General features: G+C 51.8%; 4 protein-coding genes across 15 annotated transcripts; 2 read left to right on the top strand and 2 right to left on the bottom strand.

Annotated features, from left to right (window-relative positions):
• Window positions 1-1,502: 1,502 nt before the first annotated feature.
• On the top strand, window positions 1,503-25,355 carry RABL2B (RAB, member of RAS oncogene family like 2B). 9 transcript variants are annotated; one of them, XM_057309488.1, is made up of 10 exons: window positions 1,517-1,586; window positions 2,909-3,031; window positions 3,180-3,342; window positions 18,329-18,358; window positions 19,462-19,541; window positions 20,242-20,321; window positions 23,272-23,383; window positions 23,706-23,803; window positions 24,149-24,232; window positions 24,425-25,355. In XM_057309488.1, exons 3-10 carry the CDS (start codon window positions 3,236-3,238, stop codon window positions 24,503-24,505), a joined length of 672 nt encoding a protein of 223 aa, XP_057165471.1. In that variant the 5' UTR covers window positions 1,517-1,586; window positions 2,909-3,031; window positions 3,180-3,235; the 3' UTR covers window positions 24,506-25,355. The 9 variants fall into 9 exon arrangements, with proteins under 9 accessions (XP_048074054.1, XP_057165471.1, XP_048074055.1 ...); XM_057309487.1 differs by having other exon boundaries at window positions 1,539-1,609; XM_048218097.2 differs by lacking the exon at window positions 2,909-3,031 and having other exon boundaries at window positions 1,503-1,586.
• Window positions 25,356-44,858: 19,503 nt separating this feature from the next.
• On the bottom strand, window positions 44,859-50,402 carry ACR (acrosin). Its single transcript, XM_026479274.3, has 5 exons — window positions 50,326-50,402; window positions 49,136-49,342; window positions 48,629-48,912; window positions 45,884-46,029; window positions 44,859-45,386 (listed from the first exon to the last, which is right to left on the bottom strand). The coding sequence occupies exons 1-5, from the start codon at window positions 50,400-50,402 to the stop codon at window positions 44,859-44,861; spliced, it is 1,242 nt and encodes a 413-aa protein (XP_026335059.2).
• A 5,638-nt stretch (window positions 50,403-56,040) lies between these two features.
• Window positions 56,041-103,341, bottom strand: SHANK3 (SH3 and multiple ankyrin repeat domains 3). Its single transcript, XM_048217982.2, has 21 exons — window positions 103,048-103,341; window positions 102,480-102,683; window positions 101,540-101,611; window positions 99,381-99,489; window positions 99,155-99,306; window positions 98,892-99,059; window positions 98,614-98,730; window positions 98,145-98,222; window positions 97,104-97,170; window positions 91,249-91,522; window positions 88,071-88,273; window positions 86,833-86,946; window positions 81,592-81,667; window positions 81,213-81,295; window positions 80,579-80,703; window positions 80,351-80,483; window positions 79,329-79,409; window positions 71,631-71,761; window positions 70,947-71,031; window positions 67,082-69,335; window positions 56,041-58,503 (listed from the first exon to the last, which is right to left on the bottom strand). Exons 1-21 carry the CDS (start codon window positions 103,339-103,341, stop codon window positions 57,906-57,908), a joined length of 5,418 nt encoding a protein of 1,805 aa, XP_048073939.1. The 3' UTR covers window positions 56,041-57,905.
• A 21,240-nt stretch (window positions 103,342-124,581) lies between these two features.
• On the top strand, window positions 124,582-129,421 carry ARSA (arylsulfatase A). Of its 4 annotated transcripts, none has more exons than XM_026479296.4 (9): window positions 124,582-124,748; window positions 125,463-125,716; window positions 125,910-126,150; window positions 126,268-126,486; window positions 126,561-126,730; window positions 127,020-127,144; window positions 127,237-127,364; window positions 127,577-127,679; window positions 127,780-129,421. In XM_026479296.4, exons 2-9 carry the CDS (start codon window positions 125,499-125,501, stop codon window positions 128,097-128,099), a joined length of 1,524 nt encoding a protein of 507 aa, XP_026335081.2. In that variant the 5' UTR covers window positions 124,582-124,748; window positions 125,463-125,498; the 3' UTR covers window positions 128,100-129,421. The 4 variants fall into 4 exon arrangements, with proteins under 4 accessions (XP_026335081.2, XP_026335080.2, XP_026335082.2 ...); XM_026479295.4 differs by having other exon boundaries at window positions 124,582-124,778; XM_026479297.4 differs by having other exon boundaries at window positions 124,582-124,845.
• The last annotated feature ends 10,579 nt before the right edge of the window (window positions 129,422-140,000 follow it).

Below are 140,000 nucleotides of genomic sequence, written 5' to 3'. Positions count from 1 at the left end.
CCTGCTGGGGCCCTTCAGGCCTGTGGAGGGCAAACTTGTCCAAAACCACCTGCTTGGTCACCTGGCTGTTGGGATCAACTGCAACTGTTTCTATGGCTGCAGTTTTGATCTGGTGCGAATCAGTCCCAGGACTGGCTGCCTGATTCAATCCCCAGCTTCTTCAGCCCTCACAGGTGCCTTTTATAGGAAGATAACAAGTTATCTACTATTTAATCCAGCTGCACCCAGCAAGGAGGTCCATTCTCCTCCAGCTCAGCCTCCAAAGGAAACAGGTACACTTGTGTTGATTCAGGCTTAGAAATGGGTAGTTTCCACATACCCCCAAAAGCCCACTCCTGAGACCAAGCTTCTCCTGGCCTTTTCGCTCTACAGAGCCCTGGCTAAATCAACCTGTGTGGGACCTGAGTGTGCAGTAGCGCTGATCAGCCAGCCTGTGTGTGCAGAGCCCTACAAGCCTCTGGAGTTCCAACTACCCCCCAACAACGTGTATGACTTTTTGAAAGTAGGGAGCCCGCCCCTGAAAATCTTCCCGCGCTGGCAGATTTAAACTGGCATCGGTCAGTCCACAATCGGAATCGCATGCTGGGCATGCTGACTTGCACAGCCATCAGTTTACTGGAGGATCCCCCAGCAAGTCTGCGGAGCCCGGCCCTGGCAAGGCCGTGCGGCTTCCTCCAGCTCTGCCTTCGGGGGGAACATGTGCGTTTGAAAAGAGTAAGTCTTGGAATGAGGAAGATATCAGGGGCTCCAGGAGCCTGCTCCTAGGACAGGGCCTGTCCCTAGAGCTGTCCTACTCCAGCTCCCTGGCTCCCCGGATCTGCCCAGCTGGTGCGCGCGCACCACGCACCCTCTCAGCCTGCGGAGGGCGGCCCGAGTCCTACAGGTGCGCGGAATCAGGGCAAGTTTGAGCCACCTGCATACCTCCCGGGGAGAAGCTTACACCCCCGCAAGTCTCTCTCACGCAGCACCTGTAGACTGACAACAGTCAGACCCCGTTTGGACTGGGACACAGTGACCCAGCAAGACAGCACATTGTAAAAGTTAGAGAGTCTCGGCTAGTTAACAAAACGGAAAGTGACAACGAAATAATGCAGCACGGGACTTGGACTCGGCCTGCTTGATGAGGACGTAATCAGCAGCAAGTTATTCAAACAAACAAATGCAAATTTGTTTTTACACTTTTCATGTTTACTTTTAGTCTTTGCTTCATAAAACCACTGATAATTGAGGCATCTTTCTTTGGAGTACGGGATTTCTAAATATTTTGATAAAGAAGAAATGAAAAAGCCACAAACTACTTGGTTTGCCACAAATTCCTACACCAAAAAGGAAAACACAAGCGAGCTGCTTTTACCCGTGCCCCCGCCCCGCACACCCCCGCCCCGCGGGCCCTGCGGCAACAAGCCCGACCCAGCACCGGGCGACCGCGGGCACATCCGGCACTCCCTCCCGGCACCGCGCTAGACAGCCCGCGCCCCGGAGGGGTCCTTCAGGCCTCCGGCCGGGCAGCCCTCCTCCGGGTCCTTGCGCGGTTGCGTAGCAGCTGCGAGGACGCGGACCCAGCCGGAAGCGGAGTGCGGCGCCGAGTGAGCTACGGCTGGCCCGTGGGGTCCGAGGCGGGACAGGGGCGGAGCCGGACCGGGGCGGGACGGGGACCGGGGTGGGACGGGGGACGGGGCGGAACGGGGACCGGGGCGGAAGCGGGTCGGGGGTGGGGAGGAACGGGCGCCGACTGGGGAGTGGCTGGCCGCGGGTGGGCCCACCTGCGGAGTCTGGGGTCGTACCTCGTTTCCCGCAGGTGGCAGGTCTAGCGTTGGGATCCACCATGCTTGGGCCCTGGGCGGGAGAAGTACGGGTCGTTGGGTTCGCGCAGCAGTGTGGGGGCGAGGGCAGTCCAGCCTGACGCGGAAGATTGCTTCCCAGATGTGTTGGGTGCCCAAAAAATGTTGGTTGAATGAAGAGAGCTTACGCAGTGAATGGTGAGGACAGCGACAGCCGTTAAATGTCTTGGCTTTGGAACAGGTCACCCTGCTCCAGGGGGGAGGCGGAAGGGCAGCCCCTCGCTATGCTCACCAAGCATCCGCCACCTCCCAGACACTGGTCATGAGACTGAGGGTACCTGGGTACGCAAAGTTCAGTCCCTACCTGAGCAGTGGTACAGTCAGGGAACTCTGGGTCCTGTTGGCAGTTTCCACCCCAACGGTGTGCCCACCCCTGCCCTAGCTCTTGCCACAGAAGGACCCCTGTCCTAGCTCTTGCCGACATTGTGTCTCCTTTCCTCTGAACCCAGCACAAGGTCTGCTCATGGTGAATACTCTAGGAGCCTGAAGGCATCGTTTCTGTGTGCCTCATTGACTCAGAACCCGTGCTATTGCTCCTTCCTAGTACAGTTTGAAAAGTTCTATTTGACAGTGAGGAGAGAAGAACACAGCTAGAGATGATGTCACAGCTAGGTGTTGGCAGTGGGTGGCTGGTGATGTCTTGTACAGACAAGGAATGTAAGGACTGGTGTTTGGGATGGGAAAGAATTAAGTATTTGTTTTTCACATGTTCTTTGTCCGTGCAAGGGAAGCAGTCTCGGTGGAGGTACAGATTTGGCATCATCACTATTTAGAAGATACTTGAAACTAGTAGAGATTGAAGTAAGCCTAGAGGAGAGGGTCTTGAGATGCCCACACTGAGAGAGAAAGAGGCAGCTACTGATTGCAGCAGGGTGAAATGTGAAGGGGAGGTGGAGGCATGAGGTAGGTGATCACATTAGACGTCTTTGGCTGTGTGGTCTGTCACTCAGTGATAAGAGCTCGGGCCTACAGGGCACTGTCTCTGTGTCACATTGATTGTTTTTTTGTCCTGTTTTACTGGTGAGAAAGCTTGCCCGTGTACAACTTGTAAAATACTGTCTCTCCAGGTGGGAGTGGAAGATGTGGCCCTGAACATAGCTGCCATAAGGAGATGACATAGAGTAAACCACCCAGGGAGGATTTAGGTGGGGACAAGATTACAACCTCACAGTTCAGCAAGTGGCAGCCAGGTTGGTAGTGAATAGAGAAGGATGAAAGTGTGTTCTTGGGCCTGTCTCTCATCAGCTCCTTCTCTCTCTTGTCCAGGAAGAGAAAAAGTAGATATGATCGAGGAAACTTCTCATCTCTTTAACAATAGCCTCTTCTTGATCTTCCCAGACAGCGACAAGACCCCACACACACGCAGCTACCCTGGGCTGAACAGCCAGGAGCCAATGGCCAGCGACAAAGCCCAACCCTGTGAGCTGGACCAAGAGAAATACGATGCTGATGACAATGTGAAGATCATCTGCTTAGGGGACAGCGCTGTGGGCAAGTCCAAGTATGTTGGGAGATGAGGGAAGAAAGACCAGGCCCAGAGCAGGTCGGGGTGACCGAGGAGCATGGCTTCTATAGGGGCGATAAGGGAGTAGTCTTAGCTAGAGCCCAGGTGTGGGGGCGGAGGGGGAGCAAGTCATAAGGACCGAGTAAATAGAGCTTTCTCCAAGAGTCTTGGCAGCAGATATGGGACGGGTCACCCTGGAGACTACTGAAGCAGTCCAGGGTGAGGCAGTGAGAGCTGAGGGATCCTGCATGTTCTGTGTGGCCCAAGAGCCTGCGAGTGGGAATGGATACCGATGACAGATTGATTGGAGGTAGTGCAGATGCCTTCTTGAAGGAACTCCCCAAGATGAAGCAGAGTGGAAGGAAATGAGGACTGACTATGGTCACCCTGGAGACTGGCTGACTCTTAACTGACTGTCCTGGCCATGTGCACAGTTTGGGACTTCCCACCTGGAGAGTTGAAGGGGGCTCTGCAGTGCTGGCACCTGACCCTTTCTGCCTTCACGGCAGGAGGGTAGACCAGACATCTGCTTGAGTCCTGTCTCCCAGGTGCTCCAGATCCACCTTGTCTCCAAGCTTCATCATTGATTCCAGGGGCTTTGCTGGTTTTTAGGCCATCTTCGTGAATTCGCATTCTCTCTGCCCCACCCCATATACACACACTGCAAATCTAGTTTAGTGTTTTACGGCTGCTTGAACCATCCTCAAGAACATGTCTGCACAAGGAAAATGAGAGTGAGTGTTGCACTTTGGGGAGATTGCACGGGAAAGAACACCCCCTATTTCCCAGCGAAGTGTAGTGTTTCTCAGCAAACAGCAGGATTGGCAGGCAGAGGAAGAGCAGAGGGGGGGCTTTGGAGAGCATAGCTGGCTGTGAGGCCCAAGGTGGTCTGCCTGCTTCCTCAGCACTGCCCAACCCTAGGTTCAGTGCTGGTTTTTTACAAGCCTCGCTTCGGACAACAAAAAGTAAGAATCCGGGAGGTTAGCAGGACTCAAAGAGTGCCACAGCATTGGCCTCTACGGCCACGGCATCTGGAAACAAGCAGGGCTGTGGGGCAGAAGCACCAGGCTTTCTCTGAGGTGCTGTTGTTTCTCATGTAGCAGGTTCTTGCCTCTTGATTCCATTTCCTCTTTGTGTCTGTGTTTCCGGCCCCCCAAGCCTTTGTTGAGGATGGGTTCTAATGACCTAGCTCTCTCACTGCCTTCACTCCTGCACGTACCCCCTTCCTGAGTTGGATGCTACTACAAGATGTTCTCTCCTAACGACATCTGACCTGGCCAGTTCATGATCTGATTGTCTGGCCTAGGTCCACTTTCATGGACATTCACTCTACAAGTGCTGAGTACTACCAGGGTCACCTAGACCCTGCTCTAGGTGGTCAGTAAGAGCCCCTCTCTGTGTGCCCACTTATAACCATGTCATGTGGAGACCCTGCCAGTCCTCCATACATTTTCTTTATGTTTTCTGTACCTGTGGGCATTGCTGACCAGTACTGAGAGGAACCCATGCTCCCACTGTAGCTTCTCTTTCTGCAACTCAAGAAGCTATCGTCCCCTCGTGGGGGCGGGGGGAGGGGGGGCTTCAGGCTATTTTGGGCCTTGCCTTTCCTTTATGGTGTTTTTTTTAAGATCTTATTTATTTATTTGAGAGAGAGAGAGAGCAAGAGCAGGGGGAGAGGCGGAGGGAGAAACAGGCTCCCCGCTGAGCAGGGAGCCCGATGCAGGGCTCATGACCTGAGCCAAAGGCAGATGCTTAACGGACTGAGCCACCCAGGCGCCCCTCGGGCCTTGCCCTTCTTAAAGATTTCTTTTAACCCAGATGCTCCCTCTGCTTAATAACAAGACATGGCCTTTCTGTATTTGCTCTTTAAGAGATGTTAACTCCAGACATGGTTTGCCGCCTGACTCAACCACTTAAGCTCCTGGCCTCCCTTTGTGTGTGGGGTGGGTGGGGGGTGGAAGGAGAACAAGGCTTACTTTACAATGTTTCCTAAGTGACTAGCCCAAGATTTGACACGTGGTGGGTCTTCAGTGGGTCTTAGTTTTATCTTCCCATCTGCCAGTAGTTTGACCTGATGAAGAAAATAAATAAATACAAATCTTTGTTCAAAAGCAGAATGGTTAGCTCCAGATGCATTGCCTTTTTTGAGTGCTGGCTTTTAGGATGTCGTTTTCCCCTTGGTCACTGTCCCCCATTGTGCAAAGAGGGCAAAGATGCACCCCCTGCTAGGGCCGTGTGGGATAAGCAGAGACTGGAGTTGAATAGGGGAGATTAGTAAGAGGGGAAATACACAGCCTGACCCCTGTCCCATGCCTTGTTATCCCCAAGGGCCAGGAGGAGATGGGCTGGATGCCTGGTGGAAGGGGCCTCCAGAGAGGGGCCTAGCGTCTATGGTACTGAACATGCTTCTGGGACAGGAGGGTAGGGACCATCACTCTTTCACGGCCCACTCTGATGAGACGAGTCTCTCGAGCTCTTCTTTACTCCTTCACTTCATGAGCACATGATCTCTCAAGGCAGTGTCTGAGTGCAGCTCTGTCTCAGGGCCCTTGGAACCTCTGGTGATGGTAATTTCATTGGGTGATTTTCCTACTTCCGCGTAAGAAAGTGGTGTATTTTCTTTTCTTTTTTTTTTTTTTTAAGATTTTATTTATTTATTTGACAGAGATAGAGACAGCCAGCGAGAGAGGGAACACAAGCAGGGGGAGTGGGAGAGGAAGAAGCAGGCTCCATGGAGGAGCCTGATGTGGGGCTCGATCCCAGAACGCTGGGATCACGCCCTGAGTCGAAGGCAGACGCTTAACCACTGCGCTACCCAGGCGCCCCGAAAGTGGTGTATTTTCTTTATGATATGGATGCTGTGTCTTTTCAATTATAAACAGAATCTACCACCCTTCTACAAGAGAAGTTACAGTTTAAATCTTAGAAATACAAAGTCATGGCTAGAATGTATTCAATTTATACACAGATAAGGAGTGGCCCCTAATATGTGGGGGAAATGCGCAGTCGTAGTCTAAGGAGAGTGGTTAGGGCAGGCCTGTTTGTGAAGGCGACATTTGAGCAAAGGTTTGAAGAAGGCAGGGGAGCAAGCCATGTGTGGGGAGGAGCGTTTCAGCTAGAGGGACTTGACTAGTGGCTGGAACAGAGGGAGCAGTGGGAAGGCAATGGGAGAGAACCGAGCAAACAGGAGAGTCGGGGTGGGACTTGGGCTCTGAGCAGGGTTTGGACTGAAAGAAATGGAAAAACACGGGGTAGTTTGAGCAGAGGAGTGCCAAGTCTGAATAATTTCTTACCTGGATGACTGACCAAGTTCAGAATAGGTGTTCCTCAATCATCAGTAGATGAAGCAGGGGAAAAAGTAGAAAGGAGATATTTTGACAGCACGTTTATCAAGGTTGATTATTCATAAAGAGAGACTATATTTAAGACTTTCTAGAATGATGACTAATTATGAAGCGCACCTTTTCACTTCTTGGTGCTTATTGATGCTTATTGGTCATTGGAAATCCTCCTTTGTGAAATGTTTGTTTAAGCCAGTTGCCCATTTTTGTTGGGTTGTTTGTCTTTTTATTACTGACTTGTAGGAGTATCTTCAGACATTCTGAACCTTCTTCAGTCTGTGGCTTTTTACTCTATTACTGGTGTATTTTGATGAACAGAAACACTTAATTTTAATAAATTAAATTGTTAAAAAATTAAAGAAGATTTTTGAGATATGATTGATATTTAAGATTGTACGAATTGATTTCACACACGTATGTACTGCAGAATGATTGCCACAGTAAGGGTTGTTAACGCATCCATCACTTCACATAGTTACCCTTTTTTGGTGTGTGATAAAGACGCTGAGGATTTACTCTCTCAAGTATATGAGGCAGTGCTGTTAACTGTAGTCACCGTGCTGTACGCTAGACCCTCAGAACTTACCCGTCTTACAACTACAAGTGTACCCTTTGACCAACACCTCTCATTTCTCTGTGCCATGGAATATTACTGGACCATTTAAAAAGAAGGAAATCTTGTCATTTGTGACAATGTGGATGGACCTTAAGGCCATTATTCTAAGTGAAATAAGTCAGAGAAAGACAAATACTGTATGATCTTACATATATGTGGAATCTAAAAAAAAAAAAAAAAAAGATGCAAGCTCATAGATACAACAGATTGGTGGCTGCCAGAGGTGATGGGTAGTGGCAGGGGTGAAGGGTGTCAAAGGTACAAACTTCCAGTTTCAAATAAATAAGTCAAAGGGATGTCATGTATGACCAGGTGACTATAGTTAATAGCACTGTACTGCATATCTGAAAGCCGCTAAGAGAGTAATCTGGAAATTCTCATCACAGGAAAAAAAATTCTGGGGCACCTGGGTGGCTCAGTCATCAAGCATCTGCCTTCGCCTCAGGTCATGATCCTGGAGCCCCGGGATCAAATCCCATATTGGGCTCCCTGCTTAGCAGGGGGTCTGCTTCTCCCTCTGACCCTCACCCCACTTGTGCTCTCTGTCTCTCAAATAAATAAATAAAATCTTTTAAAGAAAAATTCTGTAGCTGTGTGTGGTGATGGATGTTAACTAGGCTTTTGGTGATCATTTTGCAGTTTGAAAAAAGTCTTTAACTCATTTCGAGTTAGTTTTTGGTGAATAGTGTAAGAGATCCAGTTTCATTCTTTTGTCAGTGGATTTCTGTTTTTCTTAGCGCCACTTATGGAAGAGACCATCCTTTCTCCCTTGTATATTCTTGGCTCCGTGGTCAAGTATTTGACCATACGTGTGTGGGCCTTTTTCTGGGCTCTCTATTCTGTTCCATTGGTCTATGTATCTGTTCTTATGGGAGAATCATGAAGATTTCGTCCTATGTTTTCTTCTAAAAGTTTTTTAGTTTCCGCTCTTAAGTTTAGGTCTTTGATCCATTCGGAGTTAACTTCTGTATATGGTGTGAGGGTCGTGGTGCCCACCTTCATTCTTTGGCATGGGGATATCCCATTTTTCCCAGCGTCATGGAAGAGACTCTTCTTTTCCCATTGAATGGTCTTTGGCAACTTGTCAGAAATCGACTGACCATACATGTGAGGGTTTCTTTCTGAGCTGTCTGTTCAGTTGGTATGTCCATATCTATGCCAGTACCATACTGTTTTGATTATTATAGCTTTGAATGAAGTTTTGACCTCAGGGAAATGTGCGTTCCTCGATTTTGTTATTCTTTCACAAGATTGGGCTACTTGGGATCCCTTGAAATTCTGTATGAATTTTGGGATGTGTTCTTTTATTTCTGCAAAAATGTCACTGGGATTTGGTTAGGGATTGCATTGAATCTGTGGGTTGCTTTTGGTAAAATTATCTACCTCGCAGCAGTAAGCCTTCAAATCCATGAGCACTGCTGTCTTTGCGTTTATTTAGGTCTTGCTTGATTTCTTTCAGCAGCGTTTTATAGTTTTAGTGTACAAGTGTTACGTCGTCTTGGTTAAATTTCCTTTTCATATTGCTCATTGCTGGTGTATAGAAATACAATTTATTTTTGTGTGTGGATTTTATATCTTGCAACTTTGCTGAATTTATTAGCTCTATTACTTTTCTGATGGATTCTTTAGACTTTTCTATGTATAAAATTGTGTTACCTTTGAAGAGAAATAATTTTACTTCCATCTTTCCAATTTGGATGCCTTTCGTTTGCTTTTCTTGCCTAGGTGCTTGTGTTGAGGGCTTCTTGTAGCTGGTGTATTGAATTAAGAGTATGCAGGACCCTGATGGATGAGAAACAGGACCCACCCACACGGGGTCAGCAGGTAGTTCCCTCAGCATCTGAGCACCCACTCTGGAGAAGTGAAAACCTTGCGGTGGTTTTGACTGAAGGTGCACTCTCAGTATACCCACACGAAGGAGGTCAAGTCCCAAGATTCATTACTTTCAGATCCCAGAAGTGGGAGGGAAGTGAGCCAGGCAAGAGCAGTCTTCCATCCTGGGTCACAAGCAGGACTTACAGGGTGGTTGGGGTGGAGGTCACTAACTATTTGCAGTTTCAAATCTAAGTGGTTATTTTTTTTTTTTTTAATTATTTCCTTAAGTAGGCTCAAGGGGCTTGAACTCACGACCCTGAGATTAAGAGTCACATGCTCTACTGACTGAGCCAGCCAGGCATGCCCCCGAAGTGGTTATTTTAAAAGGTGCCAAGGAAAAGCAAAGTAGGGATTTGGGGCGGGCATCCTAAGCTCAGGTTCTTATCCGAATGTCCAGACTCAGTGTGAGCAGGGTGGTCGTGCTTGTCAGATGCCTGAGGAGCAGGGTTTCATTCTTCCACAGCTGAGTATGCGGTTAATTGTGTTTTCATATATGGCCTTTATCCTGCTGAGGAAACTACCTTCTGCTAGTTCGTTGAGGGTTTTTGTCATGGGATGGTGTTGGTTTTGTCAAATGCTTTTTGTGCATTTGTTGAGACGAGTACGTAGGGTTTTCCTTTCGCTCTGTCAATATGGTGTGTTTGATTAATTTTCTGAAATTGAGCCACCCTTTAAATCTCCCTTGGTCATGGTGTATAATCCTTTTAGTATGAACGTGGTTTGCTATTATCGTGTTGAAGATTTTGACATCTGTATTTGGAGATATAGTTTGCTCGTACAGCATTGTCTGCCTTTGGAATCAGGGTAATGTTGGCTTCATAGAAAGAATTAGGAAATGCCGCCTCCTCTTCAATTTTTTGGACAAGTTTGAGAAGTATTGATGTTCGTTCATTAAATGCTTGGTAGAACTCTCCAGTGAAGCTACCTAGTCCTGGGCTTTTCTTTATGGGAGGTTTGGATTACTCCTTCTTTGGTATTGATCTATTCAGATTTTCTTCTACTTCTTCAATCTGTTTGGTAGTTTATAGAGATGTGTGCATTTCATCTGGATTACCCAGTTTGTTGGCATGCAGTCGTTCATGCTGTTCTGTTTAATGCTTTCTGTTTCTGCAAAATCGACGTTAGTGTCCACAGTTTCAGTTCTGATTTTGACCCTTCATGTCTCCTCTCTCTTCCCTTGGCCTAGCTAAAGGGTTGTTGCTTTGTTGATCTCTTCAGAGAGCTAACTTTTTGTTTCATTGGTGTTCTCCCTGGTCTTTCTAGCCTCTATTTTATCTCCACTAAAGTCTTCGTTACTACCTCCCTCTCACAAGCTCACGTTTATTTTGCTCTTTTGTGTCTAGTACCTTAAGATGTATATTTGTTACTGATTTAAGATCTTCATTTTTAAGGTATATGCTTATAGCTATGATATTTGCTCTGGGCACATCTTTGGTTTCATCCTTAAGTTTTGGTTTGCTGTGTTTTCATTTTCATTCATCTCAAAGCATTTTCTAAATGTCCTTGTGATTTCTTCTTTGATCCATTCGTTGTTTAATACTGTGTTGTTTAATTTCCACACAGTTGTGAACTTTCTGGTTTTCCTTCTGTTATGCATTTCTGGTGTCATTCCATATTTTTTTGGAAAAGATACTTGGTATGATCTCAGTCTTTTTAGTTTTATTACGACTTGCTTTACGCTCTCACCTGTGTTCACTCGAGAAGCATGTGTTCCCTGTTCGTCTGTTAGGCCTGACTGGTGTTAGTGCTGTACGAGTTCTTGGCGCCCTTACTGGTCTGTGTCAGTCGGTCTGCGCGTTACTGACGGTGGGTTTGAAATCTGCGTTCTCGTGCGGCTCCCTTAGCTTCTGTTGGTGTTTGCGTCCTTTCTTTGGGGCTCTGTTTCGGGTGCATATATGCTCATCACTTTTATATATTCTGGATAGATTGAAACTTTTATCAATGTGTTTATCCTTTCTTTCACAACTTGTGACTGAAAGTTTGTTTTGTCTGACTGTAGTAGAGCTGCCCCAGCTCCTTTTTGGATACTGTTTGCATGGATAATCTTCCTCTTTTATTTTCAATCTTTTTGTGACTTTGTATCTAAAGTGAGTCCCTTAAAGATAGCGCATACGTGGGTCATGTATTTTAATGTATTCTGCCAGTCTCTCATTTCTAATGGGAGAGTTTTATCCATTGACATTTGAGACGATGATACTAAAAGTAATAATCAGTAAAGAAGGACTTATTTCTGCCATTTAGCTATTTGTTTTCTGTCATTCCTCAATTACCTCACTACTGCCTATTTGGTTTTTTATTTTTTTGAAGTGTGCTATTTTGATTCTCTTCTTCCTTTTTTGTATAACTCTTTATTGTTTCTTAGTGGTTACCTTAGAGATTACAATTAACATCTTAAACTTATAACGACCTATTTGAATAATACCAATGTGTTCTAACAGCACACAAACTCTGCTCCTAGATATCTTCATCCCACACCTTTGTTTTGTCTCGGCACAGACTGCATCTTTATACATTAAGTGCTCAATAACATAGATTTATAATTATTGTTTTATGTATTTGCCTTTTAAATCATATAGAAAAAAGGGGAGTTACAAACCAGAATTACAAGAATACTGGCTTTTATACTTACCTACGTAGCTACCTTTACTGAAGATCTTTACTTCTTCGCACAGCTTCAGATTGCCATCTCTAACGTCCTTTCATTTTAACCTAAAAAAGACTCCCTTGAGCATTTCTTACAGGGCAGGTCCACTGGTTATGAGCCTCCTCAGCTGTGTTTATCTGCGATGTCCTAACTTCATTCTTGAAGGGTCATTTGCTGGGTGTAGAAATCCTGGTTGACAGCTTTTTAAATGTGTCATCCCCCTGCCTTCTGACTTTAGTGGTATCTGATGAGAAAGTGCTTGTCTGTCTTAGTGAGGGTATTATCTTTAGGTTTCAACAGTTTGCCTATGCTGTGTCTCAGTGTGGATCTCTGGGTTTATCCTGCTTGGAGTTTATTAAGCTTGCTAGGTGTGTGTCCTCATGTCTTGCATCAAGTTTGGGAAGTTTGTTTGTTTGGTTTTTTTTTTTAAAGATTTATTTATTTGAGAGAGAGAGCCTGTGCACACATGTGTATGTGTGTGCAAGGGGAAAGGGGCAGAGGTGGAGGGAGAGGGACAGCAGACTCCACACTGAGCACGGAGCCTGATGTGGGGCTCAATCTCATAACCCTGAGATCATGACCTGAGCTGAAATCAAGAGTTGGAGGCCCAATCGACTGAGCCATCCAGATACCCCAAGTTTGGGAATTTTTTAGGCATTATTTTGTCAAATCTCTCTCTTTTCTTTATGATGCATATGTTAGTGTGCATTATGTTGTCCCACACATTCCTTAGGCCCCATTCATTTTCAATCTTTTTTTCTTCCGCCTTCTCCAATGGGTAATTTCAATTGCCTTATCTCAAGTTTGCTGATCCTTTCTTCTGCCTGCTCAAGTATGTTGTTGAAACCCTCTAGAGACGGTTTTGTTTTGTTTTTTCATTTTAATTAATGTGCTTTTCAGATCCAGAAGTTTTGTTGGGTTCCTTTTCATAATTTCTATCTCTGTATTAATATTCTCATTTTGTTCATACATCATTTCCTGATTTCTTTTAATTCTTTAATTCTTTAGCTGTTATTACTTAAGCTAGTTACAATGTCTATATTTTTTCTGGGATTGTTTCTGTCCAGTTCTTTATTTGTGTGTGAGAATGGGCCATATCTTCTCATTTCTTTGTTTGCTTTGGCATTTTTTTGATGAGAATTAGACATTCTGAGTATTTTAATGTGGTAACTTTAGAAATCAGACCCTCCTACTCCTCAGGGGTTGCTGATTTCTGCTTGTTTGGGGCTAGAGTTACCTATTTGTAACTTTGCCAAACGATTTTTGCAAGGTGTGTCTTCCTTGTGTGGAAGGAAGTGTGGTCACTTATGTTTCTGTTGTACTATCTGTGGTCATACCACAGTGACCTGACAAAGATTTCCTTAAGTCTCTGGCTCCAAAAAAGGAAAGAAAAGCAAAGGTGTTCCTAGCCCTTGAAATCTCCAATGGATGCCAGCGAGGTTACCCTGAAGCCTGAGACAGCTGAGACCTAAATGTGCAAAACGTGCAACCCAGACTTTTTGAGGGCAGTATTTCTACTGTCACCCCTGACCCAAGCCTGACACTTGGAGCACAGGCCGCGAGGTGAGTGCAGTGGGCCTGAGGAGCGGGTGGCGGCAGCTGCTTGGCATGTGTTGCTCTTCCCCCCAGGATCAGCCTTCTGCTTTCACGTAGTGCCCTCCTGCTTGTTGTGTGTCCAGTCAGATTCCAGGGTTAGGAAATGGTTGGTTCTGATCAATTTTTCCAGTTTACTGGAAATATCAGTTGGGGGTTGACCCCCTAGAACTTCCTGCTCCACCATTTCATTAACAGCCTCAAGGTTCATTTTTTCCCATACAGATAGTCAGTTGCTTGGACACCATTGATTGACGAGAGTGCTTGACCCCGCTGAACCGTAGTGACGCCTTTGTCCTCACTGCAGTGAACGCACGTGTGGCGGCACGTATTTTAAGGGCTTGTCTGTGGTCTGTCCTCATCCACTATGGTGTAAGCTCCATGAAGACAGGGCTCTTCACCTGTTTTGTTCAGTGTTATGTCCTGGCGCCTAGCACAGTGTCTGGCAAGTGGTAAGCAATCAGTAAATTTGTTTTAGCGAGTTTGTACTAAAATTATTTGTCTGTTCTTCTGTCGAAGAACATTTATGATGTTACCCTCGTTATGATACTAAACCCAGTACTGCAGTGAGCATTTCTGTGCCTGCCGCCTGGGTGCACACGAGGCCTGGGGGGAATAGCTCCAACTTCGGGGTACCCAAATTGCTCTCCAAAGTAGTTAGGGTACATTTACACTGCTTCCAGCGCAGTATAAGACTTTCTGTGCTTCACAAAATCCCCAGCATTTGGTGTCACATGACTTTCTGAATTTTGCCCGTCTACAGGGATGTGAATGCTCCTTCATTTTGTTTTAATTTGTATTAAAATTATTAAATCATTAAATTAAAACACGGAGCATCTTTTTATATATTTGTTACCCATTCATCTGTTCATATTCTTGGTACACGGGTCGTTCGTGTGTTCTCTTACCAGAGCTGTTTATATTTTCTGTATATTAATTCTTGTCAGCTGCTGGCATTGCATAGATCTTCTCCCTGTCTGTGTGGGTTTTGTTTGCTTTTTTTCCTTAACTTTTCATTTTGAAATAATACCGATTCACAGGATGTTGCAAAGAGTGGGTGCGGAGAGGGCTTGTGCGCCCTTCCTGCGGCTGCCGCAGTGACAGTAACTTAGGTAACTAGAGCAACACCGAAGTCGGCACGTTGGTATCGGTTCTGCGTGTGTATAATTCTGCGTCGTTTTATCACAAGTGCAGATTTCTGTAACCATCATCAGAATCAAGGTGCAAAACTTCGGTCATGCTTCCCATTTCTGGTAACACCCACCCCACCTCACTTCCCACCACCATTAACCCCGGTAAGCACCAGTCTGTTCTCCATCTCTACAATCATGTCATCTTGGCAACATTGTGGAAGTGGAAGTATACAGCCTGTGACCTTTTTCACTCCACACAGTACCCTTAAGACCCATCTAGGTTGTTGCACTATCAATACTTTGTTCCTTTTTGTTGCTGAGTAGTATTCCATGGTGTAGACGGCCACAGTGTGGTTTTCTAGACTGTTCGAGTTACCTGTTACGTGACATTTGAGTTGATTCTGGGTCTTGGCTATTACACATGAAACTGCTGTGAACACGTGCGTGGGTTTTTGTATGGACATGAGTTTTCATTTCATGGCTTGATCGTATAGTGAGTATATGTTTCATTTGTTAAGACTCTCAAATTTTTTTTCTAGAATGTCTGTTTTCCCACCGGCAATGTATGAAAGACATGATTTTCCTGCACCCTTGCCAACATTTAGGCTTGTTGCTATTTTTTATCCTGCCTGTTGTGACAGGCGTGTAAGGATCGTTCATCGTGGTCTCGGTTTCTGTTTCCCAGGTGCTTGGTGACGTGGAACATCTTCTCCTCGGCTTATTTGCCATGTGTGTATTCCTCTTTGGTTAAATGTCTCTTCGTGTCTTCTGTGCATTTTCTAATTGAATTATTTTTAATTGTAAAGTTTTGGTGTTCCTTATTTTCCCAGAAACTGGTCTTTGTTGGATGTGCTCTTTGCAGACATGTTCTTCCCATCGAGAGCTTGTCTTCCCGCTGTCTCATGACAGGCTTTCTCATGAAGCAGAGGGTTTAGTTTTCATGAAGTCCAGTTTGCCACTTGTTTCTTTTACAGATCATGCTTTTGGTGTTACCAAAGTCATGGCTTTGATCTTCGCCAAGCCCGGGCTCCAAAGGATCTTTTTACTATGTTTTCTTCTAAAAGTTTTCTATTTTTACATTTTATACTTAAGTCTGTGATCAGTTTTGAACTAACTTTTGTTTAAGGTGTGAGGGTTTAGGGTAAAAGTTTATTTTTTTCCTTATAGATATTCAGTTGGCATCGTCTGTTGAAAAGGCTATCATTCCTCCATCAAATTGCTTTTGCAACACTGTTGAAAATCAGTTGGCTCTACTTCTGTGAGGCTATTTCTGGATTCTTTCTTTTGTTCCATTCATCTATGTGTCTGTCCCTCTTCCAGCGCCACAGTCTTGACGAAGGGAGCCATAGCAAGTCTTAAAGTTGGATAGAATGATTCTTCCCACTCTATTCGTTTTCAAGTTTGTTTTAGCTTTCCTAATTCCTTTGCCTGTCTACATAAACTTTCCATAATCTTGACAATACCTATAAAACATCTTGCTGGAATTTTAGTAACCCTTGTGTGTATCTGGGTATCACTTTGGGAGAATCGACATCAGTTTTATATGGGGCTTTCAGTCCATACGCATTTATTCAGCCCTTCTTTAATATTTTTCACCAGTATTTTGTATTTTCCAGCGTACTGGTTCCCCTCTATTCCTGTTTGTTTGCGTGTTTTATTGTGAATGGTGTTCTCTTTTTCATATGTATTTTCTCCATTGTTGATATGATCCTGTGATTTTCTTCTTTAGCCAGTTAATGATAGACGACATTGATTGATTCTCAAATACTGAACTAGCCTTGCACCCCTGAAATAAATCATGCTTGGTCATGGTGTACGGCTTCTGTTATATGTTCCCAAGTTCTGTTTGCTAATATTTTGTTCATGCCGTGTGTCTATATTCATGAGGGGTATTGGTCTGTAGGGTTGTTTCTCCTTTTCTGTACTGTCTTTGACAGGTTTCGATATCAGGATAAACTGACTTCATAAAATGAATTCCCTCTTCTTCTCTTCTCTGGAAGAGGTTGTGCAAAATTGATATTAATTCTTAACAGTGTTTGGTAGAATTCTACCCTGAAACCCTCTGGACCTAGAGATTTATAATACTAGGGCTATTCAAATGATCTGTTTCATATTAGGTTAGTTTTGCTTATTTGTGCTTTTAGGAATTGGCCCATTATTAAAACTTTCTGTATTTTCATTTATTTCAAGCACATTGTAGTTGTTCATTTATTTATTTTTTTAAAATATTTATTTATTAGAAAGCATGCGTGCACACAGTGCAGGGGGCCGGTGCAGAGAGAGAGGAAGAGAGAAACTCCAAGCAGACTCCACGCTGAGCACTGAGCACAGAGCCCAGTGCGGGGCTTCATGTCACGACCCTGAGATCACAACCTGAGCCGAAACCGAGAGTTGGCCACTTCATTGATCGTGCCACCCAGGCACCCCGTACTTACTTGTTCACTTATGACAGCTGCTCTAAAAGCTTCTGTTGATTGTCTTTTTTCATTCATTTTGAGGTCTTCCTGATTCGTAATACAATAAATTATTTTTGGTTGAAACTTGGACATTTTGAATATCATGTTATGAGACTCTGGATCTCATCTAACCCTTCTGTTTTAGCTGCCTCCCTGTGGTATTGCTTCAGCAGAAGAAGGGGGAGAGACAGCACTTGTGGTCTCCACAGGCACCATGCAGTGGGGGCAGGGGTCTCGTTGCCATCTGGCATGGTAGAAAGTTCCAGCTCCCTGTGTGGCCTTCTTTGACCCCAGTGCAGCTCGGGGCTGTTGTTGAGGCGCTCGTTATGTTCTCAGAGGGTGGAAATCTAAGCTCCCACTGAGGCTGCAGTTTTTTGTATGTGTTTGCATGCTGGTGATGGTCTAGATGTTCTTGTCCTAGGCACTGGTGTGCAGCAACAAACTGAAATTCCCTAAACTGCTCTCATGGGCAACCCATTCTGGTTGAGAGGAATGGACTGTCGATAAGTAAAATACTGAATATTTCTGTTGGGATTACCCTCAGGGCAGAGATCGAGTACAAGGTGAGATAGAACTTGCCTGTTACAAATAAGATCATCAGGGAAGGTCTCATTGCTCAGGTGACATTTGAGCAAAGCCCTGTAGGACCTGCAGAATATTAGGGAAATGGTTTTTGGGCGGAAGGCACAGCCCCCCCCCCCCCAGCATCAGTTTCCCAGGGAGAAGCAGGAGCAGCTGTGTTTGTCAGCACTATGCAGAGGGTCAGAGGCCCTCACATGGACTGTTGTATATACGTGTAGTCACGTAGGCTGTTCTGTTCTCAGGGGCTAGTAATTCCGATTCCAGGTTCCAGGCTTGGAGAATGGGGTGATGCCCCAATTCAGGGGCAGGGACAGGGTCCGGGGTTAAAGAAACTCACTTTTAGATTTGTTGACTTTGTGGTTCACACAGACTTCTCCAGTGTAGATACATGGCAGCACTCCAAAAACAGGTCTTTATTTCTTCAACTAATATTAGTGCCCAGCTGTCTGTCGTGGTGCCCAGAAAGGAGCAAGGTGGAGTCCCTGCCCTCAGGCAAAGCAAGCTGTGAGTGCTGGATCAGTGTTACAGCTCAGGGGTGCCAGGAACTTAAGGGGGGTCAGGAAGAGAGCAGGTGCGCAGTTCCTGAGCATTGTCCTAAAAGGAAACTCTGTGGCTGTGGAGTGAATGGGGGAGGGCGTCACAGGTGGCCCTAGGCTGTCCGCCTGGACAGGGGTGATGCTGTGGGGCGAGGAGGAGGGGAGGTTGGAGGGTGAACCTGACCACCTTGCACACTGTCCTTTCAGACTTATGGAGAGGTTTCTCATGGATGGATTGTATCCTTCAAGGTTTGCAGTGTTCCTTGTTCCTGTGGCCCTTTCCCCCTCACGCCAGCTCAGCCTCACTGTTCACCCCTTGCTGCAGTGGTCCAGAGAGGAGGGATAGGTGAGTGAACGCACAGGTTTCCTTCATGCTTGTTTCCTACCATCTGGCAGCATTCGTTACATGTGCTTACTCATATCTGCATCTGCTTTCTACCAGGAAGTCAGTAGAATGGCTAATAGCACCTGGTCATATGCCTGGATTCCAATGCCACCTCCCCCTTACAAGCTCTGGTAACCTCTCTGACCTCAACCCTTGGGCTGACATTTTACAGTCCTCTGGTATGAACGAACTTCGTAAAACAAGACCCGCTCCCTCCCGCCGGGGGTTGTCCACATTGTCTAGGTTTGGAGTGAGACACTCCCTGGCAACCGGGATGGTTTTAGAAAGCTTCCCAGGTGAATCTACTGAGAACCATGGCAGAAAAGAACCCTGGAGCGACCCCACTCCCTCCCCTGAGCCTCCCCCTCGGTGGTGTCTGAGTATGTCTTGCTTCACCTCACGTCACGAGTCCCTTTGCGCCCGCCCACCCGCCTCCTGCCAGCTTGCTGGTCCAACCACTCTGCACCTTGCAGCGTCAGGACGTCTCATTTCCCAGACTTTCTGCAGGGTTTCACACACAGTTCATAAACAGTTTCTCAGCTGTCTGGCTGGCTTCTGGAGGCTTTTTTCCCTGGAATGGTCACATGCCGCCTAAGGCTGGGTTTCCTCTCTGGCCTGCAAAAGCCCCATCCATGAAGGGACTGGGTCACCCACGGTTGCATTTTCCAACTACATGATGCTGTTGATGACGGCTTCTCGTAAAATTCCATTCCGTGTTGTCCCTGGTACTTAGATGGCCAGGACACACCCCAGCTTCTCCTGCCTGTCACCTGTCCATGGAGTTTGTGCCAGTGATCTTTGAAGCTGGTCCTCTGTCTGCAACATTCATTCAACTTAAAGTATGAAGAACTCCAGAAAGAAAAGGAGAGGGCCAGTTTCATCACACCTGTGTCCCCACCCCAAGCACCTTCCCTGCCTGCCTTTTTTTCATCTCTGTTCCTTAACCTGAATGCAGTCGGCCACAGCAGCTGTCCACGTACGCCCTGACCCTGTACAAGCACACGGCCACGGTGGACGGCAAGACCGTCCTTGTGGGTGAGCAGCACAAGGCCGGGCCATGGACTCTCAAGGGGGAGGAGAGGGGAGGGGAGAGAAGTCAGTGGGAGAGAGTCAGACAGGAAGGAAATGAGACCCCCAGCAGATAATAGGGGTGGTAGGGAGGAGCCTGGGAGCCCAGAGCCCGGGGAAGGGGGGAGGAGGCACACAGTTCCAGCTCTCTGACCTGGTATTCTAATTTAGCCAGTGTAAAGAAATAACAACTGTGGTCTGAGTATTATCTTCCACAAAAGGTTTTAACTTTCTGTGACGTCACCACCTCCTGCTTGGCTAGGCCACGCATCCTGCCTGGCTGTGTCTGCCATCTGTGGTCAACACACTTGGGAAGTCAGCCTGGTTTCGACCTTGGAAGGCCCTGCATCTTGTGGGCAGGAGAACGGGGAAACCTACTTTCTCCCTTTTGGGATTTCCTGTCTACATTCTCCTTCCTCCTGGCCTGGCCATGTGTTTCCCTCTTACCCACTCCCATGCACACACACGTACACAGACCTCCCGTGGCACACCCAGGTGTGTTGTGTCCTGATGACGCACACCTGCGATCTGTGTGGTCTTTGTTTCTCCCTGTCCTCCCCACATGTTGTGTTTCCGCACACAGAGATCTGTGCAGAGATGCTCAGGGTGTCCGGGTCTCTCTGCCCTCCGGCTGCATCAGACAGTCAGAGTTGTGTTCATGTTGCAGACTTTTGGGACACAGCAGGCCAGGAGCGGTTCCAGAGCATGCACGCCTCCTACTACCACAAGGCCCACGCCTGCATCATGGTATGAAACCAGCTGGGCAGTGAACAGAGTCTCTGGGCAAGCTTGACAGGTGACCCAGCAGTGCTGAGCCCTCCTCACCAAGGCTGGGTACTGGGGGACAGGGGATCAGGACAGCCTGGGGAGGTTTCTGAGTGAGAACATGCCAGGTGAGCTTCTCTTCAAGCGGAGCTGAATGAGGAACCCCCATCCAAGGGGTGGAGCATACCCAGGGCCTCGGCATCAGGCATGGCATCTAAGAGGCAAACATAGTCCTTCCCTGGGGGGAGCCGCCACTCTGACAGGGTCCCGAGGCCCCCCCCCGACCGTCACCTGCTGCTCCCAAACCAACCCCTCTACTCTGTGCTGTCTAGAACACAGCCCTTGGGGGCTCCCCATAGCCACAGGGTAGAAGTGCCATAAGAGGACCTGAGGGAGAACTAGAGAAACACAGGGGAGCCATGCAAGCCTGTGTCCATAGGGCCTTCTTCCCGGAGCCCTGGCTACATTCACAGGCTCCACTATCCCTTAACACAAAATCTTTTGAAATTTTCCTAATTGTAGTATTCTTAGTACCTGTAAGAGGAAAGAACGAGAAGGTGACTGGGTAAGGCCCTGGGGACAATGCAGTCCAGCACTCTCAGCTGGAGGCTCACATAGTCAACATCTCTGACCCTGGAGAAGAGGAGAGGGGGAGCCCAGCCACGTCTGTTTCAGTTCTGCACTGGCATTTGGAGCTCTGAGCTTACCGCCACTCTCTCCCTGGGAGTAGCCTCCTCCTGCCTCTGATACCTCTCCATTGGCTCCATTCGACCCTCTTCTGAGGCCTGGGGGTGTCTTTCCTGCCAGCATCCCTACATGACTGTGTCTGCAGCTGCCTGCTGCATGGGGCCTGGCAGGTAGAAAGTGCTCACCGTGTGGTGCCCATACGGGGATCTGATAGTCCCACAGGGAGCTCCACTTTGAAACCCCGATCGGGGTGCTCCTCATCCCCGCCAGCTCTTCCTTAGCTCTCAAAACAAGGAGAGGTAGCTCAGGAAATCAGACCTGGATGAAAGGTGACTGATGGTGATCATGGGAGGCAGGCTGGTGTGAAGCAGATTCCACAAGATTCATTACAAGTGTGCTTTGTAAGAAGTCTTTACTGGGGATTCAAGACATCGTGGTCATTTGTTGAATTGGGACCTGTGTGTGCCGTGGAAGAGACTCCCAGGTGGACCTCCTGCTGCCTCGCTGTGACAGCGGATGACCCACGCCCACTGCCATGCACAGCAAGCCCCTGGCGCTAGGTGAGGTCCATTCGCTCCCATGAAGGGCTGGGTGGTTCAGAAGGAAGAATAGCCATTCCAGCACGTTACAGGGTTGTCCGCCTGGATCCACGGTTGTGCTGGGGCAGTTTGGGCCTGTGAGTCCATCCCAGAGAATGGCTTGGAAGCAGGAGGCTGGCCTTTGAGGAGCTCCTGCCAGGGGTTTGAGGGACCCATCCCTGCAGCAGTAATTCTAAGCGTCTCAGGACTCCTGGCCTCCCCTGCCCTTAGAGCGCGTCTGCAATGCTCATGCTTATTGCTAATATTTTAAAATAGGTAAAAACTATAAATCGTAAAATGTGAATCAAATTACAAGCTACAAAATAGTAAAAGGTAGTCTTGCCAACTCCGGCCGTTGCAGTGAGAGGAGCTGCTGCCATGTGCATTCGCCTGCAGTGGATGGTGGCACAGAACTACTCCAGCTGCCTGATCAGAAGGAACAAACAGGCATAGAGCACTGAGGGCTCGCAACTCCTTCCCTCACTGGTCCGATTCACCTCAAGACTGTGAGCATGCAGTAGCGGCCGAAGACAGGTGTAGAGGTGGTCGTGAAGCAGAGATCCGGCCAGTGAAAACCCACCACCTCCTACATGCAGACCACCGTCACCAAGAATGCCCGGACCGCCCTCAGCAGCGTCAGACGCGGGATCTGCAAGAACAAGTACCAACCAGATGGCGCATGGCTGCCGCTTGCAGAGTCAGGGGCCGTCCTGCGCAGCCCGAATCCCGTGATGGTGAAGAGGAAGCGGGCCCGCCCACCAAGAGCTCCTGAGCACCTGCCCCCCACCTCCAAAGCAATAAAGGTGTCAACCACCTCCAAATAATAATAGATAAAAATGACTTTTAAAAGGTTTGAAATACAAAATGAACAAGAGATTAAACAAAGGTTTAAAATTAAAAGTACATCGATAGTGGGCACCTGGGTGGCTCAGTCAATTGAGCATCTGACTCGTGATTTCAGCTCAGGTCATGATCTCAGGGTCATGGGATCGAGCCTCTTGTCAGGCTTGTGGTCAGCGTGGAGTCTGCTTGAATTTCTCTCCCTCTCCCCCTGCTCTCTCTCTCAAATAAAATCTTTATTTAAAAAAGTCCATTGATAGTAACTACAGGGAAATTTTAGAGGCATTTGAAATTATGACAAAGGAATTTTTTAAAAATATATATTTATTTGAGAGAGAGAGAGCATGTCTGTGTGGTGGAGAAGGGAAGGGCAGAGGAAGAGGAAGAGAATCTCAAGTACCCTCCCCACTAAGCACAGAGCCCAATACAGTGCTTGATCTCATGACCCGAAGATCACGACCTGAGGCAAAACCAAGAGTTGGATGCTCAACCGACTGAACCACCCAGGCGCCCCACAAAGGAATTTCAAGACAAAGTTTAAGCAATAAAAATAATAGACTAAGAAAAAAACCAAAAAATTTAGTTTGCAACAGACTATATTGATTAGTACAATGATACATCTTGGTTAAAATCGGTACACAGGATTAGATGGCAAGATAACAAAAAAGGAATAAACATTTTAAAAGCAACTTTGGGGTCTGGAGGTTTTGGGGGCTTCCCTGAGAAGGGCAGGCACAGGGCCGCTCACCTGCTTGTTGTGTGTGTCAGGTGGGTGGTGTGCAGACACTGACGCACCTGAGCTGTTTTCCTTCCTCTGTTCATTGCAGGTGTTTGATGTGCAGAGGAAAGTAACCTACAAGAACCTGAGCACTTGGTATACAGAGCTTCGGGAGTTCAGGCCAGAGATCCCGTGCATCGTGGTGGCCAATAAAATTGATGGTGGGGCCATCCCTGCATCTGGGGGACCCACCACCACGCATTTCCTCCTCCATCCCTGGGGCAGTAAACCTTCAGCGATCTGTCCTTCCCAAAATACAGCCCTTGTTTGCTTGCCATCGATCTCTTTCCAGTAAAGATGCCAACTGAGCCAGTCTTCCCTCTTCCCAAGACACACATCCCTGTTAAATGAACTCTTTCTAGGACATGTCCCCTGATTGCCCCTGCCTGTCCCATTTTCTGGGTCACTTTCCAGTCACCCACCCTGCAAAACCCTCTCCCTTTCCCTTGATGGACAGGTCAGTGTCCTACCTTCTCTCTACAGCAGACATAAAGGTGACCCAAAAGAGCTTCAACTTTGCCAGGAAGTTCTCCCTTCCCCTCTACTTTGTCTCAGCTGCTGATGGTACCAATGTCGTGAAGGTAACGGTGGACTGCGGTGGTTAGGATAGGCCAAGTGGCCAAGGGACCAGGGAAGCTGCAAAGAGAAGGGCTGGCTGTGGGGATGGAGGAGAGGACAGGCATTGCTGTAGGGGCCGTGAGTGGGCAATCCAGAGCGAGTGGTGGTAGGAAGGGGTCGTGGTTTGTTCTGACAGTGGGGGAGGTGATGGGCCTGGGCTTGGTGAGAAGAAGTACATTGAGAGAAGGTGAATTGAGGGGTGACCTTGCTGGCTTTAGAGGTGGAGTGTTGTGTGAACGTATGGCGGGGACAGGGTGCTGGGACCCACTGCCATGTCTTCCTTCCCACCACCTCCACCTTACCCCTAGCTCTTCAATGATGCGATTCGATTAGCTGTGTCTTACAAACACAACTCCCGGGACTTCATGGACGAGGTTTTGCAGGAGCTTGAGGTAGGTCAGGTGGAAATGTTGGACGGGACAAAGAAAACAGCTTCTCTGCAGAGGGATGCAGAACATAAGCCAGTAGAGTGGCTCCTTCTGGCCGTTGTGGGCAACACACACTCATCATGCATGCGGCCCCTAGAACTGTCAGAACTACCGGGGCAGGCACAGGGCAGGCCTCACCTGCAACCTTGTCCACAGAACTTTGATTTGGAGCAGAAGGAGGAGGAAGTGCCAGACCAAGTGCAGCGAGGCAACATCGAGAGCCCCTCCCCTTCCTGAGTCAGAGACAGAAGACTCTCTCCTCGTGGACTTTGAGGAGGGGGGGTGGTCTTTCAGAATACCCTCCCCTCCACAACTCTCCAGCTATGAATTGAAAAATTCTTGCAGGCCATCTACCTCCTGCAAGCCCACCCATTCTGCTTGCCTCCCCCACTCCATGGCCCATGATTCCTGACCCTTCCACACTTGTCTCTTCCCCTGTACTCAGGGTCCAGGATGGGGTCTGCACCAGCAAGCACCCTTGACAGGTGTGAGAGGTCCACAGCGGACCCTGAAGCAGAATTGGAGATCAGTAGCCCCCCCCAGGTGTGTGGAGGCAGGGAAGAGCTTCAGGGAGCATGCTTTGTGTGTCTCAAAGGAAATTGAGGTGTTTTCTCTCCCAGAACCGACCTCAGGGCTTATTCATTGCCTTTCCACCAAGGGAATGATACCCTCTTCCCACCCCTACAGATCAGGGGGGCTGCATTCTTTTTCCTCTTTAGTCTCCCAGCCAACTTTTTTTCAGAGATGGTGTTGAGCAGACAGCTGTTCCTATCACCGGACAGGTTTGCTATTAAAGCTCAGGGAGACAGGTGACAAGTCCTGCCACCCTTCGCAGTACCACGAAGCACACCCATTTGGGTTATAAGAAGAGCTTCCCTTTGAAGTCCCTGTTTCAGCAGATGATGCTTTCCCGCCTTTTTTCTTTGAGGACTGTTGTGGGTGCTGCCTTGTGGGGCTGGGAGAGGGGCCACCCTGCTGCCTTTCCCACTTCTCTCCGGGACTGGTGGCTGACTGGGTGCTTGTGTGGTCATCTTGTACCTCATCTCTGTTGTTTTCATTTTTACAGTAAAGCTTGAATTAACATAAACCTTGCATGTGTGTGCTTGCTTGTGGGTCTGGATTTCACTGAGCAGAAAGCCACAGAAGAACTTGTAATCACCCGCCAGATAGTGAGGGAAGTGCCGTGATCTGCCGTGCAAGGGCAGCCTGGTCAGCTCTGTTGTAATGGAGACCACTGCAATGGAATTTAGCGTTTGGGTGTTTGTGTTTTTAAGATTTTATTTGAGAGAGAGAACATGAGTGAGGGGAGGGGCAGAGGGAGAGGGAGAAGCAGGCTCCCCACTGAGCAGGGTTAGGACCCTGAGATCATGACCTGAGTGAAAGGCAGACACTTAACCAACAGAGCCACCCAGGCACCCTGGAATTTAGTTTTAAAAAGAATGAGGGGCGCCTGGGTGGCGCAGTCGTTAAGCATCTGCCTTCAGCTCAGGGCGTGATCCCGGCGTTCTGGGATCGAGCCCTGCATCGGGCTCCTCTGCTGGAAGCCTGCTTCTTCCTCTCCCACTCCCCCTGCTTGTGTTCCCTCTCTCGCTGGCTGTCTCCCTCTGTCAAATGAATAAATAAAATATTTTTAAAAATAAAATAAAATAAAAAGAATGAGTATTTGGGAAGAACAATAAACAAGAACAAACTTTATTTGCCTTTAAATTGCTAATACTTAAAATTTCAACTGAAAAGATTTACTTGGGATTTTGAGGAATGTGTTACCCTCGTGAGGTGGGTTTTTAAAAACTACCAAAAAAAAAGCCCTTTGGTGTTGTAAATGACTAGTAAGTATTTTTTTAACATAATGGTTTTATCAATATATCATTCAAATACCATAAAATTCACCATCAGTATTAGTTTTACATAACCATTTTGCATCAGGTTCCCTAGTGAGAGGGGAGCAGGAGAGGGCCGGAGGCCAGAAGCTAAGCAAGGGTGTGGTCTCCCCTGCCCCAGGGGAGCTCTGGAGGACAAACTGGAGACCCAGGGGGCTTTTTGTGACAGTCAGCCAACTGTGGGAGGAGGTGGGGGTGATGGCGCCTAGCCCAAAGTGGCTCCTGTGTCAGCAAGGGCAATTCTCTGGGGAAAAGGGAAGGTTTATCCATCAACTCTCAGAGCAGTCAGGGAAGGAGTGCTCAGGCAGGGTGCCAACAGCATCCATGGCCACCCACCCTCACATGCTCAGATCCGCCTGCTGCTGAAAGTTCATTCCATCCTGACGTACAGGGAACACCACCCCTGGATCTTTTTTTAAATATTTTATTGAGGTGAAACTTACATAACATAAAATTAACCATTTTAAAGTAAACGGCGCAGTCCCGTTTTGTACAATTACAATGCTGTGCAACTATCCCCTCTGTCTGGTTCCAGAATATTTCCATCACTCAGAAGTAGCAGTTTCTCCCCCATACCCTCGCCCTTCAGCCCCTGGCAAATTCTAATCTGCATTCTGTCTGGATTTATATATCCTGGATATTTCACATAAATGGAATCCTACACTGTGATCTTTTGTGTCTGGCTTCTTTGACTTAGCGTAATGTTTCCAAGATTCATCCGTGTATTAAATACTTCATTCCTTTTTAGGGCTGAACAACGTTCCATTGTGTGTATATCCCACAGTTCGTTTATCTGTTCCTTCGTTGGTGGATACGTGGGCTGTTTCTACCGTTCAGCTATGTGGGTAGTGCCGCTACGAACGTGCTCGTCCGGGGACTTACAGGAGGCGCACGGTGTCCGCTCTCCCGGATGTCTTAGTCCGCACAGGCTGCCGTCACCGACTACCACTGACTGGGCAGCTTACGACACGCATGTATTTCTCACAGTTCTGGAGGTGCCAGCAAGGCTGGTTTCATTCCGAAGCCTCCTTCCTGGGTTTGTCCCCAGCCGCCATCTCACTGAGTGCACACATGCCGCCTCTCTGTGTTCAGAGAGAGCTCTCTTTCTCTCCCCCTTCTTAAAAGACCACACACCCTTTGACATCCAGATTGGGCCCCACCCCATGACCTCATCTAACATTAATTACTTTTCTAAATACTTTGACTCCGAACACAGTCACATTGAGGGTTAGGGCTTCGACGTGGGAATTCTGCGGGGCGTAATTCAGACCAGGGGACACTGTATCTAGGAGTGGACTTACAGGATCATGTGGTAACTACATGTTTAAACTTCTGAGAACTTCGATCTTTTCCAAAGTGGAACCATTTACAGACCTATAAGCCGTGCACAAGGGTTCCAATTTCCCCACGCCCTTGCTAGCCCGTGCTGTTTTCTATTTCAGCCATTCCAGTGCTTGTGAGGTGGTACCTCATGTGGTTTTGATTGGGATTTCCCTAATGACATGGTGTTGAGCCCCTCTTCGTAGGCTTGGGAGCCATTTGTAAATTTTCTTTGGAAAAATATCTGTTCAAGTACTTTGCCTGTTTTTAAATTGGGTTGTCTTTTTTGCTGCTGAGCTGTAAGAGTCCTTTATATGTTCTCGATCTAAATCCTCATCAGATTTATGATTTACAACTATTTTCTCCCATTTTATAGAGTGTCTTTACACTTTGTGAATAATGTCTTTGATGCACAAAAGTCTTTTAATCTCTAAGAAGTCCAGTTTGTCTTTTTTTTCTTTTGTGGCTCATGTTCTTGACATCATATCTGAGAACCCATTACCAAATCCAAGGTCGTGAAGACTTACCCTTTATGTTCTTTCTAAGAATTTTATGGTTCCAGCTCTTATATTTAGGTCATTGATCCATTTTCAGTTATTTTTTGTCTATGTCATGAAGTAGAGGTCCACCGTCATACCTGTGCATGTGGATATCCAGTTGTCCTGGCACCATTTGTTGCAAAGACTATTTTCTCTTTGAATGGTTTTGCACCTTCGTCAAAAATCATTTGGTTGCCGTTGTATGAGTTTATTGCTGGGCTTTCAATTCTGTTTCGCGGTCTAGACGCGTATCCTTATGCCAGTACCACCCTGTCGTAATTAGTGTAACTTCACAGTACAGTTTTGAACTTGGAAAGTGTGAGTCCTTCGACTTCATTCTTTTTAAAGATTGTTTTGACATCTTAGCAATATTAAGTCTTCCAATCCAGGAACATGGGCTGTCTCTCCCTTTATTTGAGTCTCTAATTTGTTTCGGCAGTGTTTGTAGTTTTCGTGTACGAATCTTTCACTTCTGGGTTAGCGTTATTTCCAGGTATTCTGCAGATGCTCTTTCCTTTTCTGATTGCTCATTGCTGGTTATAGAAACACAGCTCACTTATGTGTGTTGATGTTGTGCCCTAAAACTTTGAGGAATTCGTTTAATAACTCTAGTAGTTTTCTGTGGATACTTATGCATTTTCTATAAATAGAATCATACATGCTTATGGAAAAAGTTTTACTTATTCCTTTCCAATTTGGATGCTTTTTGTTTCCTTTTCTTGCCTAATTACTCTGACTAGAACTTCCAGTACTGTGTTGAATTTAAGTGATGAAAGCAGGCGTCTTTGCTTGGATCCTTATCTTAGGGGAAAATTTTTCAGTTTTTCACTGTGGAGTACGCGTTAGCCATGGGATTTTTCATACGGCCTGTATCATGTTGAAGTTCCTTTCTGTTCCTAATTTTCTGAGTGTTATTATGAAAGTCTGTAGGAATCTGGCAACTACTTTTCCTGCATCAACTGAGATGATCGTGTGGTTTGTCCACATCCATATTACATTAAGTTTTGTGTATTGTCCCACTCTTGCATTCCTGTGATAAACCCCACTTGTTCGTGGCGTCTAATCCTTTTAATATGAGGTTGAATGTGCTAGTATTTTGTAAAAGGTTTTTGCATCTATATTTATAAGGGATTTTAGGGATATTTTCTTTGCTTATGATGTAGCTTTGATATCAAAATAATGCTACCCTCTTATAAGGCGTTACAAAATGGTCACTCTTCTATTTTCTGGAATAGTTTGGAAAGATGAGTGTTAATTCTTCTTTAAACGTTTTTTAGAATTCACCAGTGAAGGCATCTGGTTCTGAACTTTTCTTTCCTGGGAGGTATTTTTGTATGTTTGTTTGTTTGTTTTCCAAACTGATGCAGTCTTTTCTTTTCATAGGTCTGTTCAAACTTTCCATTCCTTCTTCCTGTTTCTTATTTAACCAGTTTGGCAATTTGTGTTTCCTAAGAATTTGTTCATTTCATCTAGGTCATATAATTTGGGAGGCATGTACTTGCTTGGAGTATTTTCTTATATTTCTTTTTATTTCTGTGTAATTAGTAGTAATGTTAGTAATTTTCTATTTTAACTATTTTCACCTTTCTTTTTTCTTTATCGTTACAGCTAAAAGTTTGTCATTTTTCTTGATCTATTCAAAGAACCAACTTTCGGTTTAATTATTCCCTCTCTATTGTTTTCCTATTCTCTATTTCATTTATTTCTAATATTTATTATTTCCTTTCTTCTGCTAGTTCAGTTTGCTCTTCTTTTTCCACTTCCTTAAGGTGTAAAGGTAGGCTACTAATTTGAGATCTTTCTTCTTTTTTTAACATAGACATTTATTGCTATAAGTTTCCCTCTGAACACTGCCTTTGCTGCGTGCCTTAATTTTTTGTATGTTGTGTTTTCATTTTGACTTGTCTCGAAGTATTTTCTATATTCGCTTGTGATTTCTTCTGTGAGCCATTAAGCATGTTTAAGAGCATTTCTTTAATTTCCACATATTTGTGACTTCCCCAGTTTTTCTTTTATTATTGATTTCTGCTTCACCCATTGTGGTCAGAGAAAATACTTTGTATGATTTCAGTCTTTTTAAATTTATTGAGAGTTGTTTGTGGCCTAAAACACGATCCGTCTGACAGAATGTTCCATATGGGTTTGAGAAGAATGTGTATCCTGCCGTTGGGGAGAGTGTGCTATGTTTGTCTGTTCTAGGTCGTGGATCGACAGTGTTGTTAAAGTCCTGTGTGTCCTTGTGGACTTTCTGTCCAGATGTTGCATCCACTGTTGACAGCGGAGTGCTGATGCCTCCCGATAGTGCTGTAGCACCGTTTATGTTTCCCTTCAACATGTTCGTGTTGGCCTCAAATATCTGGGGGGCTCTGTTTAGTGCATATGGGCATATATGTGTTTTAGAGTATCTCTGTTTGTATTTTATCCTTTATGTTTAGAATTATCTTCTTGATGAACTGACCCTTTTTTCAATATTTAATGCCTTCTTTGTCTCTTCCAAAGGTTTTGACCTATGACCCACTTTGTCTGATATGGCTATGGCCACACCACATCTCTATGGAGGATCTTTTCTACCCTCTCACTTTAAACCTCTTTGTGTCACTGGGTCTCGAGTGAAGTTACTGTAGACAGCGTGCAGCTGGATCTTGTCTTTTAAACCATTCTGCCAAGCTCTGCCTTTAACTGGAGACATCCGCTCATTTACATTAGAAGTAATTTCTAATGTAAATGAGAAGGAAGGACTCACTTCAGTCATTTCCTATGTGTTTTCTGTGTCTTAAACTTCCTTTCACTGACTCAAGATTTATTTCCAAACTTGAAAACATTTGGACTAATCAAAATGGTGCTGCTGTAATTTTTTGTCGTGCTTTAGTACTTCATGTAGAGATTTTCAGATGTAGACACAGTGACCCAGCAAGACAGCACATTGTAAAAGGTACAGAGCCTCGGCTAGTTAACAAAACGGGAAGTGACAACGAAATAATGCAGCACGGGACTTGGACTCGGCGTGCTTGACGAGGACATAATCAGCAGCAAGTTATTCAAACAAATGCAAATTTGTTTTTACACTTTTCACGTTTACTTTTAGTCTTTGCTTCATAAAGCCACCGATAATTGAGGCATCTTTCTTTCAAGTACGGGATTTCTAAATTTTTTTTTTAAGATTTTTATTTGAAATAGAGAGTGAGCAGGGGAAGGGGCAAAGGGAGAGGGAAAAGCAGCCTGAGCACCGGGGAGCCCGACGGGGGGCTCTCCATCCCAGGACCCGGAGATCATGACTGGAGCTGAAGGCAGATGCTTTACCGACTGAGCCACCCAGGCGCCCTGGGATTTCTAAATATTTTAATAAAGAAGAAATGAAAAAGCCACAAACTACTTTGTTAGCCACAATATTCCTACACCAAAAAGGAAAGCATGACCCAGCTGCATATATCCATGTCCCCGCACCTCAACATCGGTTTTAGTTATTTTGCTATATACTTTGTAAATGTCTTTATTGCAATCAGCTCATTAACTTATGCAAATTAGGGAAACTAATTTATAATATCACTTTTAAAGGTATCTTCTATATACTTCTCTCCCCCGCCCCAGACGCCCACCAGATCTGTTGCTAAGGTGAACGATGATGTAATCAACTGTTTCAGGAGCCCAAAGCAGTCTGTAATCTTAGCTTCCTAAATATGCAATGATCTCAAATTTCTAAAAGTGTAAACAAAAAGACTCAAGTGTTCAAAAATCACATAGTTGGGGCACCTGGGTGGCTCAATCGGTTAAGCGGTTAAGCGTCTGCCTTCTGCTCAGCTCATGATCCCAGGGTCCTGGGATCAAGAGCCCCATGTCGGGCTCCCTGCTCAGAAGGGAGCCTGCTTCTCCCTCTCCCTCTGCCTGCTGCTCCCCCTGCTTGTGTGCTGTCTCTCTCTCAAATAAATAAATAAATAAATAAAATCTTTAAATAAAAATCACATAGTTGAAGAAAAATGTATCCGTATGAAGATTATTTAACTACAACTTTATTATGCCTTTCTTTCAAGCTACAAACTCTCTTTAAACTGTCATCAAATTACAGTGCATACACACCTATAACAGCTTAGACTTGATTAGGAACACGTCGTTACATTAAAATAAATAACCCAAATATTTCATAATTTAATTGGCTCTTAAATAGTTTTCCCAGGGGGAAAACAAGCATTCTGTGTTCTTTGAGAATTGGATATATAAGTGAACTGCTATGTATTCATTTAAAGCCGGAAGAAACCTAAAGACAAAAGTTTGTTTCTAATAATGCAATACAAATACACGTGCTCATCATCATTAATACAGTGAAAGGATGAGCTGGTACAGAGTCAATCTCTCGTAAGTAGAGTCGCAAAATATTCTAAATGGAACACTGACACAGCCATTTCAAGGAAAGAAGAATCTAAGTCAAGAAAATGTTGAAGAACGAGAATAGGTACTCTGACAAAGGAGTGAGAAATGTTAACACAAAAACGAGACCTATGGAACAAAAAACAGTCATTTTGCTTTGTCTTTAAAAAAATGGCCAAACGTGGAAGAAGGAGGGAACCTAGATTATTTAGAATTGAGGCAGAGCTATACCAACAGGGAACGTGCTACAATGATTTGATCTCATGAAGGAAATGAATAAAATGAAATGTCGCAGGTCTTTACGTCAATAACAAAACATTAATTCGAAATACATACAAAATGCAAAGTCCGGATTGTTCCCCTTAGGTTTGTAATAAACTTGAAACCTCTGTTCGGAGCCTTTGCTTCCCTAAGCCTTCTCTGTGTAGAGCACACACTGTTCAACGGCATCCGTGCTGGATTTTATAGTTCTCAACTCAAATTAAAAACTTGCCTTTTTACCTCAACTTATGTACATTTTATTTCCATCACAAGGCAGTTTTAAGACCTTTCTAGTGGTAAATTTTAGAAAGATTTTAAAGGGTTTTTAATTAACATATAACATTAAAAAAATTCTTGGTTTCTTAGGATGACTCTTTTTAGTACTGACACATGATGGATGTAACTTAAAGCATAATATGGTAACTACATTATACTGTTTAAACCAAGTCACAGCTTTAGGGATATAACCGAAATAAGTTGTGTAGTTATAAGCAGTGAATGAATACATAAGATAGATGATTTCTCCCCAGTGGCCATTCATTAGTTTGCTTTAGGAACCTGGAAGACATTGTCTTCTTTGAGTTTCGAATGTTCTGGTAAGTCTAGCTGTTTCTCAGCTTACTCAGTATCACCTCGAATTGCTGAAGTAGGAGACTCTAAGAATCAAAGTTCTTTTCCGATCTGAAGCAGTCAGAGGTGGACACGTTGAAGATATCCCCAGGAAAGTCCTCTTTAAAGGTATTCTTGGCATCAGTTTTCAGGGAGTTTTCCTATTCTTAACCGTCTGGGTGCCTTCCTCTGCTCACCACTAACCCTGGACCTCTCCACCTGGAACACTGGCCCAATCACAGTGAAGGCCAGTGGGTACATCAACTGCAGGATGACCACCTGTTCAGGAAAGTTAACTGTGCAGATGCCTAGCTCCTTGGAGCAGCTTGCCTGACCCACATCTGGAGCAGCCCCACCCCACCAGCAGCACATGGCCAGTAGCATGGGTAGGCGCACAATGCAGGGGAGGCATCTATGACAAACCTGTCCTATACTTTTCAGTCCCTCCTTTTCTCCATTCCTGCATTCTTTTGTATTTGATTTTTTTTGTAGTGTAAATTTTTTCAGTTTTTTAGTTAAACTATTTTTAAGTGTAAAATTTGGTGGCATTAAGAACACTCACAGTGTTGTGTGACTACCACCACTATCAATTGCAGAACTTTCTCGTGATCCCAAACAGAAGCTCTTTAACTATGAAGCAATAGCTCCCCATTCTGCCCTCCTCTGGGCACTGGTAACCTCTATTCTACTTTCTGTCACTATAAATTTCCTATTCTAGATAACCTCATGTAAGTGGAATCATACAATATTTGTCTTTTTGTATCTGGCCCATTTCACTTAAAATATTTTCAAGGATCATTCATATGGTACATTGTATCAGAACTCCGTTCCTTTTCATGGCTGAATAATATTCCATTGTATGTATAGACAGCATGTTTATTCACTCATCTGTTGATGAACACCTGGGTGGTTTCCACTTTCTGGCCATTGCGAATAGTGCTGCTACGAACACTGGTGTCCAAGTGTCTTTGGGTCCCTGTTTTCTTCTGGATATGTACCTAGGAGTGACATTCCTGGGTAATATGGTAATTCTACGTTTAATTATTTGAGGAACTGACAAACCATTTCCAGAGGGAATGCGCTATTTTACATGCCCAGGAGCTAAGGGAGCATCAGTGGTATAATGGTGAGCATAGCTGCCTTCCTAGCAGCTAAGAGGTGTAGGATTTAGAGGAATTTAGGGGAATAAGAATGTTCTAAAATTGATTGTGGTGATCGTTGCAGAACTCTGTGAATCTACTGAAAGGCGTTGAATTATACAGTTTAGGTAAACTGTATGGTATGTGAATTATTTTATCAATGTAACTGTTGAAATGTATATGGTCTACAAGAAGTAGACAAATTTACAATTCTATTCAGAGATTTCAGTAACCTTTCTCAATAATTCATAGAACAAATGTATAGAAGATCAGTAAAGATATAGAAAATGTGAACACTGTCAACTGTCCTGAACTAATTGACATTTATAGACTATTCCACCAAAAACAGAACAACATACCTCTTTTTCAGGTACACCCAGAACATTTATGAAGATAGACTACATCCTAGGCCATAAAGGAAGTCTCGGAAAGTTTAAAATGAATCAAGCTATTCAAAATATGTAGTCTGACCATAATATGGAATTAAATTATAACTCAATAACAAATATTTCCAGCTATCTGGTAACTAAATGACATGCTTCTGAATAATTCATGCATCAAATATGAAATCAAAAGGGAAATTAGGAAGTATTTTGAACTAACTAAAAATGTATAAAATGTGGGATGTCACTAGAGTGATACTTAGGGAGAAATTTATAGTGTTAAATACCTATATTAGAAGAAAAAGAAGATTTCGAATCAATGGCCTCAGCTTCCACTTTAAGAAACTGGAAAAAGAATGAGTTAAGACCAAAGTAGAAGAAAAGAAATAACAGATTAGAGAAGAAATCAATGAAATAGAAAACAAGACAAACAAATAGAGAAAGTTAATGAAACCAAAGCTGGTTCTTTAAGATCAGTACAGATGACTTTAGTCTAGTCAGACTAACCAAGGCGGGGAGGGGCGGGGGGAGGAGGAAAGACTAAAAATTACCAATATCGGGAATTAGAAAGATGACATCAGTACAAATGCAGCAGAGAGGCAGCCATTAGAAGGGTAATAAGGGAAAACTGAACAATCTCGTGCCTGTAAATCTGACTAGCTAGATGAAAGGGATAAATTCTTTGAAAGGTAAAACCTACCAAAGCTCATTCAAGAAGACAGATGGCCCAGACTGCCTACTAAACACCTATTAAAGAAATTGAATTCCCAATTCCACGCTCTTCCACAAAGTGGACTCCAGGTCCAGATAGCTTTACTGGCACAGTCTACCATGCAAGGAAGAAATAATATTAATTTTACACTAACTCTTCCCAAAAGCTGAAGCATGGAACACACTTCCCAACTTATTTTATGTAGCCAGCATTATCCTGATAATGAGATTAACACAAAGAAGTTGCAGGAAAAGGAAACTACAGACCAATATTCTTCATGAATATAAATGTACCCATTTATTTTTAATTTTAGCAAATGAAATCCAATAATATATAAAAAGGATAATACACTATAATCATAGTGGAGTTTATTCCAGGAATGCAATGTTTATTAAACATTCAAAAATTGGGGTGCCTGGGTGGCTCAGTTGGTTAAGCATCTGCCTTCGGCTCAAGTCATGATCCCAAGGTCGTGGGATCGAGCCCCACATCGGGCTCCCTGCTCAGTGGGGAGCCTGCTTCTCCCTCTCCCGCTCCCCCTGCTTGTGCTCTCTCTGTCAAATCAATAAATAAAATCTTAAAAAAAAAAGAGTTAAACGTTCAAAAATTATTCGGTATAAACAAGAAGTGAAGGATAAAATGAACGCTGTGGTACCAGATTTGAGTTGGAAACAGCAGTATGAACTCCTGTTTAACATATATGCAAATGGATACAGAATCAATAGCAGGTATGCATGTACATGGGGGTTAGGATACATGCCTACATTACCTAGTTTTGTCTTACCTAGCTCAGAGGGCCTAAAAGCAATGACGTCTCAGTAGCAACAAGCATGCCTTGTTTCTAGATCTTGGTTTCCAATTAACATTCTCCAATTAAAGGAACTAGGTCATCTTAGAGAAATGACTGTTACCAGGACTGAGTCAGGGAAAATACAAGATAAGCCTGGAGCATCTTGTAATATGAAAGTAAAGATATATTCAAAAAATAAAATGATGGGGTCACATGAAACAGACACAGTAACCATGGGAAAGCACCCCCAATGGCCAAAGCTAGAACAATGTAACCAGCAAATTAAATAATACAGTATTGGGTTATAGTCCAAAGTATAAAATAAATATATGTGAGTCTATACTGTGAAAATAATAAAAAGGGGAAAGAGGCAAATATTCCCTACAGAAGAATTCTAATTTTTTTTAAGATTTATTTATTTTAGAGAGCGAGCATGCAAGTGGGAGGGGCAGAGGGAGAGAATCCTCAAGCAGGCTCCACTCTGAGCACAGAGCCTGATGAGGGGCTCGATCCCACGACCCTGAAATCACGACCTGAGCCCAAACCAAGAGTCGGACGCCCAACGAACTGCACCACCCAGGCGCCCCAGAAGAATTCTAAGTAATAAATGTAGATACCACACCTTGCGGGAGCTGACGCTTCATCGACGCCACCCCCAAGGGTGGGCTAAACAGAGCAACTCGATTTCAAAGAATAAAGGATGGAAAGAGAACAGTGAAGAAACCTGGAAAACACTACCCTGCCCAAGTGACCAAGGTTTACTTCACCACTGATGTCACATGTACATCATGGACTCCCCCAAAGGAGAGAGGAGAAGGGTACTTCATCTCTATGGGATTCTTTCAAAAACTCATAATCCCAACAATCCTGAGAAAAACATAAGACAATTCAAATTGAGAGACATTCTACAAAACATGTAACTGGTGTTCCTCAAAACTGTCAAGGCCATATAAAGCAAAGCAACACTGAGCAACTGTCGCAGAGTGCAAGAGCCTAATGGGACCTGACACACGGAAGCAATATGGCGCCCTGGATCGGAGCTTGGAGCGGGAAGACGACAGTAATGGAAAAACTGGAAAAATAGAAATGAAGTCTGGAGTTTGGCTAATAATAATGTACAAGTGTTGATTTCTTAATTTTGACCTACATACTGTGGTAATGTAAGATGTTAATGACAGGGGAACCTGAAACTGGGTGAAGGGCATCTGGGAACTCCATACTACTTTGCAACTTTTCTGTAAATCTAAAATTATTCTGAAATAAAAGTTTATTTTAAGAAAGAAGTCAGTATAATTCACCAGATTAACAAAGTAAAACAGAAAAGCTATAAGACCATTTCAATAGATGCAGAAAAAGTTTCTGATAAAATCCAACATTCATTCTTGATATTGAAAAGATAAATAAAAATTTCTTAGCAAAGCAGGTGTAGAAGGGAACATCCTCAACCTAATAAAAGGTATCTGTGAATAAAAATCACGCTCAACAGTTAACCTTACTATTAACATCGTACTTAATGATGAAAGGCTTAATTATATGCCCTTCAGATCAGAAACAAGACAAGTATTCCACTCTCAACCCTGCAGTCAACATTGTTCTGAAGGTCTGGCCAGTGCAATAAAGCAGGAAGGAAAGGAGGGAGGAAGAAGGCAGGCAGGCATCCAGTTTGGAATATACATACATACATTCACAGATGACTTGCTTTTCTATGTAGAAACCTAAAGGAATCTACAAAAAGCCTGCTTGAGATGGTACCCAGACACATGAAAAGATGCTCAACATCACTAATGACCAGGGAAATGCAAATCAAACCCCCCATAATAAGATATCACCTTACCCCTGTCTGAATAGCTAAAATCAGAAAAACAAGAAATAACAAGTTTTGGCGAGGATGTGGAGAAAAGGGAACCCTTGTGCACTGTTGGTAGGAATGTAAATTGGTATACCGTGGAAAGCAGTATAGACTTTCCTCAAAAAATCAGAAGTAACATATGATCCAGTAATTCCACTACTGGGTATTTACCTGAAGAAAACAAAAAGATATATGCACCCCTATGTTTATTGCAAGGTATTTACAATAGCCAAGATATGGAAGCACCACAAGTGCCCACTGACTGACGAATGGATAAAGATGTGGTGTATAAACACAACGGAATATTACTGAGCCGTGAAAAGTAATGAGAGTTGGACATTTGTGACAACGTGGATGGACCTCGAGGGTGTTGTGCTAAGTGAAATAAGTCAGAGAAAGACAAATACCACATGATGTCACTTATATGTGGAATCTGAACAACAAAACAAACCAAAAGAGAAACATAGACCCATAAATACAGAGAACAAACTGATGGTTGCCAGAGGGGTGGGCGTGGGGGGATGGGCAGAATGAGTGAAGAGGAGTGGGAGATACAGGGTTCCAGTTATGGGTTACATAAGTCATGGGATGAAAGGTACAGCGTAGAGAACACAGTCAGTGGTATTGTGATAGTATTGTATGGTGACAGGTGGCAGCTACACTTGTGATGAGCATAACATAGAGACTTGTCGAATCGCTAAGCTGTACACCTGAAACTAACGTAACGTTGTGTCAACGGTACTTCAATTAAAAATTGTAGGACAGGGGCACCTGGGTGGCTCAGTCGCTAAGCGTCTGCCTTCGGCTCAGGGCGTGATCCTGGCGTTGTGGGATCGAGCCCCACATCGGGCTCCTCCGCTGGGAGCCTGCTTCTTCCTCTCTCCCACTCCCCCTGCCTGTGTTCCCTCTCTCGCTGGCTGTCTCTCTCTGTCAAATAAATAAATAAAATCTTTAATTAAAAAAAAAAAAACTTCCATTCTGAAAAAGACACTATTTAGAGAATTTAAAAAGCCACAGACTGGGAGAAAATATTTACAAAGCATATATCTGATAGAGGACTTATGTTCAGTATATAAAAAGAACTCTCAAAACTCTAAAAAAAAAAAGACAATGAAAAATTTTAAAAAGGCAAAAGGTTTGAACAGACCACCAGAGAAGATGTGTAAATGGCAGTCAGCACATGAAAATACGCTTCACATCACTAGCCTGCAGGGAAATGCACACGGAAAACTCACGACTTCCAGGCTGGTGAGCTCACAGCAGTGCTGGGAGGTGGGGTCCTGGGAGAGGGCGAAGCTCCACGGCCATTCCCCCACATACATCGCCCCATTCATCTCTTCCAACTGGCTCTTCCTGGATTGTATCCTTTTAACTAAGCCACAGAACAATCCCCAAACAGAAGAGCAAATCGTCTACGGTGAAATGCCCAAAGCCTGAAGAAGGAGATTCCGTGCTGGAACTTTCTGAGACTGGCAGAGGAAGAAACGCCCAGATAGTGCTAGCCACAGACCCTGATGGCCATGGCGGACTTCAGGACACTGGCCACCGGAACGCTGTCACGCCAGCAGCTTTGTTAGGGGATGGGTATTTGACTGCAGGAAGAAAAATGAATCCAGAAATGCTGATGTGAAGGCTGTGTACGTGTCAGCCACCTCAGTCTCTTCCAAAAACGTGAAGCCAACTGCACTTACAGAAGGGTTTCATTTTGAAGAAACATTCGCAGGTTTTAAAGGGGTTGGGGGCTGGATAAAAGGCCTCGTGGTGCAACGTGGTGATTGCAACATGATATACAGGAGAGTAAGTCCTGGCAGTTCTTATCCTACGGAAGACATGTCTCTCCTTTCTTTTCTTTTATTGGAAGAATCATTCGACCCTAGCCACACCCCTGAATCTGTCTGAGCGTGATATTTGGCATGAATTCGGCAAAGCGGCACACAGTTGCCTAACAAGGTCAATTTGGTGATCGCTCAAGGCAGCCAGGAGAGAGGCAAGTGCTGGCTGGTAGGTCCCACCCCTGCGCTCTGCGTTGTCTCTCTTCTTCTTTGCGAACCTGTCGTGGACATGAATTCTCACTGAGCGTGCAGATCAAAACTGGGATTTTCCAGAGCTTTGGGGAGTAGGAAAGAACTAGTGGGGCAAGATCAAAGCATACGCTGGAAATAAATGAACCATGTGAAGGTCAGTACGATGGCACAGGGTGCTTCTCGTGAAGGGCAAACCTTTCATCACCCTAAAAGTGCAGGATAAACTGACTGTGGGCAAGTTGTTGGCTTGTGCTAATTTGCGGGGGGGGGGGGGGGTTTAGTATCTTTTTAAAAAGTAAGCTCTACACGGCAGCATGGGGCTTGAACTCAGGACCCCAAGATCAAGAGTCACACAACGCACTCTCCTGACTGAGCCAGCCATGCACCCTGAGGATTTTGTTTTAAATATAAAGTGTTTCTATTTGGGTGTAGTAACCTCAGCAGACAGGAAGCTCTGAAGTTCGGGTACTTTAGAAATCTTCATACAGGATAGACCTAGCTTACTGGAGAAATTGTTCTATGACCGTTGCGACCGGCATGTCTTTCAGATGTTTTCCATCGGTGTTTGTGATGCTTGAAAAATCCTAATTCTGTTTGAATTTAATTCTGTGCTTTTCTCTCTGCCTCCTCCTTTCCCTCGGTGGCCTCCCGTATTTTGCTACTGCCAAAAGTTACTGCCCTATTACCTCATGATAAATCTTAACCCTATTCATTTAGAATGCTTTAAATGTGTCTATAAACTACACTTGTGGATAAGAACCCCACGCATGACATATCACTACACACCTATAAGAATGGCTAAAATTTGGGGCGCCTGGATGGCTCAGTCGGTTAAGCATCTGTCTTCAGCTCAGGTCATGATCCTGGGGTCCTGAGATCAAGTCCCGTGTAGGACTCCCTGCTCAGCATGGAGCCCGCCTCTTCCTCTGCCTCTGCTCATGCTCGCTTGGGCTTGGTCTCTCTCCCTCATAAATAAATAAAATCTTTAAATTTTTTTAAAAAATTAAATCAAAAAGACTGAGCACACCAAGTGTTGGCAAGGAGCTGGAAGAACTGGAACTCTCAGGTCCCGCTGATGGGGGTGTAGGGTGCCGAAACCACCTTGAAAACACATTTCGGCAGTTTTTAAACGTGCTCACCATACACCTACCGTATGATCCTGCATGTAGGCATTTACCCAGGAAAAACGAAGGCATATGTCCACACAAAGACGTGTGTACAAATGCTCATAGCTGCTTTATTTCTAAGAGCCTAGAACTGCAGCCCGCCACAAGCCCATCACCTGGTCACCAGGAATGGACCGTGCTGCAGTCACGCAGTGGGCTGCTCGGTGGTGACGAGGACTAGACACAAGGACTGTCCAGTCCACAAGGTTGGAACACACTGCCACAGGGATAAATGATTATGCTGCGTGAAAGAAGCTAGAACAAAAAAAAAGCACTTGCTGTATCATTGCATTTATTTAAAAATTTTAAAATGCAAACGAATGCACAGGGAAGGAAACAGCAGAAGTAGCTGGGGCCGGGGGGGAGGGGCTGGAGGGAAGACAGAACGCCACGAGGAAGCCTTCGGAGTGATGGACAGGTCACTATAGTGACTGTGGTGCTGGTTTCCTGGGTGCATTCATATGTCAGAACTTACACCTGCCATATAACCCAGCCATTCCCCTATTTGAGTACTTACCCAAGAGAGGTACACAGGCCCAGCCATAGTGACCAGAAGCAGGTCACTGAGGATTCTTTACCAAGAACATAGTTTCTGTAGAAAACTCCATTAGGCTAATTTCTGTTTCTTGATCACTTTTCTACACATTAAAGAGGAACTACCTCCATTTTTTCCACTTCCATTTAAAATGTACTAAAATTATATTCATCGAGATCAGTTTTTTCCTTGCAAATATAAGATTTCTTATATTGGGGGCACCTGGGTGGCTCAGTCGGTTGGGCATCTGCCTTCGGCTCAGCTCATGATCCCAGGGTCCTGTGATCGAGTCCTGCAACGGGCTCCCTGCTCAGCAGGGAGCCTGCTTCTCCCTCTCCCTCTGCCTCCTTTCTCTGCTCAGGCTCTCTCTCGCTATCTCTCTCGCTCTCTCTCAAATAAATAAATAAATAAATAAATAAATAAATAAATCTTTTTTCCAAAGGATTTCTTATATTGATCAAATTCACAATTAGGACTTGTGCCTACGTACATCGTAGGTCTATTATTCCCAAATGCTCAGGAACCAGGGTTTTACCACGTGCGCAGGCTTACGACTGTCAAATCATTTTGTTACTGTTCCTAGCAATAGAATTCATTACAGATTCTGTTTTTTAAAAGAATACTCATCATTTGCCTAAACCATCCCACAAGGAAAGAGTGAACATATCCCTCAGTTGCCCGCATGCCCCTTGGTGCTGGCTCATTGCACAGCCTGTCCATTTCCCCCGTTCTTCCTGTGTCCGTGTGTGTCTGCTCCAGGACCTCTAAGCCATCTTCAAGGTTAGAACATCCGCAAGCATATGAAGGCAGATCAGAGAGTCTCACTTCACTTGCCAACAACTTCGTTCATAATTTTTAAAATGAAAATTAGAACATCTATTAGTTTTGCTAAAATAAGTGATTTTGATATAAACCGGTATTGGCTTATATGTGAGGGAAATGGGTACATTGAGGGAAAGCTAAAGCAGGCCCAGATATCTCCTCCCAGGAAGGCAATGTGGCACTACATCTCGTAAGTACCCCTACTGCACAACATAATAATGTGGGCTAATATGAAAACATCTCTAATTTGCTAAATGAAAAAGGAAGTCAGAGTTGTATGAACAGTGAATGAATAAGAAGGGTATTATACATAAATATATTCATGGGCATGGAAAGTTTCCAGAAGACACACAAGAAGCCATCACTCAGATTCTGTAGGCTCTACCCAATCCATGGCCTCCCATCAGTGTTCCCTGAGCATAAGCCCTGTCTCTCCAGGAAGGGGACCCAAGTGTCAGCTACAGATGACAGGCCCAAGGAGGAGAGAAGGGAAAAACTAAGGACAAGGATTTGGGCAGGTGAAAGGAGAGTGCGCCAGGAGAATCCGTTCTGATTCCTGGGAAGCTCTGACGAGGAGGGATGACCTGTAGGTGGAAGGAAACCACTGGTGCTATAGCTCCTCCAAGTTTGCCCCAAACCCTCCACACCCACCCCTACTCCCTAGCGTGAGCACACCTTGCCCCTCCATTCCCACCTGCAAGCTCGGGGTTCAGGACAGCCCAGGAAGGGTGAGGGCAGGTCCTGACCTACTGCCATGACTGTTTCTGCTCTTTGGACCATGTGGCCTATGGCTTGGTTTCTGTCTCGCTCTGTGACTGACACTGAGTTTTGTTCAGTGTTTAGACGATAACTGGTGTCTGACACCAGGGCACAAAGCTTATATACCCAGTAGGGAGATTAAGAAACTGGCTTTAGAAGAGACAGACCAAAGCCAACAAAAAGAATCATGGACATGACAACTCTTAGCCAAGGCAGATAAAATTTGTTTTTTAATTTAATCAAATGTTGCTACACTACAGAGCTATGGGCCACCCAGGTCAATTTGCAAGCCCTCCTAGGTAGCCTAAGCTTTCCAAGGGTCATAAGTGCACAGACGGTGTTCACTCAAGTGCCCCTGTGTAAGCATCAGGTTACCCAGCATCTCATCAGCAGTTGGCTCTAAATTAGAGCCCACATCTATAAGCATGTCATGCTCTGCTCTGAAAGCTTCCCATCTGTCCTAATTTCATTGTCACACAACCCTCTGGCCATATTCCCAAGGCCACATAGCTAATGAGGGATAAAGCTGCGGGGTTGTTTGAAACCAGACAGACTGACAAATCCCGAAAATAAAGACTCCTGGCCGCTTCATCAGTCCCTGGAGCAGCCCCAGCAGGAAAAGGGCAGGGTCCTTGGTCTTCCTCAACCAGCGTTCCTCCCTCATGGTCCTGCCCCCTCTGCCATCTGTCTTTGCAACCAGAACATAGGACCATCTTGCCCTTGAAACACGCTCACACAGTGACCAGGTGACCGGGTATGAAAACTGTTGCTTGCTGCACAACAGCGCAGCCAGGAGCCCAGGGGCTTCTTTCCGGGGCCTGCCATCTTTAATCCTCAAGTGGCTACGCCAGCATTTAAGCTTGACCTATGCCCTGACCAGAGTGGGCAGTTGACCTGAGCCCATCGAGATCTCTTAGGAATTCACAAATCGCCATGAGCAGTTCTGGATGAGGGCAGACTCCTGCCTGGGGTCGGCCACGTGGACTGAGCATGAGATGGCCACGCTACACAACTTCAAACTGGGGTCATTCTTCCAATGGACTCAGACCCACACCACTCCTTCTGAGTCAGCTCACCTCACAGGAGTGCTTCCAGGGCCCACCCCCATTAATTTAATATGCAGAGACTGAGTGTGAGGTCCAGACCATACCTGGCCTGCCGCCCCACATCACCTTGTTCCAACTTCAAAAATCAAGATTTAAGAAACCACAACTGCCATTGACATACAAGCAATTCCACCTTGTTGGAGAGTGACAGAGAGAGGACAGATTTGCTGGGGGGGGGGGTTGGATTGAGTTAAGGAGGGCAGGTAGGAAGAAGTCCAGAAAGCATCTCTTCATGGATATATATTTTTATATATATTTATAGTTATAGTTATTTATTTCATCTTTGTTTTCTGGGGAGTGAAGGGCTCACTGGGTCTGTTGGGAGGGGGTGGGATCAGGAGACGGCGGTCAGTTCTGGGAGATCTGTGGTCTCCATTTCGTAATACCCCTTTGCGCTAGAAAAGGTCTTCCCCTTCAAGATCTCTATGAGTTGCTGTAGTCGCTTGGCAAAAGAAAGTACTTGGGGAGGTTTAGTGATAGGTGGGGGTGCGGGTGGGGGTGGGGGTGGAGGTGGGGGTGGGGGTGGGGCAGGGGGTTTGGGTCGAGGTCGAGATGCAGGGGGGCTGGGGGGAGGTGGTCGAGGAGGGCGTTGGAAGTACCAAGGAGGGCGAGCGGAAGGGCGGGCAGAGGGGGGTCTAGCCGGGGGTGCTTGAGAAGTCGGACGGGGAGGGGTGGGCAGTTGAGCCATGTGCAAGGCATTAGAACCGATCTTGGAAGCAATCCAGTTCAGATAGGGCCAGGTGGCCGTGTAGACTCCGGGGCGCTTAGCTCGGGCACAGCCTACCCCCCAGCTTGTGATTCCCACGACCACATAGGTGTTTGCCACGTTGTCTCTGCACATGAGAGGCCCGCCGCTGTCCCCCTGCCCAGAAGGACACAGAAATCACTCTCTGTCTGAGCCACTTTTCCCCTGCCCAGAAGGGCCATAGACTCTGGAAGGACAGTTTCTGCAAGCACATGGCTTCTTGCTGCCATGAGCACAAGTGGTGGTGGTAAACTGAGTTGGCATCAAAGCTTCCAGTGGGTGTGAGAAGGGTACGGATTGTCATGGGTCTCTTCGCAGTGAGGAGGGAAGATAAGCCACCGTGTGTCCACGTATGAGGCTTTATGCATGCATGGGCATGTGTGTACAAGCGGACGTGAAGGCTCTGTATTCTGGGGAGGAGAGGTAAGCATTCTCCTCGGGGGTGGTGCTTGGGTGGGGCGATCCCTGTGTGACGGTGGACAAAGCTCTCAGTGTGGTGACTGCGACAAGATGGGACCAGGGAAAGGCTCACTGAAGCAGGGCCCCGGAGGTAGTGGAGTTCAGGGATTCAAAACAGGTGTCGGCAGGGAACGGGGCACCCGAAGGGAAGTTACCTGGCAGGTGTCGATCTTGCCTTCAGGGTACCCTGCACACGCATTGGTTGAACGAATGCGGCCATTGTACCACTGGGTGGAGTTACACAAGTCAAGGTCGATGAGGTTCACACGTGCCTCCTGCAGTGTCGGCGCGATCCTGTAGGCTACAGCCGGGCAGCTCAGGGGTCGGCGATCACAGAAGACCCGTGCCGGGAAAGCCCTGCCTCCTCCCACCACGGAACCCCCGTCACCCTGAAATGCTCCAATTAACCCTAAAATCCGTGAAAGTCACTGCCCCCGCCTCTCCTTGGGTACTTCTGAAGGGTGGAGGGTGGAGGGACGAATAAGCAGGTGGAGAGGAGGGGCGGTGCATGGAGGGTGAGCACACGCAGCTGAAGGAGTGTGTGTTGATGCCAGACGATTTTTCAGTTACAGCCAGGATGGGTCACCCCACCGACACCCCACAGCGACCTCCTGTGTCCAGCACTGTGACTGGCCTTTCCTCCAACCAAGAGCTTGGAGCAGCACTTGCCCAAACATTCAGGTAGGGACATGGTACAGCTTGGGCTCGGACCAAGGTTTTCCTCCATACACTCACTTCACTCCCCCAGAGTAAGGCTGTAAGTCCCCCTCCCTGCTTCCCCCCCCCCATTAGGACCCCTCCGCTCAGCTCTGGACAGGACCTGCTGGGACTGGGCAGATGAGTCCCTCCCCATGTGCCTCCCATCCATCCTGAAATTACAGAAAAGGAGGAGCTGCAGGATTGCCCCCACACGCACAGACCGCCAGGGGCACGGGTGGTGGTTGGAACAAGCTGAAGGCAAGGGAGAGCTTCCTTTACGGCCCCAGGCGGTCCGTCATGACCTTTGGGTTGAGAAAGGCACAGCCCAGGCTGAGCCTCCATCAGCCAACCTGGCGCCTGCTACAGGGGCAGCGACCCCCTCCGTCAAGTGGCCTCCCCACCCCCCCACCCCCCCACCACAGCAGCGCCCACAGCCCAGCCGCAGCTGGTGGGTAGGTCTGACACCACCTGTATCCCGGTGGAGAGGTTAGGGAGGCCAGGGCCAGAACCAAGCGGAGCAAAGTGGGCGGAGCTAGGCACACAGCAGGGACCCAGTAAACAGCTGACTGTGCGCACGTGCCGCTTCCACTCTGTCTCCAGCCCCTTCAGCTCAGTTTTTCGTGCCACCAAGCAGAGGGTTAGTTTTATACTTGCACTGCCCCCAAGGCAGGGGTGACACTGAAATTACTGCCACAACAAGCCTGGTCGTTTATGGTGACCTTTTAGATTTACGTAAGAGCCAGATGACCTGGAAGAGAACAGGGTTTTCTCAATCCCAACACCTTGGCTTTGAATGACAAATGTTAAAAAGCCCGCAAGAACTTGAAAGTTCAACAGAAAAGAAGGAGGACTACCCCTGAAGCATATGGGCTCAAGGAGGGGGTAGGAAAAGGGAGGTCTGAAGGAATGTCACAGAAGTTTGGAGGCTGGGGATTTCTTTAAGACTTGGCCTTAGCGGTGAGGGGTGTATTCACCAGAAGATGCTAGAAATCCCATTAAGTTGAAGAGGGTTCTAGAACAAGAGAGGCCTTGTGTGATGTCCAGGGTGTAGCTGGGAGCCGATAACCCTTCTGAGCGATAGGGTAGCACAGGTGGCGGTAGGGGTGGGTTTGTAGACGGGGACCCTGAGATCAGCCCCCTGGGGACTACCCCGGGACACTGCACACATGTTCGGGTGGGTGGGCAGAGCAGGGTAGGCTGGGGGACTGGAGAAGAATAATGTTCTAGAGGCCGAGGCAGAGCCATGGACATCAATCGCCAGACAGAGGTGGACACCCCAGGCCAGGGAGGGAAGGGCCAGCAGAGGCCAGCGAAAACAAGGGTGCCCGGGAGGAGAAGCTGCCCCATCAGAGAGGGGAGGCCAGCCTTGAGAGAGGGAAGAAGAGTTACAGGAAGCATCCTGAAACTACCCAGGTTATGTCATCAGAAAAGGCTGACTTTTGAACCCCAAATGACTGAAGTGCCTTGAATTAGGAACCCTCAGTTTTCCATTATGAAGGGACAGAAAAACTTTCAGTCTCTCATCACATCCCCAGTGTGACGGGGTGAAAAGTCCATGAGGTCACCTGTGGGAAGCTGAAAGGCCTAACCGACGTGTCAAACCTGTGCTGCCCACCGCTGACCGGCAAAGAAACCTCTCCCCACGTCCAGAGAAAACGAAGTCACTCAGATGGGGAGGGTGTGTCCTGGCATTGTGACCACCAAGGGTGGGGGGCAGAGGTTCACGGAGGTCAGGAGGGCTGGGCTCTGGGGTCTCAGAGTTCAGAGACCACGGGACGTGGCCCTTCCACTTACAGACGGGGAAATGGAGTCCAGAGAGGGGAGGAGCTGGCCCTCAGCCCCAAAACCCCATCTAGAGCTCTTCTCCAAGTGCCATTTCAGGAGACAATCCCCCATTTCCAGAAGGTAACAACCGGAGCTCCAGGCCCCAGATACAGACACGGCCCAGACCCCATTCTAAAACTGCCCGGGTTCTCCCGTGCCTGTATGCACCCTTCCCTCAGGCAACCCCACAAGCCATCAGTGGTGAGGCCGTGGACAGGGGACTCGGCTGCCGGCTTCTCCCGCTATAAACGGGGACAGTGTCCAGCACTCTGGTGGACATCACCTCGAGGCACCACATATGACCCCCTCACTTCAGAGACCACCGAAGGAATGACCCGCAGTGCCCCCACCCCTGTGAGAGCCCTTCCCGAACTCACCTTTCTCTTTCAAGAATCCCCAGCCAGCCACCCAGCAGGCCTGGGGAACTCTAGGCGGGCCCGCCCTGAACTGGGGCAGGCAGCCCGTCCCGATGAACTGCCCGCAGGGAACGGGAGGGGTGATCTTTACGAGGGCGATGTCGTTGTGCTCTAAGCTGGGGACGTATTTCTCGTGCATGATGATTTTCTCGACATATCTCTCCTGTTGAGGTGGCTTCGCAGGCTTATCATTCCCATACACAATTTCCCTTGCTCCAAAAATCAGTCTCCAGTCGTATACTTTTCTGTGGGCACAGAGGCAAGCCAGGTCCTCCTCAGAAAGGACTGGCTGGAAAGAAACCTCTGGGGACCATGACCCTCAGAGCCCTCCCCCAGCAAGGGTCTGGGCCCACCCACTGCCGGTCTGGTTGCCACAAGGCCCCGAGATGTGCCCAGAGAGCCCTGGAGAATGTCCCTTTCTGGGAAGGGCCTTTCTGAAGACCTCCCCCCGCGAGCACCCACACGTACTTTTTGGAGACAAAGCAGTGTGCTGCAGTAAGCAGCCAGTGGGAGTTCAGCAAGGTGCCTCCGCATGCATGATACCTTCGGTTATTGTGGGAAGTGAAAACTTGCAGGCTGACCATCCAGGGCCAGGCCCCGATCGTTGCATCCTGCCCTCCGACGATCCGGCCACTCCCCTGTGGGTTCTGCCTGAACCGTAACCCACAGGGGCCACTGAGGAGAGACCGGGGCACAGCTCAAACCAAGAAGAGGCACAGCCTGTCCTCGCACCTGCACGGGTGGGGCAGGCAGGGCTGGGGGTTGGGCAGTGTGGGGCAGCTGGGAGTGCGGCAGGCCACAGGGGAGCCGCTGCAGAGAGGCGCTGTTGGGGCACTGGCGAGGCCGGAAGCTGCAGGCCCCAGGACATGGTTTTGAGGAGTATGATTTCTGGGGTCTTGTGGGTATAGCCACAAGGTGGGGAAAGACGGGGACAATGGGAAGCAGGACATTGACAAGGGCCCTAGAAATATGGGAGAACCCTAGGCAGAGGGAGGGCTAGAGGTGGAGATAGACAGGTGTAGTGTCTTGAGGTCTTTAGATTCAATTCTGGGTGGGAAACTCAGGGAACAGCCACAGGGGTCTTGGGGCTGCAGGGTAGGGGGATGGCGTCAGGAGGAGGGAGCGTAACCAAGGCAGGTCCAGTGACCCCAGGTGTGGGGAGGAGGGGGAGTCCAGGGGTGGAGGTTCTGGGAGCTGGGGGGAGGCCACAGTAGTTTCGGGGGTATCTTAGGGGCTGTCGGAGTCTAAGGTGAAGGGGGGATCCCAGAAGAATGCCATGACAATACCCTGGGATCTTTGGGGTCAGCCACAGGTGGGGGCACCTCAGTATCTGTGGGAAGAAAGAAGCTTCTAAAACTTAGGCCTTGCTGTTCTGGAGGCAGTGAGGCCAGGCTCTGACTGAGGAAAGGGCCCCAGTGTCTGTGCTATGGGAGGCACAGGGGCACAGGGGTCAGCCCTGGGGGCTCTGGGCTAATGAAGCTGGGAGCAAGGATGGTCTGAGTTGGGGATGTGGGTCACACCTGTGAGACCCAGGGAACTCCTAAGGCCGGAGCTTGGCCTCCTCCCTCACCCTGGACAGAGGGAGTCTGGGTGGGGCTTGCTATTCAGAAGACATTCTTTCCACCCCCACCCCCCACAGAGGTGTCCCTGACACTTACTCACACGTGGCGTTATCTTTGGCAACCACAGACACTGCCAAGACCAGCAGAACGGCAGTTGGCAGCATCTCCACCATACTCCTGCCCCGGCTTGGCCTGGAAGCCTAGTGACCTCACAAAGCTCTGTGGTTTCCTGGCCAATCAGCAGGGCTACCTCCCCGCCCCCCCCCACCCCACCCCCAGGCCAGGCAGGAGCACTTTAGCTTAACTGGCTCAGGCTGCAACAAGATCCCAGCTTTCTGTACAGGCTCCCCCCACCCCTCGGGTGATGGGGGCTCATATGCAGCCCCCGGCCTCTGTCCCAAGGCCAGGGTCTTCTTTCCCAGTTACCTTTCTAAGATTCCATACCATCTGAGGGTCCAGTTTTGTGCAAGTTCAGGGTCTGCCCTCACGCAAGCTGTAACCACAGTTCCTGTCTAAATCATGGGTCAAGGGGCAGCTCTGTCCCTCTGTATCAAGATGGCGCAGCCTGTCAGCGGTCACAGGGTGTCACGCTCACCAGATTAATCGGTCCTTAACACTGTATGGGACAAATGGTCTTTCCCTCTTCCAAGTACATACTATCAGCACATTTTTCAAAGAGCCGCTTTGAATTTCTGTAATTTAGGACTACAAAGCCCACCTTTCTATTCACTGCTGAGTATCGCAGGGCCTGGTGTTTTCACCTGAGTGTCTCCAGGTCTCCTCTCAGGAACCCACATGCAGCAAGGTGTGCCTCCTGTCCTCAAGGCTCATCACTGTTATCTGAATATCCTGAGGTGTCGCTGAGACAGCATCTCACCTCTGGGAGGGGGACAAATGCTCACCTCACATACCTGCGTGTTACGAAGTCTCACCTTCCTGCAAGAGCGCGAGGAGGTCACCATCCCGCCTGCGTGAAGGGCACTGTCTCCTCCTGTACCTGAGTGTAAGTTCTCCACTAGCCCGTCTGAGCGTCAAGAGGTTGCCCCTCACCCACCTGCGTGTCAGGACACCTCACAGCTCCCTCCTGAGTGTTACGAGTCTTCTTCTACTGTCTTCTCTAAGTGGGCATCGTACTTTCTCACCTCACGTAACTTTCAGGAGGTCACGTCGCCCTCACCTGAATACGCAGCAGGTCTCCTACATGAGGGCGAGGAGTAGGAGGGGCCATCGCCTCCTTCTCCTGAATCTGAGGATGTCTCTTTTCTTCCATCTCAAGGCCAAAGGCCTCATCTCTACCACCCGAGGGTCACTTTGTGGCATCTTCCCTACCTGAGAACGCAGAGGTCTTCTACCCCTACCTGAAGGCCAGGAGATCCATGGCGCCTACATGAGGGCACTGAGGCGTCCTCGGCCACACTGAGATGGCGGGAGGTCTCCCGCCCCCACCCAAAGTCATGAGCTTCTACCTTCTTCTCTACCTGAATATCACAAGGTCCCCTTTACCCAGTAAATGTCTGACATCCTCATCGCCGCTCCCTGACTGTCCAAAGGGTTCTGTCTCCTTCCTGGGGGTCTTGAGGCCTCAGCTCCCCTGCCTGAGGGTCATGAAATCTCCTGCCTCCCGTTCGAGGGTCAGGAGGTCTTCTGTGCCCCGCCTGAGTGTCGGGAGACCTTGTCTCTCATCTCTTCCGCTACGTCTGGAGGCTCCGGCTCTTCTCTCTCAGTGACCAAGGGATGTCCTCTCCCCTATTTGAATGCGCCAAGGTCGTATCATCCCTGCCCGCAGGTCAGGTGTTTCCATCTCTTCTACTCAATTGTCAGATCTCTTGTCTCCTCTCAGTGAGTGTCCCCAAGTCTACTTGCTTGGTCGGAAGATCTTGCTTCTGCTATGATGGGGTGTAGGGGTGCTGACGATACTGACTCCGTCTCTGTTGGTATTGCTCAGTGGCCTCTCCTGGGGCTCTGTGCTCCAGGCCCCTTGGAGACTGACATATACCTAGAAATGCCTGCCAACGCCAGGCTGGGGGGAGGCTTGTTTTTGCCACCCAAGAATCTGTCAGAGAGCCTGGTCGTTCCCTTGCCGAGGCGCAGGTGGTGGCACCAGCTCTAACTACAGGCTAGCTGTCAGGTGCGAGCAAGTCCTCTGAGGTGCGTGGGAACCCTTTGCTCTCACTGCAGTGCCCTGCGTGTCCCCTCGCTCTCTAAAATCTGTGGACTGAGGTCTGGATTTTGGGGAAAATCACTCTGCAGCTGCTATAGACCGTCCTCTGCCCGATGCACCTGTCAGTAAGGTACCCGGGATGAAACTCGGCAGACGGCGTGGAGTGGTCTGCTTGGTTTTCCAGTCTCAAAGGGCCTTCTCCGCGTGGGGAATACTTTCCTGTCCCTCCTGCACCTTCTAACACTGGGCCAGGACATCTTATCTTTGTTTAGCAGGGAGTGACAAGGCAGGATGATTTAACTCCCCTGAATTTTGACATTTTTATTTACATTCCTGCCAAGCAACAAGTTGTTATTTCCCCTACAAGAATGTAATTGGCCTCAATCACATCACCTTTGTGAGTGTTACAAGATTTTTACCGCTGCTACCGGCATGTCAGGAAGGCGCCCTCTTCTTCACCTCAGTGGAAGGAGGGTGGACGTTTCAGGGCCCTTGTGTGCGGTTTCTTACTTCTCAGACCTGAGTGTCACAGAACACATCTCCTCCCTACCTGCTTCAGGAGGGCTCTGCTCCTATATGTGAGTGTCCAAGGCCCTTTCTCTCTTTCTTCCTTCCTTTCTTTCTTTTCTTCCTTTCTTTCCTTCTTTCTTCTTTCTTTCTTTCTTTCTTTCTTTCTTTCTTTCTTTCTTTCTTTCTTTCTTTCTTTCTTCTGCAGCCTTTGTGTCTCCTCCTCTACCTCAAGAATTCCTAGTTCACCAACCTGAGTGTTAACAGCTTGCAACTCACCTATCGAGTGTTGGGAGGCCTCCCATATTGTAACTGAGTGTCAGATTGTGCCTGACGAAATAACCAAAAAGGGTTTGGGTTATAGCTCAAGAAATGGCAAGAGGAATTCAAGATGTGATCGTTAGCGTGTTGACTGTTTAAGAAAACACCTATTCAGGAGTTTCTGCAGGGTTTTAATGGACACAAAACTGATATGGTATCTAGGTTCCTGAGAATCATTTAGCAGGATGATGTAAACATTTATGTTGATGCCAATATGTACAATTTTCCAGAAATCACCACCTTTGCAAGTATTTAAACATATGATGAAAATAGGGCGCCCGGGTGGCTCAGTCAGTGAAGCGTCTGCCTTCGGCTCAGGTCATGATCTGAGGGTCCTGGGATCAAGCCCCACATCAGGCTCTCTGCTCAGCGGGGAGCCTGCTTCTCCTTCTGCTGCCGCTCCCCCTGCTTGTGCGCTCCCTCTCTCTCTCAAATAAATATTTTTTTAAAAATTTAAAAAAGAAAGAAAACGTTATAAGCTTCAAGATGAAAAGTAGTACCTAGTTTTTCAAAACACTTATGGTCACGCAATAACACAGTTAAAGACCCAATGCCTAGATTCTAGAAGACAGCCTCTGTCTGACTCCACAGTGTAACACTCACTTCTGATTCTAGAAGGGGCTGCTGGTCACAGCACCAGCCCCCATGGCCACAGGAATGGGTTGAGGGATAGACATATGGCCCACCCAGGCTTCATTTTGTCGTTAAACCTAATGGAAGAAGCAAACATCTCAAATAAGAGGGACTTGTACACTCTGTTCCAAAGCACGAGGGAGAGAGGTAGGAAATTACCAGACAGTTAGGACCCTGGGGCCAGAGCATGCGGTCCCAACGGCTACGGGGGCTTGACTCAGGCCAGGGTGAAGCTCCCAGCACAGGGAGCGGGATGAGGGGTTCCCCATCCCCACTCCCCTCCACCTCACCTCCCTCCCTGCCCTCCTCCATCCCCACTCCCACATGCCCTCTGCTTACCCCAGCCTGCTTCCTACTCCTCACTCCCGAATCCCTACCCCTGCCCACCTGAGCAGTCCAACTCCCACCCCATCTTTCCTCACTCTGATCCCTAACCCTTCAGGCTCCCACCCCTCTCCAGCAAGGCCCTCTGCAGAGGAGACACCTTGTCCATCCATCCAGCCCAAGTGTCCAAAGGTCCTCGGGCAGGGGTGGCTGGGGTGAGGCAGAGTTAGGGCTACGGCCTCCAGACTCCAGAAAGAGTTTTGGTGAGTTGCTTATGGGCCCCAAAAGGACATCCTGAGGCCATAAGGAGACCTTAGTCCTGAGTGAGAATGTCTTTGCCCCAAAGCATTTGGGGCTGCAGCTTCCCCAGCCTTGAACCTACGATTTCCTCTGCCACGTCTGCTCTCACAGGTGGTGAACGTTCTGCCTCCTCTTCTGAGGCATGGGGAAGATTCCTCTTCTCCCCCAAATCTCTTGGGAGCCAGAGTGGGTGTTGCCGTTTCCATGGAAGGCTTGTTGCCTCTGCCTTTGCTCTTCCTTCCTTCTGTTGAAAAGCTGTACTTACCCCAAGCTCTGACCCAGGCCCAGAGCGACACAGGGCTCCACGTGCAGCTCAGAGGGTACCAGCCCCCCACCCCCAGCACAGGCTCAGGCCCAAAGCAAGTCAGGGTCCCAGCTCCACCCTACACTTACCCCCCAGGTCCGTGCGCCCTGACCTCCTTCATCTCCTCTTCTGTTTGATGACCACAATTTCTAACTGGAAAGTGAAAATTAACAACCTGAAGAAGTTGGAAATTTAAAACTGCAGGGCTTTCTAGATAAGCCGCAAGCCTCGCAAGACCCGAGGCTCGCAGGGCCTTCACCATTCCCTACCAGGCCCCCCAGACCTGCACTTGCTCCCTCAGAGCACCTCTGTCTGCCCCCCACCCCTTCTCAGTGAACACACTGGAGTCCATCCCTCTTCCACACACTTTTCTCCCTCTGGGATCTTCATGCTTTCCTGGTGACATCTCCCAGTAGCCCCGCCCCTGACCCAGCAATAACCCAAGTCAAGGTCCACATTTATCACTGTGTCCTATCTGCGCCCCACCTTGACCCACCTTGACCCAGTACAGCCAGGCTCTGCAGGCACTGCCCCTCCGAAGACCTCGCCATGTGACTGGTGCCTGGTGTGTCTGCTGGCACGTCACTGCCTCCCCAGCCCTCTCTCGGCTCCCCCTGGCCCTCCTGTGCCCACTCTGAGGGAAAATGCCCACCCACTCACCGCACTGTGAACCCTCCTCTCACCCGTGGAGGTGCCCTTCCTGTGAGAGGACCACCAGGTGCCACACCGGACTTGCCACACCATTGGCCGGTAGCAGCTGGCTGCTCCCGTGACTCAGCTCAGAGGAGAGGACAGCCTGAACAAGGCAGTAGCCATGGGGGCAGGACAGCGGGGACAGACAAGGGAGGGTTCAAAGGCAGGAGCAACAGAATTCAGAAACAAAGGGACACGGGGTGGTGGGGGGCAATAGGGGCCACAGAGGACAACTGGGCTTCTAGCCCAGGACGGCTGCTCAGGGAGCTGATGAGCAGACAGAGAAGTTTCCAGCTCAGGAACCACACCGGTCAGGGCGCAGCAGCCGTGCGGAAGAGAGGTGAGAACCCTGGCCTGTGGACACGGAGGTCAGCAAGGACACCGGGTCCGAGACCAGGATCTGAGAGTCACCAGTGCATGTGGCTGAGTACTCGTGGCAAGGCTGAGAAGGGTTGTGTCACCTGTCGAAGGGACAGCAGGTCGTGCTCCTAAGAGTTCCTCAAACAGGCAACTGAGAAAGTTTCATTTCTTATAAATTTATTACATAATAATATTATAATAATTATTATCAATAATAATATAAGAAACATAGATCTCTGTGGGGTGTATCACAACGTCAGGGTCAGGAGGCCTCAGGACTGGAGCAGGGGTGAAATCCCCTGGATGGAACTCCATACAAAAGGAGGGGTGAAGCAGAACTGACCCTGTAAAGTTAAAAACCCAAATTGAACGGAACCAAAAACCCACAGGTGAGTGTGAGACCGAGTGTGTATGTGGCAGTCTGTTACAGTGACTGCTGCTGTGTGTGACCTGGTCTGTTGGTGAAGGGGTTACTGGGTGTGACTCTGCCCAGGGAATGGGGCCGGTGGGCCAGGGCGGGGCAGGCGGGCACAGACCGGCGTGCCAGGCCCCTGGGCTGTGAAAACTTCAGTTTTCTGTTTTTTTTTTTTTTATTAAAAAAAGCTAGAAATATAAACAGAAACTTGTGAGTGACGTGGATGGAGCTTAGTCCAGACTCCAAACCCTAGGTTTAAAAACGTCCCAGGGCCCCCCACCCCACAGGTCATTGCTGAGTGTGAGGAGTCACAGTAAGGGGGGCTGGGGTGTCCTCTGGGGTCTTTGCCTCTCCCCAGGGCTTGCGGTGGCCTGACTCTAGGGGTCCTCTATGATCGCCCCAGAAGCCCAAGGTTGGGGGGGGAGGGCACTGCCTCCAAGGGCCCTTGGGAGCCTGTCCAAGCAGCAGAGCTTCACCAAGGAGGCCTGCTCAGGCTAGAGGAGGCTCTGGAAGGACAGGCTGGGCAAACAGCAGGTCCTAGGGTGCCTCTGACTTTCTTTGGAAGTGGAGATGGGGTGCTTTACAGGCACATACCCATACATGCACCCTGTTCACACTGCTGAAGCCCCCACACTAGTCCAGAGTGGCCCCTTGGGACCACGCTCCAGTCAGGCACACACAGGGCTCCGATGCACTCAGCCGCACCCAGAGTTTCACACACTCGCACATGTGCGCGCACACACAGGGCAGGGACAGGAGACTTTGGGGTCTGAGGCAGGGAGGCTTCTCTGCTGTGGTTGCCCAACAGTGTGGGGAGGAGGCTAGACCCCTCCTGGGAAGGGGCCCTGTGAGGGACTTGGCTGGGGGGCGGACGCCAGGGCTCTGCCCCTCCCCAGGGCAATGGTCTCCCAGGCCACCTGACCTTGCTAGTGCCCAGCAGGACTCGCTGCCTGCCGCCCCTCCTCCACGCAGCACCTGAAGGGTCGGTGGGGCACACTATAGCTCAGCGAGGGGAGAGGGCCGAGCCGGGGCCCCAGGGCGGGCTACTAGGACCCTGGCCAACCCCAGACCAGCTGGAGCGTCCCCCGCCCCACGTGGGGTGGCAGTGGCAGTGAGGGGCCAGAGATGGAAGACTGGGCAGCAGCAGCGGAACCACTGGGGGGCTGGAGGGGAGGGGAAGGGAAGCTGTTAAGGACAGAGATATTTGTTCCTTTTCTCGTTCCAAATATAGAGTGGATTAAAATATGCAAAACAGGGGGGCTCCTAGGCCCCCAACCGAGAACCCCAAGTCTCCCCCCTCCCCCCGAGTCACCAAGGTGTGTCCTGACCTTGCATGCTGGACTAGGTCCCCCCCTCTGGGAGAGTAGCCACCAGGAGCTGTGTGGGAGATGGTCAGGCCGGAGCACCCCTCCCCCAACCCTCTCCCGCTCCAGCCTCCCTGGCCCTCGCCCTTCCTGACCGTGTGCTGGGTGGGACTCGCCGGCCGGGGAGGGCACTAAGCAATGTACAGGGCAAGTCTCCGAGCAACAGCAAACAGGACGATTCATGCAACATTCCTGGCCCGGGCGCCGTTGTGGGGGGCGGGCCGAGCCCGCGGCCCGGGGGTGGGGGTGGGGGGCCCTGCCGGCAGGGCGCGGCTGGGGCGTGGGGAGGGGGCGTCAGCTGCCGTCCAGCTGCCTGAGCGCGCGCTCGATGTTCATGCGGTGGCCCACGCGCGTAACGCCCAGCTCCACGAAGTCGTCCTTGGTGAGCGCCGGCAGGTGCGCGCCCTCGATTTCGTGGTCCTCGAAGCGGTCGCGGTGCTCGCCCAAGTGGATGCTCTCCAGCCAGTCGCCCACGTCGAACTTGCTCCAGAGCTGCAGCGGCTTTTGTTGGAAGGGCCGGCGCGGGCCGGGGGCCCCGGGGCCGGGGCCGGGGCCAGGCGCTGGCGAGGGCAGCGGCGACGGCGAGGGCGAGCGGCTGCGTGCGCTCACGCTGCGCACCACAAAGCGCACCTCCTTCGGCTCGTGCGGGATGGAGAGGCTGGACGACTTGAGGATGGTGGGAGGCGTGAGGCCGAAGGGCCGCCCCGCGCCCCCCGCGCCCGCCCCCAGCCCCTCCACCCGCTCCAGCGACGCGGGCTTCACTGGGCTCGGGGCGCGCCGCGCCACGGGGTAGCGGCCGCCGGGCCGCACCGGGTAGGAGGCCCCGCCGCCCGGGCCCCCGGGGCTGCGCTGCGCTGAGATGGAGCTCAGCTCACCGAGGCTGCTGAAGAGCCTGCGGAGGGAGAGGGGGTCAAGGCCAGGTGAGGGGCGCCAGGAGACGCGGGGCAGGCGGAGGGGAGCGGGCCCGGTGACCAGCAGGACGCTGGGGACGGAGCTTGGGGCTGGGTACTGGGGCTGGGGGTGGGTAGGCGCCAGGAGAAGAGGGGCAGGCGGTGGGGAGCTCGCCCAGAGGCCAGCAGGACGCTGGGGACGGAGCTTGGGGCTGGGTACTGGGGCTGGAGGTGAGCATGCGCCAGGAGACGCGGGGCAGGCGGAGGGGAGCGGGGCCGACGGCCAGGAGGACGCTGGGGACAGAGCTTGGGGGTGAGTAGCCTTAGGGCCACCGGAAGAAAGGTGGGATCCTAGGATTACCACGGCCATTTTGTTTGGCCCCCAGGGTCAGAGTCAGGGCCCTGTTGGGGGAAAAGGAATGGAATATAAAGAGTAAAACCAGTGGCCCCCTTCGCTCCATGGGGCCTCCAAGAGCAGCCCACCAGAGGAAACGCAGCCTTTCACGGCAAAGGGAAGACTGCCCCACCCCTGACAGCCTCCGACACTGGCTCTGGGTACTGCCCCATCCGCCCATGCCCTGGAGGGTAAGACTCTGGCACTACCCCTCACCACTCCCACACACAGCTCTGCTCTCCTGAGGAAACCCAGAGAAACCTGGGCGGGCTTCAGGGATGGCTGAGTCGTGATGAAGGCTGGTGGCTGCACAGACTGACCAAGTCCATGAGTCAGAGACAGACACCAGGCAGCATTCGTGCCCACGCAGAGCAGCGGCATGTGCAGGACAGCTGTGAGGCAGCGACACACCCAGGACACTCGGCCTCCCTGCCCAGGACAGCACGCAGCAGCCGCAGTAGCACCCACACGTGTCACAGACATGCAGCAAGGTGGCAGGAACGGCAGTGGACTGCTGGTGACAGACGCAGCAGCCCGTGTGCGCGCGTGCGCACACACACACAGACACACACACACACACACACACACACACACACGGTGCCTCGCTACCCAACGTCACCTGACAGGACCCCAGACCTGCAGCCCCTCTCCAGCATGGCCACAGTGGGGGGCCTACCTGGGAGGACCTCCAGAGAAAACCCACTCCCTATTCCACCCCCTCCTTTCCGTTCTTAGCCCCAGCTGTGCCCAGGGGAAGCCGCAGGGGGCTGTCAGTGGGACGGAAGCCGAAGCCAAGCAGAGCAGAGAGCAGGGTGGCCAGGTGCAGCGCACGGACAGTGAGAGGCATGGGATGGGCATGCTCACTTACACAGCCGGCGCTCGGGACCACCGCGCAGCTAGACAGCGCAGCCACATGCAGATGAGCGGGAGAGAGCAATGAGAGAGAGTGTTAGCAGCCCAGGCCCACACGGCAGGCGCACGGCCCACAGCCACAACCACGGTATGGCAGCCAGGTACAGGTCTCCCTGGCCAGACACCCGCTGGGGGAGAAACTCAGGTGCGATGGGAGGGAGCCAACCTGGAGCTGCCGGGGAAAGGGAACTGCAGGCCGGGCTTGGGCCGATCTGGGTGGACTCCTGGTCTGCCTGTGGGACCTACTTCCCAGCTTGTGACGGGCAGATCAGGGCAGTGCCCATCCACCGGCTTACTTAGAACGCTGTGCAGCAGTGTTCAGCAGACACTTCGCACTTGGTGACACTTTGTGTCCCCTTACACTCTCGGCCCTCTGACCGGCCTCTCTCCAGCTGCCATCCCACCTCCCTCTCCCTGCCCCTGCCTAAGCTGGGCTAAGGCCCCTCCCCTGGGTTCCCCCATCCACCTCTTTGTTACCCTGATTGGAGCCAGTCAGTCCCACATCGCACAGGGCACCTTCAGCAGCCTTCCTCCCCTTAATGTGGGTGTTGTCTTTTCCTCTCCCACCTGTGCAAGGTCAACCTCTCCCTGGAGATCCAGCTCTGTCTGTCTCTCCCAACAACCTCAGTTCCAATTTCCAACCTCCATCACCTTCCACTGGCTTCTCTCCTCAGCCTCTGTCCCTGCTGCCTCCTCCCAGTCACTCAGACCCACAGCAGAGCCTCTTGAAGAGACCAGACCCGGCCTTCCCCCACCCCACCCCCAATGGAGAGGGGCTCCTAAGGACACCTGGGGTGGGCTCAGGGAACAGGCACCAACCAGAAGAAACCCTCCCTGTTCCCACCACACTTGTCCTCCCTGGCACCACCAGGGGTTTGGGGCAAAGTAGGGCAGCAGTAAAGGGCGAGGGGGAAGATACCCAAGGGGATGTTGTGGGGGCAAAGGGTGGATGCCCAGGTGGTGGTGATTGCTAGGGAGAGGGGGGCAGTGCTGGGTAAGACGCTGAGGGAATGGTGCCCAGGATAGCCCCACAACGGCCTTCACACAATGACCCCTGCCTAAGGCCCTGCATCTCAGGAGGGAATCCTGCCTAGCCCTGCCCCGAGGGCTAAGTTTCAGTGGAACCATGTGGGTGTGCCTGGAGCCTCGGGTGTGACAGAAGCATACTGACAAGTTGGCAGGACCACAGCCAAGCTGTGAAGGCAGAGAGAACAGGGTGGGTGCTGGGTAGTGCAGTGGAGAGGCTTGGCCTGAGCCCAGAGCAGGGTCTGGGTTCCAGGAGGCCTTTCTGGCCAGTGCTGGAGCCTTCCTGCCTGGCAGAGGGGTGAGCTGGCTCTAGCAGCACCCAGAAAGACCTCCTGAGGAGAGGTGCTGGGTGCAAGATGAGCACCAGAGAATATGGCTGATGCCAGGAGGTGCCATGAGTGACGGACTGAAGTGCCATGTTCCACTGGGCTGGGAGTGGGGGGAGAGCCGGTCCTAAGGATGCCCAGGCATGCTGGACATGGCAGGAGGCCTAGAAAAAGAGCCTAAGGAAGTCTGTGCACTCCCAAGGCCCCAGGACACAGCAGAGAGTTGCCGAGGGGTCCCCATGGCCCAGGTGCCTGTTCCTCCTCCCCTTCCTCTTGGGGAACATGGAACTGCCCACATCATCCCCTGGGCAGGAATCCCAGTAGTATCCATGATCAAGTTTCCACACCCTTCGGCACACCCATCACTGTCCATCGCCGCTCTCAGCTGTCTGACCACCTCCCCAGCCAGGCCCCAACCATGGTGTGGTCCCATCACAGCACCCACCCAGAGGGCATCTGGGCTACCCACCCTCTAACAAATGGTACCTCACCAGGCACCCCTGAATGCCGCCGGCAGCCTCCTCCAGATGGCTCAGCAAGGCTCCATGGCCCCGGACATCTCTTCCACCAACGTCTGAATGTGGTACTGTCTCGCTGCCTCGTGACTCTTCAGCCACTGAGGTCTGGCCTTGGCCCCCTCCCCCCCACACACACCCCCTGCAGTTACCAAAGCAGTAGCAGGACCCCTTGCTGACCTTTCCTCCACCCCTTCCTTCCTAGATGGGTTTCATGGGTTCTCCTTTTGGTTCCCACTTTCTCCTGAGCCGTGTGGTCCACTCCCACCCTTGGCTATGGCTGACCTGTGCAAAAATGCTACATGTGAGGCCCAGCTAATCTCCTCTGAGCTCCAGACCTCTACGGGGGCCGCCAAACAGGCTCTCCCTTCCCCCAGTGCTCCCCATACCAGGGACCTGGGAGCCACCATCAACTCCTCCTCCTTTTCATCTGGAGGGCTCCTAGCGTTAACCCAGGTCATCCTCCTCAATCCCCAGCCACCTGAGGGTCCAGTCATTTCACGGTCTCACTCAGGACCTCTCCCCTCATTTCCTAACTGTCCTCCTTGACTTAGTACTTAGCACAAAGCCAGGAACACAACTTACACTGAAAAAATATGTCATCACACAAGAATAATTTGACATGTCTCTCCCAGGCTTGACTGCCTGTTGGCCCACTGGTACCAACAGACAAGAAAAAGCCCAAGCTGTGGTCCTGGCCTCTGTCTCAGGCCTTCTGCCACTGCACTCATGCAGGGCAGGTCTGGGCCTGGGGGCTTTTGCAGTCTGGGAGCCCCATTCAGGGAGAGAACACTCAACAGCAGCACAAAGCTAGATACAGACTCGTAAGCTTCGAAGCTCACTCTCTGGTCGTGGTGTCTCCAGCCTTCTGCCTTCTCACTGCCCATACCCGCTCACGGCTCCGACCTCAACACACTCCAGATGTCCCCACATCCCCTCATCTGTGAGCCCTTCCTGCTCTCCCAGCAGAGCTCAGGGCTCCTGAAGCATGTGACCCAGTTTCATGGGACCTGCGAGGACAAAGTGTACCCTGGCCCCAGGGCCCCTGCACCGGCCGTCACACAACAGGTGTCAGGCCAGCTGGCCTCAAACACCTGCAGCCCCACAGGGCTGTATCCAGATAACTGCCAAACGTGTTGGCAGAACAGGGCCCACAGAAGGTCACCAGGGCAGGGTTTCTACCCCATCAGAGGAGAGTGTGTCTTCTGCAAGACACTGATCAGTCGTCTACCAAAGGAGCTGAGACCCGACAGGTGTGAGGCCATGGCACAAAGCACATCAGGGGGTTAAGAAGGGTGCAGGACAGACACCCCTCCACTTCGTATTTCCAAAGCTATGTCTCCATGAACGTTTTTCAGTAAAACCCAATGTGAGGGTCAGACAGATGTAAAACTGAGAGCCACAGCAGAACTCAGTGTCCCTGTGGTGCTCAGAGCCACCGTGGACTTCAGACCACGTGCAGGATTCCAATCCGCCTGTGCAGCGCGGGAGACAAATGGAGTTGGGCGCATATGTGGGCCTCAGAGACCATGGTGGGGCTCTGGGAAGACGGATGTTCTGTCTGTAACCAGGGCTAGACCCGAAGCTGGAAGCACAGAGCAGGTGGACAGTCTGGGATCAATGTTCCAAAAAGCCAGAGGTCCTGGACCTTCCACCCAGAAAGATGGCCCAGTGTAGGCGAGCCAACAAGTTCCTGAGACTCAAATCTGTGGCACACAGGGCAGCTTAAGTTGCCCGAGAAGACCTGAGGCTGCAGAGTGTCTTGGGCTGTCGGTGGGGAAGTGAGCAGAAAGGGGTGTTTACTCTCCTGTGATGTCCATTGGGTGAGGAGAAGGACAGGCCTGGAGGTGAAATCAAGGGAACTCAGGGACCAGGGGACAAGGCTCAGAGGCGTGGCCCTCCAGGTGGCTCTCTGGGACCTCTGCCAGGAATGGTCCTGCGAAGGAGGCAGCCCCATGCAGATGTCAGGACTTGCCACACTCTGAACGTTCCTCTAAGACCCAGTGTCAGTAGCAGTTCAACACAGAAGGAGAGATGAGTGCCAGATTGTAGCCACAGCGAGCTGCAGAACAAGAGGCGCCCAGCAGCCCAGGCAGGCACCACGGCCACTGCCAGCCACATGGAGGGCCAACTCAACGTGGCCACAGCATCCCCTGCTCAGTCCCCTGCCTGTAGGCACAAGTCAGGGTTGGGCAGTGGGACCCATTCTGGAGGGCCGTGGTTTCACCTGGGTCTGAGGGCAGGAGGGGGAGCACAGAGGGAGAAAGGAAGTGTGAGCGGGAGCAGAAAGGAGTGCAAAGGGAAGCAGAAATGGGAAGGCAGGCAGAAGGGGGGCTCAGCGAGGCTGGACGGATCAAGTAGCCCTGCGTGGACTCAAGGAGAAGTGATTTCAGAATACACACGCTCTCTGTGATGCACATGACTGATAAATAAAGGTGTCGGTCTAACGAAGAGGTGTGCATGTCTATGGGAGGGGATTACTGCACAGAAACCCAGTGTCTGTCCCAGACGGGGTTCAAAGACAGAGGCTCCAGACTACAGTGAATGAGACTGGGGCTTCGGGCCAGACGGACACCACTTACTGGCTGCAGTAGACCTCTTCAGAACCTTAGTTTTATTGTCTGGAAAATGGAGATTATACTATTGTCCACCTAACAGAATGGTTGTAGAGGTGAAATAATATGGCCTGATGTTTTCTAGTGCAGTATCTGGCACTCTTTTAAAAAAAAATTTTATTTATTTGAGAGAGAGTGAGGGAAGGGGCAGAGGGAGGATCTCCAGCAGACTCCCCACTGAACACAGAGTACAACACCGGGCTCGATCCCACAACCCTGAGATCATGAGCTGAAGTCAAGAGTCGGACGCCCAAACGACTGAGCCCCCCAGGTGCCACTAGTATCTGGCACTCTTATTTCCCACAAAGGGCCTGGCTGAGTGCACACATAGTGAGAACCCACCATGCTGTAGCCCTAAGCCCAGTGCTTCAAGGTGACGCTGTGTGTCACCCTCATCATCTCACAGGGGAAGGACTGACATTCACAGAAGTTAAGGGGCTGATCCAAGACTACAGAGCTCAGAGGCAACTAGCTGAGAGTTGAAATCCAGGGTCCTCTGACCCCAAGCTGATGCCAGGGAATGAAGCAAGCTGCTGAAGTTGCTAAGGGCCATGTCACAGGGCACTTCTGTGGTTTAGGTCACCTGGCATCTGGAACCCTGGTAAAGGACCTGATTCTCCTCTGGAGAACCACCTCCCTCACTCTCAGCACCTGTTTGCTAGGTGGGGTGACCCCATGGCCTGGCTACCAGGAGAGAGAGGACTCGGGCCTGGCCATCGGCAGCCTTACACCTCCCTGATGCCAGTGATTCATTCAGAGGAAGGCAAGTGGGACCCACATGAAGCCAGTCAGAGGCTGGAGTTTTGCAAGAACTACCGACTGAAAGAGGTTCGCTTTCCAGTGGACCCGTGGAATAGATGGGATGTAAAGTTTGCAGCTGCGGGTCCTGCCCTTCCCCATCCCACGTCCAAAACAGAAAACACATACAGCGTCCTGGCGCAACCCAGAGCCACGGAACAAGACAGAGGAGAAATGCTGAGGATGCCCAGCCGCCCCGTGGGAGCCAGCAGAGCAGAGGACAAGACCCGGGCTCACCTGAGCCTGATCATGGGGTTCGACAGCCAGTAAATCTGAACAATGCGCCTGTCCTTGGGTGGTATTTGTCCTAAGCCACCTCCCTAGATTTCAAATCACAAAAGACAGTGCTTGCATTTAGCTTAGCTCTTTCATCTGTTCAGCAAATGTTTATTGAGGGCTGGCACTGTACCAGGCAGTGTGCTGCCCACTTTAAATGGCTTTGATTTTCATTGGGACCAAGGGACACACAGGAATGGAGGGCCTGGCAAGGGAGCAGAAGCAGAGATGAAGATGGGGGCTGGTCAAGGGTGGGTCAGGGAACCCCCACCCTCAGGGGTCAGGTCCTGCAGAGGCCCAGGATCCGGGCTGCTCATCCCTAACAGACACCCCTGGCTATACCCATGCCTACTCTCAGGGCTCTTTCAACATTGCCTTGCTGGAAAGAGGGCCTTCCCATTCAGCTGGGAGTTGGAAGAGGCAAAAAGGGGAGAGGGCCCCAGAGATGACAGGAGCTGAAGGACAACATCCCTGGACTATTTAGAGAGGCACCATGAGCTTCCTAAGCCCCAGCTTATCTTTGGAATGCTTAACTGGAAGAAGGTTAAATCAGACAAGTCTTTGTGAGTAAGACCTGAACCCTCTCTGCTTTGTGAACTCTGCCTTCCAATGCCGGCAGGAAAGGGCCCGCTAGGCTAGTCTTCAGGGAGCAAGAAGGAGGGGCCAGGTGGAAGCACCCCACACACTCCCCAAAAGCCAGAAGAGGGAGGAGGCCTAAGAGGCACAGAAGGCAAAGGCAGTGTGAGGAGGGCAGACGAAGGCCGGCCAGGGGATGGCCAACTCCGCCTCGGACCAGCACCGGGGGGCAGGAGCCAGCCCTCCCACGTACCCAGTGAGCCCCGGGCCCCAGGGGACTCCCCTTCAGGAGCAGCGCCTTGGGAATGGGGTCCTCAAGGAAATAGCCAAGGGTTCAGGCCAGGAGCTCTGGCAGGTCTACCAGAGCCACGCCCCAGCCGCTTGCTCAGCCCCTCCCCCCCAAGTCCTCACCCTGGGTAGGACGTAGGAAGAGAAGGCAGACAGACCGACAGGGAAGGTACGGAGAAAGCGAGAGGGCACATGGAGGGTGCGGAAATGGTGTGACTTCCACCAAAGAATGGCTTCTAAATGCACTCTGAAAATCATACACTGCAATCTGTGTTTAAGGGACACTGAGGCAGAGCTGAGAGGCAGAAAACAGGAAGCTGGTGGTGGGTCCCAAAAGGAAAAGGAGTCCATGTACGCTAAGCCTCAAAAGGAAGCAAGGCAGGAGGCAGTTACAGGAATGGTGGCACCAGCCTTGTGGCCACAGCGGGTTGGGAGGGGGTTGGCAACTCCAGAATGGACCATAGAACAACCCTTAATAGTAGAGGCAGTTTTGGTCAGGAGCAAAAGAGTGAGTGCTCACACGAACCCGAGGCAGGGCGTCTTCTGGAGGGCTGTGGAGGTGCTCACGCCCTGCCTGGGTCTCTCACGGGGCCCCAGCTCCCACTCCCAGCACCAACAGGGATGGAGAGAACAGCAGCCCTGATATCTCAGATCCCTGAAAGAGACTTCTGTCTCGGACAGACAGCAAGGGCGAATAAAGGACAGAAGTGGACAGGGAGGGATGCCACGGACAGGTGAAGGATGGGGTAGAACGGACCGGGAAGGGGAACAGAGGAAACCGTGGATGCACAAGAGGAAGAACACAGAGGGGCCACGGACATGGGACAGGACCCTCCCCACACTGCCCTGCTCACCGAGCTGCCGCGATGGGCGACTTCTTGGCAGGGTCCAGCAGACCGCCCAGGCCACCAGCCGGCTCTTCCCCCAAGGAGCGTGTGTCTTTGTTCAGCTGCTGCAGGCGGGAGCTGAGCTCACTGATCACAGTTGGTTTGTCATCTTCGGGCCCAGGGAGCCCCCGGCTCTCCATGGGGTCCCCCCACAGCTTGGACCTTCTCTGGAAGAGGTAGCGAGGGCGAGCAGGTCCGGCAGCGGAGGCCAACCCAGCAGAGGCGGCATGGTGCTGCTGGGCCATGAGCTCGCTGTCCGAGGACTGCTTCAGCAGCGGGTCCCTGAAGGTCACCGGCCCCTTCCCCAGCGGGGACTTGAGCTTGGGCTTGGGAGGCACTGGTGGCTTCTCGAGTAGAAAAGTGTGTCCATCGGCGAAGGAGGTGTGGGTGTCGGTGAGTTCCCCACTCTCCGAGCTCAGGGTGGACATGCTGGACACCGTGGAGATGGTGCTCGTGGTCTCCAGGTGGGGGTCGCTAGAGCTGCGTGTGTCAGCCTCCTCCACCCCTGAGTCGGCCGCAGACTCGGGGGCAGGGGGTGGCTCGCTGCTCGGCTTCCCTGAGGCCGGGCCTGGCACCGTGGTGGGCGAGGGACCTGGGCCAGGAAGTGGGGTGGCCAGCAGGACCCCATTGGCAAACTCTTCAGGAGGCGGCACCAGCCCAATGCGGGCCAGCTCCTCCCTGGTCTCCTCATCACTGGAGGACAGCTGGGCAGGCGGCAAGTTCACAGCAAATACCAGCTCTGGCTCCTCCTCGGAGCTGCCCTGGCCTGGCCCAGAGTCTGTTGGAGGGGTGCTGCCAGGGGGCTGAGCCCGGGGGCTAGCCAGGGGCTCTGCCACCACTGCTGACTGTGTGGGGGCCGGGGCCAGCTCTGGGGTGCCTGGACGCTCCTCTTCAGCCCCCAGCCCGCTGGGCTCCTGCCCATTGCTGGTGGCATGCACAACGATGAGGCCGGCTGGCCGCTGCAGGGATGTATCCAGGACGCTGAGGATCATGGACTTCTTGTCCTCCGGCGACTTACGCTCCTCCCGGGGTGCTTTCTCCGGCTCCCTGCGAGCAGGCACAGGAACCCAGGCGGGGCTCCTTGGGGAGAAGGCTGGGGAGGCCAGGGCCCCTCGCTCAGAGTCGCGGGCCTGTACATCCACAAACAGAGGCCCAGGGCGGTCAGCATCAGGACTGTGCACAGGCGTAGGGGACCGTGAGGGTGCCTGGGAGGCCAGAGCCCGCTCACGGGCAGCCAGGGCGAGGGCCAGGGGAGAGCTGGGATCCAGGGGTTTGCCGGTGAGTGGGTGGATGAAGGTGGAGCCTGAAGGCCCAAGGCTGGGGCCGCTGACCAATGGCTTCAGAGCAGAGACGGGGGAGGGCAGGAGCAGGTCACGGCCGGTGGTGGGGCCGGTCCCCAGAAGGCGCTCATCGATGGAGCGGGAGGGCTGCAGGGAGGGCAGGTCCGCGCTAGGAGGGCTGCCCTCGATGGCTCCCACCGACAGGAACACGGTGGAGCGGCGCCGCTCCTCCAGCCGCCGGTCCTTGGCCGGACCTGGGCCACCAAACGCGAGGCCGGGGCTGTCCGCAGGGCCGTAGTCAAGACTGCTCGGCCGAGGTCCGCGGTGCGTCGGGGAGGGCTCGCGGGCGAAACTGCCGCCGACTGGGCCGGGGCTGCCCACAGCCAGGGCTGCGCGCTCCTGAGCATCCTCCACCTGCAGCTGCTTCACCAGCGGGCTCTTGCGGCGCTGAGGCTTGGAAGGCGCAAAGATGCTGGCGCTGAAGGCGCCCAGGTTGGCATAGGGACTGTCGGGACCTGGTGGCCTCGGCCTACGCTTGGGACGCTCTGGTGGGGTGGCTGCGGGAGGGGGCCGGGGGGCGTCGCCCACCTCCGGCGCAGAATCCTGCAGGATGATCATGGACCGCGCACGCTTCTGCCGCTCGGGGTAGGGCAGCGGACCCAGGGGCACGCCGGAGTCATACAGGCCAGTGGCCCCGGCGCCCAGGCGCGCTTCCAGGCCGGGTTTGAAGCTGGAGCGCACTGTGTCGTAGGCGCGGCCTGGAGGGGGCGGCGGCGAGAAGGCGGGGGGCGGCCCGGAGTCAAAGTAGTAGGGAGCGGGTGGGGGTGGCGGCGCGGTCTGCGGCGGGGGCGGGATGCCACGGCCCTCGCGCACCGGATCTTGCATCGATGTACTCCTTGGGAAGCGTCCCTCCAGCAGGGACGCCAGCTTTTCATCCTCCCCTGCGGACAGAGGGGATCCAGTGAGACAAGGCCCTTGCGGACTCTAGCGCCCGCCTTCTGCAGAGGGCAGCCATGGTCCCAGACGCAAGGGTTGCGAAGACGCGCCCTTAGAAATTGGCGGGAAGCGCTAACCAGACTGGGAGGACGGAGTCAGGGAGGGCGTGGAGGCAGGGGTTGGAGAGCAAAAGAGAAGGCGCGGAGCTCAGAGCACGGAATCTGAGCAAGGCCCCTCAGTCTGGGCTCCTCTCCGGACACCCAGGCTCTGCACCCCAACCCCGGTGCTGGCTTGGGAGGGCTCTTGGGAAGACTTGGGGAAAGGAATTAGCTCAGATACAAGGCAGAGGAGGGCTCCACCAATGGACTGAGAAAGGACCCAAACTCTGACAGGTATACCCCGTCGGGGCCAAGACCTGCCCAAGCCCCCCCCCCCCCCCCCACTGAGAGGGCCCAAAGAAGGGTCCTCAGTCATGAAGACAGAAGTGCAGAGCAGACGCAGGTGGCTGGCACAGGGCTTCCATCCAAGACTGAGCAAGGCCACATCACAACAGTGGGACAAGCAGGCGTTGCTGGGAGTTCCTTGGTGGCAACCAGAGACGGGAGGAAGAGAGATGGCCAGACGCCTAGAGTGATGAGCAGTGGGTGGGGCTTGGGAGATGACCCAGTCAAGAGAGATGGCTAAATGTGGGGTGTGACTGCAGCGGTGAGGTATCATGAGGTCCCAAGGAGACAGGTGCAGAAGGCAAAGAAACTAAGGACACAGCCTTTAGAAGGATCCACATTAGGTGTGGTACGTGCAGGGGTTTTTTTGGGGGGGGCGCATTAAAGACTGAACAGGTACAGCCTGAGAACTGAGGGAAGAACCAAGAAATGTTGTCCTAAAGCCCTGGGGAGGTGAGTGTCACAAAGGAGGGAACAGAAAAATCAAATGCCAGTTAAGGTTAGAGAGGGACTGGTCATGTGTGCACTGGAAGGAATGCCCTGGAAACCACTGGTGACCCTGGTGGGAGCAATTTCCGTTTTGGGTATGGACAGAGCTAGCCTGACTCAGGCTGAGGAGAAGGCTGGGGAGAGGAGACAGCAAGTATAGGTGGCTTCTGGAGAAGACTGGCTGTGAAGGAGAAGGCAGACACAGAGCATACCTGGGACGGGGGGCAGGCAGGTTCAAGGGAAGGTAAGTCTAGGGTTAGAAACTTGACATATATTCACTCTACAGAGGGAGCAGCCAGAATGGGGGTAGAAGACCCAGGGACAGGGATGCTGGTGTCTATGGAAGGTACAGGAAGGTGGCACCAGTGGACAGGAGGGGGGCACGGACACTGGACGCGGAGCGCGGTGGATGGGGGTTGCAATCTGGGTAGGGAGCAGTGGATGGTGGAAGGAAGCCTCAAGGGTTTCTTTTGGCACAGTGTCTCTGGATTGGGGGAAGGACTGACCCCACATATGTCCACCAACAAGGAGATGCCTAGGCTGTGACCTAGGAGAGGCAGTTCTCAGACAGAAACTGGAAACTCCAGTTGAAGGGTTGGGAGAGAAAGGGTCCTCCAGCCCAACATCCACCCCAGCCCCAGCCCCATTCCTTCCGGCCCCATGCAGCCCCCAGCCCAGCCATACCTACAGACTTGGTCCGAGGAATCCCCTTCCGCAGGGAGCCGGGCAGCTTCTCTGGGCCTGGGAGGCCCTGGCGCTCAAACAAAGACTGTGGGAGTTGGGGGGTTATACGTAGGTTCTGGGGCACGGGGGCCCCCAGTTCTCCACCCAGGCCCAGCCATCCTCCTAAACCTGAGATCAAACACCCCATGCACTAATTCCAATGGTACTGGCACCGATGGGGCCTGACCCAGGACTCAGACCCAGGCCCTGAGGTCTCCAGGGAGCAGGGGCACAGCCAGTGGAGGCCTGGGCACAGAGTACTGGGTAGGGTTGATGTGGATGGGGCCCCGAAGATGCCAAGTGAGAGGAGTGGCAGGGGGACAGAGACACGCTGCACTGTACCCTCGTTAGGGCTCGGTGCTCTAAGTGGTCCTGGGTGTGGCTACGCAGGAGGTACTGAAACCCACAGCCAGAGGAGTGAACACAGCACTACGTTAAATGTGGCCATTCTGGGGCTAAGATTTCCCCACGTGTAAGAGGAGAAGCCACGGGGTCCTTCGCCCCCACCCTTGGAGATAGGGTCCAAATAATGGACTTCCACCCCAGAAAAATGCATACACACCCAGCAAGGGACATGGAACTCCGACCCCCATGCTCCCCCTGCCTCCCCACTCTCCGTACGCCCCAGCTGCTGGGATGACTTACACTGATCTCAGCTGGGGTGATCCTCCGACTTGTGGGCCGCTGTTTGACAGTGGCGGCTCTTGAGTCGGCGTCTGCGATGTCTGGCCTCAGTGTAGGCTCCGCGGCGGCTGCCAGGATCTCATCCAGTTTCTCTGCACAGCCAAGGGAGGCACCATCTCAACCACCCGGACCCTGACCCGGCTCCATCCCTGTGCAGCCCCACTGCAGAGTCCTCCCCGCAAGGCTGGTCCACCTGCTGCTGCTAGTGGAGCCACTGGACCCCGCCCACTCCCTGTCCCTTCCTCCAGACCCAAGACTGGGGAGACTGGGAGCCAAGCAACATGCAACCCATCTGAGTCCCACGGCCGTTCTGTCCTCAGGGGCTGGTCCAGGTCACCCCCTCGAGCCCCACTCCAGGAAAAGCCCAACTGACCATTAGGGAGAGGACCAGGGGAGACAGCACTGTTTGGAGCCCGGAGTCTTCCTGAATTTCCCTTTGCCCTCTCCCTCTTCTCCTCAGCACCTGCCATTTCTCTTCAGTCTGTGGCCCCTGCTGCACCAAAAGATAAGCTGCTCCTGGGGGCTGCAGCCCGAGGACAAACCCTGGTGTACAGCAGGTGCCCGTTAAAGATGCGAATAAGATGAGTAAACAGGACCCTTCTGAAACAGAACTCACAGTCCCAGGCTGAGGTCCTAAAAAAAACGGCCCTAATGCAGATTAGGAGGCCAAAGAACCTTCACCCCAGAAAAGCAGCCCCACCCTGGGTGGGAGGTGCCAAGAAAAGAAGAAGATATTGGGAGGGTTGATGCTGAAGGGGCGAGGAGGGAGGTAAGGAAGAGGGGCCGACAGAGACCAAGGCCCAAGAAGGGAGCAAGGCACCAGCAGGCCTCAGGCAGCATTCAAATCCATCATAAAGAAAAGCTATGTTTGCTTGTTTTTACTAAAGCTATTTAATGTTTTTAAAAGTGGTGTTTTTGGTTGTCAAAATGACTTGGAAATCTTGTTGAACACGTGTGTCTGGGAGCAAGCAGCTCTGCTTGGATGACTGGGGTGGTGCACTCAGGGCCAGCATGTGGGGTGCGGTAGGGGTTGAGGCCAGCTCCTGTGCCCACAGTGGCCCCACCTCACCCCACTCATCACTCAGGCTCTGAATCCCCAAGCCCCTAGAGGCTCTGCCCAGCCCAGAGGACTGTGTGTCTGGTCATGCTTGGCCTCTCATAAAATGCCCCCTGTCAGAGGACACGGTCAGCCCCAACACCTCCCACCAGCACCTCCTGCCTCTTCCACCCCCTCAGCAATTGGGGAAGTAAGTCCGCTCCTCCCAGCTGGTGGGCACCCAACCCAGACCAGACCCACACCACGTTCCCACTCTGTCCTGACTTAACCTCTCTGTGACTCAGTTTCCTTATCTGATCAAGTGAGCATAAAAACGGCAGCTGCTTCAGTGTCTGTTGCAAGAACTGGCAGGGACATAAGAAGGCCTGGTTCAGGGTTAGCACTGAAGACACACTGCTCCTCATCTCCCCAAAGAGCCTGTGGGCTCCCAGAATCTCCTGAGTGTCCAGCCTGGGCCCTGAATAATACAGGAGTTCAACAAAAGTTACAAGTCACCAGCAGAACCAGCTCCATCTACAGACTAGCTCGCAGGTCCTGTGCGTGGCTCCCCGCACCACTGGGAGGGCTCGTGAGAGAGGTCACCGTCTTTGTTTTTGGAACGAAGCAGATCATTTCCCTTTGGAAGCCGAAACCACCATCACCTCCCTTTGTTCAGTCCCTGGTGACTTCTGGTTAGAAGAGCTTGCCGTGACCCTTCTCTCATTCCTCAAAATCATACAAAGAAGATGCTGACAATGCCCTCATTTTACCAAGAAGAAACTGAAGGTCTGCGAGAGAAAGCGCTCCAGATCACAGATCCAGTAAGTAAGAGATCAGACTTAACAACCATGTTATCCAGAAACCGCAGACGTGAGCAGAGAAGAAACATTTCCACGGGGCACGCGCTCACCTGAGCTGTGGATTTTAGAAGCTGCATCTCTAGGTCCAGAAGAACTGAATCCCAGAAACCAGAGCAGTGTGTACATGAATGTTGTTGGACATGGGGAGGGGGTGCTGGGGCCAGGCAAGAATTATTTCCAAAAGGGAAAGAAGCAAGAATTCTGCAAACTATAAGCTGGTGAGGGGGACAACAATCCCCACCATTATTAGAAATGCATTCTGAAATAAATTACTTTAGATACTTAAAAAAGACAATGAAGCCCATTAGGAACCAGGTCTAGGGCACTGGGCCTCACATACACCAGCTCTCAAGATTCCATATGCGGTGGGGACACAGCTCGGGGTGCAGCTGCTTAAACAATCAGAGCCCAAGCAGGAATGAGGGGCCGCGAGGACGATGAACTGCCCATCACTTCCCCTACAACTGGAAGAAGTACACAGACCACAGCATAGCACCCTGGGAGCCCTGCTAATGAGCTAAGGGACAGAACCAAAATATTCCAGGAATAGCTTGTATGCCTGCCTCATAGGGTGAAGAAAAGGGTCCCTAGAGAACACCTAGTTTTAATACCTCAAAAGACACTGGGGAAAGCACCTAACCTGGGACTGGGGCAAGGAGCAACAGGAGAGCTCCGAAGGTAAGACTGTAGGCCATAATGAAGAGCCAGGGCCCCGACAGTCGGGGCCAGCGCATCCCTGGCACAGCGAAGGCCCTGTGGATCCCAGAATAAGGGATGGGTGGGCCCCAGGCACACAGACGAAAGAGTGAACACACCTGCCTGGGGCCACAAAGCCACCTCAGGCTTCCATCAGGCTCTGACTCCTATTTAGCCAAAAGAGTCCCCTCTCCACTCGAGAGAGAGGGAAGAGGCTGGCAGAGGCCAGGCCCTGAGATCTCACCAGAGGCTGGACCTCAGACTCTGCCCCCACATGGAGGCGGCATCCCTTACAGCAAGGCTAGACACACAGAACGTAAAGGAAGGAGCCTCCAAGGGTACAGGTGAGGCCTGAAGGGAGCAGCAGGGGGTGGTGAAGTCAACAGCCTGGGCTATGTTGGGCAGAGGAGCTCGGAGCTCCCTCCCCAGTGCTGTGGGGCCCAGACCCCTGCTCTGAAGGGACAATCACCAGCACCGGGCCTGACCCCACAACAGGTTAGCCCAGAAATGGGACCCACACACCAGGCACAAGAAGCCCCCAGGAAACAGGCAGAAAGGAGCAACATGGGCCAGAGCTGAGCACCCAGTGCTCCCGCCCCCACTGGCCCAGCCACCATGCTCCCTGAGGAGACCCACAGCTGAGCCCTCTGAACCCTTCCCCTACCCAGCTGCAGGACATGCACATGCTACGCCCTCCACTGGAGACCCTCCCAGCGCTGCCTCACCGGCTGCCTCTGTGGCCCTCACACCCCACTCCACCCCAACTCACCTGAGCCCCCAAAGCCAATGGCTGTGCCTATCACACCCCCACAGAGCCACAGCCCTGGGAACTCCCCATCCATCCTTCCCCAGCTCCCTCTACTGTGCCCACACCAGATTCCCAGGGAGAAGGCCAACAGGAAGGTACAGCCCAGGCTTCTAGACCACCATGACTTGCAATGGAATCTCCTCACATATCAGCACTTCCCTAGACAGGGATCAGGTAAAGCTGGGGGCCTGGGGAACCAGCAGATGACTCACCCCCTTTCCTTCTCCGAATGGAGGCTTGCAATCAAGAAACAGAGCAAAGGGGGTAAGAGGCAGGCTTCATCCCTTGGCATCCGGGCCCCCTTCCCATCCCCATTTCCCCATCTTTCCCACTTACCACCCCTCCCAACAACCAGGACCTCCCAGATCCCCTACCGCCCCTGGCGTGGCAAATGTGCCCAAACGCCAAGTTGATACACGGCTTGAAACTCAAGGTGGAAAAAACCACAAGCAGGCACATACGCTTGTGTGCACGCATATCCGAGCACGTGCACGCACACACACGCGCATAAAGGGGTTCATGCACACACATCTGGAGATGTCCACACACGACCAAATCATACTTGGTTCAATCAATTGTTTGTTCAGAAATGAAGGCACCCCACACACACAAAAAAAACAAGTTCAGAGGCTACTAATAGCTTCAGCGGTCACCCCTGAGTATTCTGTGCACGGTGTTTCCAACAAAGGGCAGGTCAGTGTGTTCGCCAGACCACGGCCATTCAGGGACCAGACACTGGCACGGCACCTGCCCCGACATTCTCATCACAAAAGAAAAAGGGACCCCAAAGTTCCAGACTTCTCATGGGAAAGCCAAAGAACAGGAGGGGCTCAGAGCCACCAAGGCCCTCCCTGGTCTGAGTTTCCACCAATCTCTGCAGCCCCAGCACATTACTGGTCCAAGCAGATGAACATGTGGTGACCACAAGGAGCCCCCCATGCTGAAGGGCACTAGGAGTGTCCCACCCTTCCTCCTCCTCCCACCACCTGACTCAGGAGGAGGGCTCCTATCCTAACCTGTACAGCTCAATCCCATTTCTGCCAACCACCTCAGGCCTTCGTTTTCTGGACATCCCTCTACTCACACCACCCCCCACCAGGACGCTCTTTACCTCCTCTCCCTCCTGCAGGACCTGGCTTCTCCCAGACACCCACCGAGCAGCAAGCCACCGTCTGGGCGTGAGCCCCCACCCTTGCCACCTGCTTTTTCTGTGGGCTCACACCTGCCTTTCTTTCCATATGTTCAGGTCATCTTCTCAATGGACTACAGCATCCTAACAGGCTCTATCACTTCTCAACAATGTGACAGAGAATTGGCATGTTTATGCTGCCGATAAACCCATAGGTCTAATTTCTATCTTATAAAAGCACAAACACTGGATCGTGGGATGATCCCTTAGGTGCTTGGGGAAGCCCTGATGCTGGCCTGGCTCCCTCAAACCTAGAGAAAGTCAGCCAGTGGTCTGACTTCCCAGGACAGCTATCCCCTGGAGGCAGTAGTGTCTTCTCCTTCTCTGAATGCAGCTATATAAAGAGTCTGGGTCCCGCTTCAACAAAAGCTATGACCCCTCCTCCCTCAGCAGTATGGATGGAGACTCTGTGCTAAGCTGTCCCTTTGTCCTCCCCCAGATTCTGTTAGGGTAAAAACTGGTGGAAACAATACTGGCCTGAGGCAGCAAGAGTGAGCCCCTCTAGAAGACAAGGGTGTGCAGAACAACCCTGTCACACAGCAGCAGGAGTACCCCAGATGAGTGCAGAGAGGAAGGAGGCTCTACTATTCACTGGTTTCTTCAGACAGAAGCATCCCAGAAAGCAGAAGGCAATTCTGTTTCCACAGGGCTCAGTCCCCTGATCCCTGGATGTCCATGCACCTCTTCGTGCAGAACTAGGAGGATCCCTTCTGATCATGTACCTGAACATGGCTATGTTGACAGCCTCTGGAAGGAACTCCTGGGACCCACCCACTACAGCCTTGGTCTACTGTCTAGCCAGACCCAGCTGCCTACTGGTACTGGTTTATTGATCAGTCTGGATTTTAATCAGTGTGACAGATCAGCTCCCCATGACTAGTCTTGGACCCTTGTGACCCTGGGGCTTCTCTGCCTCACTCTTCAATGAGCAGGTTTAGTGGGGTATAGAATTCTAGGTGGAAAAGCATTTTGATTCAAGACTTTTATTTTTCCATTGTCTTCTAGCGTCTACTACTGCTGATGAGAAGTCTGCTGTCGGTCTAACCATGGTTTCTTTTTCTAAGTCATCCAGCTTCTTTGGTAGTTAAGATTTTTCTTTTGTCTATGGTGTCATGAAGTTTTAGTATGACAGGTCTAGATGTAGATTTGTTTTTATTTCCTTGCTTGGAACTTATACTTCTTCAAAATGGAATTTCATGTCCTTGTTCAATTTCAGAAAATTCTTAGCCACTTACTCTTCAAATATTGCCTCTTCCCCAATCAGTTCATTCTTTCCCTCTGGAGCTTTCATTAGACTGGGATTTTCTCACTTGTCCTCCATTATCTCTTATCTGCTCTTTAATAGTTCGCATCTCCCTATCTTTCTGAGCTGCATTTTAGGGTAATTTCCTCAGAATTATCTTCTAATTCACTGTTTCTTTCTTCAACTGAGTCTAGTATATTGTTTATCCCAGTCATGGATTTTTTTAATCTCAGTGACTATACTTTCTGTTTCAGTAACAGTTCTTTAGGGATCCTTTTTAAAAATCTGCATATTCCTTTGGGCGGGGGCAGGAGGAGAACTGTCCTTTATGGGATGTCATAAAGGGCTGTCCTTTATGAGTTCTGTTACTTCCTTAAACTTTGTATTTAAACACCTCATTTCGTGTCTTTCTTATTCTTCTACGATTTCCAGCTCTTTTGATGCTAATGCCAGTCCCTGGGCTTGGTTCTACTTTTCCCACTTCCCATGGGTCCACAGCCACATCTCTTGGCTTTGTGGAAGCATCAGAGCCCTAACCCCTGCCCTTAGGGTCTATATACTGTCCTGAGCCCTCCTGGACTATGGAAGCATTATCAACTTCCTCTCACTTCCTTAACTGATTTTATTAACTTTATTCTTGAGACCTGGGAAATTCCTCTTCCTTTATTTTGAGTTGGCTATCTATTTTTGACTTTTACTTTATTCAGAGTATTTATGGGGAAGAAAAGTATGACCATGTCAGCTTGGTCTATCTTGGTGGCTGTCCTCCTCCTCCTACCCTGCAGTCAAGAGTACCTGTTTGGAAGGGGGGTAGCTCAACCTGTGGCCAGGACAAGGTCAAGAATCACCCTATTAGTAAGGTCAGCAATAATTTGGGGGGACAAATAAGTGTTCTTTCTATGGCTGGGGAAGAACAAAGCCTGAAGCCAGGGTTGAGGGCCAGTCTAGAACCAGGATCAGGGCCTTTCCTGTGGCCAGGACTAGGTCAGAACTCAGCCTAGGACCAGAGTGAGCATTCCTTTCATGGCTAGAGCCATAGTAAAGTCTGGGACTAGAACTGGGTTTGAATTACAGGAAGATAGAGCATGTTAGCTGTCATGTATATCAGGACGTGCCCATTGTTAACTGCCACATATGTCAGGACATGGTCGTGTATATCTGGACATGCCCGTGATGAGGCTATTAATGGTCACATATATCAAGGCATGCCCACAATGAGGCTATTAGGGGCCATCCTGGGATCATGCCCACAACATGCTCCACCAAAGCCCTGACACACTCTTATTTGCCTCTTGTAGCTCACGAGGGCCTATCCCATCATCATACTAGCGATGTTCACACAGCCCTGTCAGGTCAGCAGCTCACTGTAACCCCTGCTTAACTGATGAGTGAACAGGTGCTAAGGAGGCAAAACTAAGCACAAAGATAACACAACTAGTGCCAGCAGAGCCGGGCAGAGCCCAGGCCCCCTGACTCCTGCTCGTTCCTCATTTGGGTGAAATGAAGGAGCGAAGTCAAACTGGAGGCGTGCAGAGCCAGAGGCAGCAGGCACACATGCATGCAAACACACTGGAAGGCCAGGTCCTGCTCCCTGACCATCAGTCCTGGTTGGTTCACTGTCCATCTCTAGCCCTCAGGCCATCCACGTGTCATCCCCCTCCTCGCCACTTCGGCACCCACCCGTTTACCTTTGACCCTCTTACCAGACCTCCATACGTTTGTCTGGCTGTCCTTCCTCCCTTCTATCTCTGCCTGGCTTTGGTCCCAGCTCACACTGCCTGGCTTCCCACCTGGGCTGTGTGCCCACCGTCCACCCCTGCTGCTCACCAAGTTCCTCAAGTTCAGCCGTCATGGACTTGGAGCGCAGGGTCAGCGTGGTGCTGGGGGCCCTCTTGGGGGGCGGCGGGGCTGCAAAGAAGAGGGAGGCCTTGGACCTCCTGTCTAGCAGCAGGCAGCGCGGCGTGGCCAGGTGCAGGTGCCACTTGCGCTCCACCGCCTGGATCTCCTCGTACTCCCGTGAGGATGAGTCGCACTGCGCCAGGATCTTGTTCAGGCTGCGGCTAGATGCAAACTTCTTCATGGCGCTGGGGGCTCAGGGGGTGCTGAGGGCCCGGTGGGGCCAGGGTTGTTGGGGCCTCAGGAGGTAGGTGGTCAAGGGCCCCAGTGGGGGTCACAGTGCTGGCCAGCTCCTGCCTGAGTGCCCACCCAGTAGGCTCCGAGGGCTGAGCCAGGGGGCACCAGAGCCATGAGGTGGGGGCTGGGAGGGGTCTCCCGGCAGGCGGAGCTCCCGCTGCTCCAGGGCTCCCCCCAGGCCCTGGAGGCCACTGCCCCTCAGGGGACCGGGGTGTGGCTGGCCGAGCCAGGACCTGGGCTGGGCCGGCCCAAGCTGGCAAAGCCTCCTGGGCCCGGGCTGTGCCGCGACGTCGCGGGGAGAAGACGCTTTTCCTCTTCCCTCAGGTGCCGCCTCCCCCTTCCCTCCGACAATAAGCGGCGGCAGCGTCAACCTCACAGTTGCTATGGCAACCCCGGCCTCCAGGCAGCTGCTGGCAGTGTCGGGAAGGAGGGCTCTTCCACGCCAGGGGCTGGGGGGACGCCGGGAAGGAGGGGGTGGGGATCTGAGGAGGGGCAACCTGGGGTCAGGGGTCAGAGGCTGGGGGCCAGGGTTGGCAGTCTAACATCGGGAAGGTACCCAGGCCATGAATGTGGCCATTTCACCTGGTTTAGGCACCTGACGTCAACAGTCTGGGGTCAGGGGGTGGGGAGCGGGGTGGGGGCCTGGGGTCAAAGGTCTAAGGTCAGGAGTCAGAGGGGGACGTCTGAGGACGGAGGTCTGAAGCCTGGCCCCTCACCTCTGCGCCGAGCCCCATCTTCTTCCGGCTTCCTCGTCACAGATACAACCTTCATGACGAGCCGGTTCCCGCCCTGGCGGATCAGAGCCACCACCTGCTTGTGCCCGACCTTCACCACGTTCACCCCGTTCACCTGGGACAGAGAGGCGGGCGGGGGGCGTTCCAAGTGTGTCCTCCTCAGGACTCAGAGGGCAGCACCCCACCTGGCTGCACAGGTACCGGCCTCACCTCGATGAGGAAGTCTCCGGTGCGCAGCCCCGCCCTCCAGGCCACACCCTCCACGTCCACCGACTCAAGGTACTGGAGCGCGGGGAAGGCGGGCGTGGGCGTGAACTCCTCGATGGGGGTCTCTGCTGCAGGGGAGCGCAGTTAGGAAGGGGCTCCACCAGCGTGGTCCAGGTGCAAACAGTGCCGCACCGCCACCTCCCCCAAGTGTTCACCATGCTGAACCAGGGACAGTCGAGGCAGGGTGTCCTGGGGCCGCCGCCGGTAGAAACCCGCCCTCAGGCCCGCCCGGGGGGGACTCCCATTCCATGAGACGCGCTCCAGCAGGGATCTTGGAAAGCAACAGGGCCAAGACACTACTGCCTTGTACTGAGACGTTCCAAACCAGGATCTAGCCGGAGCAGAGGGGCAAGGCAGAGTGGGGCCAGAAAAAGAGAGGGTCAGGGGCAAGGCAGGGGCCAAACTAGCAGGGAGAGAGGGAGTGGGGGAGGCAGGGCCAAGGGACTGGGCAGGGGTGAGGTAGGAAGGGGAGCAGCGAGGAGGGGCAGAGACAAGAAACACCCCAAGCGGGGCGCAGCCCCTGCCAGCCTGACACCCCAGCCCCCCACACACTCACGGGGCGCCTACTCTTCATTACCTTTGGCTCCACGGAGCACAAAACCGAAGCCCTCGTGGTCCCGTTTCTGCAGGACAGCCACCTTGTCGTCAATGACATAATCACTGGTGGAGGAAAGCAGGGAGGGATGAGGAGAGCCCCGTCAGAGAGAGAGCACAGCTGGCCAGGCTGACCCCATGTGTGCCCCAAACAGGATCCCACAGTCACAGCCCACCCCAGAAAGTTGCCCTTGGACTGACGCGGGAAGGCAGAAGACAGCGGTGGGCTGGGTAGCACCTCCCCTCCTCTGACCTCTTCGTCCCCAGGCCTCCTCGACCAGCTCTGTCCTCCCTCCATATCTGACGTCCCATCCGCATGCACGCCTACCCTTGCCCACCTGCCCACCCGCCCCCACCTGTACCTGTGTGAAGTGAGGCTGTCATAGGAGCCCACTGTGTAGTGGCGGAAAAGGCGCTTCGTCCGGTCCTCCCGGGTTTCTGAGGGGAGTTTAGGAGCTGATGGAGGGCCACATCCTCCAACTGGCCTGAACTGCCCCTCAGCCATGCTGCTTACCAGCTTCTGCCCACACACATAGCCCTGGCCTGGCTGTGCCCACATGGAAGTGGGGGCCCAAAGGTCCATAGGTAAGCAGGCTGAGGGGACCATGCTGGAAATCCTGGCCTCTGGGGGTCGGGGTCCATAATGGGGAGGAGCTTCAGCTCATCTCTCCTGAATGGCTGCACACAGCAGACGGGGCAAGACCAGGGCCATCTTAAGAGTCAGCAAGCCCCGAAGCTAAGAGCAAAGCAGGCGTGTACGTGTGTGGGCATTCGTGTGTCACCTGGAGTCACATGTAAGTGCTGTGTTGATACAGGCGTGTCAGGCTGTAGACCATATACACTGGCATGAAGTGTCACCGGGCCCTCACTGAAACTCTTCCAAGGAGCCCACGCACTCTCAACGTCCCAGGGTCCCTTCCTCCGGAGCCTGCCTCTGAGTGGGCAGGAGGTCCGGGTGTGGGGCTGGGTCCCCTTCCCTGACATCACTGCATCCCACAAGAGCCTTGCCCCCATTTGTACTCTTGATCTCAAAGTCCCTCGCAGCTGTCGCAGGGCTGGCCAGCTGTGCCCCTACTGCCCCACCCACGGCCTCACTGACGTCCTGTAAGCCTGCAGGTTCCAGTCCACACCTGCAGCCACAACCCTCACCCCCCGCTCTGGGCTTTCTTCCCCAGCAACCTGTAGGTAAGAATCTCCTGACCCTCCTGGCTTCCAGCTTTCCAGGACCTTGGAAGGGCCCCAAGACAGCTCCACCACACCTCACATTACATCCACAGCTCCTCTCTCGTTCCCTATCATTCTAGCACTTCTCAAAATTAACTCATTCATTCAACAAGTATTTAGAGGGCGCCTACTGTGTACCAAGCGCTGTTTGTCTTAGGCCCTGAGAATACAGTGAAGAACAGAACAAAGCCTCTAGCCTGTGGAGTTGACCACCTATTTGAAGAGAGAGGACAGAAAGACAGGAAACAGGTATGTGCGTGACGTGTCAAATGCTGGCAAATGTTAGGGGAGAAGCAAGCAGGACAGGGGTGCAGAGAAGGTCTGCAGTTCTACAGTGGTCACAGGAAGGCTCGTCAGGAAGGGACAGTGGAGGAGAGGCACGCAACGTTAGGGAGCAGTCCGAGGACTCTGTGGGTGCAAGGCTTCCTGGCAGCAGGCACACACAGGGCAAAGCCCACATAGCAGGATTGGCTTGGGATGTCAAGGGACAGCAAGCAGCCTATGCAGCTGGAGCTGAGAGAGTGAGAGAGAGGAAATGAGATCAGAGAGGGAACCTAGGATTGATTGTGAGGTCCTCCTGGGTAAGGACCACGTCTCATGTACTTCTATGATCCCAGCACCTAGTACAGTGCCTGGCACATAACAGACCCTCTAAATGCTAACTGGAAGGACAGATGGGTGGACAACTGGCTGAGTAGATGGGTGGACGGATAGACGGATGGAACGAGATATAGGTAGAAGAACAGATCAGATCAAAAGTAAATAGATATAGAAGTGGATGGAGGGAAAGAGAACGGGCTGGGAGGGTAAGGATGGATCAAACGATAGTAGATGGGTAAATGGATGGATAGGTGGGCTGGGGGGGTTGACAGAGAGGGGACAGCTGGATTGGTAGATTGATGAATGTATTGATCAATAGAGGGTTAGATGGTTGGCTAGGTGGGTAGATGGAAAGAGGGGAGGGCTGGGGGGTTGACAGAAGAGTAGATGAATGGCAAGAAAGGTGAGTAAGTCAAGGGATAGATGGGTACAAACGTAGACGGAGCAGTGGCTGGATGGAAAGAAAGAATTCCTATTAGTATCAGAAGACACAGGTGTTAGGAAAAGTACTGGTCCTGCTTTTTAGGGTCCTGCCACTAATATGACTCTCAGTAAGTCAACAGACCCCTTTAAGCCTCCCCTTGTAGAACAGGAGAATTCTCCTTGGAGGGTCCTCTAGGTGGTGATGGCCTGTAATTATCACCCGAACCTCCCAGTAGCTCCTCTGCTCCCTTCTCTTCTCTTCCCACACATTGCCTGTCGTGCACCTGCACCCACCATCCTGCCGTTCCCAAGGCCAGAGCAGGCCAGGCCTCGTCAGTGCTGGCGGGGGGGGCGGGGGGCATCAGACCCCTTCTTGCCTCTGTCACACCCTTCTCCATACTGACCCAACTCCTAAATGTTCATAGCACCTGCCTGCGAATGACCCCCTCAAACTCACAGTTCATTAGCCTGCAGTTTTTAGATTTAGTCAAATTATATTTATTACATAACACAAATTCATTTTCCAGTTTTATTAATCAGACACATAGAAGCCAGCTGAAGTGAAAACACACAGCATGACCCCCCAGTACTGGAAAGACAGGGAAAGAGGGAAGGAGGGGGAGGAGGCAAGGAGGAAGAGGAAGGGGAAAGGGGAGGAGCTGGCCAGAGCTTTCCAGGTGTCCTACAGATCCTTCTATGCGCACAGGACTTCCCCTCACTTCTCAGCACTCTGCCTGCAACTGCCCCTCTTACCCCTTCTGCTCCGGACAGGTGCCTGGGAGGTACGCTCTCTGATGACCCTGGGCATCAGCCTGGCCCATACATGCTGACACAGTGTCCCCTTTTCGGTCCCTAAGTCCTTCTCTGTCCCCACTCCAGTCTCAGAAACAGATCTTTCTTTGGATCTGGGCCTGTTAGAAGCGGGTTCCCACTCCTGGGCTGCCCTCTGGCCCCTGGCAGAACTCAGCCCCTGGGTCCCAGATCAGAGACTATATAACCAGAGCAGCTAGTGGCTGGGTCTTTAGCTGAGGACAGAAATGACTCCTAGCCCTTGCCAGCAGGCAGCCCCCGCAGGCCTCTCTCCATCTGCCCATCCATGAAAGCATTCCATCTACCCAGATACCTTCTGACGCTCTTCCAGGTGACAAACCCCACAGCCACCCTGGTCTAGCAGCCCTGCAATTGCCCCAAGGCCTATAGCTCCTTCTCCGGGTTACTCCTGCACTCTCCCATCTCCAGAACTTCAGCCCACCCCAGCCCTCTCCACCTCCTCACTCTTTCCTGCCTGGGCCTTTGCCCCAACCCTAAATGACATGCACAATCAAGACAGCATCCCCCAGTCTCCTGCAGCACTGCCATAGCTGCAAAGCTCCACCACCAGGTCCCACGGCCATCTGACCGGCATCACGCTCCCCACCCCAGCCCTGCCACTTCTCCATGCACACACACAGAGCACCTGAAGTGTGGTGGTTACAGCACAGACCCTGCAGCCCACTGCCCACGTCACACATGAGACTGCCCTCCTAGAGATGAACTAACAACTGCCCGCACCTCCTAGACCCGCTGGGACGAGTCAGAGAATGCTCCTATGTAAAAGTGCTGAAAACTATGCCAGACATCCTGACGCAGCTAGGGGCATGCTAGATGCCAGCACGTGTGGATCTAGAACAGCAGGCCATGTGCCAGCAAACAGGCTCTGCCCCATCCCATCAGCTGACCACCTAGCCGACTCCCAGCTGTCCTACAAGGCTGCTCTCCGACTCCTTCCGGCCAACCCAGGGGGCTCCCCTGTGCTCCCACCCGTTACAAGAACACACCAACACCCCTGCTGTAACTATTGTGCACACCTGCTCCTCTCTGGGCAGAGAGCCGCCTCTGTGATCTCGCTCCTAACACAGGGCCCAGCACACATCAAACGCATAATCGAGATTTGCTGTTCTCAAATCCCAGCTCCCTTCCCGGCTTCAAACTCAGCTTCTGGATCCACACAATTCTCAAACCGGAGACTTCACTGCCCTCCCATGGATCAGCACAGGACCCGGTCCCTACTCAACAAGTCCAGAGGCCCCTTCTTCCCCACCCTCCTCCGTGAAGTTGGTACCAGGATCCAAACCTCTGAAATCATTCCCCACCTGGACACACTGCCCCACCTACCCTCCAGAGGCAGAAAACGGGGTTGGCGTCCCTTCCGTGCTCCCAGCCACCAGGAGAGCCGCCAGGGCAAGACAGGGAATGCTTGAGTAAAGGAGTAAACACAGCTGCTCAGGAGCAGGTCAGCAGCCGCACTCCTGCCTCCGTGGGCCCCGGTCACGTTCCACATAGGGCAGAGGTCCAGGCCACACAGGGGTTGGCTCCCCTTGGGAACCCCTCAACCCAGGGCAGTGGAGCACAGCAACACTGGGCCCAAGCCCTCCGTGAGCAGAGAGAGGGACGCGTGCACCCTTGGTCTAGACGCACCGCTGGCAACTACCACTGGTCACCACTCAGGAGGGGGCTCCCTTGTGACACCAGTTCTCCAAGGCAGAAATAACACTCATAGGTCTGGGGGCCTCCTAGGACCCCTGAGTCCTCACTGCAAGGGTATACCCCAGACACACAGCCAGCCCTGGCCTGAGAGCCACAAAAGGAGCAGCCACTGCTTTCTACTGGCAGGACCACCTCAGATCCCAATACCCAGAGGGATCCTTTCTGGAGGCCCAGGCAGTCAGCAAGGTCTGACTAAAGCTGCCCCCAGGCTTAGAAACTGTAACCTTTGCCTTCACATCCTCCCTCCAGGCTAAGGATGCAGCCATCCCCCACCTGCTGCCCTCAGACCATCCTGGCCCCAAGGCACTCACGACAGCCCCTCTGGGCCCAACTGGCCTCATTTCCTCTTGGCTAGTCCAGGCCTCCCTGCACTGCCCACTTGGACAATCTGTCCACTTTGGAAAGACGCCTCTTTTCTCATCCTGACCTCTTTACTTGTCTGCCAGCCACAAAGGAATCTCGCACTCCAAACACCCAGGATTTCTGTGGGGACTATGTGTGTGTTGGGGGGTGTGGGTTATGGTCACTGGGAGTCACATGTGGGATCACAGAGAGATGTGGGGTCACACAATCATACTGTGTGTCCTAGGAGCAGGTCCCATGTGTCTCTAAGGCTGTGAAACGCCCCCACGTGCTCACAAGTACGTCCAGGGTGTGTGCACGCTGTGTCCATCACGTCCACAAGTTTCTGTCCACTTTGAACGTGTGTTTGAGTTTACTCTAGTCTCTTCTCTGTGAATATCCACGGATTCAGCTCCAGGCAAAACCAAAGGGGAGCAGGAAGGGGCAGTGCCCCTCGGGAGCTGCTCGGGGGATGTGGGGTCACTCACCGTGCCGTGTGTCATACTGTCTCATCTGCACCTCTTCCACGCAGTCGGCCGGGAACCAGCCCGTGCGGCCTTTCACGGTCCCCTCCCAGAAACCGCCCTCCCCAATGCTGAGCACTGGAGGGACAGAAGCCAGACAGCTGTCAGGGTGCAGCCGGATACCCAGGAGCCCACCCCACCCACCACCACCTCAGGCTCAAGTGCTGCCCACCACCCCCCTCCTTCAGCCTTTCTCTCCTTCTCTCCCCTTTTCTTCCTTCATCCTCCTGGCTTTTTCCCTGGGAAGATTTTGGGATCCACACAGCAGACAGAAATGAACAGATGGACACAGCACAGGATAGGCATGTGGAGGACAGAAAGACACACAGATGGACACACTCGAGGGGGGACAACAGGCAGAGGCAGGGGCCACAAGCCTGCTCCTGCCCTCCCAGTTGACCCCTCTCCTCCCACCTCTTGAACCAACCCCATCCTTGTTCTGTTGTCCACCCCAGGAGTCGCTGCCGAAAGCTCAGGGTCATTGTGCTGTGGCCAAGAGGTCAGGCCACATGATGGGCCAAAGGAAGGCTGACCTCACAGCTGTCTCCTTCTCAGGCTCCCATGGACGTAGGGCACCCATGAGGATAGGACCCCAATAATGACAGAGGCCCCTATAATGAGAGGAGCTTGTCATGGCAAAGGATCCCCCCAAAACACAGAAAGCGTCAGGGATAGAAACCTTCATAATACACAGACACCCACATAATTGTCGCAGATATCCTCCACAATGGGACAGGGTCCCCACATATTAGGAGGATTTCCAATGAATAAGTCCCAGAAGTGACACAGGAATCCCATAATTGGAGGAAGGTCCCTGATGGGATAGGGTCCTTCAAATACACAGAACCCCAATGACACCAACCTCCATCATGACACAGAAACACCCCCATGATGAGAGGAACCTCTATGGTGACAACAGGGAACCCACAGTGGCAGAGGATCGAGAGGGACCCACATGACAGGACCCCCGTAAAGACAGGCACCCCTCCTTGACACAGAGCCCTTCACGGTGACACAAGGAATCCCCAGTGGCAGATGCATCCCATAATGACCACAGCGTCTCAGAGTTCCAGAGATACCCCCAATGACAGAGACCCGGAAAATAGCATCAGCCCTTCCACGATCACGGAGGACCCCAATCGTACACCCGGGAGTGGTGCCCCCCGCGCGCCCCGCGACCCCGCCCCCCGCGCCCCCCTCACCCTTCACGGCCTCGCCGCGGTGCAGCGGGATCTCGCCCTCGCCCTGCGGGCTGTGCGCCTTCACGGCGATGAACTTGCGGCCGGGGACGGCGCTGTAAAGTTTCCGCTTCGGGCCCCGGGGCGGCGGCGCGGGGGGCGCGGGGGGCGCCGGGCCGGGGCCGGGCGCGGGGCCGGGGCCGCCGGGGCCGCCGGGCCCGCTCGGGCTGTAGACGAACACGTAGGTGACGGACGCGATGCCAGGGGGCAGCGGGCACGCGAAGCCGGCGCCCGGGGCCTCCATGGCGCGCGGCCCGGCCCCGCCGCCGGCCTCACCGCAGCCGCCGCCGCAGCGCCCGCCGCCCGCCGCCCGCCGCCGCCCGCCCGCCCGCCGGGGGCCCGGCCCGGGGCCGCTCCATGGGCCGCGCCGCCGCGCCCGGCCCGCTCCCGCCAGCGCACGAGCCGCGCCCGCTCAGGGCTCCGGGGCCGCGGGGCTGCGCTCCCGGGCGCGCCGGGCTCGCTCCATGCCGCGGCCGCTCCTCGCGCCCCGCCTCCTCCGCGGCCGGGCTCCTCCCTCTGCGGGCGGCGGCGGCGGCCGGCCCTCCTTCCTCTCCTCCAGCGGCCACCTCACCGCGGCCCCACCGCGGGAAAGGCCACCGGGCGAGGGGCACTGCCGCGCACGGAGGGCGGAGGAGAGGTCGGACTGAGGAGGGCGGGGAACGCGGTCAGCAGAGCCAGGTGGGAGCTGGGGAGGGACTGGGGGGGGCGGCTCCGCGGCCAGGAGGGCTCCCCCAGCGGTCCGCCCCCACCTCCCTGCTCAGGCCTTGGCCTTCTCCTCCACCTGGCCACTGCCATGTGCTGGGCGCCCAAATCCTCCTCCAGACCTGTGTCTTCTCCTCCTCGACACCTGTCTCTGATGCCCATGCCCACTCCGTGCTGACCACCTTCCCCGGACGGCTCCCCGACCTGGGCACCGAGCCTGAGGCTCAGAGGTCCTTCACCTTGGCGCTGCTGTAAAGCCTGCACTGGCTCCCTAGTACCTAGGCAGCCCAGGTCCCCATTCTCAGGCAACAGCCAGGCTCTCGGATGTGAGAACTAGCTACACTCCAGCCGCATGGTTGGGCATCTTCCTTTTCCTCCTCTGGGCTATTCATGATGCCGTCCACAACACTTCAACTATTCTAACCCTACTCATCTGTCCAGTTATTAAGTTACTGTCTCTCAGCTACGACCCCATTTTTCTCTGCCCTGCTCTGTGATGCTGGGGATACTCTGCCACACATTGCGGGGAGCTAGGGGGCTTCATGCCAGGCTCTGCCAACAGGGGGCGCTGGGGGGGTGCAGACTGGGCCTCCCTCCACACATTCCTCCCAAAACACCCCCTTGCCCCGCCTGCCCCCGCAGCTCAAATGCCACCCTCTCTCCTTTAACCAAAAGGACTCTCCTCCCCTGAGGTCTTCTCCCTCCATGGTGCACCAAACTTCCTCAGTACCCTCCTGGCCACTCACAAGGAGCTTCCCTTACCTGAATCACTGCCCATCTAACTGCCTCTTACTCCTGGGCCCCAGGGGTCAGTGTCCTGAGACCTTTAGGACTCCCTGCTATTATCTCCCACCACATCTGGCACTCTAAGCACTGACTAAATGTTTGTAGAAAAATAGTAATAACCCTGCTGTCCCACACACAGCAGGTCTTAGTTCTATGTTTGCCAAAAGAATAAATGAATATACAAAAAGTAAATGAAAACAGGGTACCTACAGGCTTTTGTTTCTGCAAAACTGAAACATCCCAAAGTTTATTCTTTTAGCCACTGGCTGTCCTACCCTTAAGAAATCCATGGGACATGCAAAAGCTTCAGGGGAGAACTGAGGTGATTTGGAGGAAGACAGACAGCCTTGGAGTCTGGGCAGAGACACGGAGAGAGAGGAGACATCACAGATTACAGCTGCACAAGTGGGGACAAAGGCAAAGGAAGAAGTTGCTTTATAAGCTCCTGCTGCACCCCAAGCCCTCTGCTGAACACTCAGGCTTAGAAAATTTGGGAACCAGGTCTACCTGGGGCCCAATTATGCTGCTTCCTAGCTCTGTGACTTTAGACAAGTCACCTACCCCATCTGAGCATCAGGACCCTCATCTGTAAAACAGTGTTAATAGAGCACAGCCTCATGTATGGCCAAGGTTAAGAGAAACGATACACATATGCTGCTCGGCCCAGCTGTCATCTTCAAAACAAAATGCTGTTTATGTAACTCATTCAACAATGTCTCCTGAGCACCTTCTGTATGACTGGCTCTGGCAGGAAGACAGCTCCTGCCCTCAAAGTGCCAGGAGGAGAGGTGCCTTAAGCAGCAGTGGCTGGACTGTGCTGTGGGCCAGGGGATCTCAGTAGGGACCCCTCACCTGCCCAGGTTCTGGAAGGCTTCCGAAGGAAACAACTGTGTGAAATTACCCCTACCTGACTGATGAGAAACCCAGGCACAGAGTGATTAGCTGACCTGTCCAAGGCCACAGTCAGCAGGCGCCAGGTCTGCACTGGACCCCAACTATCTATCTACAGAGCCAGTGCCCACCTTCCTACTCCCCACTGTCCAGCCCATTGAGGCCAGTGGTGCTTTAGCCCAGGCTTCCACCTCTTAAGTTCTGGGGATGCCAAGTCCCTCCCATGTCCCCGGTTCTCAGGGTCCCAGTGCTAATGGTACGGGGTCTTGTGGTCCAACAGGGCTGGAGAGGTGGGGGAAAGACAAAGACTTCCCCTTGGAGACAGGGCTAGGGGTCACCTATAGGTTTCAAGCCCTCATGGAGATGAAGCTCCATTCCCTAACCCTTACCACACACCACCCAGCCCTGCCTCATCTCAGCCTTTACCCTCCTTCTAGCACTGCAAGAACCTTTGTAAAGCACAGAGCTGGCCAAACCCTCTCCTTCAACATCCTCCCTGAGATCGCCTCAGGACAGGTCCAGCTCCAACCAGATCAGTATGGGGGAGCCTGCTCCAGCCAACAAGGCCTCACTTTCTTCCCTTTCCCATCCAGGAAGGCCTGTATGGGGGGCCTGGCAGTCCCCCACCCCAAGCCTCAGCCCATCACTGTAGAGGTGCCAGGCACCACTAGGTCTCTCCCTGCCTCTCCATGCTGGCTCCTCCTGCTGGGTCCCAACACCCCACCCACCCAGACCCTGCCAGGGCCTCCCAGACCCCTCCTACCTGATCTTGCTCTGGCTGCCCCTGCCTGCTGTGGGGCCACCGATGTCATTCTCTTGGTCACCATCCCGATCTCGGTCTTTCTCCTCCTGCAGCCGCTGGAGCAGCAGCTGATGGGGGAGGCTTCGCAGCGAGGGTCCAGGAGAAGCTGCCGGTTGCACCTCACCCTTCAGGTTGATGTCACTGGCTGAGCGCTGCAGGGGCCGAGGGGAGGCCAGGCCACTGGGGCCAGCCAACCGCCGCCGCTTTGCATAACTGGGGGTTTCCCTGAATGGTACTGGGGTGGGAGTGGGGGGTACAGATGAGACTCTGGGCAGCCAGATAGGATGACCAACTTACCCTGGTTTGCTTTCCAGATTTTAAAACTAAAATCCTATGTCCCAGGAACTGCCTCAGTCCTGGACAACCAGGACAGTTGGCCAGCCTATGACTGAAGCTACCATTGGGGGTCACATCCCAAACTGCCTCTAACTCTAGCTTCAGGGGTGAAGCCTGCTCCTCCTGTCAGCTAAATGAGGTCTTGGGCATGCTCAGATCTGCTCTTGGAACTATCCATTTCACAGGCTTCAGCAGAGGCAGAACAGGCCCCGTGTGACAAATCTCACCAGGCTACTGCTATACTGGACCATCTATAGTTAACTACAATGAGGGAAACCATAAAAGACGTTCTAGACCAGGGTTTGGCAAACTTCTTAAAGAATCAGACAGTAACGATTTCAGACTGCAAGCCATATAGCCTCTGTCCTGAGGACTCAACACTGCTGCTACAGCACAAAACAGCCACAGAAAACGTATAAGCAAATGGGTGTGGCTGAGTTCCAATAAAACTTTATTTAAAAAGCAGGTGGTGATTTTAAAAACATGATCCAAATATATGCTATTTACAAAAGAATCCCTTTGGATCCAAAGACACGAGTAGGTTTAAAATAAAAGAATAAAGGAAGATATTTCATGTAAATAGTAACCAGGAGGGCTAAGTAGCTATATTTATATCAGACAAAACAGACTTAAAGATAAAAAATATTACAAGAGACAGAGGACATTGTATATTGATAAAGGTGTCAATTCATCAAATATATTAACAATTATTAACATATATGCACCAAACAACAGAGCATCAAAATATATGAAATAAACATTAACACATTTGGAGAAATAGACAGTTCCATAATAATATTTAAGACTTCAACACCCCACTTTCAATAATGGATAGAACATCTGGAGGGACAATCAATAAGGACATAGAAGACTTGAACCAATTAGACCTAACAGGTATGTGTACAGAACACTACAGAAAACAAGAGAAGAATATATATAATTCTCAAGCGCACATGCAACATTTTCTAGGACAGGCCATATGTGAGGCCACAAAACAAGTCTCAATAAATTTTAAGTGACTGAAATCACACAAAATATCTTCTCCAATCACAATGGGATGAAGCTAGAATTCAAGAACAAAAACAAACAAAAAAAAACCTGAAAAATTCACAAATACATGACAATTAAACAACACTCTCTTAAACAACCACCACGTGACAAAACAAATCACAAGGAAGTTAGAAAACACTCAGAAAATAAAAACAAAAACCTGCCAAAACTTAGGGGAGACAGCAAAAGTGGTGCCAATAAGGAGATTCATAGTTGTAAAACATCTATATCAGAAAAGGATAAAAGTCTCAAATCAATAAGCTAAGTGCACCTCTTAGGAACTAGAGAAGTTCCTTCTCTTAAGGAACTAGAAAAAGAGAAGCAAACCAAACCCAAAGCTAGCAGAAAGAAGGAAATTAGGATAGACAAAGATAAATGAAATAGAGAACAGAATATAAAGAGAATGAAAACAAGAGTTGTTTGTTTGAAAATATCCACAAAACTGACAACCTGTAGCTAGACTGACTCAGAGAAAAAAGAGAAGAGAGACACAAATAACTAAAATTAGAAGTGAGATTGTGGCGTTGCTACCAATCTTATAGAATTAAAAAGGATTAAAAGAGAATACTATGAACAACTGTATGCCAACAAATTAGATCCAAGTTAGATGAGATGAACAAATTTCTAGAAAAACACAGATTACCAAAACTGACTCAAGAAGAAATAGAAAATCTAAACAGACCTGTAACAAGCAAAGAGATGGCTCAGTAATCACAAATCTCCCAACAAAGCCAAGTCCAGAGAGCTTCACTGGTGAATTCTCCCAAATACTTAGAGAAGAATTAACACCCATCCTTCTCAAATTCTTCCAAAAACTAGAAGAGGAAAGAACACTTCCTAACTCATTCTATGAGCAATTAAAAAGTAAGCAAAGGACTTAGTATTTCTCCAAAGAAAATATACAAATGGCCAATAAACACATGAAAGGATGCTCAACATCCTTAGCCACTAGGGAAATGCAAATCAAAACCACAATGAGATACTATGTCACACTGACTAGAATGGCCGTAATAATAATAATAATAATAATAATAATAATAATAATAATAAACCGATGATTACAAGTGTCAGCAAAGATTTGAAGACTTTGAAATTCTCCTACATTACTGGTAGGAATGTAAAATGGTGAAAAACAATTTGGCAGTTTCTCAAAAAGTTAAATATAGAATTATCATATGGCCCAGCAATTCCCCTCCTACGTTTATGCCCAAAATAACTGAAAACAGGTATCCAAACAAATTTCACACATGTTCTTAGCAGCAATATTCATAAAAGCTGAAAGGTAGAAATAACCCAAGTGTCCTGTTGAAGAATGTGTGGATAAACAAAACTTTATACATACAGATCATGGAATATTATTCAGCCATAAAAAAGAATGAAGCATCCTACAATATAGATGAAGCCTGAAAACAAGCAGAGTGAAAGAAGCCAAACACCAAATGTCACATATTGTAGTGTTCTAGTCATGGGAGCATCTCGAATAGGTAAATCTATAGGGACAGAATGTATGTTAGGGTTAAGAGAGGTTAAGAGGGAGGGGAGTGTGGAATAATTACTTCATGTATGCAGGGTTTCCTTTTTGGGGTGATGAAAATATTTGAAATTCAATAAATGTGGTTGTATAATACTCTGAATGTATTAAATACCACTGAATTATTCGACTTAAAATAATTAATTTTATGTGATGTGGACTTAACTCTAAATGAAACATAAATCCTCCATTTTAAAGCCTTGATTTAAAAAAAAATAGAAAGACTGTGGGCTGAATTTGGCCTGTGAGGCCTCACTTGCCAAGCCCTATTCTAGACTCCTGTCAGCAAAGTGTGAGCCGTGGACCATCAGCCTCACCTCAGAGCTGAAACTCTTTGGAAATGAAGACACTCACGCTCCACCCAGAGCCACTGAGTCAGAATCGACATTGAACAAGACCCCTAGGTACGGTGTGAGAACTTCCCTCTGGCCCTGTGGGACAGCAAGTTGGTGAGAACATGAAAGCACGTGTGTGAGAAACAGTGGGGGAGAATGTGGACCCTAAGTTGGCCCAAGAAGACAGAGGGGAAGACACATCGGTAGCTATTCCCAGGCCAGGATCTCTGCTTCAGGCCTATCAATCTAGAGAGGGCTGCCAATGGGTTTCAAGGTGTCCTGTCCCTTGAACAGTAACAGGTCCCAGCCTACCAGACCCTCCACAAGGGCTTCCCTTCCTGAGGAAGAGGAAGGAGGATGGATGGGCAGAGCCTCCCTCCAGCTCTTCTGTGTGCAGGCCCATCCCGGGTCCCTGAGCTGGGGTAAGACATGGCAACTGACCGTCACTGAAGAAGTGTCCCTGGAGTGAAGGTGTGCAGAGGGAGTAGGGGTGACAAGGACAGGTCCAAAGACAGCCTCTGCCCAGGTCCAAAGACCGCCTCTGCCCTAAACCCCCTTTATAAAAATGAACTAATAATAATCACTCCTTGACGGGTTGCGGAGAGAGTAAACTAAAATAACAAGGCTCATGAATGTATTACCTGTAGCTCAGGGACATCTGGCTATGTCATCTGAGTATATGCATGATACCTGAGCAGACTAGGGTCCATAGCCAGCAAAGCCAATGGCCACACAGAGGCCAACTGGTCTGGATGCCTGCTCCGTACCTCAGCTCAGCAACGACACGCCTAACTCCAACCTGGAGAGCATACTCAGGGTCAGCCAGACAGTGAGTCGTAATAATGGTGACCCTAGGAGCCCTAGTATCTCTGTCCACTATCAAGAAAATGAGGGGCAGCTGGAGACTTCCTCTCTCTTGGCCACGACCAGACACCCTCCTCCCTCCAATCAGCTGGACCAATGTCACCGGCCGGAGTCTAGACACATAGAATCAAATCCCACACAAGGTCAGAGGAGGGAAGGGTATTCAAATAACCATAAAAAAAACATATTTTACTTAAGAGAAACTGAGGCACAGAGGTCCTAAGCAGCTTTCCCACAGTCAAACAATCACAAGATGAGAGGATCCCACATGTCTACGAACCAGGGTTCTCCCAGGCTAACAACCACCTCCAAAACACTCACCAGCCCCAACCAGACCCTAACGGAGCCCTCACTCTGTCTCTTGTCCCTAACTCAAACCTCAAACCTTATCATGGTTCTCTGCCCATCAGAACCTGGATCTAAACTCTATGCCACGTCATTAGCTCAGTTGTTTACTCAACATGTACCTACTGATACTCGCTATGCTGCAGCTGTGGAGTCTGCCCCCACCCCAACCTTAGAGACTCAACCCATGATCATGGTCCCCTGGCCTTCCCAGGACATGAGAGACTCATAACCAAGCCTCAGTGGAGGAGGTCTGTTCAGGGTAGACTCTACAGAGGAAGAGTCCTTAAATGTGAACTTGACCTTAATCTCAACCCCAGTCCAAAATGCAACCCTAGCCCTGACCATAAGAGAACCAAGACCAGCCCTAGCCCTTTGCTGTCCACTGTCACTTAACCTTTTGGGGGTTTTGTTTTGTTTTTTAATAGGGACACTACAACCATGGCAGACAGGGGAGCCTGGGAGTCTGTGTTCCAGAGAGAACCATGGGCAGAAAAACCTGGCCCACCCAGGACAGAGGGCGCTAAGAAGGGAGCCCCTCTGTGGCCAGCTAGCTGAAGGGGTCGCCTTTCCAAGAGGGGAGACCTACCCTCTCCCATAGCCCTACCCACTTCACACAAGAGAGAGAAGGCAGGATCCCAAGGACAGGTCCCAGAGCAGCCCGGCACCCACCACCGACATGGGAGTGGGTGGGGACCTCCTTGAGGCTCCAGTGTGGTGGCTGTGCCCATCCTCCTGCCTGCCCTAGAGTCAAGACCAGGTGGCATCTCCTGGTTTCCCCTTCAGGACCATGAGTCAGGCATATCCTGGGCTCCCCTGGTACACTGGCTCAGAGCTCAGTGCCCTGAAGATAGCTCTTCCCTTCTCCATTTGCATCCTGACCACTGTATTTTGTTTTCTTTACATGATCTTGTCCTACTGAAGCACACTATGGGCTACTTAAACCAGCTCTTGCTCCAGGCAAGAGTGACACACCGAGGGTCAATGGCTGAGATTCACTGCCCCATGTCCCCAGTGACCTAACAGGAAATGAACCTTGACCCTCACTTCAACACCACTCTCAACCTAAGTCGACCCCTAAACTCAACAATGGCTCCAACCCACAGCCCTAACCTAACCATGCTCTCAACCCTTACTCAGATCCTTTGTCCACTCCACACAGGCCCTTCCCTCGGCAGATTCCCCATACCTTCAGGGGCCATTAACGGACCATTGACCAAAGTATAACTGCAAGGAAGAGGCTCAGGGTATGGGGGGCTCCCTTATACCAACCCCACTGACCCCTGTACCTGTTGGGGACATGACAACCCCCACAAATCCACATCCAACAGGGACCTGGGTTGGGCAGAACTCACCAACATCTGAGTCTTTATGGGTTTTGATGACCTCTGCGAGCTCAAAGTTCCCTGCGATGATGGCCACCTGAGGAGGGAGGGTGAGAGAGGGGACTCAGGGGTGCCAAACCTGCCCCCCTTGGCCACTGTGCATCCTGCCTGGGCTCCTGTGTGGGGTCTTCCTTGGTTGGGGGCCCCAGGCTCAGACCCTGGCCCCTGTCTAACCCACCACCCTAAGGGATTAAGAGGTTTCCTGGGACATGAGACTTTGAGCTAAAACCAGGACAGTCCAGGCCTATGGGTCACCCTACTGATTCTCTTAACAGCCCCTCCACACAGACCATCGCTCCTGTCTCAGCCATGGTCCACCATTGCCTCATACCTGTCACCCTCCTTCTTCCCTTCCCTTGTCTCTGCATCTAGTCATCCAACAGGCCCTTCCAGACTCGCCCAAACCCACCAGGCTCTTCCATTGCTGTGTCTGTCCCCTGACTGGACAGCCACAGAGGACCTACCTGTCTTCCTCACATCTCTGAGGAGACCTCTGAAGGCCCTCATTTCCACTGAGAACAGAATCCCAGCTCCCTCTGAGGTCGAAAAGTCCCCATAACATGGTCTTAATTCCCTCACCCACAAATTCCAGGCCACAGAGAGACTCATGCGCCTGGTGCCAAGAACCAAAGTCCCCTGGAGAAGGGGCTCAGAAACATCACCTGAATTAAGTCAGGGACTGGAAGTAATCCTCTCACCCCTGATTTGGCCTCTATACTCCACCTGTCTCTGGCAGGTCAAGCCCACACTGGTTCTCCCCTGACCCCAGAGGACTATGACCCTCTTGTTTCCCTGGAAGGAAGACAAGGGAACCGTCCACAGTGAATCCCCCCAGTCCACGAGCTGGGCGCTGCACTGCCCACCCCCTTCCTCTATCTCACCCTGGGCCAATCCTGGAGTGAGAGCTCCCTTATTGCCTTACAGGGTAAGAACCACGGTCCAGAGAGATCAAGTCACACAGAGACAGACACCCAGGGGTCAGCCTCACGCTCCCGTAAACCACTCTTGTACCTGGAAGGCTGTCTGGCTATTGTAATTGCGGACATCCTTGTTAGCTCCACGGAAAAGCAGGACTCGAGCACAGCTCTCCTGTTGGGAGGGTTGGAGTGGGGGTCACAAGTGGGCAGCTGGAGGGGCACAGTCAGGATGCAACAGCACACACTGGGGCACATAAGGGGGTCCAGGGCACACCCACCCACACTGACATGTCCAGTGCCCGTATGCACTGGCTAGGGATGAGCAGGTCAGGTCCCGCTTGGCCCAGAAAGCCCAGATGTGCACGATTCATACCCGGTTGTTTGGAACACACATGTAACGTGTGCTCAGGCAACAGATGTGCACACATAGGCCTGGAAGGCCACAGTTCACAGCGGGCCACAGAACACGCACCCAGGAAGTAACACACAGGACTAGACAGGTAAGCAAGCACTGCACAGGAGCACCTGCACGCACCCATGCATGCGTACACATATAGTCACACCTGGTTATAAAGGGCACAGATGTGCAGGGCTGTATTCCCTGAGGCGTTCTGAGCCCCCATGTCAGCTCCGTAGAACAGCAGGTGTTCCAGGTGTTGCACATGCCCAAAGCGGCAGGCCTGGGGGATGAGAGAGATGCTGTTGGGTCCCCGAACAGAGTGCAGGACCCTCAATCCTACCAATAGGGTCGGGAAAGCCCCCACTGCCTCACAGAGCCAGGAAGCTCCCTCCTACCCCCAGAGGCTGACACTCCCCCTGCCCCTTCACACTCCCTGCCCACCTGGTGGATCTCCTGCCAGCCGTTCTCATCTGTGGTCCCCAGCTGAGCATGGTCGTGAAGAAGCAGCTCACAGCAGAGGGCATCCCCGCCCCCCAGGGCACTGTGGTACAAGGGCGTCAGGCCGCGGCTGTCCTTGTAGTCAGGTGAAGCGCCCAGGTCCAGCAGGGTCTGAAGGCAAGGAGCCTCAGCATTCATGCGGGACCCAGCTTCCTCCCCGCGCTGGGCCACGCGCCCCTCCAGGCCAGGGCCCCGCCCACACTGACCGTCAAAGCTGCCGCATTCCGCTGGCGCGTGGCACAGTGCACAGCAGTGAGCCCATCTCGAGTGCGGAAGTCCAGGTGAGCACCGCCGTTCCTCAACACCTTCAGCAGGTCCGTGGCATTGTCCAGCTGGGCCGCAAGGCTCAGAGGACACTCTGAGTTCAAGAGACAGATGAAGGTTAAGGTCCCAACCACTCCAAAGCCATGCCCTTCCTGCTCTGCTTCTCACCTCCTGTGTCAGGATCGTGGAAATTGGGGTCCAGCCCCTTGTCCAGTAGGCGGGCCACCTTGTCCGTGCTGTGCAGCTGGACGTAATCCATGAACTTCTTCAGGTTTGCCTGGAATACCCAGCCGTCCTGGTCAGTCCAGCACCACAGTTACAATCATCTGCCACCCGCCTCCCACCAGTAAGCCTCAGGCCACCGGTCACCCTACAGGAGCAGGTACTGCCCCACCTCCTCACACCTGTCACCCTACACCATGACCTTGTCACCCAACATATCACCTTAAGTCCTGTACTCTCACATGGCCGTCTCAGCTCACTGGGCCCAGGTGCTGCTTGAAGTCCTTCCCTGCATCCCCGGCCCACTGCAACAGTCAGTCTCAGCCCAGCTAGCCCCTCATCAAGTACAGGTTGCCCTGGTCATGCCCCCAAGCAAATTTCCTACCCCAGCCTCACCACTGCTCTGACTCCTCTCCTCAGCCATGCTGCCCCAAGCTGCCCAGCCTGGAAGAGCCCAAGGCACCCAGGCAGGAGCCACCCCCACCACAGCCCACATCCCCATCACTCCCAAGGTGGTCTGTTCCTTCTTCCTCATGAGATCACCCAAGGCAGACCCCTATCCCTGAGGCCCTTCCTCACCTGTGGGTGGCCCCTCCTGTGACATGACTTTGCCTTTCATTCATTGACCTAGTCATGCATTAATTCACTCTGCAAAGCCTCACTGAGGCTAATGCTACAGATGCTGCCTGCAAAAGGCAAGCTGCCTTGGCTGGAGGCCCCGGGTCTTCTACAAACACTCAGACTGCATCAGAAATAGGAGAGAGCACCATGGGAACCACTTCACAGGAGGTGTCCTCCTAAGGTGAGTCTAGACAATCAAACAGGAGGAAGGGTGCTCATGACAGGGGGGAGATGTCAGCCAGACCCAGAGGGGATGGTGTGATGGTGAGGGCTGGTTAGAGTCCAGGCAGGCAGAAACATGCTGGGCTGGGGTAAGGAGTTGAAACTCAATCTAAAACCCAGTGGGAGTCACTAGAGGTCAATAGTCACCAGTGTCCTGTGGGTTGCTCGGGACAGTTTTAGAGAAGAGGTAACCATTTGGGGAGGAACCCAGAGTGACAGGGTCACAGTGGGCCAAGTGGAGAGCGAGGGCAGTCTCTGTCCAGCCAAAATCATGGCCTCTATCCCCATGTGCCCCAGGGGCAGCAGAAAAGCCCGGCATGGAGGCTCCATGGTCACAGAGGGGTCACTGCACCCAGAGGTGACAGTGCTCAGATCCTTCTCCTAAAACGAGACAGGCTCCAGAGACAGTCAATGAAGTGTCCAGTAAGCAAACGTCCCCTGGCCACTGGAACCTGAGGTGGGAGCTGAGGGGTCTGCCTGCGGGTAGGGGCCGTGACACCCACATTACCTCTCCTACATTCAGAGAAGGCAGTGAGGTGGCCCCCAAAGAACATTGGGGGTCAGGCCCACCTAGCAATGATGCTCAGTAGGTGTCCCTAAGCACAGGGCCCCAGCGACAGACAGATCTGGATTCAGCCCGTTTCACTGGCTGCACACCTGTAAGCAAGTCACGTCACTTCTCTGGGACTCAGTATCTTCATCTGGAAAATGGGATAGTGATAGTCCTTCCCAGGAGAAAATTGAGATGCCTAATTATGAGTGCCCAGCACTGGCGGACCACTAAGTGCTAGGCTCCTTGTTCTCCCCACCCCCTCCCAGTTCCCCTAACTGAGGACATCAGGTGCTTGTTCACTTCCGTTCCATCCAGGCTCTCACCAAGACACCATACCCTATCACACTCCACCACCACCCCCAGCCAGGGGCCCACCAGAGGGGTGAGCAAGAGTCTGATCTGACTGAAACCCATCACCAGACCACGCACACAACAGCCATGGTGCTGGAGTCTGCACCCAGCCCTCCAGCTGCCCCAACGCCTACTCCGGGGCCCTGACACAAGAGAAAACAGCCTGAACCAAGCTGGAGGGACTGTGGTCAGTCCCAAGCCAGGGTGGAGGATGCTGGGAGCAGAGAGAGGGCTCTTGGGAATTTTTAAAGGACATTGTTGATATCACAAAATCCAGTCAAGGCTGGGGTGAAGCGAACACTGCTCATGGGGGCCAGGAGGTAACCTCTGGAGTCCCTTCTCTGTGGCCCCTCCTTACCTTAGTGTGAAGCTTTGCAAACTGCTTGTCATCAATGAGGTTCTGGGCATAAACTCGCCTCTTGTATCGAAACTGCTCAGGTAAAGAAAAGGCAGAGAAAAGGCACCCGCCTGGGCTGAGTGAGCGAATGCGTGCACAAAACCAAGTCCTACTTGCTCACCCGGCCAGCCACACAAATCTCATACGGACTACCATGGACATGGATGGGCTGCACGCCTGCTGTCCCGTCACCTGCAACAGCCCCTTCTCTCTCATTCCCACCCCAGGATGCCCTGGAAAATGCCACTCCTTTTCCAAGACCTGATTCCAGGCTTACCTTCCTAGACATGCCCTGAGTAGAACTAACCCCATTTCCCTGTGCCACCAAAGAGGCCAAGCCAACTTTGAGCTCAACCACCATAAAGCTCACTTTAATGCTCATTGCACTTGCCACCACCACCCCAAGCTGTAAGTCTGTCCTCACACCTGACAGTGCACTCAACATCCTTGCCATTATGAATGGGTGCACAAATGAGAAAGACATCGGTCTGCCCTCAGAGACTCCACGGCGGGGGAAGGGAACAGATGTGCACACAGGTAACTCGCTGGCTTACCCCACACACTGCTCTGCGCACTCGCACCCCGCTCCGCAGAACCACTCTGTTCCCACCACACAAGACGCTGACTGCAAACACTGCACGCCACACACAAGTCTCGCCGCACGTACTGCTCACACCTCACACGCTACACACACCGCACACTGCGCCCCGCGCACACACTGTATACACCGTTCACTGCGCTGGGCACACACAGACACCCCCCACACACACACACACGGCTGACTCCTCCGGTCCGTGTCCCTCACTGCCGTGCCCTTCACTGCTCTTGTCCCGGAACTCCGTGGTCGCGCCCCAGGCGCTCGCCTCCCGCCCCCGGTCGCGCGCCCCCACCCGCCACTCACCTCCAGGTAGGGCAGGGGCGTGTCCAGGTTGGGCGGGTACTCCTGCAAGAGCCGCTCCTCGTCCAGGAACTTGCCGGCGCGGCCCCGGGAGGGCGGCTGGAAGAGCCCGTAGTTGAGCGCGTCCTGGAGGCTGTGGTTGAGGGCGCAGAGCACGCGCTGCTTGGCGGCCCACACGGGTGCGGCCGGGTCCAGGCGCAGACACTTCTGTGGCGGAGCGGGCTCATGAGTGCGGACCGGGTGAGCGCGGACCGGCCGCGCCCGGCCCCGCGCAGGGCACCAAGTCCCGGGAGCCCCCGTAGGAGTCCGGGGCTCCGGAGCCCAAGCCCCGGACCCCGCGCCTCCGCGTCCAGCAGGCGAGGACCCGCCCCAAGGGCGGTGCTTCCCCGGGCCCCGCCCCCGCCCGGGTGGTGGGGAGGGTCTCCGCGGAGGCGGCGGGGGAGGGGTGAGTAGCCGCGGGCCTGGGGTCCCGGCACCCGCCTCAGAGCGCGCCGGTGGGGGGGGGGGGGAGTAGGGGGGGGGTTGGGCGAGGAGGGCGGGGGCGCTCCCGGGACGGGGCGGTGGGGCTTACCGTCTGCTGCAGGTCCGGGATGCCGACGCGCACGACCACGGCGCTGGCCCCGGGGCCGTCCATCCCCGCGCCGGCGCCCGGGCCGGAGCCCGGGCGGCTCGCGGCCGGGAGCGGAGCGCACTGGGGCTCCGCGCGGCGCCCCGGCCCCCCCTTCCCCCCCGCCGGAGCCCCGTCGGCCGCGCTGCGCGGGAGGGGGCCGGGGGGGGCCGGGGCCGGGGCCGGCGCGGGGGACAGCTGCGCCGAGGGCTCCGCAGGGGCGGCGGCGGCGGCGGCGGCGGCGCGGCTCAGCTGCATCGGCCCCGGCTCAGCTCGGCGCCTGCCTTCCCCGGGGGCGGGGGCGGCGGGGGGAGGGGGCCTGAGCCGGGAGGGAAGCGGGGGTGGCAAGGGGGCTGCGCCGGAGGCGGGGGCCGGGAGGGCTCAGGGCCAGCCGGGGACCGGGGGCGAAGGGGACTGTACGGGTCCCGGGGTGAGGTGGGAGGGTTCGTGCGGTGGGCCTGGGCCGCCCCACAGGGCGGGGGCCCTGGGGGCTGTGCGGGGGGTGTGGGGAGTCCTAGGCCTTGGCGTGGGGGGAGTGGCTGAGCCACGAGGGCCGCGCCGGCCTTCGGCTGCGTGCGAGCATCCGCGGACCACCGAGGAAGATTCCGCGAGGCGGGGGTCCTGAAGCTGGGGTGGGGTCCGCGTTGGGCACAGGGACCAGAGAGGGCAGGAAGGGGAGAGAAAAACGGGAGAATTAATTTCCGGGGGTGGCAGCTTCTCCCCCATTCTACCGACCTCCCTACACCACTCAAGGCCCGGGGGAGATGACGGTGACCAACCCTGCCCCAGTCCTGGGTGTGAGACGGAGGAGACATCGGGGCCAGGGAGGGGCTAGGGGCTCTCCCACAGCAAGAGCCAATTAACCCTCCGACTTAACCCTTACGACCACCCTGAATAGTGTTCAGCGCGGCTTCCCGCATCCCCAGCCGAGTTTGGGGAGTTCTGTCTGGACTCCAAGGCCGCCTCTCCTCCTCCCCACCCTCCAGGCCCCCTGGTCTGCCTAGACCAACGCCTGTCGCCCCCTTTCCGTCACCTTAGCGACGACAGGATGGGGGCGCGACCTATGAGGACAGCCTTAGGGGAGGGGGCGCTACTAGTCTCCACCTGCAACGGGGAAGTGAATTTTAGTTTTACACGTTGTCGTGGCAACGCGGGAGGGGGTGATGAGTGGGCGGAGAAGAGGGGAGCGCAGTAAAGAAACTAGCTCAGGCACCACCGCCCCATTGGAGCATGCCACCCCCCCAACACTAATAAACCTTACAGAACTACCCCAGTGCTGCGAAACCTGTGCCCCCAAGACCCCTGAGAGCAAAGAGCAGCCCCTAAATGTCGGAATATCCCTGATCTCCCGAGAAATAGCTCCTGACTCCCACAGAACTCCCGGCCATGCCTTGACTGTGCCCCCAAAGAAAGGCCCTGACCCCCATAGCGGAGCTGCTCGCCCTCTCGCTGGACGTACTTGATAATGTTCATAAAACAACCAAGCATGGGCACACCCTCTGGTCCCTGGCAGAAAAGAGTCCCTGCCCCCCCCCCCAGCCTCACCCAGTCTTCTCCAAGAACAGTCTTGGATCCCCCGAGGCTCCCAGGAATAAACTTGAATGAACCCCCTACACACAGAAAACCTCCCTACTCCTCCCCATGACAACCTGGAAACACCCTAACCCCACACGAACAGTACTTGGTACCCCCCTCCAAGAACAGATCCCTCCCCACACAGCCACCTTGACCACCACCTGCCCATCACATAGCCCCTCCCCCCGCAATACCCACCCCTCTGCCCCCAGAACCGTCTCTGATCACCCCAGAGCAAGGCCCCCTTCCCAAGGACCAGCCTTAACCCCTGAGAGAGCCTCCTCTTCCATCCGCTACCCCTTTAGGAAAAAATCTCTGCCTCCCAGGGCTCCACTGACCCCACAGAGCCGAATCTCCAGCGCTGTCTGTGGGTCTGGTCCTGCTTTCTCCTCAAGCTTGGGCGGACCCTCCCTGCCCGGAAGTGTGGCCCCAGGATGCCCAGACCTCCCACCCCCTTGTCCAGACTCTTCCCAAGGCCACTGGCCTGGCTGGACTGGGGTTGCTGAGGGTCCCCTGGGGACTAGGGCAGGATGGGAGGGCTGGGGAAAGGGGGGAGCAGGAAGGGGCCTGTCAGAAGGCCACTTTATCTGCAGGAAGCACCTTGGGAAGCACGAGGGTTGGATTTCCTGTGGCCCAGCCCTGGAGAGAGGAAATTAGTGCTTCCCAGCCCCTCTCCTGTCTCCACTATCTTCCTGCCCCCATCCCCCACCAAGTCACCAGCCCCACAATTCCTGCCCACCTTACCCTCCCCATCCCTCCCACCACAACCCCCACCTGCCTTTACTCCCAGCTCCCAGCCTTTCATCCCACTGTGGCTGGCTGCTAGGTCGGGAACATGCTTGCTAGAGTCCTTGGTTCGTGGTGGACGAAGGAAGGAAGCCAAGAGGAGGCTGCACCTTTCCTCACCACCATTCCCAGCAGCCCAGACCTCTGCACTAGCCCTGCCAACCTGCCCACCCAGCCTGGACCTCAAGGGAGCCCCTTCGGCCTCCCAGGCCTCCCCCTACCAACCTACTGCCCTGGATGAGTCCCACTTCAGTCCCGCACTGCAGCCATAAAATCTTTTGGGAGAAAATCTCATGTTTTGCTGATCGGCAACCAACAGATTTTTGGTCTCCAGGCTCAGCTGGGCCTGGCACTGCCCAGGGAGATACCAGAGCTCTTGCTTGGTTCTTTACTGGTTCGACAAAGTGCCTGGCACATAGGATGGGCACATAATGAATGAATTCCAAGCCTGCACATTCCCCCAGCTCTACCACCACCCCAGCAAATAGCAAAAATAACAGAACCCAGAAGCACTTTACCCACATTACGTCCTTCCATCCCCGCAGCATGGTGGGTTTACAGAGGATGAAGCCAAAGGATAGTGGGTGTCTTTGCCCTTTATTTTGTTGAGAATAAAAGAACCAGGCCCCTCACCACCTCCCCTATAACTCCTGAGCAGCCCCTCGTCCAGCAAAGTCCACCACCCAGGAAAAGCCACCCTTTGCCTGCCACTGCCCACCTCCCTGTCCCAGCCCAGCCCCCTCTGCACTCCTATCTCTGTCCAGTCACCAGACCCATGGCCTGCTGCTTCCCACTCCTTCCGTCCAGGCCAAGATTCCAGAAAGACGTTTCTCACCCTCCCTGCTTCTTTCCCACATTCTCCCACCACACGTTTTCAGACGCAAACAGGCCTCATAGGGCCTTGGGGAATTCACGTGGGCAAAGCACCTAGAACAGTGCCTGGCACATCCCCAGATGGGCCCACAGGCCACACACAGGCCCTTGCCTCACCACAGCCTTGCCCACCCACCCCACCCTATGCCCTCTCCCTGCTTGGCCTCCCAAACGTCAGTCATTGGTGCCCCTGATTTCGTGCCCTGCCCCTTCACGTTCTTCAGCCCCGTCCGGCATCTGTGGTCCACACCCTCCTGGCCCTTGTGGTGGGCTCCTCTCCTGGCAAAGTTTTTTGCCTCCTTTACCCCCTTTTATTGCCCCTCCCCCCTTCCACACTCCTGGGGCCCGCTTCCTCACCCAAATCCCAACCCTGCCCTCCCTCAGCGGCTTCTCCCAACTCCCCCACTCCCCCTTGGTTTCCATGACAACCTGGTGGGGCATTCTGTTCTCAGCCCTCCACTGACTGCCCTTCTTCTCTTCTGTCTACGCTTTTCTTCCTGTGCTCCCCCCCATCTGTTTCTCTTTCTTCCGCAGCACCTATGCTAACACACTCTCACTCACTCACTTACTGTTCACTGTGGTTCCCGGATTGTCCCAGGAGTAGTGCCTGGGGCACAGTGGGTGCTCCACATATTCCCAACCGGGTGAATCGAAGCTTCAGCCTACAAGCTCTTCACACCAAACTTTCTCTGAAGATCAGACCCTCTCCCAGACTCCAGAGCAGTTTGTGGGAGGCAGGAATCCTTGGACGTCGACTTGAACGTGAAACTGTCTGGGTCTGGTGTAGTTTTTTGTAATTCCCTCTACTTATTTAATGTCTATCAATATATTTAGGTTCCATTTCGTCCTGAGTCTGATATGTTAAGTTTTACTTCTCTGGGAATACAAATTATTTCTAAAAAATCAGCTTTTTAGGGGCGCCTGGGTGGCTCAGTCGGTTAAGCGTCTGCCTTTGGCTCAGGTCATGATCCTAAGGTCCTGGGGTCTAGTCCATGTCCAGCTCTCTGCTCATAGGAGAACCTGCTTCTCCCTCTCCCTCTGCCTGCCACTCCCCCTGCTTGGGCTTGCTCTCTGTCTCTCTCTCTGTCACATAAATAAATAAAATCTTAAAAAAAAAGAATCAGCTTTTTATTTTGCTAATCATCTGTATTTTCTATTTTGTTTTATTCAGTTTAGTTTATCTCTACTTTTTTATTGTGTTATGATTCTTTTTCTAATTTCTTGAGTTGGCTGTTTAATTCAGTTTTTAGTCTTTCTCTTTTCTGAGAGTAAGCATTTAAGATTATACATTTCCAAGTGGCACTTTAGTTATGACCCTGAAGTCATGATAAGTAGTATTTTCAATTTCACGTTCTGATTTTCTAATATCAAATTTTTTTGGCTTGGGAATTGCTGAAAGTACACTTACTTACATTTTCAAACGTATACTACTTTTTTTTGGAGGGAGGACTAACCTTTAGTTACTGATTTCTTATTGCATTATGGTCAGAGGAGGTGGTCTGCATAACACTCATGTTTTGGGATTGTGTGAAGACTGTCTCTGTAGTCATGTACACGACCTATTTCTGTAAAAGTTGCCTATCCGTTCGATAGGGATTGTTGGATGCAAGGAGATATAGATAGATAGAGAGAGAGGTATATATATAATCTCCGTTATACCAAGCTTGTTAACTGTATTACCCAAATGCTCCATGCCTTTTCTGACTTTGCATCTACGTGATTTATAAATTACCAGAAGAAATGGGTTAGAATCCCACTACTCTGATATTGGTTTTAGCAATCTCTCCATGAAATTTGCCAGTTTTGGTTTTATATTTTTGAGACTTGGTTTTTAAGTCTAAGAGTTTTAGGATTATACCTTCCTGATAAATTATCCTTTTGTTATTGTACAGCACCACTATTCCTAATAACGGTTTTTGCCTTAATTTTGTTTTTTCCAGTAATTAATCTACCACAGCCCTTTTTTGTGAGTAGTGACCTCATATTTCTTTTTCCATCCTTTTCCTTATATCTTAGGTATGCTTCTGATATGTAGTCCATGTAGCTAGATTTTTTTTTTAAATCAGTCTTATAGTTTTCAGCCTTTAATGGCGTGTTTATTGTGATTGCTGATAGGTTTTGATAGATTTTTACTATCTTATTTTGTGTTGTCTTTTTCCCTATGCTGCTTTTTCCTTCCTTTCTGCCCTCCGCTGAATGGATCAGGTGTTCTTTACTCCCCTTTCCCTCAACCCCGTTTGGCTCAGAAGTTGTGCATTCTCTCACTTGCATAAATATGCTTAAATTTTCAACATGCATAATTAACAAGTTCTAAAGTCAACTACTGTCTCTACCTCCCTTCTGTGTAGCAATAAGAACTTCGAATACTTGCACTGCGATCCCTCCTCTCACCCTCCAGGTTCTTGACCCTGTCATTTTTGTCTCCCGGTTGGTCATTCTCACCGTGACTCTGTCGCGTTGCACGCGTGTGCAGATTTGACTGCAGGGTAGCCTGTCTCTTCACTCACTCTTCCTTTGGGGTTGAAGTCTCTTCTTCCTGAAAGCACATACTTGCGATATTTTTAATGAATGTCTCGTAGTGAAAAATTCTTTCAGTCTCTGAAATGTCCTGTTTTGCTCTCTTTCTTGAGTGATAATTTAGTAATGTAGATATCTAAATCGACAATTATTTTCCTCTCGGTACTTTTTTTTTTCCTCTGTGTGTGCTCTATTCTGGGTAATTTCCCAATTCAGACTTCCACCTCATTAATATTCTCTTTGTTTGTGTTTAATGTGCTGTTAATTCTCCCCATATGTTTTTTTTTCCATAGAGTTTTCAATTTCAATGACCATAGATTTCATTTCTAGAAGCTCAATTTGGTACATTGTCAAATCTGCTTACTCTTTCTTTATATTGGCTTTTGTCTTTTTTTTACTTAATGCGATTTATAAACATCTTCTCTTGTCTTTAATCATTTAAAAATATTTATTTTTAAATTTCTAGTCAATAGTTCAATTATATGGGGCACCTGGGTGGCGCAGTCATTAAGCGTCTGCCTTCGGCTCAGGGCGTGATCCCGGCGTTCTGGGATCGAGCCCCACATCGGGCTCCTCCGCTGGGAGCCTGCTTCTTCCTCTCCCACTCCCCCTGCTTGTGTTCCCTCTCTCGCTGGCTGTCTATCTCTGTCAAATAAATAAATAAAATCTTATAAAAAAAATAGTTCAATTATATGACCTTTTTGGTCATCTAATCTTGCTCTCTGTAGTGCCTACTGACTTTCACTCATGGCAGATTATTTCTGTGAGAATTTTGTAATTTGCAGTTATGAACTCCGTTGGGCCTGTATTTATGCGGGTGTCCTAAGCAGCCTAAATGTGTCCCTTCAGAGGAGTACCACTATCCCAGGACTACTTTTATGTTAGTTTCTTGGTTTGGAGGTCCTGGAGACTACAAAGAATAATATAACTCAAACCCCAAAACTGATGGGGGCAAGCAAGGGTTACAGCCTCACAGGGAGACTTTTCTACAGAGAGACCACCACAAAGCTTTATGAAAATTGCTTAAATAAAAAAAGAAAAATGCAATAAGAATTATGAAAATAAATTACTTACTAAGGTATTTGAGCACTGCATGTCATTCATTGAACCAGCCACTGTTAATGTTCTCATGACACAGATGAGGAAGCAAAAGTCATCAAGAGGAAGTAACTTAACGTGTCCAAAGTCACGCATGGCTAGACAGTACAGAATCCGGGACTTGAACCATGGCAGTGGGCATGTGACCCAAGCAGGGCAGGTGATAATCCTGCCCTGGGATTTTTTTTTTTTTTGAAGATTTTATTTATTTGAGAGAGGGAGAGAACACAAGCAAGGAGAAGGAGAAGCAGGCTTCCCACTGAGCAAGGAGCCAGACGTGAGGCTTGATCTCAGGACCCTGGGATCATGACCTGAGATGAAGGCAGCCACTTCACTGACTGAGCCACCCAGGCGCCCCTTGCCCTGGGATTTTACCTCTTGTAACTGTTTCTCCACCCTTGGGTTACATAAGAGATGTGAGCTCAGTAGCTACTGGTGACCAAGATTCCAGCCAGGAGAAGAGAGCAACAATGAGGGAAGTATCGGGGGACAAGGGAGGCTCTGAAGGAGTAAGTCCCTAAACACTCCCTGAACTCTGAAAGCACTTCGGTTTTTCTTGAATTTGGTTTCAAGAGCCAATAAATTTCCTTTCTAGGTTGAGAGTCTGTCCTTGGAGCAGGTGCCTGGATTAAAACCCCAGCTCAGCCTCCAAATAGCCACCTGGCCTAGAAAAGCTTCTTAGCTTCCCTGTGTCTTTCCTATGTCTCCGGAGCGCCATTCCACACTCTGATAAGTTGGGGACGATGGTAGGGATTGTATCATTCTCCCATTTATCCTGGCCACATGCCAGGTCCTGTTTCAGTCGCTGGGTATGAGGCAAGCACTTGCCTTCAGAGCTCACAGGTTGGCTCCTGGCCTTCTGGGCCATTGTGCAGGCTCGATGAGACAAGTGAATATGAAATGCTTACCATAGGCCTGGTACACAATAAACACTCTAATTTTTATTAACATCATAAAGCTAATTCAGAGTTGGTTTCTATCACCTCAACCCAAGAGTGCCTTCTAATGAACATTCTTCATATATTGTGGCAAAACTTGGAGTGATGTGAAGGGATGACTGATCTTTGTTGTATATTCTTCGAAAGAGCATTAGATTATTAATATTACTTTAACAGTGAAATTTAAAGTCAGAAATAGCTGCCTAATTAGTTTCACATTTAGGATTCCAATTACCTTTTCTTTCAAGACTATGAGTTTTACCCACATGTTTACCTCTCCCCCGCAAAGAACTATGTGGGTTTTTTATTATTATGGTAAATAATACATAACATAAAAGTTACCATCTTAACCATTTTTAAGTGTACAATACAGTAGTGTTAAAAAGAACAATGTATATTTTTAAATACAGAATCCATCCCTGTATTGGAAGACAGGCATGTGGATTGCAAATGAAATAGCAGTTTAAGGGGACCTCTAGAAGACATGATGCAGACGGGGTCAGAAAATGGAAAAGGCGTTGAAAGCTGAATCGTTGACTACATAGCCACAAAGACACGAAGGCTGCTGGGGAAGAAAGCTGTCTCAGCACAGTGGGGCCCTGCTGGAGTGGGGTGGGGTTCACTGAGTCTAGCTGTAGGGCACAGACCTGCTCCCTAAGTATAGTGGAGGGGGCTGGAGAGACCTTTGGGCGAGAGAAGTGGACTATCACTGCAGAGAGGGCTTGGCTTTAGAAACACAAAAAAACAATGATTCCTAGCCCCTCTTCTCAACTTTCTCAGTGACAGGGCAGCTCGGGCCTACTTTCTACCAGAGTACCCTTCCACCTACTCATCCCTGCCCTCCATCCTGAAGGGAAGCCCATCTAGGGATGAACTTCACTCTTCATTCTTTTCGTTCTGTGTAAGATTCCATTTTATGAAAATACCACATTTGGGGAAACCTGGGTGGCTAGTCGGTTGAGCATCCAACTCTTGATTTCAGCTCAGGTCGTGATCTCAGGGTCGTGAGATTGAGCCCTGCGTCAGGCTCTGTGCTGGGTGTGGAGCCTGCTGGGATTCTCTGTCTCCCTCTGCCCCTTCCCCTCTCTCTTTCTCTCCATATAAATAAATAAATAAATAAATAAATAAATAAATAAATAAAGTTATTAAAGAAAAAAGAAAATACCACATTTTGCCTATCGGTTCATCTGTTGAAGTGTATATTTGGGTTGTTTCCAGTTTGGGACAATTATGAATAAAACTGCTATGAACATTTGTATATAAGTTTTTGTGTGGACTTTTGCTTTTGTTTCTCTTGGGTAAATACTTAAGATAGAATGGCTATGTCTTAGGGTAGATGTATGCTAACTTTTTAAGAAATTGGCAAGCAGTTTTCCGGAATGGTAGTATCACTTTAAATTCTAACTTTTTCCATTTCCTCCACATCCTTGCCAACACTTGGCATTGACTGTTTTTAATTCTAGCCATTTTAATGGCTGCGTGGCAGAATCTCCTTGGGTGTTTAAGTCTGCATCTCCCTGATGATTTTGAGCCTCTTTTGGCATGCTTCCAGACCATGCACATGTCTTCTTGTGGACATGTCTGTTCAAGTCTATTGCCCATTTTTTAAAAACTCAGTAGTTTGACTTACTGAAATTTAGTATCTCTATATATTCTGGACAAGTTTTTTGTCTAAAGTTCTCTAATTTTGTTGCTTGCCTTTTCACTTTTGTAATAGTCTCTTTCAAAGAATAAAAGACTTTCATTATTATGGGCTCAATTAACATTTTTTCTTTTATTTGTCATGTTCTTTGTGTCCTAAGAAATCTCTGCTTACCACAAAATCACAAAAATTTTCCTCTGTGTTTTCATCTAGAAGCTTTAGTTGTAAACATTTACATCTACGATTAATTTCAAGTTAGTTTTTATTTGTGATGTTAGAAAAGATTCATGTTTGTGTTTTCCATTTTGGGATGTCCATTTGTTTTGGATCATTTTTCAATAACATATAACATAAAATATACCATTTTAACCATTTTAAGTGTATAGTTCACTGGCATTAAGTACATTTGCGTGATTGTGCAACCACCGCCGCCGTCCGTCAGTCTCCAGAACTTTTTCATTATCCTCCACAGAAACTGCCCATCACACAGTAACTCTCCGGCTCTCTTTGCCCAGCCCCTGGACCCACTATTCTGTCCTCTGTCTCTGTGGGCCTTACTGCTTTAGTCCTCCCAGCACCACTTTTGAAAAGACTTTCCTTTTCCACTGAATTGCCTTTCCACCTTTGTTGAAAATCAGTTGGTCACATTTATGCGGGTCTGTTCCTGATTTTCTATTCTTTTCCTTCAATCTACATTTATACTTTCACTAATACCAGATTTCTTAATTTCTATAAGGTCTTGAAATCAAGTAGTATAAGCCCTGCAACTTTGTTCTTTTGTAATCTTGTTGGCTATTCTAGGTCATTTTCATTTCCATATAAATTTTAGAATCAGCTTGTCAATTTCTACAAAAAAAATTTTTTTAAAGATTTTATTTATTTATTCGACAGAGATAGAGACAGCCAGCGAGAGAGGGAACACAAGCAGGGGGAGTGAGAGAGGAAGAAGCAGGCTCATAGCGGAGGAGCCTGATGTGGGGCTCGATCCCCCAACGCCAGGATCACGCCCTGAGCCGAAGGCAGACGCTTAACCGCTGTGCCACCCAGGCGCCCCTCTACAAAATTTTTTAAAAAGCTGATGGGGGGGGCGCCTGGGTGGCGCAGTTGTTAAGCGTCTGCCTTCGGCTCAGGGCGTGATCCCGGCGTTATGGGATCGAGCCCCACATCAGGCTCCTCCACTGGGAGCCTGCTTCTTCCTCTCCCACTCCCCCTGCTTGTGTTCCCTCTCTCACTGACTGTCTCTGTTAAATAAATAAAATCTTTTAAAAAAACATAAAAATAAAAAAAATAAAAAGCTGATGGGAATTTTATTGGTATTGAATTACATCTATAAATATATCTAGAAAGAATGGATTCTTAATAATATTGAATCATCCAATGCGTGATCACGGTAAATCCCCTCATTTATTTTGGTCTTCCTTAATTTATCTCAGCAAGGCTTAGTAGTTTTCAGTGTAGAATTCTTACACATTTTTGTTAAATTTATTCCTAAGAATTTTGTTAGTTCACATTATTACAAATGAAAATTCCATTTCATTTTTTATTTTTAGAATTTTTAATTATTTTTTAACATGTAGTATTATGTTAATTTCATGTGTACAGTGATTCAACATTTCTATACATTACTCAGTGCTCATTGTGGTAAGTGTACTCTTAATCCCCTTCACCTATTTCACCCATCCCCCTACAGCCCTCCCTTCTGGTAACCATCAGTTTGGTCTCTATAGTTGGTACTGTTTTTTTGTTGGTCTCTTTTTTTCTATGTTCATTTGTTTTGTTTCTAAGTTCATTTTATAGTTAGTATATACAAATACAACTGATTTTTATATATAAACTTTGTAGCCTATAAACTTGTTCAATTCACTTAGTTCTAGTAGCATTTTTATAGGTTCCTTAGGATTTTCTACATAATCAGGTCATCAGCAAATAGCAAAATACTTTCTCCTTGTGAATTTTCTACCTTTTATTTCTTTTTCTTGCCTTACTGCAATGGCTAGGAGCACCAATACAGTGTCTTATAGAAGTGGTAAGAGCAAGCAGCCTGGCTTTGCCCTCAGTCATGGGAGGAAAATGTTTGATATTTCACCATTAAGTATGATAATATCTGAAGGTTTTTTATAGATGGTCTTTACTAGATTTAGAAGGTCCTCTTCTAGTTGTCATCTGAAGAGAGTTTTTCATTATGAACATATGTCTGACCTCCTTATGGAATTTTTTGAAACCTTACTCAATAACTCTGCTTTATCTCATTGGCCTGATAAATGGGTCTGGCTGCAAGTGAGCTTAGGAAATGAAGTTCTTTCTTAAGTGAACACATTACTGCCCCCCATCGAAATCAGGGCTCTGTTAATAAGGAAGAAAGCATGATCGATATTAGAATAGGCAGCTAGCAATCTGTCACCCTGCATATACAATTCTAGATTAACAGTTATTTACACCCCACATTTTTAACTTCCTATTCTATTGTCATCTGGGTTCTACTGCTGACATTGAAATAAACGCTGTTTTAAGTTGTTATTCTTTATGTAGGTAATTTATTCTTTCTGGATGCTTTTAAGAGCCTGTTGTCTTTAATACGATTCAATTTCAATTTATGCGTAGGTGTTGTTTTAGTTCTAGTTGTCCTGTTTGGGATTTGTTATGATTCCGAGCCTTAGGGCTTATGTCTTTCATCAAATCTGGAACTTGTCTGCTATTATCTTTTTAAATGTTATATCTCCTCAGTATCCTCTATAAAAATATGTTAGATTTCATGGGTGAACCTTGAAAACATTATGTGAAGTGAAATAAACCATTCACAAAGGGACAAACATATGATCAACTTGTATGAGGTATTTCAAATAGGCAAATTCATAGAAACAGAAAGCAGAATAGAGGTTACCAGGGGCTGGGAGAGGAGAGAATAGGTAGCTATTATTTAATGGGTACAGATTTTCTGTTTTGTATGATGAAAAAATTCTGGAAATGGATAATGGTAACGGATCCACAACATTGTGAATATATTTAACAAAATTGTAAGGTGTGAAATTTTTTTAAAGATTTAAAAATTTTTAATTATGGTAGACCCTCTCATTCTAAAATATTCTCATCTCCCAGTCTATTTTGTATTCTGGGTAATTTCAGTAGGCCCATCTTCTTTTTTATTTTTAAGATTTTATTTATTTATATGAGAGAGAGAGAGAGCCCAAGAAAAGGAGGGGGAGGGGCAGAAGGAGAGGAAGAAGCAGGCTCCCCACTGAGCAGCAAGCCCAGTGCAGGGCTTGATCCCAGGACCCTGAGATCATGACTTGAGCAGAAGGCAGAAGTTTAACTGACTGAGCCATGCAGATGTCCCTGTAGGCCAATCTTCTAGTTCAAGAATTCTCAGCTCTGTCTAGTTTGCTGCTTAATCTGCCTACTGAAATTTCAATTATATTTTTGTTTTCTAAAGTTATATTTTGGGGGCACCTGGGTGGCTCAGTCAGTTAAGTGTCCGACTCTTGATTTCGGCTCAGGTTGTCATCTCAGAGTCCTGGGATTGAGCTGCATACCAGGCTCTTCACTCAGTGGGGAAGTCTGCTTGAGATTCTCTCTCCCCCTCTGCTCCTCCCCCTGCTTGCTCTCTCTCTCTCTCCCTCTCTCTCAAATAAATACATAAATCTTTAAAAAAAATAGTTACACTTTGTTCATTTTCAAATCTATCAGATTCTTTCCTTTTCCCTTTTTTCTATCTCTGATCCCTTCTGCCACTTCTCATCTCTTGTTCAGGTTTCCGATTGCATCTTTTATGTCTGTGAACATTTTTAGCAAAAACTTACGTGGTTTGCGATTTTAGATTGTGATCTTATGTTTGGCTAACCCAGTCTGTGAGAACCTGGAGAGACTGAGTTGAGACTGTAACCCTCCAGAGGTGATTTGCACTCACTCCTGCTAGGTGCCCCAAAGCTGCCAACCTACAAGCACTCCAACTCAGTTCCAAACCACCCAGGTAGTATATATGTAAAACCCACACCCATTTGAAGGTAAGTCTATGCTTATGAATTCTGAGGAGAGATTTTATTTGCATCGTGTGGTGAGATCATTTCAAAATCTTTCATTTTTCTTTTTGAAAAGCAAATTTTTTTAGTCTTTCTAGCCTATCACTGAAGTTATGGGTCTTTAAAAGTCCTGAGAATGTCCCCGATATCATACTTTCTTACCCTTTTGCTTTTAGTTTCCATTTCATTTAGTATCTCTGGGGATATCCCTTGCTTTCTTCCAAGCTCAGCTATATACATTTAAAAGAATGCTTATTATATTTTAGTGAACATTTCCAAGTGTCTTGCATTAGATTATGTTGTTGGAAATGTTTTTCTTTTCTTTTTTTTTTTTTCTATTTTCTTTTAAAGTAACCTCTACACCCAATGTGGAGCTTGAACTCACAACCCCAAGATCAAGAGGTGCATGCTCTACCAACTGAGCCAGGTGCCCCAGAAACGCATTTCTTCTTCAGCCACAGCAGTCAGCGCATATAAGTGTTTAATGATTGTTTGCTGGACAGATGTTAGATGAATGCATAAATAACAGAAGGACATTCTATATTTTAAAATGTTTATTATAGACCCATACACACACAAACACACACCAAAGTATGAGGCACTGGGAATATGGTACTGTACAAATGGGTCCCACCTGGTCACCTACACCCTCTCATTCACTTAGGACTTTGGCATCTTTTTTTTAAGTAGGTTCCATGCTCAGCGTGGAGCCAAGTTCAGGACTTGAACTCATGACCCTGAGATCAAGACCTGAGCTGAGATCAAGAGTCAGATGCTTAACTGACTGAGGCACCCAGGCGCCCCAGGGCTTTGGCATCCTGATGACAGGTTGCTTGCTCACCCCAGGTTCTGACATCACCCATTTCCCTCCAAGTGATCCCTCACACACTGGCTTCCCAGTTCCCCAACATCTCATCTCACTGACTGCAAAAGCTAGAATTTGTATATAGATTACAGACTCACATACAGCTTATTTGAGCAGAAAGGGATTTAATACACCAGGATTGGTGCCTACAAAGTCATTGGAAGGACCGAAAGAGAAGCATCTCATCTGAGCTTCTAGAAATGCACTCTCCTCCAGCAACACCATAGAACTGGTCCTCTAGGGAGTTACTCTTTTTGCCACAGTTGACAAACTGAGATGTTGGAAAGCTGGTGCCCCAACTGCTGGCTCCAAGAGGCCACACCTCTCAACCCTTTTTGTACCTAGGTAGGGCCATGTCACAGAGTTCTGGAACTGATCTGGGTAGAAATAATATGTGCCTCCTGCTCAAGCCTGCGTGCTTTCTCTTCACCCTTCTGCTTGCTGGACGTAGGTGTCCAGGATGACTTTACATCCACATGTTGAGAATGGCAGCACTTCCTTTGTCCTGGTCCCTAAATGACTATATGGAGCAGAGAGCCCCCACCCCCACCCCACCATTCCTGCCAATGTTGTAAACTGGACTTTCTGTAAACGAGAAATAAGCATCTGTTGTATTAAGTCCCTGATATTTGGGGGGCTAGCTGTCAAAGTAGCTGGTGTTTCCTCAACTGATATAAGAGGGGGAGCTCTAGAGGCCTCCTCGGGCTTCCCACCTTGGAAGTTCTTGCCTGGACCAGCAAGTAGTGTTGCGTCGGCTGCTCATATATCTCGACAACTGGGGAAATTAATGCAAGCTAGACCCACATATCCGCTGTGTCCACTGTGAGATGGACTGTGGCCCAGAATGCATATCTCACCTGACTTCCAAAGCCCCCTGCTAATCAGTGGACTATAGGGACATCAGAATGTCTGGGAAATGGCTGTAGCTCGGAACCAGTACCCAGCAATCCCTGAAAGCTTCAAGTGCCCCCCCGCACCCGCCCAGTGGATAGCAATCTTGGCAAAAGGCCGCACCTCCCTGCAGGGGAGGCCATAGGGAAGACTTAGCATGGCCTTGGGTGTTTCCGCCAGGTCTTTCCTTCTGGCAGAGGGCTGGAGGTCTGTGAATGACTCATGTCCAGGAATTGGAAGAGGAGCTGGAGCGACTTTCCTGCATTGTGAGTCAGGTCCAGGCCGGTTCCCGAGACCCAGGGTCTTTCCACCACCGCCCAAACCTCCACTGACACTCCCCTCTGTGTCCTGGAGGGTGACTCCGTTGTCAATGAGCCAATGGTCTCTGAGTCCATACTATTCTGTTTGACCATCATGATGACCACACCTGCCTAGTCGTGTGGCCTCTGCCACCCCATTATCTCCTTATTTTGTTTCATCTCCGCCCTACAGCAGCCAGCCTCCCCAGAGCCTTTCAGGAATGTTGCTCCCCTCCTCCCTACTCCAAACTACACCCCTTAATATCTTGGTGAGGGGATGTCCTCCAAGCCCTCTCAGAGGACATTTAGGGGACAACTGAGCAGGTCAGCACAATAGCAGCTCAGTCTTTGGACGCCTTTTTCTCCATTGCTAAAAAGAAACCACAGGCTCCAAAATGGAGTCACTTTTGCTAAGCCCCAGCAGGACTTATAACCTAACCGAGCGGCAGTTTCAGCCTCTCCCAGTAGTGGAATTTCAAACCAGTCAGTCTGGAATTCCCTCGTCAGCACCGCGAGGTCATCTGAGATAAGACCCCTGCCTTCCCTAAAGGAAGGTGACCTTGCCTGAAGCAAAATCCACTCTTTTAACCTCCTTGTCCCCCTTTCTTCTGCCTCTAAAACCCTTCCATTGTGTACAGCTCCTTGGAGCTCCTTTCTCCTTGTTGGATGGGATGCTGCCTGATCCAAGAATCACTGAATAAAGATAATTAGATCTTTACATTTATCCAGTTGAATTTTGTTTTCCAACAGCATTAAACCAAGGAGTTTTCAGCATCTCAGCTTCATCACACGGGCTGTTGTGAGCCCCGGTTTTCATTACTAGTGCACAACCAACACCACCCCACTCCCTCAGATCCAGAACGAATGCTCACTGTCAGTTCTACCTAATTTAGGGTCATCTTCCTCCATTATCCACTCCTTGGGACTGTGCTGAAGGAGATGTGCAAAACGGTGCAATTATCTTGGTGTCTAAATCTTCTCTTCTGTGTTCACATTAAATTGCCCCTCTTGCCCCGGAAAGCTAGACTGTGACCCCCTGAGGAGCTTACACCACAGCCTTATCTTCCTCAAGGCCCGGGACTCATGCAATAACAGCTGCCCCCCCCAACCCCCAAGGGCAGACCTGCACCAGGCTCTGCAGTGGGGTGTCCCGGCTGCCATACTCATTGAGTCTAGAGTTTGCTGCTAAATATTGGATCTCCTTGAGAAGATGCTCATTCTGAGCTCCATCCAGTCCCTTGAAAGCACTGGAAAGGAAAATTGTCCCACACCTGGTCTGGGCAGAGCTTCAGAAATCAGCTTTCCTGATGAGATGCACATGCAATGATCTGATGAACTTGAATGATAGCATCATGTTTTGGGAACCAGTCATTAGCCCGGCTGAGTGTCATTCACAGGTAGGTGATCTGTAAACAGAGGTTGTTCTGTATCTAGACTAACAGTGACTCTCCTTCCTGCCCTGAGTGAATCATTGAAGTGGTCTCTCAGAGGCTTTCCCCTTGCATGCAAGACTGAATAAAACTTGACAAACTTGACCCCTGCTGGTAACTCAACTCAGAGGTTGTCTTCATCTCTCCACCTTGTTGTCACCCAGGTAAGTCTTATCTTCCCTAGCCACCTGTGGAAGACCCTCCCTGTCTGGAAATCCTCATGGTCCTGGCCCGGCACCACTGTATGATGAAAATAATGGTAAGAATAATAATACAGACTTGCCACATGCCAGCCAAGGCTAAGTCTTGCTTATGTCAACTAGTTCATGCCCTCACCAACAGAGCACAAGGGCAGCAGCTCACAACTGGGCAGAGGGGTGGGAGAGGGCGCTTGGACACCAAGGAAGGACTCGCTGAAAGAGTGACATCCCAATGGACCTGAAGGAGGTGGGGAGCTAGCCAGGCTGATAGAAGGTCAAGAATTTCCGATCGGGAACAGCAAGCTCAGAGGCCTGGGGCTAGAGGATATCCTACTGATCTGCAGTGAGTGGGGCAGGGGCAGAGGGACAGTGGCACCCAGAGACATACCACTTCACACCAGCCACAGCACTCCTGGGCAGGAAATCTCCCATCTGCTCAGAGCTGCACCCCCTTTCTCGGAGCCCTCCCATCCCCCTCTCCATTCCAATGGATGCCATGAGAGCCTCCCAGTCAGCACCTTGTTAAAGAAAGAATTATTCACAACACTTGTTAAAATGGTAAGACAGTTGGTGAGAATGCAAGCTGGTGCAGCCACACTGGAAAACAGTATGATGGTTCCTCAAAATGTTAAAAATAGAGCTACCCTATGACCCAGTAATTCCACTACTGGATATTTACCCAAAAATATTCACTAATTCAAAAGATAAATGTACCCTGTTTTTATTGCAACATTATTTACAAAAGCCAAATTATGGAAGCAGCCCAAATGTCCATCGACTGATGAACAGATAAAGAAGTGGTGTGTGTAGATATACACAACGGAATATTACTCAGCGATCAAAAAGAATGAAATCTTGCCATTTGCAACGACATGGCTGGAACTACATATTATAATGCTAAGTGAAATAAGTCAGAGAAAGACAAACACCATATGATTTCACTTATATGTAGAATTTAAGAAACAAAACAAAGAAAAAAAGAGACAAACCAAGAAGCAGACCCCTAACTATAGAGAACAAACGGATGGCTGCCAGAGGGGATGGGGGTTCAGGGAACACCGACCATGATGAGCCATGAGGGATGTGTGGAACTGCTGAATCCCGATGTCGTATGCCGAGACTAATTTAACAGTGTCTGTCCACCAACCGGAAGTTAGAACAGTAAGGCGCTTCATTCAGGACCCTCACAGCGGGTACGCAGGCCACTGCGATGGAGTTTCGTGGTGGGGCTCCGTTCTGATTGCAGCCTGCGCAGGTGGGAATCCATAGTGACGGGGCTCAGAACACGCTGCCCCAGAACATGACCCCTCACATGCTGACTATTCTAAGTCGCAGTGGTTTGAGAAAACAGCAGAAGCCGGAAGGTCACTCTGACCTCCCCCTCCCTTGTCCCCTGAAACAGGCCATCAAACCCTCCTGTGAGAGGTACCCTCCCTGTTCCCCAGAGAACAGGAGCACCCTTGTGCCAAAGACAAAGGGAAGAATCCCAACAAACTGACCTTGCTGAGCTTCCCCCGTTGACTACGCGAACCTCATACCCCTTAACCTGCCATAGTCTCCCACATCTGTCCAGTCCCCATCAAACCCAGCAGAAAATACTCAGGTTTAACTGTTTCTTTGGGTCATTTCCTTATGAAGTCTCCCATGTCAGGTAAAACATAAAATTAAACAAATGTGGGGGCTTTCTCCTCTTAATTTTTGTCAGTTTAAGTTTCAGACCTAGCCAGGGACCCTATGAGGGTCAAGGAAACTTGACCTACAATAGCCAAGCAGCACGTGGGGGTCAGTGGAGAAAACTGACTTTTTGACTAAGAAAAAAACATCAGGGATGAGGGGTTTCTGGGGTTTCTACCAGGATTCTGGCCAAGAACAGGCCAAGTGATCAGACATCAGCTGGGAATGGCAGGGGGATCAAGAACCTGATCAGAGGGGCCTGGCTCAGTTGGTGAAGCATCTGCCTTCAGCTCTGGTCATGATCCTGGGGTCCTGGGATGGAGCCCCCGTCAGGCTCCCTGCTCAGTGAGGAGACTGCTTCTCCCTCTGCCCCCCCCCCCTCTCGGCTCGCTCTCTCTCAAACACATAGATAAAATCTAGGGGGAAAAAAAGAAAGAAAAGAAAAGAAAGGAAAGAAAAAAGAAAAGAAAGAACCTGTTCAGATATCGAGGGTGGAGGATTCTCGCTAAAACTGGGATTTACAAGGAAGTGCATAGATGGGCCTAGGAGAAGGTTCAGGAGCCTGACTAAAGTTTGGTCAAACAAACCTCCCTCCCTCGGTTGAGCCATGCACCCAGCGGCTGTGCCCTTCTGGAACTGGGTCCAGCCACAGCACATCAGGGCAGCTGTAGGGGAGGAAATACAACCTGGGTGGGCCGGGTCAAGGGTCAGAACAGTGGTTGCTGAGGCAACGAGGGAGGATTTGGAGGCCTGCACAGATGGCGTCTGATGTCCTGTGTCCCCACATCAGCCAGTCCCAGGAACCACTGCAGAATCCCTTCATGTGGGGGTGTTCTCACTGCAGCCACTCACCCACCCCACCCACCCCACACAGACCCAGGAGACAGAGGCCTCTCCGCCCTTGTCCTAGGTACAGAAAGACAAGACCAGCACCACTCACTGCAAGGCCCCTCTCCTAACTGTGGGCGTCAGTTCCAAATTAGCAATGTCCCAGGCGTCCAGAGCCACATCATTCGCACTGGCAGGATGCCTCCCGTCAGGGCTCTATCCCAAGCTGACCCTCCTGCCAGCTCCCGCAGCAACGCCAAAAAAGAACTCACATCTCCAAAAGACTCAAACCGCCTGCAGAGGCTTGGCTTTGAACAAACATAGCCGGCAGCACGCAGACCTTCCCCCTACCTAGAGGTCAGGGCTGGGCTGGCTCAGTGGTCCCGTGTGCACACACCTGAGCAGCCTTCAGGAACCGCAGGGGAAGATGCCAGCCATTTGCATAACATTAAAACCACAGGCAGGCTCTGCCCAAGAATCAGGGCAGGTCCTCGCTGCCTGGGGTAGTTTCCAGTTTGCTGCTGAAAGGGAAGAAAGTGCTTTTGGTAGACTCCTTTTAAACTCCAATTCACAGCGCCAACCAGCTGTGATAGCTCCAATTACAGGTTCAAAGATTTCTGGGCCATGGAAAAACTTCCTGTCCTGGCCACTCAACCCCATACCGCTCCCACGCAAAGGCCCAGAAACCGCCCTGGACTGTGCCACCAAGGGGACGGGTTGCCAGAGACTGGACCCATCCTCTCCGCACAAGGTCAGCAGCAAGCCTTGACCACATCCCCGGGCCCATCTCTGAGAGTTCCTGCCCTTCGAATTTTGCTCCCCCACACTCCCTTGTCTTGAGCTTTCATGTTTCATCGGGAAAATGCCAGCTCCCCAGCCAGGGCTGGGCTTCCGTGGAAGCTGTGTCCTGGTCCCCCACCCCAGTCCCCAGAGGCCATTCAGGGTGCTGTCCACTCTCCCACTGGTTCCAGGGTTAGGAGCCACAGAAAGCCCCCCCCCCAGCCAGAAACCCAGGTCCTGGTCTTCCCAAGGTCAGAGGTCCCAAAGGGATGCCCTGAGCTTGTGGGGGAAACTGAGGCCAGAAAGCTGCCCTGGAGAATTTCCTGGGGTAGGGGGAGCTGCTCTAGGGGAGCTGCTGGCTGGGGGCCCCAGTTACTGCACTGAATAAAACACCCACCGAACCATCCTCCTGGACACTCCCTCTGACTGACACAGCCAAACCAACTGGGGACCAAGAAGCTGAAGTCATCTGTCCCAGCTTATCCAGTGATGGAGCCAGAGCTTACTCATCTCCTCTGCCAGTGCGTTCTTCCCATCGTGCAACCCCAAAGCAGGCCAGACCCCCGATACCCAGACACACACACATACACACCACACACTGACACACAGACACGTGCACGGAGGGGAAAGGGCTTGAAAGAATTTGCCGTCTCGTGCGTCGAGAAAAGCACCAGAAGTAACGCTGGGGAAAAAGCCAGCAGTCGGCAGGCTCCACGGCCTTCGCTCCGCGCGGCTCATCCAGCGATGCCCACAACACCCCCTTGCGCTCAGGGCCTTTCCGAAAGGACGCGAGTCCCCCAGCCCCAGAGCTCTGGGGGCCCCGCCCGACCCCGCGCGCCGCCCCAGCCCGGCCCGCGCCAGCCCCTCCAACGGCCTTAGGGTGCTAAGCGGGGCCTAGCGCGCGCCCCCCACCCCCGCACCCGCGCCCCCCGACCCCGACCCCAATCCCAACCCCGACCCCGACGCCGACCCAGTCCGCGCCCCACCAGGCCCCGCCCCCGAGAGGCCCCGCCCCCGAGAGCCCCGCCCTGGGCGGCCGCGCGCGGAGGGTCACGGGACCGCGGGGCGGGGACGGGGGCGCCGCCGGGGGCGGGGCGGGGCCGAGGCGGAAGCGCCAGCGGAGGGCACCGCTGCCCGCTGTCCCGACCCGCCCCTCCTCGGCCCGGTACTGCCCTCGTCCAGCCGCGCCGGCCCCGGGGGTCAGTGTCATGTGACTTCTGCCCCTGACCACGAGCCTGAGCCGCAGCCTCTAGGTGAAGAGGGTCAGATCGCCCGAGAATCAGGTGTCCTGGTCCCCGAGGGTCTCCAGGGAGTTATATCCCAGGCTACGGTCTCCTGGGTTCTGTTGAGGTCAGGGGTCTCCGGAAGTCCGCTGGGACTTCAGGAAGGGGTTGTCTGGGTCGGGGAGTATTTGGGTCTGGGGTCTCAAGAAGGGGGTAGTGCCTGGGTCTGGGGTCTCAGGGGAGAGGTAGTGCCTGGATTTGGGGTCTCAGGGGAAAGGTAGTGCCTGGATTTGGGGTCTCAGGGGAAAGGTAGTGCCTGGATTTGGGGTCTCAGGGGAGGATAGCACCTGGATCTGGGGTCTCAGGGGAAAGGTAGTGCCTGGATTTGGGGTCTCGGGGGAAAGGTAGTGCCTGGATTTGGGGTCTCGGGGGAAAGGTAGTGCCTGGATTTGGGGTCTCAGGGGAGGATAGCACCTGGATCTGGGGTCTCAGGGGAAAGGTAGTGCCTGGATTTGGGGTCTCAGGGGAGAGTTAGTGCCTGGGGTCTCAGGGGAGGATAGCACCTGGATCTGGGGTCTCAGGGGAGAGGTAGTGCCTGGATTTGGGGTCTCGGGGGAGAGTTAGTGCCTGGATTTGGGGATTCAGGAGGATAGCACCTGGATCTGGGGTCTCAGCGGAAGATAGCGCTTGGATCTGGGGTCTCTTGAGTAGAGCTTGCTGGAGCCAGTTTGCTTTCCCTCCCAGGGGTTTCTTGTGACAGCCCCATCTGTGCTGTGTGCCATGGTGGCACTGTGGGCCCTCGCTCTGGCCTTGGCCACAGGCCTGGCCACTGCTGGCCCCCCTAACATCGTGCTGATCTTTGCTGATGACCTGGGCTATGGGGACCTGGGTTCCTATGGGCACCCTAGCTCCACCACCCCCAACCTGGACCAGCTGGCCGCAGGGGGGCTGCGCTTCACCGACTTCTATGTGCCCATGTCTCTATGCACACCCTCCCGGTAAGTGAGGGGGCAGGGGAGCCCGTACAACGTCTCCCGGATTCACTCTGGGCTCCGGTGGGGGAGGCAAGGGGCTCTGTATCTTTGGAGAAGTTCACGTTTCTCTGTCTTCCTCCCCGCTCTTCCCTCCTCCATGTGTCCGTCTCAGCCTTAGTTTCTCTCTGTCTCACGGACTCTGTGACTTGCCCTATAGGGCTGCGCTCCTGACTGGCCGACTCCCAGTTCGGATGGGCCTGTACCCTGGAGTTCTGGAGCCCAGCTCCCGAGGGGGTCTGCCCCTGGAGGAGGTGACCCTGGCTGAGGTCCTGGCTGCCCGAGGCTACCTCACAGGGATAGCTGGCAAGTGGCACCTTGGGGTGGGGCCTGAGGGGGCCTTTCTGCCCCCCCACCAGGGCTTCCATCGATTCCTGGGCATCCCATACTCCCATGACCAGGTAGGAACCTCCAGGGCCCTCAGCCACCCTCCTCCCCACCTTCCACCAGTCCCCTTCCCCTTGACCCCTTGAGCCCCACCCCACAGCCCAGACTCCTGAATGGAACTGCTCCCCCAGGGCCCCTGCCAGAACCTGACCTGCTTTCCGCCGTCCACCCCCTGTGATGGCAGCTGTGACCAGGGCCTGGTCCCTATCCCGCTGTTGGCCAACCTGTCCGTGGAAGCACAGCCCCCGTGGCTGCCTGGACTCGAGGCCCGCTACGTGGCTTTCGCCCGTGACCTCATGGCTGATGCCCAGCGCCAGGGCCGGCCATTTTTCCTGTACTACGCCTCTCACGTGAGTGACCGTGGCCCTGTCCCCTGAGCTGCCCTTGACTCCTACCCAGCGCTAACTCCTGTCTCCGCCCACAGCACACCCACTACCCCCAGTTCAGTGGGCAGAGCTTCTCTGGGCGCTCGGGCCGAGGGCCATTTGGGGACTCCCTGATGGAGCTGGATGCAGCTGTGGGGGCCCTGATGACAGCTGTGGGGGACCTGGGGCTGCTCGGAGAGACGCTGGTCATCTTCACTGCAGACAACGGGTTTGCTGTGGCAGGGGGTGGGGAAATGCTGGTTGATACCTCACCGGCGGGTCGCTGGGATCTTCCCCTCCTGACTCGTGGCTGAGGACATATGGGCTAACGGTGTCTGAGGAGATGCTGGCTGTGTGGTGGTGACCCATGGGGCCACAAGTACATGGAGGTCCTGGTCTTGGTAGGACACGGAGGGGACAGGCACGTGCTGGCCATTTTGGTGCACCGCATGTACCTCTGGGACGGGGTCACCAGGGGTCACCCTGAGCATCACTGATGACCTCCTTGCATGTCCCAGGCCTGAGACGATGAGGATGTCGCATGGCGGCTGCTCTGGCCTTCTTCGTTGTGGAAAGGGAACCACCTTCGAGGGGGGTGTCCGAGAGCCTGCCTTGGCCTTCTGGCCAGGCCACATCGCTCCTGGTCAGTCTTCAGGCCCTCTCCTCATGAACCCCTGGCCCCACCTCCCCAACCCTGATGGCAAATGGAGTGATCACACAGCCTTCTGCCTCCAGGTGTGACCCATGAGCTGGCCAGCTCCCTGGACATCCTGCCCACCCTGGCAGCCCTGACTGGGGCTCCGCTACCCAACATCACGTTGGATGGTGTTGACCTCAGCCCCCTGCTGCTGGGCACAGGCAAGGTAGGGCTCACAACCCCGAGACCCTGGCTGTCCTGCTCCACCCCAGAGAGCCTCTGTTGAGTGGCATCCAGATGGTGCTGCCAGTGGGGCTCCTGGGTGGGCAAGGAGCAGCTACATATCCAGGGTCTGACACAAGGCCAGTGGCTCCAGCTACACACAGATGAGTGCTGGGGAACCCCTGCCCACCCTGTGATCCCTGACTTTGCCCCCAGAGCCCCCGGCAGTCTCTCTTCTTCTATTCGGCCTACCCAGACGAGGTCCATGGGGTCTTTGCTGTGCGGAGTGGGAAGTACAAAGCTCACTTCTTCACCCAGGGTAATTTCCTCTCCCCCAGCCCTGCTGACCCCCTTGTAGCCTCAGAGCCCGGCCCCTCCTCTCCCTCTTGCCCTTTGCACAGACGTGCCCCCCTCTCTAGGCTCTATCCACAGTGACACCACGCCGGACCCTGCCTGCCACGCCTCTAACCCTCTGACTGCCCATGAACCCCCACTGCTCTTTGACCTGTCTGAGGACCCTGGTGAGAACTACAATCTTCTGGGAGGTGTGGCTGAGGTCGCCCCAGAAGCAATGCAGGCGCTGAAGCAACTTCAGCTGCTCAAGGCCCAGTTCGATGCTTCCGTGACCTTCAGCCCCAGCCAGATGGCCCGGGGTGAGGACCCTGCCCTGCAGATCTGTTGTCAGCCTGGCTGCACCCCCCGGCCGTCCTGCTGCCACTGCCCAGAGCCCCAGGCCTGAGAGCACTGGTGCAGGCCAGCCCACGTCCCCTCGCCCCAGCCAGGCGTGTGAGGTTCACTGCTGTGGTGTGGGTGTGCTGAGGGGGTCTGTACCTGATAATGCTAATAACACCAGCTGGTACTCCTAGGTGTGATAATTCATCTAATCCTTATGATAACCCCAAGGTAGGTGCTGTTCTGCCTGTGTTACAAATGAGGAAACTGAGGCATGGAGCGATCCAGCAACTTGTCTGAGGTCACCCAGCCGTTAGGAGGTTGGGCTGGGAACCCAAGCATTCTGGCTCCGGGAGCTGCCCCACCACTGTTGTGATTGTATGTGTCAGTGCGGGCTTGGTTCCTAAGTGTGAGCGTGTCCCTTCACGGAAGCCATAGTAAGTGGCCTTTGTGTGCGGGAACTGGGTGGGGTGGGTGTGAGGGCATGGTGGGCACGCGACCCTGAAGTTGCAGTGAGCTCCAGGCACTCCCTGGAAGACGCATTCCTGGGGAGCTCTTACCAGAACCCTGTCTGAAGGCAGGTGGTGATTGCACATTCCAGGTGGGGATAAGAGGAGATAAGCTCCTGAGATAGCTCCCCAGGCCCTGCCTCCGCCCCTGCCAAAGTTCTGCATTTTCCGCCTCCCCACACGTTTCCTGTCTCCTGGCTTCTCCACCCAGCGGACAAAGGCATACCTCAGGGTTGGTTCCATCCCTGCTCAAAACTCTGCAGGCTTCCCATGGTGCTCAGAATTAAGTTCCAACTCCTTAGAGCCCTGTACCCTCGGAGGCCTGCCCTACTCCCCACACAACACCCCTCAGCCCTGGCATGCTGGCCTGGCTGTCCTCTGGTGGGGCCAGCGTGCTCTGTCAATGGCTCTGCAGAGAGGACTCCTGACTGCCCGCCTGTACCCACACAGCGGTGTGTAGGCCTCGTCGTCACCTCGTGTGTGTGTGGGTGGCAGGTCCACGCGTGCCCCATGTGCTCCCTCAGCGCTGGCTCAGAAGAGCGTTGTCTGGGTGCTCAAGGGCAGCACCCACTTCCCTACCAGTAGACCCTTTTCCAGTGTCGGGCAGAGGCCCATTGACTAGGCGGTACAACTCCACCTGACCCAGTCACAATCCAGTCCAATGATTGCTCCAGGAATGGCATGTGACTAAGAGTCCTGGTCAGTGAAAGGTCAGTGGCAGTCTGCCAGGACCCCTGGGTCCCCCGCACATTCTTCCTCTGGGGGCAGTGAGGACGGTGCTCTTGCTGCCCTGACCAGACATCCTGCTGCTGCTAAGCCAGTGTCTGCAGCCGCCTACCTCCAGAGCTCACAGTATAATAAACCCTACATGTTTAAGCCACTGCTGGTGGGTTATCTGTTACTTTCAGCCCAGGGAAGTCACGTGAATGGGCCACGTGAATGGGGTGTATGGCAACCACGTGTACGAGTACGGGCGGTCTGGAGAGTGAGCGTCTGCTGTCAGACGTGGTGTGCTGGCTCTCCCATCGCTTCGGGGCTGGTTCAGGGGCCACACTGACCACGCCCCAGCTCCTGCTGTGTCTTGGGGCTGCCCCCATAGGGCAGTGGCTTCCTCGGGGACCCCTGCAGCCTCTGATGCTGGCATTAAGAGGCCCCAGATGAGTTGGGCATGCTCTCCCCCTGTAGGCTGCAGCTTCCCTTCCAGTGGGGCAGTCAGCTCAAGGTGCCTTGGTTCCAGAGTGAGGACTGGGGAACTGGAGCGGGCACACCGTCTGTACATGACCTCCAGAGACCAAACGCTGAGCAAGAACCGCACCAGCGCTAACGTCCACGCACAGCCCCAGGCACAGGTGTCCTGCAGGCCTGCTGCCCACCTGGGTCGTTGGCTCACCACCAAGTGCTGTGCATAATGCTGGGGCACAGTCCACCAGAGGGGATGATCCCTGTTTCCGTGACACTTCCTGTCTAGCAAAGGGTATTGGCATCAACCCCGAGATCTCAGGTGGGATTCTGGCGTGATAGGAGCCCCTTCCTCCCGGGTGGGGGTGGGGGTATGTGGCTATTGCCTGAGAAGGGACACTAGGGGCTATAAATGTTCTCTAACTTGATTGGAGGGCGGTGGGTAAAGCAATAAAACCGCAGGCTTAGGTCGTCACATCTGTACCCTAACCTCAACAGAAGTGAGAATTCCGCTGATACACACGGCAAAGGAAGAGCGCGGGTCCTGCAGAGTATCATCGTTGGGGGAGGGGGATGCAGAAATCATTGACTACATCAGGGATGCTTCTCTGTCGGCTGAAATCTGAGGAGGGCTGTCGAAACCCACCCTCTGCACCCAAGGTTTGCGAGAGAAGCACACTCTATCACCCTCTGAACCACTCTTGGTTTTGTGTGGTGCTTTTGCGAGCAGAGACGCTGGTCTGTCGTTTCAGCCGCGCCTCACCCGGTCACCGGTGTGCACACGCACTTGCAAACGCCTGCATACTGGCACATACATGTGAGCACGCAGCACACAGACGCACGCACACACTTGTCGTGGCCCCAGATGCTGTCCGCGATATCCCTGCACTTCCCTTTCTTCTCTGCCACTGTTGATTTAAAAAACAGCCCCTTTTCCTGTGAACTTAAGATCCATTCCCCAGACTGGTGGCTTTCTATTCCCAAGCACGACCTCCTCCGGGAGCCCAGTGTCCTCTGGGAGGAGCTACGTGTGTTTGGAACGGACAGAGCAAACACGGTGGTGCTGCGTTAGGAAGGAAGAGGGGACGTCTGGAGCGGCCTGCGTGGCGGGCAGAGGGACAGCACCTGCAGGGAGACCACCCCTCCGCCTCCTCGCTCCCGGGCTCGCCTGTCCCCCAAGTGACCGGAAGGGGGAGCAAAGGGGATGTTTTCATGGAATAATGCTTAAATTTGCCTCTTCCCTGAATGTTTTTAACTACAAAAGTACCATGTGCTTGTTAGAGCAGCCCCGGCAATGCCTGCGATCCCAGTCTGAGTTCTCTGTGCTCATGCAAATCGTGTTTTAATCACGGCATTAAAGTAAGTGTACCCTTCCCTTGTGGCACCTGACACTGCCTTCCGGGGTCTGCCGTGTCCTGTCACCTCCTTGACCGCAGCCTGGTGCAGGGTTAAGTAACAGAGGGAGGAGTGCACTTACTTACGCCTCCCCCTCAGCCTCCTGGGCCCTGAGTGTGAGGATCCCTCCTTGGCCTGGGCACAGCCACAGGGGCAAGGCACGACAGCCTGCCCCCAGCACAAACTCCATTTTCCTGGCAGCCCCACACCCCCCACAGCAAGGAGGGGTGTCTCTCTTCAGGTGGTCTCAGAAGAAAGGGACCCAAGGGAAAAAGAGGGGTCTGGGGTGCCATCTGAGCTGACAGGAACCTAGGGCTCTGGAGAGAGCGGTTGTGGGGGGTGGCCTGGCCCAGGACTCCACGGCAAGAGTGGAAATATCTCCTCATTGTTTTGCAAACACTGTAACAACATGGTGTCCAGAGCCTGCCCTCCCCAGGGACCATCCAATGCCCTGTGGGAACTGCAGCCCCCCTCCAACCTGGAGTGGGGGCAGTCAGTCCAGCTGCTGGCTGTCACCCAGACATGGATCTCCAGGTGGTGGGGACCCACAGAACAGGAGAAGGGGCTTGGTTCATCGGCCAACAGCAGAGCTGCGCCAGGCAGGGGGCAGGAGCTGCTGCCCCCCCACCCCTGAAGCAGCCGCTGACCCTCTGGAGCACCCTTGTCGGCCTTCTTTTCTACCCTGGGAGTCCCCAGCTCCCTCCCACTACATTTCCTTTTGGCTAAGTCATCCAAGCTTAGGGACGCCCGGGTGGCTCAGTCGGTGAGGTGTCTGCCTTCAGCTCGGGTCATGATCCTGGGGTCCTGGATCGAGCCCCACGTGGGGCTCTGCTCAGCGGGGAGTCTGCTTCTCCCTCTGCCTCTGCTGCCCCTCCTGTTTGTGCGCACTCTCTCTGTCAAACAAATAAAATATTTTTTTAAAAGTTTTATCAATTATATTTGATTTCCTATATATACACCAACCTAAAAAAAAAAGTTATCCAGAGTCAGTTTTTGTAGTTTGGTCGTGACCACAAAATGCTCACTGATACAGAAGGAAATTAAGTACTAACCCCACCCTCCTAATCCCAGCGAATGTGGACTGACGGGGAGAGGAACGGTCCCCACCAGAGGGTTCAGTGTAATGTGCCGTGTCTGGGGTAGACCTGAGACACAGCCGGGGGGTCCGTCTGTGCCCGTCCTGCCACTCTTCATTACGGGGAGGACCGTGTCTGAACAGCATGACCTCCTCCTTCTCCTTTGCCACCCTGACTGGACAAGTCACCCACCCTGAGATGCCTCCCCATGGGAGCGGCACAGTCCAGTCCCTACGTGGAGTCCCTGAGGAAGGACAGGGCAGGGTCCTGGCGGTGCTGAGCCCGCCCATTCTGCCCCCTCCCGCGGGCTTCCTCCACGCCCCTGTGCTGACCACAGTGCCTGTCAGCCTCATGCAGGGTGCCCCGGAGGGGTGCAGGGGGTCAGGCATGCCCGGCTTAGCGTGTTCTGTGCAGGTGAAGGCCAAGGAGTGGTGGGCCCACCGGGCCCTGAGTGGGGTTCTGTGGAGGTGGGGCTTTGCACGGGGCAGGCGCCAGACCCCTCTATGTCTGCAGCCGACTGCTCCAACTCTGCACGAAGGAAATAAAAAAATAAAATCCAGGTTCGCCTTTCCGCCATCCGCTCAAACAATGGCTGAGACAGCTTTCAGGGTGAACTGTTTAATCCTCTTCTCTGCCAGGTTCTGTGGATAAAAGGACTTCGTTCACAGGTACGAGGGAGCAGTACTCAGGGCAGCTGATTCAGTGGGCGCTACTCAGGACGGGAACCTGGATGTGAGACAGCCTGTCTGCTGGGTTGTATGCCAATTCCACAGAACGTGGCCCAGGCAGCGGGGTGGGGGCACATGCAGGGAGAGCTTCCGTGCTGCGTACCAACTCCTGTCCCACACGCACTTCACACCTGCACAGGTCCCACCACACCTGTGTCCACACCTGCAAACCAGGTGAGGCCAGCTCACGGTGGTCGTTTCAGGGGTGAGGAGCCTGGTAGCGCTGCTCTGCTCTTCAGAGGGGGTGCCATTTACTGCCTCATCCTGGGGTGGTCTTGGATCCCTGCTTGGCGGGTGGAGACGGGTCTTCCCACGGGCTCCCCGGTCATGGGTTTCGCTCTCTGTGCCTCTTTTGAGGAGGTCAGAAACATTGCTCAGCTTTAAAGGATCACAGGTTGGGGGCAGGTCTTCTGACCTCAGCTGTGGCTGGCTGGGCGATCCTAAGAGGACTTGCTTCTTCACTCTGCTCTCAGTCTGCCTGTGAGCTGCCCTGAAGAGCAGAGGGTGCGCACTCCCGGGGCAGCCCTCTGCCTATGGGGGCCAGGAGCCAGCAGGTGAGTGTTCCTGTTTCTCATCCTTTCGGTGATGGTTCAGGGAGGCCTTGAGCTTGGACTTCACGCCGGCTCTTCCTCCCCCACTGCCTCTCTCCTACCCACTCCTCACTGCAGCGCTCCGTGGGACTTTTGCAAGATCCGCTGCCTTCCCATTTGCCCTTGCTTTTCCTCCTGCCCAAAACTGAGCACAGCGCTGGAAGATACAACAGCCCTCACGCAGTCATGAGGACAAAGGCCAAGCACCCAGGTCACAGGACCAAGGGAAGGAGCCTGCTGTTCTCCAGGGGGCCTTCTAGCAGCCAAGCCAGCCTTAACTCCTCCCACCCTGACTGATCAGGCCCATCTCCCTGGGGCTTTCTCTTAGAGCTGAAGGCTTGGAGTCACCTATCACGTGATCTATTGTTGATATATTTTCATTGACATCCAAAAAAAATGGTGTTGTCTACATGTAGAATACAGAATCCAGTGTGTACGTGTGTTTGTTGTACCTTATTATTTTCAAATCCATGCTTTCCTCCTTTTTCTTGCTGCTCAAACATTTCTGAATCATGTATCTGTTGGTCTGTGTTTCATGACTAGAGACTCATGTACAAAGACCATCTCCCACTGCACACAGCTCGTTTCACAGTGACGTGGGCGACTTTGCTTTAATCTTCTTGCCATAAATTCTTCATTGGGTCCCCTGATCTCTCTCTCTGGTCATAAACAAAATAAAATAAAAACCCATATATAGAAAGGAGACTGGAGGGGACACCTGGGTGGGTCAGTGGTTAAGCGTCTGCCTTCAGCCGGGGTCATGATCCCAGGGTCATGGGATCGAGCCCTAAATCAGGCTCCCTGCTCAGGGGGGAGCCTGCTTCTCCCCTGGTCATGCTTGCTTGCTCTCTCTCTCTGTCAAGTAAATATTTACTTGACAGAGAGAGAGACACAGCGAGAGAGGAACACAGCAGGGGGAGTGGGAGAGGAAGAAGCAGGCTTCCCAGCGGAGGAGCCCGATGTGGGACTTGATCCCAGGACCCTGGGGTCACGCCCTGGGCCAAAGGCAGACACTTAACAACTGAGCCACCCAGGCGCCCCTAAATAAAACCTTTAAAAAAAGAAAGAAGAAAGAAAGAGAAAGGAAGAAAGGAAGAAAAGACAGGAGACTGGACGACAATACAGAATCAGCAAGAGTTGTCTTTGACTTGAGAACTTTGTAACCTTCCTTCTATTTTCTGCAGCTTCCAAAATTTCCATAATGACCATGGGCTCTTTATAATGGAAAAGCAATACTTAAAAGTAGAGAAATTCTATTTTGTATAGTGTTTATGGTGACGAGCACTGACTTTCCAGAGTGCTGTTCTCGGCCTGGCTGGAGGGCAAGCTGGTGGACCCCTCAGCAGAGTCCTAAGACAGGCACATTTATTGTGGTCAAATAACCTTTTTTGCTTGCATTTAAGTAATGCCTTTGCTTTTTTATTTTTGGTTTTTCTGTGCATGTTTCTATTTGCATTTGGGGGTCTCTAATAAGCACCAATAATACTTGAAACAATTAAGACATTGTACAGGAAAACAGGAAGAGAAACAGACTGTTAGCCTTCTTCACGCTCACTCTTCTCAACACCTAGTTTCTAGCATAGGTTCTGCGTATTTTCCCATGAGAGCATAACAACTATCTCCATATTACTTTTCTTCATATCTGCCCAAATTTCAATTAAGGAAATATACCTTTAGTTGGTCAAAATTTAGATTATTTTTATGCTTTCAATATTTTAAACAGGAGTGTGTACAAAGGTTTTAATTTAGGATGCAATCCTTAGCCAGATTTCCAGAGGTCCGAGTCCTGATATTAGAGGCTTGCTCACTCCCACAGGGGGGGGTCCGAGGGCTTGGGCATGCGCGCACCGCACTGGGCTCCAGGAGAGGGGGCATCAGCCGCGCCCCTGCTTTCTTGGACTCGTCTTCCACAGCCTCTGCCAGGGGAGGAGCCAGGAGAGACACCTCACCAACGCCAAGGCTCCGCGCCCCCAGCACCCAGCAGGAGGACAGATCACCCAGCAACATACAGAGGACAGCGGATGCCCACAGGAAGCTCAAAGGTCCTAGGGGCAGAAATGGGGTGGAGGGTGGGGGTGCCTGAGAGGGGCAGGGGCAGGGCAGTTTCCACAGGGAGTCACTGCAGAGTTCAAGAGGGAGAGTGCCCGCTGGGGTTTGTTCAAAAGCTCATCTGGTTGCAGGGCAGGTGGACGCACGGACTCAGGTGGACGCAGGGAGCCTGGAGGAGGCTTTGGACGCACGGACGCAGGTGGACGCAGGGAGCCTGGAGGAGGCTTTGGATGCACGGACACAGGAGGAGATTCAAGGTGGTTTGATCCAGGGAGGGGGGCGGGGTGAAGGGGCAGACTTGGGAGTGACGGGGTGGGGGTGAAGGTGGCAGCAATGAGGGATCCAGGGCAGCTCCAACTCAGGCGCCGGAGGAAAAAAACGTAGAACCCAGAACACAGCTGGACAGGAGCAGGTAGGGAAGTGCTCCTGTGAGTTCCAAGGGTCCGCAGCCCCTACTGGGCGGCTCAGGCCCTCTGCACCTCAGTGCTCTCATTAGGGTCATAACCCTAACCCACTGACTGGCTGAAGGAGTGGCCTGGAGGTCAGCTGGGGTTGGTGAGCCAATGCACACGCACACAGCAGAGCCAAGTGGTCTGCACAGGGAAGGCATTGAGTCCAAGGGAAGAAGCCAGGGAGGGGGTCTGCAAGACAGCTGAGCTAGAGGAAACCCTGAGATCCAAGGAGCAGAGGGAAAGGGGATGAGAGGGAGGTGCAGGAAAGGTCAAAGAGGTGGAAGGAAGGTGGGCTGTAAGGGAAAGGTCCTACCGAGAGGGAGTTGTTCCAGGGAAAAGGACACTCAAGCATGTCCAATAGCTGTCCTAAAGGGTCAGCTGGGGGGAAAGGTTAATGATACAGAAAAATGGGGAGAGTTGGAGGAGCTGAGGTGGAGGTGTGGGCAGGCATGCAGAGCCTTTCCTGAGCTGGATGAGGGCAGTGAAAGGGTGTGGAGAATTCCCACCTGACCCAGTGAAGGAAGAGCAGAGGGAGCGGGTGGGTCGGTGGTGGGTCCCCACGGTGATGCAGCCAGAGGGGTCTGAGGGCCATGCTCCCTGCCCAGGTGCAGAGGGGGGCAAGTCTCAAACATACACATCAAGGGCTCTCTGTCTCTTTACAGCTTTAATCAGTAGTAAAGTCTTCTCACAGTCATTCTACTTTGTCTTCTTGACAGTGGAGTTGGAAGGTTCCGGTGTGCTAGTTTACAAGCTGCCCGTCTGCTGAGACTGGTCTGGGTCCCCGTTCTGTTGGTGGGGCTGTCCACGTGCCAAAGGTCTGGGCCAGTTATTGATTCTTAATTCGAGTAGAGGCATGTGATTTTTATAGACACTAGTTTTAAATTCCTATGTAGTGAATCTGTCCTTCCCTTTGCTCTCATTTCATAACCTTTACCTGTGGTCTTCCCAGGGTTGCACTGGTCCCAGGCTCTGCGGGGTGGACCCAGACCCACCCTCAGAAAGGCCCTGCCTACCATGCTGACCTCAGCACCCGAGAGCTGGGGCTCAACCGCAGGTCCGGGGCCAGGAAAGCCCTTTCTCTGGAAGCATCTACAACCTCCTAGAGGCTTAGTGAAAAATGGCCACCTCCTCTCTTCTGGCTTTCTGTGGAGAATTTTTAAATGCCAATTTTAAGATCTGAGCCGACTGGCCCCTCACACATACACTCACAAGTGTGCATATACTCCCATGAGCTCCCACACAGGCTGATCTGAGCCCTACCGGCTCCCCAGCCGGGAGCTCTGATGCAGGTGGAAGAACACATTTAGTGTGACCACTGCCCTTTCTTTCTGGCCTCAGTTCCCCTGCTGGCCAATCAAGTGCATCTGGGGAGAATCTCCAGGGCGCCGGTGGCAGGAGAGCACTGAAGGGGTGATCTTCTCGTGATTCCATCACCCTGGAGTCTTGGTCCCCACTGCCACGGGCAGCCCCTGCCCCCCCCCCCCCCAGAAACAGCCAGTGTCACACCAAGCAGAGAGTTTATTGAGGTGCTAGACTGCGGGGAGTGTTTGCAGCGGCAAAGCAGACGCTGGTGTGGCCAGGGCCAGGGTGGGCACCCTCCTCCTAGCATCTGGGGGCTCGGGGTAAGCATCAAGAGCTACTCCTAATCTTCCCCAGGAGCCTTCTGGGGGAACCCCTCCCTGCTTCCCCCTGAGCTCCATGTGGGCCAGTATGGGGGGGGGGTTCCTCTCTTTGTCCCTGTGGTCAAGGATGGGATAATCCCTTGAGATTCACTATAAAAATTAAAATTCCTTTATAAATCACAGGGGAGGGGCAGGAGGGGATCGCCTGGGAGCCTGGTGCCACCTGTCACCTACAGCCTCGCCTTCCTCTACAACCCTCCCAGTTCTGACCCCAAGTAAAGAGCGGAGGGCGAGAGTTTGCAGGCAGAGAGAGGGGCAGAGACAGAAACAAGGAGATAGGAGGAGGTCAAGGGGCAGAAGAGGGTGACACAGAGAGAAAGAACAGACTGGAGGGAAAGTGGAGAGGACTCCTCTCTCCCGCAGCCCCTGGGGAGCAAGGAGGAATCTCCCTGGACATCAGTTCCCACGTGCCCCCAATCCAGTTCTTGCCAAAGCCGTGGTGGCTTCTGGAGACACGCCCAGCCCCAGCTGCCCCTGCAGCAGGAGAGCAGTGGGCGGCTACTCCAGGTAGATGTCCTCTGTGGGGCAGGCGTACTCCAGGTGCTCCTGGTAGTACTCGAGGAAGGCGCGGCTGGGGGAGAGAGAGTCATCGACTAGCCACTCAGAGCCGCCTGAGTCGCCCCCCCCACGCCTGCAGCTCTCCCTCCTCACCCACCTGCCCGTCATCCCCAGACCCCCGTTCCTCAGCCCTTCGGGAACAGTGATGACAAGCACCGGGATCCGTGTCACTTCCATCCCAAATACCCTCCCCCACCCCACCCCACCCAGGCTCCTGTCCCAAGTCTTCAAATCTGCATCCCACCCACTTCCGGCTCTCCACCTCTATTGCTTCTCACCTGACCTTCCCCCTCACTCCTGCCCAAACTCTCCACCCCACACCTGGCCTTCTCCCCAGACTTCACCTCCCTGCCCCTCTTCCCAGCCCTGCTCTCCCACCTGGGCACTCCCCAAACGGCTTACCCCACACTCTGGGCCACGGGCCTCATGGACTCCTGGGAGACAAACACGTGGCAGGCAAAGCGGCTCAGCAGAGGGTGTTTGGTGATGAAGCCAAAATAGCTGCAGGGGGTTGGCGTGGAGGGGCATCAGAGCACAGACTCACACCCTAGCCCCCCACCCCCCCCCCCGGGGATCCGGAGACAAGAGTCAGGAAAAGGGAGCTCGGGAAGAAAGTAGGGCATGGGAAAAACGTGTGGGTCACACGACTTCAAGACCCGAACATGCGTTTTTGGGCTCTAGTCCAAGCACAGTGCTGGGCACCTACAAGGAGGGGGTGACCTGGGTGAATTTCTCCGTGACAGGGGCGGCCCCCCCCTCAGAGCTGGCCCCGAGGCTATAGCGCAGGGCCTCCTTCCTGCCCTTCTAGATGCGAGTCCCCGGAGCCTGCACAGGCGCACCTCTGCTCCTGCAAACCTTACAGCTATTACCTGAGCTCTGAGTTGGGGCTTGGCATCAGCCCCCAATCTGTGAAACCCTCTTCATGGAGAAAAACCTCCCACCCTGGCTCTCACTGGCCCAACTCTGTCTCATTCAGACCTTTCCTGAATCTGTTCCTCGAAGACATGAACAAAATCTTTGTCCAGAGGGAGGGCCTGTCGGCGCTCTGCAGCATGAGACCTGAGAGCCCTCATGGTGGCTAATCCAGTCCGCATCAGACTGCACTGGGGTCCTGTGGTTCCCCCAGATGGAAATCCACACGGCAGCATCACTGCCAAGGCGACGTGCTCCTGTTGTCCACGAACAGCCTTGTTTCAAACGCCATGTTCAATCCCGTTTATAGTCCCCAACACTTGGGTGTCGCTTACGGAGCCCCGAGCAGCACAGCACCTTCTACCATTAACCCACATACCCCTCACAACAGCCCTGTGAGGTAGGTACTCTGATCTGTTGTCTCTAGAGGACGGAGGTAAGGCCCAGAGACGGTCAGAAACATGCCCAAGGACACACAGCTAGTCTGTGGCGGTCTGTGGTCTTACAGGCCACACACTCCAACCTCACCCAGATACAGCATGTCCAGCGCATTCCTCATCGACTGCCCGCTGCCATGAGGAAATGAGTTAAGGGTTCACCCAACACTACCTCATCAGTGCCCCCTCACCGTGAGGGACTGGGCTGAGTTCCAACATAGCAAATACTAGGAAGATCTGGGCCAGGACAGCAGCTCGCTGGTTCCCTCCCCTCCATCCTGATCCACTGGTCTGACCATCTTTCTCTCATGGGCTTGCACTGGGGTCAGTGTTCAGGGGTCTAGGCCTGAGCATGGCAGTCTCCCTCTTGAGAAATCAAGGTTGTCTTCCTTCTTGGCAGT

The sequence above is a fragment of the Ursus arctos genome, unplaced genomic scaffold (assembly GCF_023065955.2).
Source record: "Ursus arctos isolate Adak ecotype North America unplaced genomic scaffold, UrsArc2.0 scaffold_82, whole genome shotgun sequence".
Taxonomy (NCBI): domain Eukaryota; kingdom Metazoa; phylum Chordata; class Mammalia; order Carnivora; family Ursidae; genus Ursus; species Ursus arctos.
The sequence above is the reverse complement of the archived record's forward strand: the minus strand, read 5'-3'. Positions and strand labels throughout refer to the sequence as shown.

Excerpts from the sequence above, each read along its gene's own strand:
- RABL2B (XM_026479289.4), top strand. The coding sequence starts at position 1,955 with ATGAAGAGAGCTTACGCAGTGAATG. Across the intron at positions 3,343-18,328 it reads AGCGCTGTGGGCAAGTCCAA|ACTTATGGAGAGGTTTCTCA; the intron begins GTATGTTGGGAG and ends CTGTCCTTTCAG. Across the intron at positions 20,322-23,271 it reads AGGCCCACGCCTGCATCATG|GTGTTTGATGTGCAGAGGAA; the intron begins GTATGAAACCAG and ends TGTTCATTGCAG.
- ACR (XM_026479274.3), bottom strand. The coding sequence starts at position 50,402 with ATGGTGGAGATGCTGCCAACTGCCGTTCTGCTGGTCTTGGCAGTGTCT. Across the intron at positions 49,343-50,325 it reads AAAGATAACGCCACGTGTGA|TGGCCCCTGTGGGTTACGGT; the intron begins GTAAGTGTCAGG and ends GTCTCTCCTCAG. Across the intron at positions 45,387-45,883 it reads GCAAGATCGACACCTGCCAG|GGGGACAGCGGCGGGCCTCT; the intron begins GTAACTTCCCTT and ends CCTTCTGGGCAG.
- SHANK3 (XM_048217982.2), bottom strand. The coding sequence starts at position 103,341 with ATGCAGCTGAGCCGCGCCGCCGCCGCCGCCGCCGCCGCCCCTGCGGAG. Across the intron at positions 81,296-81,591 it reads GACAGCCTCACTTCACACAG|TGATTATGTCATTGACGACA; the intron begins GTACAGGTGGGG and ends TTCCTCCACCAG. Across the intron at positions 58,504-67,081 it reads TCGCCCATCGCGGCAGCTCG|GCTCTTCAGCAGCCTCGGTG; the intron begins GTGAGCAGGGCA and ends CTCCCTCCGCAG.
- ARSA (XM_026479296.4), top strand. The coding sequence starts at position 125,499 with ATGGTGGCACTGTGGGCCCTCGCTCTGGCCTTGGCCACAGGCCTGGCC. Across the intron at positions 125,717-125,909 it reads TCTCTATGCACACCCTCCCG|GGCTGCGCTCCTGACTGGCC; the intron begins GTAAGTGAGGGG and ends CTTGCCCTATAG. Across the intron at positions 126,731-127,019 it reads ATCTTCACTGCAGACAACGG|GCCTGAGACGATGAGGATGT; the intron begins GTTTGCTGTGGC and ends TGCATGTCCCAG.